This window comes from Mercurialis annua, linkage group LG5 (assembly GCF_937616625.2).
Source record: "Mercurialis annua linkage group LG5, ddMerAnnu1.2, whole genome shotgun sequence".
Taxonomy (NCBI): domain Eukaryota; kingdom Viridiplantae; phylum Streptophyta; class Magnoliopsida; order Malpighiales; family Euphorbiaceae; genus Mercurialis; species Mercurialis annua.
In genome coordinates, this window is record NC_065574.1 from 15,885,116 (window position 1) to 16,029,294 (window position 144,179).

General features: G+C 34.8%; 7 protein-coding genes, 2 long non-coding RNA genes, 1 other non-coding gene and 1 pseudogene across 13 annotated transcripts; 5 read left to right on the plus strand and 6 right to left on the minus strand.

The window, feature by feature from the left end:
- Nucleotides 1-2,240: 2,240 nt before the first annotated feature.
- Nucleotides 2,241-20,535, minus strand: LOC126682278 (protein CHROMATIN REMODELING 4). 3 transcript variants are annotated; one of them, XM_050377886.1, is made up of 11 exons: nt 20,275-20,535; nt 18,537-18,871; nt 17,496-17,597; nt 16,629-17,387; nt 14,625-14,732; nt 11,740-14,496; nt 7,933-8,090; nt 6,556-6,670; nt 5,778-5,854; nt 4,614-5,262; nt 2,241-4,468 (listed from the first exon to the last, which is right to left on the minus strand). In XM_050377886.1, the coding sequence occupies exons 2-11, from the start codon at nt 18,753-18,755 to the stop codon at nt 2,423-2,425; spliced, it is 6,990 nt and encodes a 2,329-aa protein (XP_050233843.1). In that variant the 5' UTR covers nt 18,756-18,871; nt 20,275-20,535; the 3' UTR covers nt 2,241-2,422. The 3 variants fall into 3 exon arrangements, with proteins under 3 accessions (XP_050233843.1, XP_050233844.1, XP_050233842.1); XM_050377887.1 differs by having other exon boundaries at nt 19,964-20,535; XM_050377885.1 differs by having other exon boundaries at nt 19,938-20,535.
- Nucleotides 20,536-32,926: 12,391 nt separating this feature from the next.
- Nucleotides 32,927-38,563, plus strand: LOC126683404 (uncharacterized). The gene is made up of 13 exons (XM_050379281.2): nt 32,927-33,280; nt 33,588-33,777; nt 33,880-33,952; nt 34,367-34,514; nt 34,604-34,713; nt 34,960-35,100; nt 35,188-35,329; nt 35,409-35,549; nt 36,119-36,279; nt 36,396-36,470; nt 36,669-36,807; nt 37,286-37,555; nt 38,230-38,563. The coding sequence occupies exons 1-13, from the start codon at nt 33,089-33,091 to the stop codon at nt 38,380-38,382; spliced, it is 1,935 nt and encodes a 644-aa protein (XP_050235238.1). The 5' UTR covers nt 32,927-33,088; the 3' UTR covers nt 38,383-38,563.
- Nucleotides 38,564-38,975: 412 nt separating this feature from the next.
- On the plus strand, nt 38,976-41,478 carry LOC126681585 (probable pectate lyase 4; annotated as a pseudogene).
- Nucleotides 41,479-42,799: 1,321 nt separating this feature from the next.
- LOC126680122 (uncharacterized) lies at nt 42,800-45,787 on the minus strand. The gene is made up of 3 exons (XR_007641056.2): nt 45,631-45,787; nt 44,973-45,045; nt 42,800-44,854 (listed from the first exon to the last, which is right to left on the minus strand). It is a non-coding gene; the product is annotated as an uncharacterized LOC126680122 (long non-coding RNA).
- A 7,054-nt stretch (nt 45,788-52,841) lies between these two features.
- LOC126682905 (potassium transporter 10-like) lies at nt 52,842-57,703 on the minus strand. Of its 2 annotated transcripts, none has more exons than XM_050378673.2 (9): nt 57,387-57,703; nt 56,985-57,148; nt 56,264-56,486; nt 55,931-56,176; nt 55,751-55,801; nt 55,405-55,665; nt 54,756-54,923; nt 54,382-54,636; nt 52,842-53,903 (listed from the first exon to the last, which is right to left on the minus strand). In XM_050378673.2, the coding sequence occupies exons 2-9, from the start codon at nt 57,105-57,107 to the stop codon at nt 52,906-52,908; spliced, it is 2,325 nt and encodes a 774-aa protein (XP_050234630.1). In that variant the 5' UTR covers nt 57,108-57,148; nt 57,387-57,703; the 3' UTR covers nt 52,842-52,905. The 2 variants fall into 2 exon arrangements, with proteins under 2 accessions (XP_050234630.1, XP_050234629.1); XM_050378672.2 differs by having other exon boundaries at nt 56,985-57,203.
- Nucleotides 57,704-58,679: 976 nt separating this feature from the next.
- LOC126682225 (potassium transporter 11-like) lies at nt 58,680-65,176 on the minus strand. The gene is made up of 8 exons (XM_050377827.2): nt 64,426-65,176; nt 63,792-64,017; nt 63,300-63,545; nt 62,358-62,408; nt 61,969-62,229; nt 61,659-61,826; nt 60,598-60,852; nt 58,680-59,775 (listed from the first exon to the last, which is right to left on the minus strand). Exons 1-8 carry the CDS (start codon nt 64,558-64,560, stop codon nt 58,727-58,729), a joined length of 2,391 nt encoding a protein of 796 aa, XP_050233784.1. The 5' UTR covers nt 64,561-65,176; the 3' UTR covers nt 58,680-58,726.
- Nucleotides 65,177-90,093: 24,917 nt separating this feature from the next.
- On the minus strand, nt 90,094-90,200 carry LOC126685217 (small nucleolar RNA R71). The gene has a single exon (XR_007643328.1). It is a non-coding gene; the product is annotated as a small nucleolar RNA R71 (small nucleolar RNA).
- Nucleotides 90,201-115,234: 25,034 nt separating this feature from the next.
- On the plus strand, nt 115,235-118,315 carry LOC126682227 (peroxisomal 2,4-dienoyl-CoA reductase [(3E)-enoyl-CoA-producing]-like). Its single transcript, XM_050377829.2, has 5 exons — nt 115,235-115,494; nt 116,396-116,555; nt 116,695-116,867; nt 116,948-117,170; nt 117,882-118,315. Exons 1-5 carry the CDS (start codon nt 115,306-115,308, stop codon nt 118,034-118,036), a joined length of 900 nt encoding a protein of 299 aa, XP_050233786.1. The 5' UTR covers nt 115,235-115,305; the 3' UTR covers nt 118,037-118,315.
- Nucleotides 118,316-122,980: 4,665 nt separating this feature from the next.
- On the minus strand, nt 122,981-124,440 carry LOC126682226 (uncharacterized). Its single transcript, XM_050377828.2, has one exon. The coding sequence runs from the start codon at nt 124,249-124,251 to the stop codon at nt 123,286-123,288; it is 966 nt and encodes a 321-aa protein (XP_050233785.1). The 5' UTR covers nt 124,252-124,440; the 3' UTR covers nt 122,981-123,285.
- A 2,579-nt stretch (nt 124,441-127,019) lies between these two features.
- LOC126681586 (uncharacterized) lies at nt 127,020-129,006 on the plus strand. Its single transcript, XM_050377132.2, has 3 exons — nt 127,020-128,118; nt 128,200-128,646; nt 128,723-129,006. Exons 1-3 carry the CDS (start codon nt 127,020-127,022, stop codon nt 129,004-129,006), a joined length of 1,830 nt encoding a protein of 609 aa, XP_050233089.2.
- Nucleotides 129,007-136,894: 7,888 nt separating this feature from the next.
- Nucleotides 136,895-137,809, plus strand: LOC126682228 (uncharacterized). Its single transcript, XR_007641419.2, has 2 exons — nt 136,895-137,387; nt 137,477-137,809. It is a non-coding gene; the product is annotated as an uncharacterized LOC126682228 (long non-coding RNA).
- The last annotated feature ends 6,370 nt before the right edge of the window (nt 137,810-144,179 follow it).

Consider the following 144,179-nt stretch of genomic DNA (forward strand, 5'->3'; position numbering starts at 1 on the left):
TAAAAACAAAGCCATACAAAAAAAATCGTTATTTAAATTGAAAAACAGAAGGTAATTGAGAAATGAACAGCACAAAGGCCAATGGCATTAATTATAATAAAAGAGAAAGATGAGGGTCATTAATTACAGAGATTTCATATTCAATTATGCCTCCTAATTAGTAGTTACACCTATTTCTCATTTTTGATGGATTTTCTCATCTTTTTTATGTCATCTCCATTAAATTACATAAGATTAGCAAATTTGTAGAACCTAAAAGCTCCATTTTTTCTTTCTCAATTATCATGAAGAGGAAGAAGAAAGGTGGGCCATCAAATTTGAATTTAGCATGGGAGCAACAATTGTCTCCAGCTGCGGGTTGATTTAGGAGAAAAAGGAAAAGAGAATAGGGATAGAGGAAGGTCAAAGGGAAGAGGTGAGGCACGTGGTAGATGACACTGGGTGAAAAGAATTGATAAGTTTTGGCATTGTGTGAAAAGAATTGATCAATTTTGGCACAGATGGAAACTTAACGCGAACAATGATAGTTGATGTAAAAAAGTAGAGTTTTGTGGTTTTCTTTGTTATTTTCTCTTTATTTTAGGTTGATTACAAGTTATAATAACTATATCTACTTTATTTTCTTTTTACTGTTCCGTAAATAATACCATTGCATGTCTAGTAAATTTAACATGTTTCAATCATAAACATAAAAAAAAAACTCAGATGAAGTGAAAAAAACATAAAATGTTTTAAATCAAGATTATTATAAATAAAAGGACTTTCACAAATCAGTCTTTTTATGAAATAAACAAATGAAAGCAACGCCAAATAAAACTAAAAGAAAAATCAAAAGAAAAGAAACTAAAACAGCAGAGCTGTTAACCAACATTAGATTGATTTAGGCCATCAATATCTTCTCTGGAATTAACTTTGTCCAACTTCCAGACTTCAAGCAAAACTTCATGCACCTCTTCTATTAAAACACGGGCATCAAAAGATGCTGCCAAACCTGCCATCCCATCTGCTAGTTTATTTGCTTCTCTTGAAGTTAAGTTCCATTGAAACTCTCGCACCAACAACTGCATCTCACATAAGATATCTCCCACTCCCTTGTGGACATTGCACTTATTAACCGGCGATTGTCACTTTCCAAAATTATTTTCGAGAAAGCACAATCCTTTGCCGTTTGGATAGCAAAAAGCACCGCTTCACTTTGTTCATCCGTGGCCACAAATACGAATCAGTCTTCGTAGTAACTTTCAAACGCAGCCATAATCACTTACTATGGGAAGCAGCCTAAAAGAAATTACAATTGCTAATGAACTTGGCATGACTTCCACATCCCTCATCCTAACCACAATCTTCAATTTCTCATGACCCATTCCAACATTTATAAAGTTTAAAATAAGAGTATTAAGAACAGAGAATTGAGATTCATATTTGCAGTGATTATTTCATTTCATCTCCACCAATGGTATACTCCAACCGCCCCCAATTCTTTGAATAATCCAAGAAACAAATTTTTGTGCGAGTACTTGGAGATTTTCAGCCACCAAGCGGTAACGACAAGGCAACAACTGTTGAACGACCGTCGTCTCCTTCCTCCAGCGGCGGCGCTCTGTAGCTCCTCTTTCAGTGTTGTTATCATCACAAAATGAATAATCTTTTAGATCTGGTTTGAAATTACCCAAACTCTCATTAAAATAGCGGTCATCGGAGCATAAACGGCGGTCATTGAAGCATAAACTATGGATGGAGATCGTCGTCTCCTTCCTCCGGTGGCGGCAACCTCAGTGGTATGGTTGGTGGTCGTCAATTATCCGGTCATTATGTTGGATTGTAAGGTCTGAGTAAAGTTAATGGGTAATGTGAATAAGTAATGAAGGGTAAAAAGGGGACATAATTATAATGAGGTATAAATGAAAAGTATTTAAAATAAATGAGAGAATTCTGCACTTTTTAATATGTTGAGTCACTAATGTATACATTTAGGAAAATTGATGTATAGAGTGTAATTTCCTCTTTTTCTAACCATGGATTACAAAGTCTTGCAAGAATAAAATATTTCATACTATAAAAAAATAAAGTAAATAATCCACACATATTTGAGAAAATCAAAATAATCAGCAGAAACAATAACTTTTACATATCCTTTATGACCAAATTTATCATTACAATACTTAAAATACAGAAAAATAATACTATGCATTTCCACACCGGATCATTTAGAAAGCCTGATAACATAGTGGAAGAAGACGAGCAAAAAACAACACTATGCATTTCATTTCATTTCCTCTTACAATAATTTTACAGAGAGACACCCTACATCATCTTATATACGATAATTATCACTCATTACATCATGCCTACAAAAATTTGAGCACATTACTGAAAAGCCTGGAATCCCAGTAGCTGAAAGAATATTACTAACTTTTTATACCTATTGTTCATGCTCAATTACAGGAGGATCTGAAATAGTTCCCTTGGAAGATATCTCCTCCACATCTGGCTGTTCAGTTGGAGGAGGATCCGATGGAGTCTTACTGGAATCGCCAGAGTTAGGTTTGCCTAGTTTCTCTTCTGGACAAATACCTTGAGCATCAAGATGCAAAACATGTGGGTCCTGGATTGTCGGTTCAGGTTGTTGGACTAGTGTATCTGATAATCCAGCTTGGTCACCAGATCTCGGCGAAGGTGGTTTGCTCTCAAGGAAGCTAGAGCCAGTCATGCCTGAACTTGACAACAAGTGCGGACCTGGAGCAACACATGATGCCACCAATTGAAGCACTTCAGGAGAAGGGGACAATCCCATGGTTGTTTTCTTTGGCAAGTTTAAATAAGATGAAGTCAATGAGTTTATCATGTTCAAGTTTGAAAATTTTCCATTTCGGTCGGAATCTTTCCGCATCAAGCCTGATGTTCCAGGAATTAAAGAGGCAGGCGGTTGAAATGTTGAGGATGAAGCAAATTTGCTGCCGTGGATGCGCCTTGTAAAATTCTGCATGTTTCCTGCAATGTCTAGTGGAAACTGCCTGAACAATTGTGATCGCCGCTTCTTTTTTTTCTTTTTGAGTATCCGTCTTGGATCCTTTGGCTGAGGAGGAGGAGGACCCGGTATGACAAAAGGAGGAATTGTAGACTTGTCTTCTCCATATAATACACGTAGAGACCGAGCAATTGCTAATACAGTGGGTGGCAGGTTGGGCTCTGGTGGTTTAGTAGGAGCACTTACAGCTTCCCTAAGCCAATGTGGGAGATTATCCTTTGAAGAACTGCTTCCAACGACCTCTTTCCCTTTTGAATGGGAAACGTCTAGCCCTTTATTTGGGTCTGCAAACAAAGCAGATCCGCTGGATTCACCATTTTCAACATTATTCTGAGAATTATAGAAAATATTTAACGACCTATCCAGAAGACTGGGCAACCTCCCATACTTCATCTTGTTATGTTCTTCTCTGCGGTGAAAATCAAAGCTGCTAGAGCTATTCAAACCCGAAGATCCCAAGTTACTTGATCCCAAGTTGCTTGATCCCAAGGAATTCAGTAGGAATGGCATTTCAGCAGAGGCATTTGAACTAGAGGGTCCAGCAGAAGAATCCCCAGCATGTAATTTTTCAGGATTCCAAGTCGGAATGGGCCCAAATTGCTCGTGCTGCAAACCGGTATGATCTGGTGGCTCAAAATGTTGCAAGCTTGGAGGTAGATCACTAAAGCCCAGTTTCATGTCTGTTAGATGGGACTGAAACTTTGGCGCTAAGCCAAGCCTACTGCCGTGCAAGGCCCTTGCCATCATTCCTTCAGGAATACTCGGGAACAAGGGTGACTTGGAAGACTTTGATGACTTAGTTGCCTTTGAACCTAGGAAGGGAGGTGCATCCAAGATCTTCATTTGTTCCTCCTCCCATCTAGCTGCCAAATCATCTGAACTTCTGTATTTGGAGAATTTTAACCTGGGGTCTCTAAGCATGGCATCCCAATTGCCCCTTCCGTGTCTACGTACACCAATCCAGAGAAAATCAAGTTCATCTTCTGACCAGCCATCTATTTTCGATTTCTTTCTATACAAGTTATTTGATCCAGAACCAGTCCTTAGCATTATGTTTGCGAGCACCTTCCTGTGGTTTTCAGGAAAAGATGTAAAGTTAGATGGCATCTGACCAAAACCCGGTATGGGGGGCACCTCCGTGTCTATCTGATTATATCTTGGTGCATCTTGAGAGGGAAATTTCAAATTGGGTAACAACGGCATTGCTGGAAGGTCCCGCATAGAGTTGTTTACAGTGTCAACTCTTCCTCCAAGTGACAAACTAGGTAATAGATCAGGATGCGGAATTGGCATACTCTTAGAAGGAACTGAGAATCTGGGGAACAATTTTTCATCAAAAGGTAAATTTGGTAATGACATTTTCTCCTGAAAATCAGCAAAACTAGAACTGGAACTCTCAAAACATTCAGAACTTTTCCCTCGCGGAAGAGGGGGAGGACACTGCAGAGAGAAAAAAAGTCAAAATGAGGTCATAATCCCATGCATTCATTAGTGAGAGCCAGGGAAATAAACGTTCAAAAACTTTATGACTCCTGAGTGGATCCATGTATCTGTGTGTCAGAAAGAAAGGGAGAGAGAAGAGCACCTGACTATATGGGAGCCAACCATCTGATATACCACTTCTCATGTGCTGTTGTAAAAGTTCTGCTGATGCTTCTTGAAATCTCAGTTTGCCAAGCATAGTCTCTGGATATTTCACATCTGCCTCAACAGAGGAAGGAGGTAGAGTAAATGGAAATTCTGGTCCAAACACTGGCTTGCTTTGTCTATTAGCAAATCGTGAAGAGTTTCTGTGCGATGAGTCTAAGTGATTAGCATTGGGCGCACAAAGTCCCAGAACTGGTAACAAATTATAATCAATATTGTTTGCGCCCTGATTTTGTTGACTTGGACCAAAGTCGGGAGAAGGGTGACCAGGAGAATTAATAGCAGAAAGATCCAGATAATGGGTGGCTTTAAGCTTTGAAACCCTACCCAGCCTCAAAGTTGAGTCAGCTTTGCTCTTCTGTGTACCCAATGGCTGGGGTAACTTGATATCTTCCAAGTCCATATCTGGAGACTTCTCTTTAACTTGTTGAGCAAATTCCGTTACTTGATTCTCGTCCTTTACCTTACTGGGAGGACAATGAGACCGTAGTGGTGACTCAGGAATAGGAAGTCCTTCATCCGGAAGGGATTCTTCAATTGCATTCCTCTGAGCAAGGCGCCATTTTTGTCTTGCACGAAGCTTAGCACTGTTTAAAAAAGATGGTAAATTAAACAAGCTAAATCTCACAAATCATTACATTCCTGTTCATGATTCCCTTCTGGTTCAATATGCATAAGATTATTTTTTTGTATTAACCCTGAATAAAGGCAAGCAGTCCTTTTTTTAGTTTTTTGTAAGAATGCATACATTTAGTTAAATCCTCTATAAGGATTATAGTAAGTTTGGTTCAATACCACTTCAAAGACACCTCTCAGATCAATACACATTTCCTCTTGTTGGAATGAATAAATCATCAAACTAGAAAGGCCTACTTTTAAAATTAAGCCCTTAGCATGTTCAAGATCAAAATGCATAATTCACAATCAAAATCATTTATGTTTTGTTATTTAATACTGCGCATTACTATTATAAGCCATTAATATTCTTATCTAAAATAACTGCTAGTGGTGAATTTTGCATATATTTCAAGAAATTGTATCTATTTGGAGCTTGCCTATAAATGACCACTGTACAATAATGGCAAATGATTTTTTTACTTACTACTTTGCTTTCAGCGCCCTTCCAGCTGGTGTATATTCCCGCTCTGGCTCTGGCTCCTTTTCCTCTTCACCGGCACTCTGTTTAGCACATTAACAATTAAAACTTCCATTAGTGAGAAAAAGAAAAATTACATATATATATTGCATGGTCATCATGACAATCTTGAAGGTAAGACTGGAGTATATAGATTCCAAAGTTATCTTGACACTTTCAATGTAAGATTGAAGGTTTATGAGGTGTTGTGGGGCATCATGTTTGTTGGAGGGGACATGTAAATTAAATGGAAGACGTTTCGCATGCAACTCATTATGTGGAGAACAGAAAGAATACTCCACTCCTGGAAATAAACATGACAAAATCAGATGCCTTCTTTCACATGAATAACAATCCAGTCCAATATTCCAACCGTTGTAGTTTGAGATGCATTACTTTCCAGATATTATCTTCATACTCATTTTAGAGGAATGCGACAGAATCAACAGCATAAATTGTCATCAGCACAAGCTATTAAACAGTGCATATCTATGCATGTGAGAAAAGGAGAGCATGGATGTATGAACCCAAAATGTACTTGCAACTATTTTCATCTTCACAAATAATGTCAATTTGGCTAGTGCTTGAATACTAAGAATAAAAAAATATCACATATATGGCTTTGACATTGTAAGTGAAATATTTAAGAACCATAGTAGTCAAGTCTACATTACTTTCTCCATTACCCAGAAAGATTACTCATTCAACTTCACTAAAATAGCATTCATGTAAAGATATGGTGTACCTCGCTCAAAATTCCATTTGGATGTAGAGCATAAGCTTCTCGGTAAGAAACAGCCTTTCTCTGGCGCTTCCCTCGACCAAGAACTGCTTCTTCTTCACTTTGATATCTCTCCCATCTAAAGTACAGAACAAAACATATCAGAAGTGTTTTTATGTTGAAACTCTGTAATTCAAGTCTGATCTGAACAGACTGATCAAGTGATTGGAGCATGTTTAGCATTGACACAAGAATTTATATGTAATTATGTTTTTCTCCATCTTCAGTAAGTTAGTAACCTCAAGCCAAAGTGCAGCAAGCTTTCAGTTGTACCATGACTTACCATTGCATACATCCACTAAGTTTCCAATTCAACCAATCTGAGATAATATAACATGAAATTCCAATTTGAGAACAAATAAATCACATAAACACAGAAGTTACTGCATCAATTTCCTCATCCAAAAAGCTAAACTAGAGTTTTTAGGGGTACTGACTGTGTGACATGATCTATACAGCATTTCAAAGCTTAAAAGCATATAAATTTAAAGTGACATGCGCCTCTACAATACAAAAGAGGAGGTGATGAAAAGAGTACCGCCAGTAATAAAAAAATAACCGTATCAATGTCAAATAGGCATAGACATGAAAACATAGTCGAGAAGTTATAGTGAACTTGCAGTTTGATGACTATCTTTTGATTTGACAGTTTTAGTCAAATACTATTTTGCCCACCAGGTCAATATTTGATTGATAAAATTTGTTTCTGTTTTACTTCCTTTTAAATATCGTTTAATAGCAATATAAATGAACTTGAACAGAAGTTAGACATCATTGTTTGATGAACTGTAAAAAGCTACAGGCAGGCAGCGATTTTGCATATGCAAGCTGCCTTAGACTACTACATCCAATGCATTTGTTCTCACGTTTATGTTTATTTAATAAGGAGAATGTTGCATTCTATCCCCCACATTCACCAGATTTCCGCCCAATGAATCAATTTCGTCATTTTCTTGATTGTTTTAAGGATTTCTCATCGCCCTTATTCACTTGTACAACATTTAATTGCAAAATATAAATGAACTCCTTGCACAGACGTTAGACATCATTGTTTGAAAAACTGTTAAAAGCTACAAGCATGCAGCGATTTTGCATATGCAAGCTGCATTAGACTACTACAAATTTAACATTACGAATGATTCTTTGCGTTTAGGTTGTTTCCAATGAAGTATGATGATAGTATCCTCTCAAACATTTATAAACCAAGCTTCACCATAACAATTCTTCAAATAAGTGATAGAATAATTTTAAAAAAAAAAAAATATTTACGGAATATCACATAAGAAAATACACGTGCAAAACAAACTTCATATAAAAAATGTAACTAGAAGGGCCCCGCACCTTGAGCGCAGAAGCTTGTCCCATTCACTTTCTTCAGTGGCCATAGCCACGGTATTTTCTTTTCTCTCAGAATTTTGTCCACAAATTTCATCACCAGCAAGAGAAGGTGATTCAGCTCCCCCTTGCTCTTCAACTGGTTCATCATTCCATTCCACAGACTGATAAGAAAAAGTTACATTAGTTTTCTTCAACACCAACAGTCAACAGAATTTCATTGCTCAGTGATTTATTGACAGATGAATCACTAAAAGGCACAACATTCTTCTAGAAATAAAATAAAAATTAGCAAAGCAATTCACGGAAAAACAAAAAGTTAAATGCAAAATGAAAAGATGGACAATAACATCACTTCAGTAAATAGTGCTTTAAAGCTGAAGGAAGTTCTACATAAAGATGATATCTCTACTGGATATTTTCATGTAACAGACAACAAAACACTATCTTAAAAGAAGTTTCATGAAACTTTAACAAATGGTATAACTCGGTTTTATCAAAGAGATGGTAGGAGTAGAAAATGGAGAACATTGGAATAACATAGTGCTGATGAAATCAAGATATGGAAGGGAGAACTCGTGCATCTATAAGTTCCAGAATCAAATTAAATATTATTTTTGATAATCAAACTTATTGACAAAGTCAACTGACTAAAAAATGAGGAATTACTAAACGGAATTAAATGTCAGGGGGATTCAAGTTGACTTTTAAAAAATTAGGAGACAATTAGCATATTGGATGTTAAATTATAGGGTGATGGTAATTTTCCCAAATCTTAAATATCATCATGGACTAAAGTGCAATAAAATCAAATTTTAAGATCATAGAGCAGATTGTTGTGAAATAATTATCAATGAAGAGTCATTAGAAAATCTAAAGGTTTAAGAATGCGGACTCTAAAACAAAACGCAGACAGTGTTTTGTAACGCAAAACTCAAGGTTTTATTATCTTTTAACTTTTAATCAGCAATAAATCTTCCTTGCTTTAAATGAAAGTTCTATAAGATCATAAATTGACTCATTAAAACGTATGACATATTAGATGTTGTATGTGTGCGCAGCGCATATTACACTGGGTCAATGTGCATGTAATTACACTTGATTCCACTAAGTCCTAGTTTTAAAATTTCTATATTTGCCTCATCATCTTCCACCGGCAAATATTCACATAAAATTAAGTTTCACCTAGTACTCTTTCTTTAGTAAGCTCAAGCCAGACAAACACTTAAAATGCTTTTGTTGTTGAAAGATAACTTGAGATAAAGTAATTATTGTTCAAGAGATATAATGCAAAAATTCAGGGAGCAGTTTCCTACTGTTGTGCTACTTTTGGACTGTCTGGTGCAGTTACACATAAGTGTAATATCTGCTTGAAGTGATATCCAGGGAATTCTAGATGTCAAGTAGTAATAATCTTGTGATGTTCTAGAACTTAACAAGTAGATATTGTCAAATTTCAGGCTTAGAAGCCTCTTTTACCTCCCCTAAATCCTCAAGAAATTCTATAGTCCCTCACAAAAATACAGTTCACAGGCCAAATCTACATTACAAATAGTCGAAATGCTGCTAAAGACATGCCCGACTCTCTAGGCACACTACCCAAAGCATGCCTCCAGAGCCTTCACCTTAGATGTGATATCTAGGGAATTCTAAATGCCAAGTTATAATCTTGTTATTGTTTCACAAGTACATATTGTTAAAATTAAGGTTAAGTAGCACAGAAACCTGGAGGAAGATGCATATTTCTGTTTTCGAAAAGGTTTCGGTATCCAAAACTCGTAGGAGACTTTTTGGACTCGTTTCGATATATAATAAAGATTAGACATCATTTACCTTATGTGAAAGCTGTATCCTATGAAAATGTCTAAGAAGTTACTCACAAACAAACAATAAAACCTAATCAGTCTTGTTTACTTTATTTGTGCGGAATTATATTATATTTTTCTTATAATTCTGAAACTTTAACATATTAATTTCAATTATAATTATAGAATTCTAGATAAGTTATTATTTGTTATAAACTTAAATTTGAGTATATTCAAATGATTTGTTTTATTAATTTTAAAAAATGTACAGCAATTCATTTGCATAAAAATAAACATTTTATAAGTACAAGTTGAAATTAATAAAATAGTATTATTTTTTATATTATAAAGGCTTATCCCCTTAAAAACCCTCACCTTTTACCCCCAATTCGTTTGTACCCTCACGTTGCAAAACCACCAAATATACCCAAATTACGACCTTTCACTTTCAATTGCACCCTCAAGAATTAAACTGATCTCTTTTCACTTGAAAAAATAGGTTTAATTTTGTTTTAAATAAAATATTAAATCCTATTTTAAAATATATGCTAAAATTTAAAGTATTGATTTGAACATTTTTCAAGTGAAAAGAAGTTAATTTAATGCTTGAGGGTACAATTGAAAGTGAAAGGTCGTAATTTGGATATATTTGGTGGTTTTACAAGGGTGCAAACGAAATAGGGGTAAAAGGTGGGGGGATTTTAAGGGGATAAGCCTATTATAAATATATGACTATATTTTTATTATTTACACATTTCTCCCATGTTTCGTGTAACTTGTTTTTGAAAATGTCATTGTTTCCGATTTTTGTTTCCTTACTACTTAGATTAAGGTTTAAAAATTCTAAATTACCTCCCCAGTAAATATCCTCAGGGAATAAAGTCCCCCACACAAAATAAAGTCCCCCACACCAAGTTACATTACAGACAGCCTAGATTTTGCTAAAGTCGTGCCAGACTCCCAAGGCAAACTACCCAAAGTTGGCCCCCTGAGGGGCAGAAGCAACAGCACAGAGGCACAAACTTATTGCATAGCCAGCACTGGTTGCATGGCACAAGATCCAAGATAGGCATGCCTCCAATTCATCCAACTCGCCAGAGGCCACAACCGCCAAACTCCTGACTTCTTGACATTCCAAAATTCAGAGTCGATGTGTCCAGAGTCCTATTACACCTCTGTCATCTCAAATATCTCTCTACCTTCTAAGTGTGACTCTTAGAAGTTCTCTTTAATTTTCATCTATTTCTTACTATTCTAGAACTAATTTTCAGATCTAATTTAATGATAATCTCATCTAAAATTCAGTATTTAACCTAAAATTATTCAAACATTAACCCTACTTCAGCCTTGCCAAATTTGTCCCACATCATGGAATAAATGCAAGCTTATGAATTGATATTATTTGGAAAATTTTCTAGTTAAAGTACTAATTATAAAAGCAATTTCTTTTTTAATCTTACTATATTTGAATTTTGATGGCACAGCAGATGTCAATATTAGTTAATATAAAAGTTCTTATTTACGTATTATTAATATTAATGAACATTAAACATTTTTCTTATCTGTAATTTTTTCCGTCAAAGTTATTTATTATTTGCTCTCTTAGTCTTAAGCACATGACTGCCCATGAAACCTTAAGCTTAAGATTTAGAACCTTTTGTTCCATGCAGTATTTAGCTTTAGCAAGAACGCCCTAATGCCACTTTTCTAAAAGGTAATATCCAAAAGATAAACCTCTTATAAGATTTGACTGTTCACATAACTTTCCTAAATTTTTCTAACTTTCATACAGACAAAAATGAAGCCTTAACTCTAATTTGCACGTTGTCTTACATGTCTAGCTCTAGCACGTTAATTTTGTTTTATGTGTAACATTAACATAAAACAGCAAATAGACTTCTCTCTTTTGCAAAATCAACACAGCAACAACAAAAAATAACAGCATATATACTAGTTTTTTTTTTTGCATATAAATATGCACCATAGCAACTAGAGAAAAATTCATTACCTTTACAGAGCCAAGCATGTCATTCTCAAAATCCAATTCAGCAATATCAGCAGTCCCAGACTGAAGGATTGAACGGTCAAGCAATTTTGCAATTGCATTTTCATCCCAGACAATTTTGTTGCCGCCATCTGTACACTTATCCTGGTACACATCCCCCAGGCCACCACCCCTTTTCCTCTGTTTTTGCTCTGTATCTGCTACTGCCTCATCTTTACTGCTATTACTTTCACCAGCATCTTTCCCAGCCATGCTACAAGAATCAGTAAAAAGTTCCTCTGTTCCCCATCGCAGAATATCCTCTACTTCCTTTTGAGAGCCAGACTTATTCACAAAAAGCTGGTCAAGCATTAATTTCTTTTTAGCAAGCTGCAAGATACGCTCTTCAACACTTGCACGAACAACAAGCCTGTACACCAAAAGTCTTTTGGACTGTCCAATTCGATGAGCTCGGTTCATTGCTTGAATATCAGCATGTGGGTTGAAATCAGAGTCATAAATAACAACAGTGTCAGCAGTTGCCAAATTGATTCCAAGACCACAAGAGCGCGTTGATAACAAAAACACAAATCTGCTTTTGTCCTGGTTGAAACGGGCAATTGCTGTTTGGCGGTCAGAGACGCATACAGATCCATCCACCCTCTCATAAGTTTTAGGCCCAAACTCTATAGTCAAATAATCCTCAAGAATATCCAAAAGCTTGGTCATCTGAGAGAAAATAAGAACTCTATGCCCTTCCTTATATAAAGCCTTTAACATAGAGTGCAGCACAGTGAGCTTTGCAGATGCTTTTATTCGCATGTCATGAAGGAATTCTAATGATCCAGAATCAGGCTCAGTTCCTGGTATGAGATAGGGGTGATTGCAAATCTTTCTCAGTTGCATTACAATGTTCAGCATGGATTGCTGTGCAACCCCTTTTCCAATATTCCGCAATATCTGGTAGTTTTTTGTTAGCATTGCACGATAGTATTCAGCCTGTATAGAAGTCAACTCAACAGGGACCATTCTTTCTGTCTTGGGAGGGATATTTTGCATGGCATCTTTTTTAAGCCGTCGAAGCATATGAGGAGCAACAAGTTTTTTCAATTCATCCACTTTTTCCGCAGTTGTAAGGTCATTAAACTTCTCCTCAAATGAAGACAGAGAAGGGAATGAAGCTGGCTGCAAGAAGTTAAGCAAATTATACATCTCACCAATATTATTTTGAAGAGGGGTGCCAGTTAGGAGAACTCGGTGTTGGAAAGAGAATGTATTGAGCAAGCTGAATAGCTTACTTCCGGAATTCTTTAGACGATGGCCCTCATCAACCACAAGAACTTCCCACGGAACTCCACGCAAATGGGAGGAGTCAGCGAGAACCATTTCATATGTAGTTAAAAGAACATTAAATTTATGTGAAGAAGTTTTCTTATTCATATCATTAGGATCACTAGCATGCCACTCATATTGGCGAATAATTGCCCTTGCTTTTGCACACCCATGATATTCCACAACATTTACGTTAGGGGCCCATAATGCAAATTCAGCATGCCAGTTAGGCATTGTGGACAGTGGAACTAAGACCAAGCAAGGCAAAGATGCTTTGAACTCAAAGTATAATGATGACATAAAAGCACAAGCAGACACTGTTTTTCCCAGCCCCATTTCATCAGCAAGGATCACATTTTTCGATTTGTACCAGCATCTGCGTAACCAATTTAATGCTTCAAGCTGATGAGGAAATAAGCTACCTCCTTTCAATTCCTCGGGTTGCTCTGTGAGAGTAACAATCTCATTCCTCTGACCATCACCCCTCCCCTTTATTATTGGAGTTCCCCTCATACAATTTCTTTCCACTGTTTTCTGTTCTAACTGATCAAACAAATCAACCAGATGTGAAGACTTCAATAAAACAGGTTCATCCAGTTTTTCCCAAGTGCATTCATCATATGGAAGACCAGTCCATCTAACAAAAGCTTCCTGCGTACCATCTCTAGAAGCACGAAGAGCAATAACACGTTGTGGCTGCTTCCACTTCTCCTCACATATATTTATCAAAGCTGTTCCATACTTAGCCTTATAATTTTCTAGTTTTCTTTTTGCAAGGACTTTCAGCTGAGATTCCAAAATCCAACTATTGTGTACATGAGACTTCCCTACCCACTTAACTAAAAATTCAAATATAGGCTCACGATTAGCATGTGCAGAATCGATTGCAATGGGTTGCTGAACTTTATTTTGAGCACCACTGCTCATTTTCATTTCCATATCTGCCTCTTTGCTGACTCTGGTTTCAGGCGATAAATTGAGCTCAGTGATATCCCGACTTTTCAGACGATCGCCAATATTCTCCTTTATTGCAACATTTTCAGCTTGTTTTACAGAATCTTCTGCAGTTACTTGAGACTCATCTCCATCTTTATCATTTACACCTCTAGAACCAGAACCCGTGTTATCTTTCCCCAATAAATCCTTGGGTCTTTCTCCTTTACAATCTTTACTTGCAGATCTCTTATATACATGTATTTTATCCACCACAGTTTCATCCTTCATGCTTTTTCCCTCATCAAAAATTTGGTTGATTCCAGGACAACCCTCTGCAATATTTTCAGCAACTGCTACATTGGAATCAACATCACAACCAGAATTTTCCTCTCTCATATGGATTTCAGGAATGAGTAATTGATCTGAAGGTAGGTCATCTGTCACAAATGAAGATAAATTACATGAAGAGCTTGCATTATCACCTTGAATCCGGCATCCTAAAACACGATCAACCTGATATATGAAGACAAATGGAAGGATAAAAGTTGTCAAAATCTATGCAAATCCTAAGATGAAATGCTTTCTAAGAATGATAGACAAATAGTTGAAATCCTATAAGTTTCCTCGATCAGTTGATTCACCTGTTGAAGTTCATGGATAGCAAGATCTTCACCTAATTGTGTTTCATCCGCATAACCCCCAGCCTTATTAGTCTCATTTGATGGGTGAACAAGTTCTTCGAGAAGCTTCTGATGAAAAAAAAAAGGGGGGTTCATCAATTTATAATCATAATAAAAGCAAAGACTTCCAATACCAACGAAACCCACTTATTTGACAATAAATCAATAATATGACAGTGAGGACTGCAATTGCACAAAGAAAATAATATTAATCATGAAGTCTCCGTGCAAAAATAGTCTGTCTTAAGTGAAAATGCCAAAAGGAATACTGTCAGCAACCATCTGTAGTACCAACTTATAGATCATTTATATCAAGCTTGTAAAAAAAACTAAACATGGTTGTCAAATTGTGATTCAAAACAAGGATCAAAACCCGCATTTGTGAATTGTGAAATAAACTGTCGTACCAACTTATTGATCATTTACATCCAGCTTGTAAAAGAAACTAAACATAGTTGCCAAATTGAGATTCGGAACAAGGATCAAAACCCGCATTTGTGAAGTGTGAAACAAATAGAAATACAACATATACCTTATAATATAATAGAAATTCGCAAATACTTATATGAAAGTACTCACATTTCAAGCAACAAAATGTCAGTCCAATGATATAATAAAAGTTGTATTCAAGGTCACAACAGAAGGTAAGCGCAAAGACAGTTAATAACAAATAAGAAGAGACACACACACAGAGAGAGAGAAAGAGAGGCAAAATGGCTGAAAGTAATAACTAATTAGCCATAAGACGGAAAAAAAACAAAGGAATGAGAGTCAGCAAACCCACCATTTGCTCAAGGATTAAGTGGAATAGCAAAACTTGGCGTGGCAAAAGGAGAATAAGATGCATATATAAATCTATAGAAATAAATAAATAATGGTTCTATTTTTATTTTTCATTCAGTTCAATTTACTTGGAGAATGTTGTGGAGGTTTCTTGTCACAGTATAACTGGAAAAAAATGATCTACATTCAGTTTCCAATCCATTAAATTTGACAAGACACGGGTTCACCAAATAAGGAAAGAAAAGTTGATATTGATTTATTCAGGCACAATTTGTGCAAAGTTGTTATTCAAAATATAGATTTACACAGCCGGAGGTGGGACATCAATATAATAGAATTGAGAAGCATAGCCCACTGAAACTAGATAGAAAACAACTCCAACAAAAGCAGACAAACATTGAACCAAGATGGCTAAAATGAAACTGTAACACATAACACTTGAAACTCAGGTACTCAATCATTCTATCAAGTAATCACTCAAAAATACCCAACATTTTCGACTTTTTTCATTTCAGGCTCAACCTTAATAAGATTTGGTCATAAATGAAAAAATTGAAAAGGTTTGGCATTCTTTTGATAAATATGCCTTTTAAATCAAGTTGTTGGCTACAATTGATATGTATTTACCGAAATTGGGCTACAACTGGCAAAAAAAAGGTTGGACCATAAATGAAAAAGTCGAAAAGGTTGGTATATTTTAGTGATTAAACCTATTATCAATTACCAACTTGTATATTTATCATTGACAAGGTGTGGCTCGCGAATTTCCAACAGTCCACATGAAAGAAGAACAATTTACAGAAACCATCAGAAATTGAAAATAATTGAAGAAATTACTAGCTTAATTTTAATTCAGGCGCAATTTGTGCATATTTGTGATTCAAAATATAAGATTCACACAGCCTAAGGTGGAATATTAATATAATAGAATTGAGAAGCATAGAACACTGAAACTAGAATGAAAAAATTTCCAACTAAAGTTAACAAAAAGTGAACTAAGAACACCACAACTGAACTGCCACACATGACCCTTGAAACTCAGGTACTAAATCATATTATCAATTACCAGCCCTTATAGCTATCATTAACGAGGTGCGCCACACAAATTTGCAAGAGTCCACATGAAAGAAGAACAATGTATAGAAACTAACAGAAATTGTAAATAATTGAAGCAGATAATACCTCATTCTTCCCTTGCACCTCTACATTCTTGACTTCAACATCATTCTTTAAACTTAATGTGGAAACCCCATGATCAACAGTTCTCTCTTTTTGTAACAGTTGAGTACTCCCAGTAAATAAACAATTGGATTTCGATTGACGTTTCTTAGAAGTGCGTTTTCCTTTGTCAGCCCTATGCTTCTTTACTTCACCATTTTCACCATTGCTTTCTAGTTTTCTTTTTCTGTCTTTCTCGATGGTGGCACCAATTGCAAGAACAATATTTTTTCTTGGAAACCCATTATAACAAGACAAGTCATGCTTTCGATCAGTTATTTCATCAGTAGGCTCTAATTTTGTGAGTTCAGAATTTGTCAAAGTTTCCTTGCCTGTTGGTGAGACAGGTGGTGATGCATCAGGTATATTTAAATCATTATCATGCACACATGATGAGGTACCCTCTAAAGAGACGTCAATGTAAGGATCACCCGGCTTGATGCTACTGGATACATCCAAAGAAGCTGGTTCCTTTTCACCAGATAAAACTTCTAAAGAAAACGCAGATTTTCCTTTGCTGGAGGACCTTCGCTTGGAGAGAACGGAACTTCCAAAAAGATGAGATACTTGGTCAGCACTAGAAGACCTAATTCCGCTTTTTGGATTTGATGAAATAATCTTTGTTCTTGCCCGCTTTGAAATGGAGTCCAGCTGAGTAATGGATTTGAGAGGATCACTTTTTTGACAGCACTTTGGGCATTGCCACTTTCCCATTGGAATGCGCTTCAATATATGAATAATAACAAAATTAAGATTAAAAAAATACATGAATTGCCTGTCAATAATCTTACAAATGCCGGCTTACAAGCTGCAATAAGTTACAAAAGATACCTTAAGTGGTGGATCGAGGCACTGAAGATGGTATACTCGAGGACAGCTATCACAGCACAACAAGTTTCCACCAATGTCACAGATCATGCATTCATAGTAATACTGGAAAAGGGTAGATTGCAAGTCAACATAATTGAGGAAAGAGAAAAAAAATGGAACACTGTGTTTAACAAGGAAAAATTCCTAATCTCTAATTCTCGACTGTCAATAAAGAGTCATAACAATAATGACCTTTCACTTGTTAAACAGATGAAGATTATTCACTTTAGTCAGGTACAAAAATATGTGAGAACAAAGGGAGGAAAGGAAAAAACGACTAGAAAGAAGCACAGGAAACAGTGTGGTCAAAGAAAAATGCATATCCTCATTTTCAGTACATTGAACATATACCACATGGGAGATATGCAGTCGGTGCTACGGCCTTAATAACTTCACCACAGAAACAAATCAAACAACTCACTTGTCGGTCATATTGACCTTATTTAAGAGTGCTACCAGAAAACTGATCATAAGGAGAAGCTGCTTGATTATAACTAGGACATGAATACCCAAATACGTCAGTAATAGATTTGACTTGGAATACATTCTGCAGACAACTGAAAAGAGAGCTCTTTGGTATTTAAGCTATAAATAATATATTATCCAAACCAATACATAATCAAGTAAAGGATACTGGTCTTATTTATTGGAAATTTTCTTAAATGATTTTTTAGAGAATACAATGGCATCAACAGGTTCTTTTGCAGCTTAACTCAAATTTGATAAAATTTCTATTCACATCGCATGTGGAATTTTTTTTTCCATTTCCCTTAATAGAGAGATCATCTTAACATAATCTAATAAAAATATCTTAAGCAATTTCCCACTTTAAATGGTACAAACTTTTAGTAATCAACCACCAGGGCTTTCTCTGAATAATTTCACAGTTTAAGCAACATGCATTTATGGAGCATAAATACCGAAAATAACACATTAAAGGACAAATTTGTAATTGCCAAGGAATGTGGCTACTTGTAATTAACAAAATAGATCATAACTCACCCCATCGTTCCCCTTCTTCTTGGATGAAGATAAATCAGAGTCTACTTCACTTTTTAGCTTGCGTTTAGCAGCAGAAGTATTTCTAGGAGACTCCAAGGCTGCTACTTTCTCTTCTTTACCATTGGCAACAACTCGTCCATACAAGATTTTTTTTCGTTTGCGCTTCAAGACCCAGTTCCTATTTATCATTTTACTAGCCGTCAAACCCTTATCCTTCATTCCTTAATCCCCTGTGTCATATTTGCAGCTAAAGCAGACACAAGCGTGCTATGCATTAACGGAAAAATATCAAATAAGATGTGGAGGAAATCTGAGCAAACGCAAACCTCAAATTCCTGTTCAACATATAAAAGGAATTGTAATAAGCACAGGTATGACAAGTGACAGCAAAATGAACCATAACAGTGATTGCCTTTGATATGACCTACAAGCAACAGCAACATCGGTAGAGGAAATGACTCATAAACACCAATTTTCAAAATGAACAATATCATGAAAGACTTTGTGTGCCAGGTACACAGATGCAAGACTTCAAAAAGGAAACAGCCGACACCCGTCACAGAAAAGAATTATGCTTGCAAAATTAAATCGACAAGAAGGTTAACTATCAATAAAGAGGAATAAGCAACAAGCACGGAAGCAAAATTAATCACATTACAAAATAAGGTCATATTCATAAAAAAAAAAAAAAAAAAATTGTCTAAAGCCTTCCAGAGCTAATGTTATTATTCTCTCTCCAGTAAAAAATGACATTCTAGTATTCTACTACGAATATAACAATACTAGAAATAGAAAATCAAAGCAGAAGTTCACTAAAATGTCAAGGACACAATGTAGCTAAAGGAAAATAAGGCCACAAAGCTGAAGTGCGTCTCAAAATAAAGCTCTGGGCCGTACTTGACCGGCCAAAGGCAGGAAGCAGAACAACTTTGCGGCAAGTAAAGAAGTTCATCGGTATGACAACAGGAACACCTCAATTTGACAAAATATAAGCAACCAACCAAGTCTACTAACTTCAAAATGCTGAAAATTTCCGAAACTACTCAAGATCAAGGATGACATGGTACATTTCCGAAACCCGACTTCAATCAGCTCAATAAACAGAAAACAAAACAGCCGCTATAAAATCATGCAACAAGAATTTCCATATTGTAACCATCTTAAGCAAAACAACAATCACTATCAAATGCTAGGCAGTTATTAAAATCCACAAATTAAAGAGATGAAGTCAAATAAGAAATAAGCAAACACATTATCAAAATACTCCAATCAATCAAAGAAGTTACATGCAACATCTCCCACAACAAGCAGCAAACATCCAAAACCAGCAGAAATCAGCTCAAACTTGACAAAAATGAAAACCCCATAAAAATGAATCAATTAGAGAAAAACAAGCAGTACCCAGATAAGAAAAGCAGCTCAGGAACCCAATTCCGGGCAGAATCAGAATCAAAACCGCAGTAACAATCTGAAACGCGACGAGATTAAGAGTGGGAGGAGGGTTTGGAAAGGCGGAGAAATTAGGGCACGGAAGCGATACGAGAAAAGAGGAGGAGAGAGGGATAAAAATAAAAAAGGGAGACAGACACGACGCACACGCCACCAAATGTAAAATAAAGCGAAAAAATTAAATATGGACAGCGACTTATTACTTATAAATACACACACACAACACACAATTAAGTCTTGTTTTAGAGAGAGAAACCGAATGGGTCTAGAGAGAGAAAGTAAAGCATACGATACGGAGAGAAGGACGATGGGGTCTGACATGGCAGGCAGCAGCAGCAGCCATCATCACACAGAACAACCATCTGACCTCTTATACCTCGCCACGTGGCTTCACCCCATGCTTTTCTTTTTCTTTCTTCTCCTCATTGTGCTCTCTTCTTCTTCAACAACTTTTGGGAAATGGAATTGAAGATTTCATTCAGTGTTTGTTTATTTTGGTAATGACGGTTTTTATAGTTAGCGTTGCCATTTTTTATTAAGGTTTCTCCTTTTGGATATGGTTAGTCACAAATTTCATTAATTATAACTTTTTATGTTTTTTCTTCAAAGTAGGAGGTAAGTCGGCCGGCAATCTAAATATATTTTTGTAAATCTAATTAACTACTTCATGCCTTATCCAAATGTAGATTCACTTAAAAAAATTAAAAACAATGATAAAAAAAATTGATAACAACATAGATGGAATAACCTCAAAAAGGAACCTAATTGAGAGCAGGTTTTTGAGTCAAAACAGGTTTAATTGCTTGCCGGGTTTTCACGTGAACTCGCAAGAAATGAGTTTATTGTGTTATTTACCGCTTTATTAAATAATTTATGTAATTAACTACTTCTGCCAGGAATCTAAATATATTTTTTTGACAGAATTGGAATTTATATCAATATGGAGAAAAAAAAGTAGTATACAATAATTCTGTAAATCTAATTAACTACTTCATGCCTTATCCAAATGTACATTCACTTGAAAAAATTAAAGACAAAAATAAAAAAAAATGATAAACAAATGGCTGATAACTGATAACCATGGATTTAAATCGCGGTAACGACCGCGGCCGTATATAACGGTAGCGGACCAGTAACGGCTATAACATCGCGTAACGGTCTGCTGAAGCGCAATTTTTTTTTATTTTTTCGTAAAGTGCGTGAAATTAACACAATTTGAAAGAACTAAAATGAAATATAATTATACAAATGTCTAATAAAAAGAAGGCCTAATGTCTTAAAAATCCCCGACCTTTTAGCCCCTTTTCAATCATACCTGACGTTGAAAATTTGTCAATTTTACCCTATTTTGCATTTTTGTGTTTCAATTGTACCCTGAAAAATTAAATTAACGTCTTTTGCGTTTGGAAATTTGTTTAGAACATTCTCCATGTCTCGCATATATTAATTGTATATTTTTAAAATTTATTTAAATTTAGTTAAATTAATTAAGAATTTAAATTAGTGTTAATTTGATTATGGTTTTTAGTTAGTTTTTAAAAATAAAGGACTTATTTGTACTTTTTTGAATAAAAAGAATTTAATTTCATGTTTAGACTTAATTAATTGAATGATTTCATCATGTAAGTAAAACAATTAACAAAAATTAAAATATTGGGGAAAACGGAAAATTCAAAAGTGGGTAAAATTGACAAATTTTCAACGTCGGGGTGGAATTGAAAAAAAAGTTTAAAGGTGAGGGGTTTTTGAGTGATTAGGCCTAAAAAGAACTGTAAAAAAAGGCATTTTTTAAAATTTTTTTATCATAGTTGAAAATGTTTTAAATTTATTTATCATAATAAAATTTATTCATAATAAAAGATACAAGACAAGAAAATATAAATACAATTTGACATGTTTTTAACAAAAAATATTACAAATAAAATCGAGTGTCGTGGAGGATCTTGTAGCGGCTCTTCTTCTTCCCTCTGATAACTGAACAAAGAATCGGCAAAATTTGACATATCTACATGATTTCTAAATGACTCGAATACAGGTTGGGTAGTTGATGATTGTGGATCATGTTGGGTTGATTCAGTATTGATAACACCGCTATATCCATAGTTGGTATCGTTGTATCCAGAGTTGGTATCGCCGCCATATCCATAGTTTGTATTTGATCCTGAACTATCTCTTTCATAGTTGACTGCATTATAACTACCATACCCATATAAGTTATAGTTGTCTTGTCCACCTGAAAGGGGTTGATAATATGTTGGAGAATGATAAGGAGGAAGCTCATTTGAAGGAAAAGAAGATGAGCGCACATCATGAATTGAGGAACCTACATCAACATTTGGGACTTGTGTAAAATCATGAGGATATGTTGATGGAACACATGTTTCTCCTCCTCCAGCGGGTGGTGCACTATCATCATCGTCGTCATCATTACCACTGTCATCATCATCACTATCACCACCACCACTAGTACTATGTCCAGCCGGATTACTCTGTTGAGCAAAAGGTTGAGTTGTGGATTAATCATCGTCTGATAGCCAATTCATGTTTTCTCCATCCAGTAAAGGTCTTTCTCTTCTTCAAGCCATTCAGATAAAGGATCATCTTCCTCAAAAATGTAATTCAAATTAATTGGATTATAACTTTGATTCAAATCTATCTGACTCTTTCTAGTCGCATTTCGAATTTTGAACTTCATATTGTAATAGACAAAAACAAGTGAATGCAACTTTTGATATCGTAGTCTATTCCTTGTCTTTGTGTGTATCAGTGAGAAAGTGCTCCAATTTCTTTCACAGTTTGAAGAAGATGTTGTCTGACTCAACACTTTTACAGCGATGGTTTGAAGTTCTGGAGCACTTTCACCATATTGAATCCACCACTCAGCTATAATGAAAAAAAACTAACTAACAATTAAAATAAAATTTAAATAATTAAATAAAAAAAATACATGCACTAGTAAAATTAACGGCTCTTTGTGCCAATATAGAACCAAAACTTTTCATTTTATCACGAAAAATTAGTACCTACAAATTAATTTATTATTTCTAAATGATCTTTGAAGTAAATAAATAATTTAAAAAATTTAATTGCTTACTTGATTTAGTGCTTTGGCTTGGTTATCTAAACTTGGCTCTAATCTTTGAATCACATTTTTCATTCCAGCAAATACCTCTATATCATTTGCAATGTTATGCTTGTCATATTGAAATTGTGGATTGAAAAAATAACATGCAAATAGATCATATTAGTCTAAATTAATAATTATATTTAAGTATATAAATTTATATGCGAATAATAAATTTTACCTGCTGCATGCAAATCTTGATGTAATTGGAAATTCCACCTATAATCAATTATTTTCCAATAATTAGCATGACTCTTATAATTTTCTTTTATTGCTAATTTCGCTCTCTCATCGCTTCATATATAAATCTTATTGTAGGTTTATCATCACCATCGACCAATCGTAGGACTTTTAACAAAGGTTCTTGAACTTTCAAAATTTCCTTTGTCTTTTTTCCAAAAATTTCTACCTTCGCTCGACAAGTTAAGAATTATTTTCTTAACTTCAAAAGCAAGACCGGTGATAGCTCTACCATACTTAGAAGCTAACCATCCCTCTGATTCAAATATATTTCTCAATCCCATTTTATGTCTCATAATACTTTCCAAGGCAATAAAATTAATAGCAAACCTTATAATTCCAGGTCGAAGAAGATCTCTGCCATAAGTGTACTTCATGTAATTGCACACCCAATTGTGATTGAAAATGAATTGGGTTATTTGTTTTGCTATTTCCATATCATCTTTGATAGTTTTCTTTTCCCGAAATCTTCAAGGATCAAATTAATGCAGTGTGCAGCACACGCAGTCCAATAAATATAAGGAAAGGCCTCCATCAATTTTTTTTCCACCGGCTTTCATTGCTGCTTCATTATCTGTGACAATTTAAACGACTTTTTCTGGTCCAATTTCTTCAACCAAACTTTTCGTTAGTCCAAAATAATATTCAGCGTCATTAGAAGTAACAAGTGAAGCATTAACTGACTTATAAAAAACAGTGTCACGGCTAGATAAAATTAATTATGGACATTCTAGTTGTACCTGCCCATCCGTCGCACATAATTATGACACCGCGTTCCTTCCATGTTGGTTCAAAAGAAGAAATATATTGTTTCATCAATTTATATTCATTTGGAAGAAATACCTCTGCATACCTCTGAAATATCTGGACCAACCTCATGAGCTGCTCTTAGTAGTGGCCGTGTCTAGGGTGAATTTGCAACTGCAAAAGGCAATCTATTATGAACCACAAAATTTCCAAATGCTTTCATTACTTTTTCTTTTTGACTTTTGAACCATTTGGTTTTAATTTTTGGTTGTTTTGCTGGAGCTCTTTTCTTTTCTAATTCAACTTCTCTAGCTACTAATCTAATACTCGGTGTTGATGCAGGTGCAAACCTGCGCTTCCTCCACTCCTTACACGAACAGTAAATGAACGGCCAAAAGCATGTTTTTTTGTTGACCACTACCACTACCACCACCAACATCATATTGATCTCCCCTGCTTCTTCTATATTCATCTTCATGATACTGCTATACTTTATTGTCTCGCTTGTTGAAAAGTTTCATCTTCCTCCTCATCCTCCTCTACATCCGGTTCGTTCATTCGAGCACATTCATCTTCCACCTCTTTCGATCTTTTTGCTTTATCTTTTTTTGCCAAACTAAACTCCTTCATAAGTTTATACATATCTTTTCTTATATTATCAGAAATTTTTGGACAGCTACTTACTTGACCATATAAATGAGCCAGATGTTGTTTTAAACGAGTAATGCCACTAGTAATTTGTTTACCACAAAACGAACAAATCACTTCGCCTTTATTTTCGGTTGTAGTAGCAAAATTCCATCCAGCATCGTCACTGGGTTTTGATCCAGATTTTGCACGTGCTCTAGGCATTTTTATTTTAATATGCCAATAGAATAATACTATCAAAGAGAGTATTTCGAAACTTATTTTTAATGTGCCAATAGAATAACACTATCAAATAGAAGAGTAGTATTTCGCAATTTATTTTTCATGTGAATAAAAAAATGGAGATGATGTGTATTTATAATGCATTGGCAACTATGTATACCCACGGACTCAATTCATTTTTATATCAATTATTTGCCTTTATTGTCTTATATGCCAATAATTTATATATGGTCAAACCTCCATGATTGTAAAAATAAATTATATCATCAACATGTGTATAATTTTAACTTTTACATCTTTTTTTTTACAAAATAATGCACACCCATTAAGGTACTGCCTATCCCACTCTATTTTTTTTCCTTACAAAGTATACCCACTTCAATTGCATCACGTGTAGCATGTCAGTGTTGTTCATCTTTATCAAAAAGCACATCACCTTTCTGTCAAAAATCACATCATCTTCATCCTTTCTTTTCTTCAGTTCTTCTGCTTCACACTGTTACCTTTAGGTAACGGTTCAGTAACGCCGTTAACCTGTTACATAACGGGAATAATGGCTGTTATTTAACAAAATATGAAACGGTGTTGCGTCACGGTGTAAACGGTCACGGCAGGTGAAAAAAATAATGTGACGGACGTTATTTAAATCCATGTTGATAACGTAGTGATAACGTCTTTTATGGGCGAAGCAATCTTACTAAAATCGAATATTATTAAGTCAAGTGAATAACCGACCCATCATCGAAATATCATGCACAACCTAGCATCTCGGTTAGAGGATGATTTGATTTTAACTTAAGTTGTGTTTCTAGACTCGTCGATTTTCGTGCTTCGGAGTCAAAGCAGGTTCTGTTGATGGCCGAGTTTTCACGTGGATTCGCACGCAGTGAGTTTGTTGTGTTATTTACCGCTTTATTAAGTAACTTATGTATTTTAATATATAAATATTTTCGAACTGCTTTGTATGATTATGGAACTAGATTGGAACGAGCTACTCGATAGGCATTATCGAGACTGTGTGCACCGGTAAGTACATTGGGTTCGGCTTACAAGATGTCCGGTTTACTTTGGGATAAATGAGGATTTGTTCCCGTTTACTTTGGGTTATACTTTGGGTTTCATTTCAATACTGTTTCCATAATGCGATTAGTATAAAATGATTTATGTTTTTAATGATTTTAACTCAATAAATATAAATAATATTATGAACTCATCTCAATATACAGGACCCCGTTATTATACTTTGGGTTTCATTTCAATATTTGTTCCATAATGCGATAAATATTAGTATAAAAGGATCTATGGTTTTAAAGATTTGAACTTAATAAATGTAAATAGTATTATGAACTCATCTCAGTATATCTGACCTCGCTGTTTTCTCCATTTCCAGGATTTCATTTTGAGCGTGTCGGTGACCTCCATCTTTGTTGATTTCCTCGGAGGTTTATTTTTGGTTTAAAATAAAGATGTCAAATTTATTTAAAACTCTTAGACCGCAATAGTGATAATTATGTTTTTATTATTTTAAACTATTGTTATCAGATCGGTCTGACTGTTGTTTATGCATATGTTGGCATGTATTAATTTGGATTCAGATCATTTATATTATTGGCATGTTGTTGGAGTCTCGGGTTTATGCCTAGCATTTTGGTTATATAAATTGTTTATATAAACTGTTAGACTTAGGTTGGAGTCGCCATTGCCCCGATTATGGGTTTTGTGAAGCTTTATTTGTATTGTGTGGTTATCTTCTAGGCTACCTACGGGTTTTGGAGCTACCACTCTCATACCCTAGCCGCCGGTCACGGTCTCTGATTTTGGGTCGTGACATATGCAAAGAAAGATGGATTTCCTGACAAGAATGAAATTCGCTATAAAACAGGATTAGTAGTTAAAGGCTATGCTCAAACGGAGGGAATTGGTTATAATGAGGTTTTTTCTCCAGTTGTTAAATATTCCTCCATTAGAATCTTGTTGGCCTTAGTAGAGCAACTGGATATGGAACTAGTTCAAATGGATGTAAAATCGACGTGTTTACATGAAGACTTGGATAAGGAAATCTACATGACTCAGCCAAAGGGATTCAAGGTTGCTAGTAAAGAGAAATTAGTGTGCAAACTTATAAAATCATTGACGGATTGTAGCAATCGCCAAGGCAGTCGTACAAGCGATTTCATAAGTTTATGTTGGTGCAGGAGTACACAAGAAGCAAATATGATCATTGCGTGTATTTGCGCAAGCTAAAAGATGGATCTTTAATATATCTTCTCCTTTTATGTCAATGATATGTTGATAGCTTCGAGGAATAAAGGAGAAATTGAGAAACTGAAGGCTCAACTCAGTTAAGAGTTTGAGATGAAGGATCTAGGTGAAGCCAAGAAGATTCTCGATATGGAGATAAATAGAGATAGAAGTTTGGGAAAACTTTGTTTATTTCAAAAGGAATATTTCAAAAAGTTACTAAAGGGTTTTGGTATGAATGAACAATCAAAACCTGTTAGTACTCCACTCGCTCCTCACATGAAGCTGAGTGAATCTCTATCTCCAAAGAATAATGCGGAACGAGATTATATGTCAAAAGTTTCGTATGAGTGTTGTTGGCAGTTTGATGTATGTTATGGTGTGTACAAGGCCTGACATTTTGCACGCAATTGGGGTGGTAACAGATACATGCATGCACTTGGAAAGAAGCATTGGCAAGTTGTAAAATGGATTCTACGGTATATTCTGAACATCGTAGATGTTGGTCTAATATTTAAGCGGGACAAGAAAGATGGTCAAAGTGTTGTTGGGTATTATGATTCAGATTATGTGGGTGACTTAGATAAGCGGCAATCGACTACATGTTATGTGTTTACATTAGCAAAGGCACTGATTAGTTGAAAGTCTACTTATAGTCAACAATTGCTTTGTCTGCCATAGAGGCAGAGTACATGGCAATTACACAGGTCGTTAAAGAAGCAATTTAGCTTCAAGGGTTGCTTGGTGAATTGGGAATTGGACATAAGCATGTATACATTATGATAGTTAGAGTGATATTCACTTAGCAAAGAACCAAGTTTACCATGCCAGTACGAAGCTCATCGATGTTCGGTATCATTTTATCCAAGAGGTTATCAAAGAAGGTGGAATCCTACTTCAGAAGATTTTGACCTCGAAAAATCTTGTAGATATGATGACAAAAGTGGTGACAGTAGTAAAGTTCAAACACTATTTGGATTTGATTACTGTTCTTGGAATTTGAGAGCTGGTGTTTTAAAGCGCGTGGAAGGCACTACTGAAGATATCTAAGTCTGTAGAGAGAGAAAATTTACCTATGTGGAGATTTGTTGAAATAGGTTAATTTTCTTGCAGTGGGGTTTTGTCCCACACTGCTAATCCGGTGTAAAGGTAGGGTCTTTCTTCACCTATATAAAAGAAAGCCCACTTTCCACTTCATAAGCATTTCATCTCATTCTTTCTAAAGCAAACTAGCTTGCTACTTCGAATGTTTTGATTTGCTCTCTCTCTCTCTCGTTTGTATTTTGTAACAAACAAATAATGGAGTATTTTGGGCAGTACCCGAGGATGTAAGCCGATTATTTTGGCTGGACCTCGTTAAATTTTTGGTGTTTTTTATGGTTTATTTATTAGCTAACGCTCAGGCTAATTGAAGTTATCTATTGTGGAGTTGGTTTTATCGTGTTAAATTCTGTCTCGGAGGTTGGTACTTAACTGGTCCGTTTTTTACTCTCCAATCTATCCTGGGAATTTTTTCGGTATAATTATTTAGCACAATACATGATTCGCTAGCATAATCGACTGAGCTTCCGCAACAATTGGTATCATAGCTAAGGTTCTAAGGGTTTATTCTTGACGTACTAGTTAGCTATTGAATAAAGTTGGAGCAGAAATGTCGGGGAACAAAATTATGTCCTCATTGATAGCTTCTTTTTTAGGAAGAATGGCAACGTCAAATGTAATGCGGTGGAGACTTTTGATGTTACGAAACATTTCGGCATGTGGCAAAGTGAACTTCTAAACGCTTTATATCAGCAAGGTCTAGATTGAAAAAGAGGAGCTAGAAGATGTGGATAAGAGAGAATGTAGTAGCATCAATCGTTTAGCTTGTGGTACTATTTGGTCTTGTCTTTCCAAAGAGCAGAAGTATCCCTTCTAAAAGGAAACATTTGAGTGTAGATTGTGGAACGCATTGGAGGAGAATTTTTTGAAAAATAACAGTTAGAATAAGCTTCACATGAAGAAAAGGCTAATTTGATTCACGTATCTCCTGGGTACCACTATGAATGAGCACATCACAATTTTCAATCAGTTAGTAGCTGATTTGTTGAATTTTGGATGTCATGTTTAATGATGAAGATTTGGCTTTAATGTTGTTGGGATCACTTCCTGAAGATTTTGAGTTTCTTGAGACTACTCTTCTTCACGGGAAGGTTGGTGTGTCTCTTAATGAAGTTTGCGCTACATTATACGGTCACGACTAGAGGAAAAATGTTAAGAAAAAAAAACACTAGTGGTACAGTAGAAGCTTTGGTGGTTAGAGGCTGTCCAGAAAGCCGAATGAAAGGAAAGAAAGGGAGATCGAAATCCCTTCTAAAGAAAGACGAATGTGCCTTTTTCCGAGAGAAAGGGCACTGGAAAACGGGTTGTCCTAAACGGAAGAACAAAAGCAAGACTGATAATGAAAAAGTTGTCTTTACTTCAACTGTAATTGAGTGTGACAATGAAGATTCAGATCTTTCATTAGTTGTTATGTCATCGACAAATACTCCTATTGCATGGCTTCTAGATTCCGGTTGCAATCATCATTTGTGTCCCAATCAAAAATTATTTGTTGACTTCAAAGAGATATAAGGTGGAGTTGTTTACACGACAAGTGACATCTCGTTAAAATAATTTGAAAATTTAGTGGTTTTACTACTTTATAAATTATGAATTTTTAGTTTTTAAGAATTATTTATATTTTTAATTAAATCACAATTTAAATTATATATAAATTTGACTCTGTGTAAATTTGCGGACTTACAACTAGTTTTAGATTAAGATTACATCTTAATCTGTTAATCTGATGTTGCCTTGGTAGTCAAAGGTGTAAAATACTTAATTATATTATTTTAGTTCAAATACACAAATTTAATCTTTGGAATGTCGAAAAAACTTTTATTGTTTAAAAAAAATATAAGAAAAATTCCTCATAGTTTCTATAAAAGTATACATAAGCTCTTAAATTAATTTTGAGCATAATTAAACTTTCTTGTTTCAAAATAGAATAATTGAACCCTCTAAATTTTGAAGTATATAAATAAATCCTTTAAATACTGGATATTAACTCGCTCATGTGGCAGTTAGTGCAATCACATTTATTAGAAAAAAGGTTCATAAATGTTTTTAAGATCTACAATATCTCCAAAATTAATCATTTATTGATCTTTTATTGATGAATAAATTAAATTAATGATCTAATTGGTATTTTGTCAAATAAAATAATATATAAAAAGAACAAAAACAACCTCCTGCGAACTGACAAAAAGCGCTGGGTCTCTGGCGGCCGGCTGCGAATATGGGCGGGGACGACTGAAGGTCGAGGTGGTGGTTACGAAGGTGAGTAGAAGGAGGAGAGAAGCGGAGAAAACGAACAAAATTCTGCTTGCAAGAAGTTGTTTTTAAAAAAATATATATTTTAATTATAAATATTATTTGATTATTTATGTTTAATAAAAGAAGTAGGTGGAAAAGCGTTAGATTTTTTTATAAATATATAATCTTCAAAAAGATTATTTTATAACTTTTTTTCCATACGGTTATGAGAGACACGTCACCATAACAATTCTTTAAAAGGCAATAGGCTCAAAAACTACCCACCTATCAACTTTTTTTGATGGCCTACTTACTAAAAAAACCACCCACCTTAAATATTTTTTTGCATTTATACTGTGATCTAGAAAAAAGTTCATTTGCACACCATTTTGGGTTTTTAAGTTTCATCTCTACTCCAAATTTAAAAAATTTGACAACTTAATTAATTCAAAGATGAAAACACTAAAAATAATTAAATAGAAAGGTTATATTATACTTTTTTCTATTCGAAAAATACAAATAAATCCTTCACCCTTAAAAATGTGAAAATAAATCCTAAGAATTAATTGTTTTTAAAATTTTATTAAAAATTAAATAAACTAAATAAAAATTCCGATCCACCACAATACTCCTCTAATTTACGAACCCGCGACTGCTACTCCTCTTCTCAGGCGTGGAGGAGGATTTCCTCCTCCACGCCTGAAAATCAGAAAAAAAAAAACAAAAAAAAATTAGAAAAACATAAATCGACTTTGTTTTATATAAAGTGTATTTGTTTTATGTTTTTTAATTTTAAAAAGTTTTTGGTAATTAATAAAAATTAATAAAAAAATTTATTATTTGTTAAATTTTTGAATTTTTTTTTTGAAGAAGGTGCTTTTGGACAATTAATAATATTGACGTTTAATTAAAATATATGCTAAATTAAAAGATTAGTTTAATTTTTTTTTTCAAATGAAAAAAGTTACAAGAAGGGTAATGTTTAAGTAATTAGGTCTTTTTTCAATAGAACCATCACTTTATAACACGATCAATTTTTTTCTTTAAATTTAGTTGTTTTGCATATTTTATCATTATAATAATAAAATTGTCTAATTTTTTCAATTTAGGGTGCTATTGAAATGTAAAAATACAAAATAAGGTACAATTGTCTGTTTTACAAGTTGATGGTGCTATTAAAAAAAAGTTAAAGGGTGGGTAGTTTTTGAGCCTATTAACTCTCTTTAAAACATTAATGGAAGGAGGATTTAATTATTATTTTTAAAATATTAAGGATCTAATTGTGTCCAAAATTAATTTAAGAGATTATGCGTATTTTTAAGGATTATTTTTAAAATACTTCATTTTAAAATTTATTTTCAATAAATTTGTCAATCTTTTCATAATTTTCCACTCTACTAATAATCAACATATTTATATAAATACCGACTATATATAGAAGTTTTATCTCATTTTAGGTTCAAATTTTACATAACCACTCTCTTTTTCCTCTCTTCTCTCTCAAAATTCTCTCTTCTTTTCTTCTTCTTTTTCGTTTGATTTTCCGTTTGTCTCTTCCGGTTGCTTTTCTATTCGTCTTTTCCGTTCGCGCTTCCGTTCGTCTACTTCTGATGGATTTCTCGTCGTTTCCGGTCGTTTTTCTGTTCATCTCTTCCGTTCGCGCTAGTACAATCGTCTCTTTCATTCACGCTATGAATTTCTCGACATCGTTTTTAAATTGTGTAATTTTTTATGATAATTTAAACATTTTGTAAATGATTATTGTAGATATATGATTTTTTTATTTATAAAATTGTTCTATTATTCATATAATTATTTTGTCTTTTTCTTATTCATAATTTTTTTTATTTATGTTATTGATTTTGTAAAGAACGAATTTGGTGCATTTGCAGTGATTGTATATTATATTTATGTTATAGTGTATTTGTAGTGTATTTATGGTATATTTCGGTATATCTATGTTTTTTGGTGTAATTGTGCCGTTTTTTAAATATATCCATGGTGCATTTGCAGTGTTTATAATGTATTTGCAGTGTTTATGGTTTACACCATAAAAAACACTGCAAAAATGACATAAATACACTATATGTAAACTACCATTACACTATAAAAATACCATAATTACACTAAAAAAACACAATAAATATATTATAATATACTATAATCACACTAAAAAACATGATAAAAAATAAAAGAAATTACAAGAAAAATCTATATAAAAAGAAAATATTTAGTAAAAAATGATAAAAAGAATTTGTGAAATTTAAAAAAAAGAAGATATTTTTCGTAAAAAAAATCAAAAAAATAATGTAAAATTAAATAAAATAAAAAATAGTATAGTATAGGAAATTAACACTATTTTTTAGTGGATTAGGAGATTTTCTTGTTTTTGGAAAATGAAAATAGAAAAGATTTTGCCATTCAAAGGAATCGGCGGCAAAAACAAAACAAAAAGACTGTAGAATTAATTCATTTCCCTCCATTGAAGAGCCTATCTAGAACTTGAGTTAGAGCGAGAGAGAGTTAGGGTTGGAGCATTGCAGCCATGAAAATAGAGGAATCAGAAGATCCATTTCTTTCATTCGTCGATTACGCTACCTCCGTGTTATCTCCCACTCAACAAGATGAAGGAGACAGCGGCCCCGGGTGGAGCTGGATAGCGTCTCGACTACTCAAAACTTGCACCTCATATTCGAGCGGAGTCACCCCTGCTATTCTCCTCTCCGATCTTTTTCAGGCAATTTATTTTATATATTTACGTTTTTTGTTTAAATTCACTTATTTAACCTAATTCATTTATCATAACATATTCAGAAATGTTCAAAAACCAATCCCGATGACCAGAAAACTGACATCATTTTGCACTAAAGCATGCACAATCCGATTCGCGATCGCCTTACGAACACAAGAAAAATTAATTAACTGCTTTGACAATGCTAAACAGTCTTTGAACAACACATCGGATTTATCTTAATGAAGATTTGATTTGATTTTCGAAAAAATAAAACCTAGTTGATTGATTTGTTTTTGATGATGTGCTGCAGGCGTGGAATGAACAATGCAGAACGGGATCCTCATCTAAGAGAAGGCCGGATATTGTAAATCAAATGAAGAAGAATCACAAGAGGACTAAATTGCCTAATACCGTCACAATTGATTCTATTTACGAAAAGAATTTCCTTTCGTTAAATAGTGTTTTGGAAGCTGTTGTCGTTGATGCTTTTGTTCTTCCTGGTAGTTACTTAAAACCTATTTAAATTTAGTTTCAAACTTTTTTTTACTGTTTCTCACTGTTATGATTGTGTATGTGTTTTTATATTTGCCCCTTTTCTTTAGGTACCAATATTTATATGCTTTCTTTGGGTGATTTTTGGAGCTCCAATACCATTGAACTTTATCTTCACCGACGGTAAATATATCTCATTACTGTCTCCATAGCTATAAGTTCATTAGCTCATTCTAGATCTGCAATTTTATGTTATGTATTTGAATTAGTCATTATTAGTGCTATTTGGTTTTGATGTCAATTCATTACTGTCTCCATAGTTATCAGTTCATTAGCTCATTCTAGATCTGCAATATTATGATATGTATTTGAATTAGTCATTATTAGTGCTATTTGGTTTTGATGTCAATTAACTAAGTGAATTGGATTTGGACAAACATTCCCCTTTTGGTGGGCCAAAAGCTCACAAGTAAGACATGACGTGTTCCTATGTTCTCAAGCTTGCTAATGAAAACTGCAATTTATGTATTGCTGTTTCATCTATGAGGCTATGGTTTTGTGATGCAAGCTTAGTTTGTACCGGTTCTTTTGTGGTAGATACTATGACTTGATGGATCCTCGTAGTGGAATCTTGAAGAAGGGGAGGGAAGTTTTGCTTACAGGATGCTATCTGCGGACTGCCAGAGAAGGATCTGGGTGCACCCGACTTCTGCCTACAGAATATCTTGTGCTATTGTTAGATGATGTAATTATTCTAGACAGGAGCTAAACTTTTTGCATTTGTTTATTATGCTATAGACAGAGAAAAAACTATGTTCTTTTTCTCTGTTGCAGGACCAGGATGATGATGCCATGCTGATAGCAGCTCAATTTTGTTCAGATACCTTCTCTTCCATTTCTCTTAATGGGCCGAGTAATGGAGAGTCTTATTCATTACATGCAAGGTAAATTATTTGTCTTTCCCTGTAACATTAAACCTTTTGCCCAGCTGCTGTGAAATAGATTTTAGTTTTGTTGGTCTCACATTATAGCGTCTTGTAATTTGTGAGTATCTTTGTTTAGATGACAGTCAAATGTATTTCCAGATGGCAAATTTCTGGTTCTTTGCAAAGTGGAAAACTTTAACTAAATGCCGTGAAAATATATCAAAGTACTGTTAAAAATATTAATTTATTTCATTCTATTTGTAGGATTGAATCTATTGAGTCAATGGAAGTCAAAGGAGTATTTGATAATGTGCAGAGAAAAGAAATCACTCTTGTTGACAATGATGAAGTCCGCCTGAAATTTCTCTTATGGGGTGAGCAGGCTGTCCTAGCTAATCTTTTCAGGTAAACTTATGTCTATATTGTATATGTTTCCGGTGCTATCTTTCTTCTATACTGACAGTTATGAGCTATGCCGCTATTTTCATGCAGTATTGGAAGTATGCTTGCACTTGATAGACCATATATTGCCAGTTCCAAAGAGAGTGGTGTTGAAACAACAAGTGAAATTTGTCTTGAATATGGTAGTGCAACACAACTATTTTTGGTGCCTTTCACTCAACATGAAGAGCAAGTAAGTGGTTGATGGTAAATTAGTCAACTTCTGGACATTTACAATGTGGATTTCACATCTAATTTACATTGTTTATCAGGTGCAAGTGGCCTTGACACAAAATCGATATCAAGGATCAAAACTGATGAGTTCGGATCCTAGTCAAGGGCCTAAAGTTTCACAAGTGTCATTACCCTGCAATTCTCAGGGATCCGTTGACTTCACCAATTATCCTTTTCGAGTGAGTCTCTTCAACATTCTCCATGAATCAGTTTCCATTGAAATATGCCCCCTTTCCCCAATATCTCTCAAGAGTTGATGTCATGCTCATTGAACAAAGTTGCAAATCTACTAGCTTCAGAAAATAATTCTTAAACTTTGAGTATGGCAGCAAAGTAGTGGGAAAATCCATGGAAATTTGCAAACTCCAACTTTACTCATCTGACAACTATATGAGATACTTGTGCGAACGCCTAAGTAACTTTATAGATGCGTCTTCAAAACATTGTTATTGTGATTACTTTGTGAATTTGTTAGTGACGGTACTCTACGACTAAATTTAGACATTTTTATAATTTAAATTGGTGCTTTCCATGCAAACAAAGGTGTAGAAATTGGGCCTCGGGTCATGGCATTTTCATTTGCTCTTATATTCTAACTAGTCTAAATTTCAACTTTGTAATTGGAATGTCCTTAAACATATATTTCAATGAAAATATGCATAGCTTTCAGTATAAACTTGCTAGCTCTGGCTAATCTTAGATTTGATTGATTACTGATAATGTCTCTCACTTGTTTGAAGTTTTGCAGTCATTTGTTATTGATCTTCATGATAAGATGTCTAGCATCAGCCTCTACGGTGTTGTGACAGACATTTTCTGTGAAAGAAAAACCAAAGAAGCTATTTTCTTTTTAATGATTGAGGATTCAACAGGAAAAATTCGGGTAAAGCTGCACTTCTCTAAATCTTGGTATGAACTATGATAATTTCTTTTAACTGTCTAATTTGTTCCCTCCACAAATTATTGTCTCATATATGTACATATGTTCTCGCACGTATATTTAATCTTTCTTTTCCTTTTCTCAGGTCTCTGGGGAGATTGGGCCTTGGTCACACTATCTATGTATCTGGTTTATCATGCTACAAAACAAAACAAAAAATGTAAGCATATCTAACAGTTCAGTTGTTCATCTTCTTCCCAGTATATTGCATGGTTGGTCAGTCGGAAATAATACTTTAACAATTTTTGCATTTCCATTAATACTGAGCCTGGATCACTATGGTTTCAGCCTTTGTTTTGCTGTCAGGTTCATTGCCTTTTTAGATATATCTGCTCATGCTTGTTTATTTGCTTGGCAGTCTTGAGGTTTCATGGGTTGAAAATGAAGTTGGAGCTTTGTTTGTGAACCTTAGTTGCCTGCCAGCTTTGCTAAATTCACCTTGTCTTCAACAATTATCTTGCCTTTCGGATCTATCCTGTGATGCTAGTTGTACATATGTATGTTTCTTCCTAATTTTGGCATTAATTTTCTTGGTTTATTTTACTCTGTTAATGACATTACTATATGCTTTTGATGAATAGTTTTTTTTCCCGATATATGATGAAATTTTGCTAACTTAGAACATTGGGGTTACAAAAGGCATAATATCAGGTGCATGGACCAGCTCAACCATTGCATCTATGCCTGGTTGGTGACCAATTGCTTGTCTGCTAATAGGAAAACCTCCCACTCTTACCTAATAGAAGCCTGAAACAGCTAGCGTTTCTACTCTAGTATTTATGTCATAGAATCGTATGAGCTATGAACAAATTAATGCTGTCATTGTGGCAGTTATGTCAACTTTCCAAATCCATTTTACCTTTACTTTACTTAGTTTTAGAAATCTTCATCTTTAAGTGTTGCTGACACTTATCCTTGTTTTCATATTCTGATGTCTACTGCTATTTTTCTTGTCTTCAATGAGTAACCTTGCAGATTTGTCGTGTTCGGCTTGATCAAGTTGATCAGTGCCATGTCAGTACAAGATATGCACATTCTGTTTGTGGGCGTGCTGCAATCCAGAAACCTGATGGGTTTACGGAGTGCAGTTTCTGTAAAAGCAATTGTAATGATGAAGTTGTACGTACTTTCCACTTGAAAATCACTCTCGCAGATAAGAGTGCAAAGATGTTTGCATGGTGCACAGGCCAAACTGCATCAGAGTTGCTGCAAATATCGGCGGATGACTTCTACGAGCTTCATGAGGTAATCATTGAGCTTCATGACATCATATTTAACCAAAAGAAGTTTGATAAATTTGTGAAATGCTAAATGCAATACTATCTCCAAATCAAAATCCATAAGAAGCTAATTTTTACATTTTCTGTTTGTCCTAAATTGTTTAGACATTTGCCCCATTTGCTTCTGGGTGGCTTAGTCGAGCTGGGTTGCATGTCAAACCTAGCTTATCTGAACATTTTAAAGTCCACTATAACTTGTATTACTTTACTGCCATGCTGAGGTATGCCATTGTAAGAACAGCATGGCTTTTATCACTAGTTTTCCATATTCTGAAATCGAGTAGCAATCAAGTGCTCTTTTCTTCCAGAGACCTTACAAATATTTCCAACTATCAATTTTAAACAACAAGAAATCTCTTGTAGGCTGATATTCGTAGGGGGTGTGCAAAAACCTGAGCAAAATGGAATAGCCGAACTAAATTGACAAATTTCAGCTCACTTTTGGTGCAAACTTAACCAAACTGAAAATTAAACCCTAGTTCTGTTTAAATTTTTTAAATCCTTATAAAATTGGTTAGATTTAGTTTTAAAATATTAAAATTTTAGTTCGGCTTGGTTTGGACCAAATGCACACCCCTTTTCCGGGTAGGAAAGGTTAGTTTCCACATATAACTTTCTATGTTGTTTACTGACTGGCAGGACGAACAGTTTATGTATCCTTCTTCACTGGAGAATGAGAGCTTCATTGTTGCATTAGTAAATAGCAAGAGAGAAGGTTATGGTCTCCACGGTCTAACCCTGGAGACCGATACCGTTTCCTGGGAAATAACTCGTGCGCTAAGGAATGACTAATAAGCATTTCTGAGAATTAGCAAGCAAAACTTTTTTAACACTGAAAGGGCGAGATGATGTTTGGGGCTGCAAAATTCTTTTTGTTCGTGAAATTAAAATGTGAAAGTAAATAGATTGTGTTTACTTTGGGTAGTGATAGAATGATACGTTTGTGTATAACATGATTTATACAGGGCATTAAACTTCTATGCTACGTGCAAGGTATAAGAATCATTTCTTTTATCTCATATATATAACATGATTTATACAGGGCATTAAACTTCCATGATACGTGCAAGGTATAAGAATCATTTTTTCTATCTCATATACTATGACTTTTTTGCTCATTATATGTCACAAACTTCTATGATACGTTTGTGTATCTTTTTGGTAACATGATTATTTGTACTGCAACAACCAATACACGTGTCAATTTTAGCTAGTAAAATCAGTTATAACAGATTAAAATCTTATTGCTTATAAGAAGCAGGAATTGTATGGAAAACGGATGATTTTGATGATATGAAAATTCTTTATCTCTATCTTACTTTCTCTCTCTAAATCTTATCCTCTATAATTCTTCTTCTTCTTCCTTATTCTACTCTAATTCTCTAATGGCTAAGGGTTCACTAAACCCAACCCTTAACATTATAGTAAAGTATTTTTTTGTAAAACACAATGATTGGGAACCTGATTACTGCTGACTATGCTAAATACTAAGAATAAAGTGTAACTGATGGGCTAGAAGGAACAATACATGACCATGTCCCTAGATTTTTAAAAAAGAGACGATGAAAAAAGTACCTAAAATTTTAAAAATATTTACAACAGTATTTGTAAACCTTTTTTATTTACAAAAATACGACTGATTTAAAATTAATTACAAAAGTACCAAAAAATGAAAATTAATTACAAAAGTACGATTTGTATAATGTCGGTATAATTATGATATAATTTTGGAATACTAAAACTATAAATCAGATAATATAAAAATAATATTTGGTTTATTATTGGTATAATTTCAGTATATTTTCGGTATATAGATTATAATTTTTTATATATATTTTCTAGTTGATAACATGTATATTTTTTTTATATGTACTTTTCACTATAGTTGGTAATGAACCAGAGAATTTGTATATTGTTGGTATAATTTTAGTATATTGTTAGGTTAATATTTAGTATGCGATGTTGATGTAATAATAAAATTTTAGTATATTTAGATGTGTACACTTTTGGTATACTGTTGGTATAATTTTGGTATATTATTAATTTAATTTTTAGTATACGATTTGATGTAATTTTGGTAAATTTTCATTTAGTATTAATAAAATCTCAGTATGTATAATGTCGGTATAATTTTGATATAATATTGATATAATGTTGATATAATGTTAGTTTATTAGTATACTGACATTATACCCACAGTATACACCGTATATTTGATATTTTTTTTATTTTTTTGTACTTTTATAAATATTATTAATATTTTTATAAATGAAAAAAGTCAACATATAGTTTTGTAATTATTTTCATTTTTTTTGGTAAATGGTGTAATTTCCTCTTAAAAAAATGGAACAACAATTCCAGAGTTGTATTTCTATTGTGTTCCTCAATGATAAAAAGTGAATTTGAAATACAATTATACTCCTATATATGAAAATCATGCTTAAACAAACTAGGTGATTGAGAAGTGGCTCAAATTAACTAATCTTTTATGTGTAAAATAAAATCGAACCAAATTAATAAATATAATTTTTTATATAATCAAATTGAACTGAGTTAAACCGATTTTTGTTTAAAACAATTCCAAACACATTCATTTTTTCAAAACTGGATTGGACTATTTTTTTTTCCAAAAAAAAAAACAGTTAAACCAAATGGAACAGTCAGATTTGGTCAATTAGCATTGACTTGATATTTTTTTTTCAAAATCAAACTGAACCAAAATTTTATTTGTCTAAAACTAATTTAAACTGAAATTTTGAAAAATTATTTTTTTCCAAACCAAATTAAACCGCCAAATCAAGCCGATCGATTTAGTCAATTTTTGACTTGGTTATTTTAGTTTGGTTTATATTAGAGCATAATTAAACAGTTTATATCTAAAATTGAATCAAACCGAAAAATTGGGTTTTTCTTATGAACTACAAAAAGCAATTGAAGGTATAATAAGAAACAATGCTTTTTTGTCGGAGTTGCCACCATCTATCAACAACATACAACCGTACTTTGATTATATCACTCATGATTATGAGCTTCTATTTATTATCAAAATTATACCTCTACCATTTAAAATTGCTAAAATTCATCTGTGTTAGCCATAATTAGGGGCGTGAAAATTAAACTGAATCAAATTAACCAAACTTTACAAATTTTATAACCATATTGAAACCAAATTAACCAAACTTTTCAAATTTATAACTCATTTCAACATTTTTAATTTCAATATTTCTCTTTCGGTGCTACATAGTTCCGCATAAGGGTTGTTATCTTGTTTTTTTTTATTCTCATGTCGATTTTAAGTGCTCATGTTTCGATAGCTTAGATGATGGTCTCGGATCACTTTGTGAGGGTTGCAGGAGAAAAGAATCACAATGGACTGTTTTCGAACATTAATCTTAGTTCATACTTGAGTGTATCACCTTATAGGACAATAGATGGTAGAGGGCAAAGGATAAAGTTTAGAGGAAAGGGCTTAAGACTTAAAGAATGTGAGCATATAACTATATGCAATCTCGAGTTCAAAAGGCGGTAGAGGGCATGATGTTGATGGTATTCAAATAAAGCCGAACTCGGAACACATTTGGATAGGTAGATGCAGCCTTCGCAAGGACTTGATATCACTAGACAAAGCATGGATATCACCATTCCTGTAAATGTTGGATTATAATTATCACTTTTTTGCATCAGATGTTACTTTGCGGAGCATGACAGGACTATGCTTATTGGAGCAGACCCCTCTCATATTGGCGATAGATGCATCCGGGTGTCAGTTCGCCAATGTTTCTTTTACGGAACAAGGCAAACGCAACCTCGCCTTAGATTTGACAAAGTTCATCTATAGACTAAATAAACTCGGAATTGGGAATTTATGCCATTTATGCAAGCATAGAATCCCAGGTAAAACATCTGCACCGTATATAGTTATTATAATGTGTTCATAATCTCAAACTGTTAGTGTTTCGACTTTTTTCATTTTAGTTATTATATTTCATCACATATTTTCTCAATGCAATATATATGAAGCAGAACCTGTGAATATTACACAGAAAAGGTAAACTTTTTCCGCTGTAATTACTTCAGAGCTCTATTTTGAAACTTTGACTGCAATGTGATTATTAGTAATTATAGGTTTAAATGGAGAATGATGCAGAACTTGAGCCAAAAATAGTGACCATGTCACAGTAGTACATATGATAACTTTAGGCTGCAATATGATAATTGCAGGCTCAGGTCTTGAATGAGTTGGTTATTTTAAGCTGTTAATATGATCATTTCAGACTGCAGTATGATGAATCTAAGCAGTGGCGGATCTAAGATTTTTTCTCAGTCCGGGCTTGACTTCTAATTCGTCGGTTGTCCGGATTTAACCTCTGACCTGAATTCACCACAAACCTATCTTTTGCATTTTCAACTAATGCTGCATCTGCAGTTCTTAATAGCTTATATCAGCAGTCCTGTAATCTTATTTTTTATCGTCTTACTTTCATCGATTTCAATACTGTAAGGCGTAGTGTAACCTTGTACAATACGCCTTATCTCTAATTCATGGTATGCAAAAATCTAACCAAACAAAATTATTGAACCGAACAACACCGACAAATTCAGTTATGCTCGATTTGAAATAGTAAAAAAAATCGACTTCTCTGTTCATTTTGATTTTTGGAGTAAAACATTTCAATGGTTTGCAGGCAGCAGTCAAGGAAGAAGCTCAGCCTAGCTTAGTAAGATATGAAGGAGATGCATTTCTGAGGGAGCTCAACCATGCTTATTAACCGGAGTCGGGGAAGAATGTGTATTCCACCCAAGCGAGTATTATCCGACATGGACAGTAGAACCACCATCAGAGTCATTGAAAGCTCTCATCCACATTTATGCAGGTTGGCAAGCTATTCCTGCGCCAGCGGATGATATAACGGATAAATTTCTCGATCTTGGAAACGACAATTAAACCCTTTCTGATCAAGAAGATACAATACGAGCGCATGACTGTTGCAATTATTTTTTAGAATCGCTTATTTTGATTTACAAAATTAAACAGAGTAAGAATCGAAAAGCTACTCCATGGCTAATCTCCCCTATCTTATTCGTTGTCGTTTTTTCGCTCAATTTGTACTAAATTTTACAATGTAAAAATTCATAACACTATATTGTAAATAACTGTTTTAAAAGCTAATAAAGTACAAGTATTGCAAAATAAATCACCATTTAAAGATTGTTCAAGATTATGTAAACTGCATATTCAAAACATAAACAAGATTGAAAAGACAAAACCATGACTTGAAAACAAATAGCATAAATAGATCAAGTTAGAGAATCTAAATCAAGAACCTGATAACAAAAAGTACATCAACAAAACCTAGAACTTGACTCAAATGATCTTGTGAAAATTAAGTTTAACATGGGAAATATGAAAAATATTGTTCCAATCTTTTCCTATATCTTTCTGATACCTCTGTTCAAGCAGAGGGCACAGGAAGATCGACAACGAAAAAAGAGTTGAAGGCAGCCCATGTTCCGACAAGAACACGAGCTGATTGCAAATTTCCAGTCCTCTAAGAGATGTTAGGTGCTGAAGCCCAAGTAGTCCAAATTTGTCAACTATGAGACTGTAGACCTAAAGGCAACTTCTTGAACAGAATATCGCGAAAGTCGTCTTGCAACTTCATTATAACGATGGCTGGAGCTCTCGGAAGTGAAGCTACCAGCTGCAGGCATACATAAACTTCAAGTGTTGCTAATGGAGGAAGGTGGCGGAGCAGTGCTGAAGTCAGATTGGGAAATTCCCTGATGTAAAGTTCCTAGAGAAGGGGGAAAGCTCGATTTTCATCATCACTTTCAAAAGAAACCCATTCATGCAATTGTGGCATCTTTTCAAACTCCAAGATTTTGAGGGATCGAAATGGGTTGGTTTGGGACACAGAACCTCCATAGAATTCAGGACCAACAACCATGATTCCACCAAACTCTGTAATTGCGAGATCCTCTAGAGATGCTAACCGCCCAAGCGGTGGCAAATTTAAACAGTTTTTGCATCCACTGAGCTTTAACGACACTACGTTTGAGAATGAATCAGCTCCTACCCAACACGAATGCTTTGCCTCTATAACCAACAATAGATAGACATTCAATATTTTGATAAGGCTGTAATATCTCAATGACATCTCTGTCATTTGGTTAATCATCAGAATTATTCGGACCATTGTTCCATTTCAGCTCCAACTCCTTAAGATGCTTCACCCTTTAGATCGTCGTCTGAAGAATCCTCAACATCGATAATATTTTCAAGATTCGGAATTCACAGTTTATCTTGCAGATGCTGAAGTTCTCCCAACTTCTTGATGTTAGATGTAGTTCCAATTGTATTAGGCAATACAACAAAGTGTGTGCACTCATGTAAGATTAGTGTTTGCAAATTATACAAAATGGTCACAACTTCAGGCAACTTTTTAATTGATGCTGTAGAGAGATCCAGATATCGTAAATGCTTGAGGTATTCGATCGACTGGGCAGCTCGGATACACTCTGATATTGGGACAGAGAATCTCTGTTTTAGTAACCTTGCTTGAATCATTACCATCCAGGCTACAACAAAATTTCACGGAAATATATATATTAGATCATGCATAGTGAAGCTCGAACGACAAACCTCGATCGTTGAAAAAGTAACCTCGATACAAGATCACGAAAGTACTCTTCACCTAGCTCTTCAATTTCCTTATCAACACTCGAATCAACCGAGAAACCCTCAGCCATCCACAAAAGAATCAACTCCTCCTTTTCATTCATAATCTTTCTAGAAGGCAGCTCATGTTGAAGCAAGGATACGAGCTGGGGAACAATTGCAATTTTCCACTTCTCTAAGAGATGTTAAGTGCTGAAGCCGAGTGTAGTCCAAATTTTTCAGATTTTGAAAATCCCAAATCTTAAGTGATGTGAGAGTGGAAGGCAGAAGTTCCATTCCGGGGAAGGATCGACATTTGAGCACCCCAAACTGCAAAATCTCCCAGTCCGTATAATTCTCACTCCAAACATGATCCAAAACAATAAAAAATATTTTTCCGACACCACCCATTCCAAGACCAACAACATCTTAGCATATGCTTCTGGTTAGCAGAAACAGATAAGCATATGCACACACTTTCACATGTAAATACATGTAACTTACACTAGATTTATCCAAGTCCGGAGTAGATTCACAAATATATGCAACGCACTTGTGTAAACCTGTGATGTTTCGATCATGAGATTCGTCCACCACCTTGGTTCCCTGCATAATGTAAACTAGTTTAGACATCTTACATATGCAACGCTGAACACCATAGTAATGTACTAGTATAATAGAAAAAAGATTGCATGTATTCAGAATCGGAAGTCTAATAGCTTACCAGACGGGTGTAGAAGTCTAGCACTTGTCTACGAAATGAATCCATGCCTCCCTTGATCACATCTGGCTTGTTCCTATTATAAACACAATGTTAAGTACTACAATGATCTGATGGTTCCTAGCTGTTATGACACTGAGATTCTTATCTTTGCAGATTAAAATTCAAAGCGTAAGTAATTAACACAGCTTAAGTAAATTTAAGATTTTTATCTTTGATTTTCTTATTAACTTTTCATGGATATATCATGTATCATCTACACTTTGATAATCTCTGTACTTGTCATTTATAAACCATAAATTCCTTTTCAACTAAGTTTCACAACAACTTATTAGTATATTACAGTACTAATTAAGCTTCAACTTAAGAGAATCTTGACAATTAATACATATATCAAGAAAGACAAAGAGAATTTCAGTTCAACGTATATGCATCATGAATGCCATCATGTGCACTGCCCATACACAAAAGTTAGAATTCGTATTCACTGTTGAACCTTTGTTTTCCTACAAGGCAACAATCATTTTTATTATCTTTGTCCTTAACACACTCATCAACCGTTGGAATCTTCACTTATAATTTCTCTTCTACCAACACCATCTTTTTGATCAACTAATTTCTCCTTCTTTCAAAAATTCACATCAGTAAAAAAGTTGTTTACCTGATCGAATCGCCTGGCGGATCTATTTGAAGAATTGTATATTGAAGGAGGTGTGGTGGAGCAGCAGCAGATTTGTATTTCTGAAGGGACTAAGAAGGCTCTTAAGTTTGTGTTTGTTTTTAGGGTTTGGTTTGTTGGGATGTTGGAGATCTAGGCTTTGGATGTTACCTTTATAAATTAGAAAAGTTGTTTGTTTTTGGCAAAACCCATGCGAAGGCCCCTGTACTTTACCTGTTTTGTTCGAGAGGTCCCTATTCTAAAGTTTGTCACGTCTGGATCCTTCTACTTGTCAAAATCTTAATTTTCACACCCTTACATGGATGGAACTTGGCAAGTGAGACTCACTCTCCGTTAGTTAACAGAAATATATGATGTGGCATTCCACTAATATGTTGAGGTCTACGTGGCATTACAATTTTATAGAGTATTTTATACAAAATCATAATTAATAAACAATTAGTAAAACAAAAAAATATTGATGATGAAATGATAATTTTACCATCATCTTCTTCTCCATCTCTGTGTTCCTTCCAACACCATTTTTTTTGCCAAAACTTAAATAAAGACGTCTACTGCTTTAATTTATTCAACTTGCACTGATAATGTAAAACAAACAATAATTTCTTCAATTGTATTTAGTTGATCATGCTCAATAATTCAACAAACTATTGCAATTTTTATAGTTAATGGAATGACAACTGCAATAAAACCCAGAACACAAATAGTTACAAAAAATCAAAGAAAATCAGCAATCGGAAACCAACAATCGGATGAATCGAGAAGAAATTAACTATACTAATTTCATATCATCCAAAACTAAATATTGTTAATTGATAATTCAGAAAGAGATGGGAAGGAAATAAGCTCAGAAAGCTGCTGCCATGCCCGTAGTTTGATAACAAACCCTAACTTTTCAGATTAAAAATTAAACATTCCAGCCACATACTCTCCACAACTCAATCTCTACTCGACAAGGGCGCCAATCGCGCCGATTCATCACTCTCTATAGCCAAACAATTCGACGTGGTCTTCTCCATAGTTGGGGCAGCAGTGGCGGTGGTTTCTTCCTCAAACTGAGGTAAGATGGGAGTAAAGGCTTGTTTTCCATCTAAGTATTCAAAAAAACAATCTGGTACTAAAACATCTAAAAATGAATGATCTTTAACAGTTTTTAGATGAATTTGGATGAAATTTGAGAATTGAAAACTCTGAAGATTTAATAGGGAATTAGGTTTAAAGGAGGAGGAGTTTGATCCAGTCAATATGGGTATTAGGAAATCATAAAAAAAGCATAATTGAGTTGTGAGATTTGAAGAAAATGATGTAATTTTTTATGGTAATTTGGTGAAGAAGATGAAGTGAAATAAAAGAAAAAAATACACTTAGGGTCCTTAAATTTTATAAATATTCATTTATGGGATTAAAAGTAAAAATATCAAGGTATTTTTCTTTTCACACTCTCACTAACGGAGAGTGAGTTTCACTTGTTAACTTCTGTCCATGTAAGGGTGTGAAAATTAAGATTTTGACAAGTACAAGGATCCGGACGTGACAAACTTTGGAATAGGGACCTCTGGAACAAAACGGTTAAAATACAGGGGCCTCCGTATAAATTTTGCCTTTGTTTTTTTTAGCCATGCATTACATGTTGCTGTCAGATGAGATGCTCCCAAACAACATTTTGGTTAGCTCAAGGAATAAGAAGAGGAAACTATAGATAGGCTAGGGCGCCTTGTATTACATAATTCAAAAAGCAACCCTCGTTGGTGGTCAATCACGAGAATAGAGGAAAAAAGCATACCTTAAAAGAAACAAGAGTTATGAGTGTACATGATCGAGCTCTTTCCCTTAGACTTGTGACGAGAAGAATGTTCAAAGCACTAAAAGGATATTAAACTCTCTGGGTCACTCAAGTCTCAGGAAATATCAAAAAGGTCACTAAAGTCAATTTTCTTACAAAATGGTCACTGAAATATACCTTTTATTACAAAAGGATTCACCCATATAAAACGACGTAAAAACATAACATTTTTGCTTATGTGGCAAGCCAAAATTACAAAAAGGAACATAGTTCATTGACTTTTTTTTCAAAAAAGGTATAATTCAATGACTTTTTTGTAATTCACGAAAATTTTAGTGTTCTTTTCGTAACAATAAAATATTTTTATAACAAAAGGTATAGTTCAGTGACTAGTTTGTAAAAAAATTGATTTTAGTGACCTTTTTAAAATTTCATGAGACTTGAGTGACTCAGGAAATTTAATATCCCCATTTTTAACTACCACTTCAAAAAATGGACCATGCCACAGAGGAAGAGGAAGAAGAAGAAGAAAAAGAAAAAGAAGAGGAAATTGACAGAGAATCACATGCTGCTCTGAGATGTGATTATATATATTCAACAAAAAAAGGTTTGAATCGCCTGCCTCATGAATGCTTATTTTTTGCTATTTGGTGCATGGTGCACATCACAATTATGGCTGCATGTCACTCAATTAAGGCCTAATTACTTAAAAAACCTCCACTTTATAATATTTTTTCGTTTATACTATGACCTAGAAAAAGTTCATTTGTACCCTTTTTTGATTTTTCATTTTCAACTCTACCCTAAAGCACTAAATTAAACTTTTTTATAGGCCTAATTACTTAAAAAAACCCCACCTTATAACATTTTTTCGTTTATACCCTCACGTAGGAAAAAGTTCATTTGTTCCCTTTTTTTTATTTTTCGTTTTCATCTCTACTCTAAAATTTAATTTTTTTGATAATTAAATTAATTAAAGGATGAAAACATTATAAATGATTAATAATATTAATGTTTAATTAGAATATAAGCTAAATATAAAGGATAATTTTAAATATTTTCCAAATGAAAAAAGGTCAAATTAGCTCTTTAGGGTAGAGATGAAAATGAAAAATAAAAAAAAGGGTACAAATGAATTTTTTTCTAGGTCAGGGTATAAACGAAAAAATTTTACAAAATGGGGGTTTTTTTTTAAGTAATTAGGCCTTTTTTATATAGAAAAAATTTAAAATAATCCTTCATTTTTTAACTTATTTGTATTTTTTCAAATAGAAAAAAGATGATGTAACCTTTCTATTTAATTATTTTTAATGTTTTCATCCTTTAATTAATTAAATTTTAGGGTACAATTGAAAATAAAAAATCAAAAAAAGGGTACAAATAAACTTTTTCCTAGGTCAGGGCATAAACGAAAAATTGTTTCAAGATTGAATTTTTTTAAGTAATTATGCCCTAAATTAATCATGTATTCTACTATTTTCTATCTTTCATTTTTTTCACTAAAAAATATTCATTCACTCCCTACACATTAACAAGCATAAGATCAAAAAAAATATATTCAGATTTTATGATTTTAAATAACAAATTATACTTTAACAATTCTGTTCTTCTATTTGACAATCAAATAAATAATTTTTTATTTTTAATATTTGTTTATATTTTAATCTTTTGAAAAACAATTGCAGTTTTCAAATCCCTTTTGAAAAATATACTTTACCCGGTGAATAATATACCACTGCTAATTTTATCGGATGTCCCCGAAGGGATAATACACTACTACTAGAATACAGTGATTTAGCGACGAACATTTGTGACGGACTTGGTATCCGTCGCTAATATCGCTATTTTGCGAACGAAGTTGGTGACAGATTCCAATCTGTCGCAATGTAGTTTTAGCGACGGATAGACCGTCGCCAAATCCGCCGCAACACAGTTTTAGCGACAGGTAGATCGCCGTGAATCTGTCGCTAAGTTGACGGGAGCTTGGAGGGAAAGTTTGGCGCCGAGTTTTTAACCAAATTTAGCTGGCCGGGATTGAAATGCAACGTTTCACTTTCAGGTTCCAGATATGTTTGTCGCTAAATATTAGCAACGGAATGTGATATCTTGTTGTTAATACGCATGGGACCTTAAATGTTGCGTTTCATATAGGTTTAATTTTAACGACGGAATTCGATATTTGTCGCTAGATTTAAACCTAAAAGAAAAGCGCAGTTTCTCTTCTTCCTCATTCTGTCAGTTTACAAATTTTTTTGACCGACGATTGTTCTGGCGTCCCCCTTTTGTTGACCAGCGATCCCCCCTTCCCCTTCCCCTTTTTTCGACGGGTGATTCCCCCTTTTTCTCTATTTTCTCTTATTCCGGCTGCCACCACCTCCATACGTAGCCGCCTCTCGCTGCCGTCAGTTAAGTAATTTTTTTAATTGTTTTGTTAACTTATTTATTAGATTAAATATTAATTAGCTTAATTAGGTAAATTTTTTAATTAATTTGTTAATTTTATATTTAGATTAATTTATGTTAAATTGTTAGTATATTAGATTGAGTGATTAATTAGGTTTAATTTTTATTAATTGTTTAATCAGGTTAAATAGATTGTTTAATTAGGTTAAGTTAATTAGGTTAATTAATTGTTTAAATAGGTGATTTTGTTATTTTAGGTTAATTTGTTAAGTTAATTAATTTATTAATTTATAATGATATGGGTTTATTAATTAATCAGGATAATTATAGTTGTTTAATTAAATTTTTAAATTATTATTAGGTTAACTATTAGTTAAATAATTAATTAGGTCAATTAGGTTAAATTGTTAAGTTTGTTATGCACAGCTCCCTGAGGAGAGATTGTGGAATCTGATGCCCTCTCAGTTGTCCATCGTCTCCAACAGCCGGACTCAGCAATTGACAATGTTCAACTTATCATGGACGATTGCATGAAAATTGCTAGAGATAGGGCTCTAGTGTTTCAGCATATTCGTAGAAATGGCAATGTTGTCCATGCCCTTGCAAAATGGGGTATTTTCTATGGTAGATCTCGTAATTTTGACGGTGAAATTCCTTTCCCGGTCAATGAGCTTGTAACTATTATTCCCTACTTAATAAAGCTCTCTTTTTCTCTCAAAAATAATAAAATAGAATGTGAAATTCATAGATTGTAAGAATCATATCAAATCCAACAAATTCTACGATCAATTTGGCTCCAATCCAAATCCACCTAAACTCATTCTTGAACAATTCTAGAAATGCATACCGTGAAAAGAAATAAAGTATAAAGGGCATATGGTTTTGGAAGATCATTTGGCGACCTAAAAAAGCCATCACCTCATTGCATGATTAAGGTTGTGGATCGATGATTTTGCCTGAAACTTACCAAAATCTATCAAATGAAAATATGTGAAATATCCAAAATAAAACCAAAATGAAGTATGGTTAAAACCAAAACCAAAACCAAACCAAACTATTTCATGGTTTGTAACCGAACTGAACCGTATCCACTGAACCAAGCATCTAACTTAGGTTTAATTTGGTTCAGTTAAACGGCTTGTTTCGGTTTTTGTACAACACTAAGCATAAGACCTTGCAGGGCAGCTCCAGCTACAATGCTCATAAGAAAATTGAGGACAATACTTGCTACTGCCATCAAAACACTTTCAACCAAAATCATACAAGCATAAAGTAAGGACACACACACAGCATAGAAAACATTGAAGTCGTTTTTGACGTCCCGTAAGGTAGTAATGCTATAGCTCCAGGGATAACTGAAATCATTCGTTAAAATGCCAATCACAAAATTAGAAAGAACTACCAATTCATATCGCCATGATTTTATAAATCTATGCTAAACGTCCAAGATTCTGATACACCACACTCTTTCATCACCCAAATGGAACATTTTACGCGATTAATAGAAGAATTACTATGAACAAATTTAATTTCATCACAGTATATTCAAAGGACTAATGCATCAGAAACCATTATTTCTATGAATTACTCATTTTGTTCTATAAACAATCCAATGGACAACACAGTCGAGCACGAATGAGAACCAAAGACACAATCCTAATCATTTTGCAGTCATTTCACACACATCCTCTGGAATAAATAGACGACCCCAATTTTCATCAAGACACACAAATCAAATCAAACCATAACATGAACGAACAATATCAGATTTAAAAGCTAAAAGTTCACCAGGTTGCCACAATCTAAAGGACTCATAATAACTAAAAGTTCACCAGGTTGCCACACCTTCAAAGAAAGCACTACTAGTTCTTTTATGCACCAAAGCAGATTCTCCCTAAATTTATTCTCCACGAACCAGTCATGAGTAGTAATTACAATGCTCCAAGATTGTTCTCCACCATACTTTTCACTAAAATAAAAAAATTCACCCTATAACCATGATAGGACTGCTTATCATGCTTCCATAATATATGTAACAAGTGATCGGCCACACAATTAATGAATGAAGAATTTTTCAGAGAGGACTAATGCATCAGAAACCGTTAATTCCTTAAATTGCTCATTGTGTTCTACATAAAAGCCATGAACAACAATTTTTTTAATTTTAAAACCAATGGTCCTATATGAACATGATCTAAAACAATCAACTTGGAGAAAAGAGTCGTATCATTTTTTAAATCATTATAGAAACTAACCGCTTTGCAGTCATTTCACACATCCCCTCGAATAAATAGACAGGCCGTAATTTTCATCAAGACACGCAGATTAAGTCATAACACGAACCAACAATACCAAATTTTTAGATACATAGGTATCATAAAATTCATCAAAAAGACAGTTAATTTAGCTGTTTATAGTGTCATGATCAGTAAAAACAAAAAGACATAAATATATAAAGTTAAACCAACTTGAGCAAAGCATGTTTCGAGTAGGTAGTTTGGGTCCAGTCTTACTCTTCTATGCTTGCTTGAACCTTCTAATCGGTTCTCTTCCCGAGTAAAATAAGGCTCTCCATGTAAGAATACATTTCAAAGATGTATCCATGAAAGCAAAGAGGGGTGACCCTTTGTGTCTCGGGGTCATAAGAAGCTATATCACCATCAAAGTCCTCAAAAAGAAGTCCACCATCAATGTCCTCAAAAAGAAGTATAATTTAATTTTATGGATCAATTTGATTCTAAAATTTGTATCTTCATTTTTAATTTTATCAGTCAATTAAGTCCCAAACTCTTTTAATTTAAACAAGGAACTCCAAAATTGTACCTCAAACATGAACTTATTTTGATCCGACATACAAATTTGGAGACCTAGTTGACTAAAGTGATCTATTTGATTCCGAAAATACAAATTTGGAATCTGATTGACCCAAAAAAGTTAAAATGTACTTATTCGATGCTGCGACACAAGTTTGAAGGTTGGGTGGACCTTTGTTCAAATTAGAATTGAATTGGTAGTAAAAATGATTTTTAACTTGTATTTATTTATCACTATAAGAGCTCCCCAAGTATTAATTATACATAAATAATTTGTCCAACATTGAGAAGACTTTCATGGGGAACATTTAAAATCATGCTATTTCCCCTACAGAACTTCCTCAAGATTGAATATCCATAATTAATTGCTATTTTCTTATAGAATCTTGAATCTTTCCTTGCTATAACTACTGCATTTCCTAGTATATGCACTACTCCAGCATTTCTACACTTTTTTAGAAATGCCAACTCATCATCTTCATCATCCATTTGGTTCCTACCTTCATTCTCCATTGTGCTAGATCCCATGGTCCACTCCACACCAGAAGAAACTGCATCACTACTACCATCATCTTTTGACTGATCAATATGCATCTCTTCACCATCTGAACTATATTGATCTGAATCCGAACAATGATCCATCATTGAATCGAGTCTAACCAATAAGAAAAGTTTCTCGAATAGCTTGTTTTCGAACTCGTCGTCTTTTTTGTGAAGGTCTTTATAACCATATCTAGCAATACAACGAAACATATGGTAATTCTTTGGTCCGATTCGCTTCACAAGAAACCTTTCTTCTTCTGGAACTGTATAGACAGGAAGATGCTTAACGCAAACGAAAACGAGAACTGAATGTATTGCAGGCAGGTTGGTGATGAAATGACAAAAGATGTGGGGTACCCCATGTGCTAACTCAGTATAGACAAGTCCGACGCCAGGTACCCTTACGAGCCCTAAACTAGGGCCGAGTCCGAGAATCCAAGCCATTGAAACCTTACTATGCATCTCGAACTCAAATCGTTTTGAAGTACCGTAATGCCAAAAGTACATGATTATAAAGAAAGCTGCAGCAATGACGAGAGGAACCCAACCTCCTTGATTAATCTTGAAGAGCACAGCAATAAAATAAGTGCCCTCGACGAGAATAGACAAGGTGGTGAAAATTAGCACAAAAAACCAATGCCATCTCCATACCAATAGCATGATTAGAATCATAAGGAATGTTGTTACCAACATGACGATAACAACTGCAGCACCTGTGATTTGACACGAATAAGTTCGTTAGTTATTCTAATTGTAAGTACTTGAATTAAAGAAATTTAAATGCTAAAACTTTTCATGCAGCTCAGTGGGCACTAGAGTTAACATCGTAAACTCTCGAGTAAGGGCGCGCATTTGGTTTAAACTGAACCTAACCGAATTGAGCTAAACTTTTAATTTTTCTAAGCCAAACTGAAACTAAAATTATAAGGATTTAAAATTGTTCAAATTTTTTTTAAATAAACTAGTTAGTTCGGTTGATTTTTTTAATTTGGTTTTAACCAATAATGAAGTGAAGCTTTTTTTATTCCTCAAAACAAACCAACCCGAAAACTGAATTTTTTTATAATATCAAACCGGAATTTATCAATTCGGTTCGTTTGGCACACCCCTACTCTCAAGCTCACAAGCAATACATATATAAAGAGAGAGAGAGTTAGAAAATCTAATAAACTTAGTAGTGATTAAGCTTACCCGAAGCATTTCCTATTTGGATTTGATTTTTGAATGCAACTGTGACAGCAATGCAGAGAATCATAAGAACCCAATTGATGTCCGGGATATAGATTTGGCCTTGTAATTTCTTTGATGTATGAACAACTTTAACTCTTGGAAAGCAATCAACAGCAAGAGCTTGCTTGATCAATGAAAAGGTTGCAGATATAGTGGCCTGGCTAGCAACAACAGCAGCAAAGGTTGCAACTATAAGTACTGGCCAATACATGCTTTCTGCAAAATTACCATTTGTAAGACATGAATTTGCATTGTGGAAATTTCGCTAAATACGCATAAATTACACCATCTTTCTATCTTTTCATATAAATTGAAGGCCAGGAGTGAGAATAAACCTGGAATAGACAGATAAAATGCATCATTTACATTATCTTTATTTTTCATGAGGTAGGCAGCTTGTCCAGTATAAGCTAAAAGAAGGCTTGGAAATACTATGACTGTAAAAGCGATCTGTATGGCTGCGACTGAAAAATGAGACAAGTCTGCGAAAAGTGCTTCTGTTCCTGTAATTAATAAACCATAAATCTACTTCAGAATCAATAGACAACAACTGCAAAATTAAAGTTTTTACCACTTTTAGTCTCCAAAGTCCAACCTTTGCTAAATATATCAATGCTATTGGAAATATTTAATTTGTGTCCTCTTACTTAACAAACTTTCATTTTTCAATTTAGCTGACATTATTGTTTAGATTTCAAATCAAGTTCTGCCGATGTGGCAATCAAATGCTACATTTTCCATAAATTCATGTTCGACTGTGATTCCACTTGCCACATCAGCAAAATTTGTTGGCAGCTGACAAGGCATGTCCAGCTACCACCCCGGCAAATTAGGTCTATTTTTTGAAGTTATCATAATCTAATGTACGTAAGAGTTGATAACTATAAGTACACAAATTCAAGTTATAAAAGTGAAGTTTGGAGACAAGAAGACTAAGAAGTCACAAAATTATTACACTAATTAACACATTAAATAGAAGATTACCTGTTATACTAAGTATAATACCTCCAAGGGAAGTCCAGCCACCTCTCCTCCCTTTTCTCAAATACCAATAGGTATACACTGGTGAAAATGCTTTAAGAGCATTCCTATCATATTTGCAAATATTGAATATGCCAATACTTCCAATTAGAGCAAACCAGAGGAGCACAATTGGGGCAAAGAGCCAGCTGAATTTGTCTATACCGTGGTGTTGCACACTGAACAAAATTACTAATATTGCAACTGCAATAGTGACAATTACATCTGCACAATACAAACCAAATGTACTTAGAAGAAAACAACAAATTAATCTTGAAGCAGTCAACAAACATAATTTACCGGCTTTTACCGTCACTAATCTTAGGATGCTCCAACTTGATTCCTTTAACAGCAGATAAAACTGTAAAGAGAAGTACTAGTCAGCATATTCTTTTATTTCTTTGCTTGATCATTATACTAAAGATGATACCTCTTACATGAGTTGCTAATTAGAGAAGCTTAAAGTATTGCCAAGAGTAGTAATGATGACCTGAAATTGCCGGAGTGAGAATCCCGTCTCCGATAACCATACAAGAGCCAACAAGAACAAGAACAAGAAGGGCATTCTTCCTAAGTGCATTTTTCTCTAGCCAGTTCTTTGTCTTTGCAGCAAATGATTTTTCACGGAAGGTGGAATGATAATAAGTTGTTAGCTTTTCATCGCTTCTATCTTGGTTGGGAATAGTCTTTATATTTGCATGCCGGCATAGTAAAGAATACAATGCAAACGTTCCTCCTGCCCCAGAAGAATGATGACGAGTTTAGAGAAGCTTGCCGGTCAAAACAACAACATCAAGAAACAGAGTTCATAAGATCATTTTACCTTGACCATTATCATTGGCTCTACACACAATAAAGACATACTTCAAGAGTGGTATAAGAGTGAGAGAATATATAATCAGTGATAGAGCTCCAACGACTTCCTCCGGATCCTCAATTCCATCAGGAAATGTATTATAGAAAACATACAAGGGAGAAGTCCCTAAATCTCCATAGACCACTCCCAGGCTTTGGAAAGCAAGCTGCAGAAGAACTAAAGTCGAAATCTGTGACAGTAAAAATAAACCAACAATCAAAACGATCTCTTAGAGCATTGATTAAGGTACACACTATCAATCAATGAGATTCAACTCATTGGTACAAGTCTAGGTTGTAAGGAAATGAGAACAATTAAATGTATCATAGTGAAAATGGTTACAACGAAATTGAAATTTAGAATGGAAATTAAGTTTCTGAAGTGAGGTTCATGAAAGTTTCTGCATTGAAAAATGCAAAAAGTCAGATCAAATGAAATTTCCCATGCTACTAAAGTATTGGTAGAATCATCATTCATCTAAAGGCTATAATGTCTCAAATTCTAACTCTAGTTGGGCTATCCAATTTAAACAACAAAAAACTCATATTCTCACAAACTATCAACACAAATCTTTGTAGTCTAAAGAACAGCTTCTATACTAATTAAATGACAGCGAATTCGGGGTGATTGACACAAATGTTAGCATTCCATTAACCACCACAACAAGTGATTGGAACATAAGCATTACCTTGTTGTCATACCTATTCTTAAGCTTGCCAGCCTCTTCATCCATAGGTTGATCAAGCTCCTGTTGCAAAGCCCACATATTCCCTTTATTATTGCTTGGCTCTTCATCGTTCGGCGAAGCCATTTCCGTCTCATCAATTTGTTTTTTCCCCTTGTTATCTCATGCTAAATCAAAATTCCAAACCTTAGAAAATCATCCAAGAAATTTCTAAAAGAACACCTGATAAAACAACAAAATCTTGATGATCACAATTTGCAAATAATTTTGGAGGAAAGATGTCTGGTGAGCAATGTAAACAAACAGATATACCAACAAAATGAAACCCTAATTAAAGAAATAACAGATAAAATGCTAAAAATGGATGAATGCCTTTAATTAGCAAAATCAAAAAAATTTCTTTACCATTATAATTACAATCTCTATCCTTCCCAAATCAAATTACCAATCAATGGCCACCGGCCACCGCCCACAAGCGGGTTTGGAACCAAAACTCCCGTAAAATATTTTTTTACCGGTTAGATTCGATTTCAAACTATGTCTACATATATATTTGGGATAATTGCAAAACAATCTATCAACTATAGACCAATCTGTATTGTCATCCCCAAACTTTAAATTTTAACAATATCATCCACCTATTTACACTTTTTTTTACAATTCAATACACCAATAAGAGAAATTACTTATTTTGCTAAATTTTACGATAAACGACGAAACTGCCCTAATAATTCTTGATGTAGAGTCATTTATTACATGAACACTTAAATTTAAAAAAATTTACATTTGTATTCTTCCGATAAGACAGCGACATGCCAGTGTGCGTCGGTCTTGTGCTAGCTCTACGTCAACCTTGTGCCACCGCGTGTTAGTCTTATATCGCTGCGTATGTCATTATTGGCGCGTCAAAGATATTTTAAATAAAAAATAAATGTATTAGTTATAAATATTTTATGTATTTGAAAAATATTTTTAAAAATTTGAATATCATTTTCATATACATCTATCTAAAATCATATCTGAAAATAGTTCAAGACATCTAAAAGACATGATACACATCATTTATATGTATCTGAAAGGTATCTCTACTCTATTTCAAGTTGAAATTATGTTTCATATACTTAGAAAACATATAAATTGTATCTCAAAAGATGTATCTAATATGTATCATAATTTCACACTTATTTTTTAAAATATAACATTTACTACTTGATTATTTTTATATAAAAAATCAGATTTCATAAACATTTCAAATACATTTATAAACAATGTATTTGTGAGGTATCCGAGATGTATCACCAATGAATTAGATACATATCTGAGATGTATCTACAATATATTGAAGTATTACCGTTGATGCTATGACGTGATAGATGCTGAAGAAGCTGGGACTGACACTTTGACGCACGAGACACATATCATTTTTTATTGGAAGAGTACAAAATATATAAAGAGAAAAAAATGATGAGTTAAACTTAGCATTTTTAAAAAAGATAGTGCTTGTTTTGCATTTTCTTATTATTTTCTCTAAATTTTAACAATGTCATCCATATATTTACACTTGCAACAATTATTTGATAAATTTATATGATCAAATTTTTACAATTAAAATATACATATCAAAATCATTAAACGAAATTGCAGGCTTGTATGGTTTTAAAGACTTAATTATTATTATTTTTGGAAAAATTGGTAAAATATTGAGAAATTACTCACTTGGATTAAGCATAATACCCAAAAAGAATTTATACATAGAAAATCTGGCCAACATTCAAGAGAGACTCATGGGGAACATTAAAAATGACACTGTTTTCCCTACATATCTTCCTAAGAAATGCATAAATATAATCAACCGCTATCTTCTTGTAGAACCTTGACTCCCTTCTTGCTCTCACCACTGTATTCCCTAGTATATGCACCACCCCTGCATCCCTACACCTATTTAAGAATTCTAACTCATCCACCTCCATCTGGCTGCTGCTCGTCTGCCCTGATGAACCCGTTGTCTGATTTCCATGCACCGGTGACTTAACTGGCACGATTGAGTCCACCGATGAAAACACGGAATCCACTGCAGAACATGCTGTATTTTCATTATCATAAGTCAGTAAAGCGTCTCTTGATCGGGCAGTTTGCTGACCGTATAGACTATACTCGTCGGAGTCCGAACACCCTTCCATCATTGACTCGAGTCGGACAAACAAGAAGAGATTATCAAAGAGCTTTTTCTCAAAATCCTCATCCTTCTTGTGTAGGTCTTTATAGCCATACCTTGCCACACAGCGAAACATGTGGAAATTCTTCGGTCCGATTCGCTTGACCAGGAATCTCTCTTCTTCAGGTACTGTATACACGGGAAGATACTTCACACAGACGAAAACGACAACCGAATGAATAGCCGGTAGATTCGTGATGAAATGAGAGAAGATGTGGGGAACCCCGCTCGCCAACTCGGTATACACAAGTCCGATTCCAGGAACTCTTACCAATCCTAAGCTGGGTCCAAGACCAACAATCCACGCCATAGAAACCTTACTATGCATCTCAAACTCGTATCGTTTCACTGTACCGTAATGCCAAACATACATGATAATAAGAAAGGCAGCCGCAATTACAAGAGGAACCCACCCACCTTGATCAATCTTGAAGAGTACAGCAGAAAAGTAAGTGCATTCCACGACAAGGGATAAGCCTGTGAAAAGCAGGACAATGATCCAATGGCACCGCCACACCAGTATCATGATTAGAGACATAAGCAATGTAGTTACAAGCATGACGATCACAACAGCCGTCCCTGTTAATGCACAAAATTTTGTTTAATTTAATGCACTTGTGTAAGTAAATAATTAGTCAAATAAACTGAGGAATGAAATGAAACTAGAAGTAAACAAATTGTAGCGAGAGTAGTCAAAGATAACTTTACTCTCCATCCGTAACTGGACCGTGAAGAAATAGGAGGAAACAAATGAGAAATAGAAGCTGTAATACAAGCTATGAAAAAAATGTAATTCAATGTGATAAATAACAGCAAGTATTCGCAGTTTGATGAAGCAAGAAACAATTTTTTATTAAATAATCGAGGTAATATCACTCCGTTGACAGATTTAAGTTTAACTATAAAACACAGATCACCACTCTGTTCCCCAACTCCCATATTATAGTTGGTGACCAGTAGACTTTTCATAGTTTACTGTTCAGAGTCTTCAGACACAATAATTAAAAATAATACGGGTGGCCTTATTTTCAAAGCAATAATAACTAATTATCAAAAAAACAACAATAACTAGGGATCCAGTAAAATATTTTATTTTGACAAAATCACCCCTCGTTTTGGAAAAAAAAAATAGACACAAATTGATTTTGTCAAATGTAAAATCTTAGTCTGTCTCCAATAATGTTTGATCTAGGAATAGCATCATTTAATGAAAAAGAAAAGAATCTACTAATATAAAGTCTCTATGTCAAAATGCACAAAGATGAATCCTTCAAATTCTAATATTACGCCACGGTTATTGATGCCCTTGGTTTTTTGTGACCTTTGTGCACTTAGATACAAAGCAAACACAACAAAGGATAGATTAAAATTATCGATAGTTGGTAGAAAGGGTAAACATACCGTAAGCATTTCCGATTTGGCTTTGGTTCTTAAATCCAGCAGTCACACAAATGCAAAGAATCATAAGGATCCAATTTATATCAGGAACGTATATCTGACCGAGAAACTTCTTTGACGTATGTACAACTTTCACTCTAGGGAAACAGCCATGTGCAAGAGCCTGCTTTATTATTGAAAAAGTTGCAGAGATTGTAGCCTGACTTGCTACTATAGCAGCAGCAGTCGCAACAATAAACACCGGCCAATATACGGTCTCTGCATGAAGAGAGTAGAAAATATTATCAGCATATGTAAGAAGCTTAGAATAGAAAATAAGAGATAAAGAACCTGTACTCTCATTCAATCTCAAACAAATAAGTTGGGGGTATCTTAAACTGTAGCATAACAAAGAAAAATTACATTGCTAAAAAATATTCGAAAGCAGTTAGATGACCTGTCAGAGACTTCAACACCTGCCTGGTCTGTAAAATACGACAAGCAAGTGCAAGGTTTTCACTGAAGCTCTATTAACACTGACATCACTAATGATGGCGAAAACAGAGGCTGGACACGGGACTCAATTTTTTAAGAATATATCTCAGCCAATCGGAACAATACAAGAATTTCGTAATATACTATTTACAGCTGTAGCAAGTGATAGTTAAATAATGTTTCAAATGGCTTAAAGTCCCGATCTATCATGACTTGTTCCAAGAACCCTATGTACAATGCTTCAACTCAGTCGTCCCTAAATAGTTGAGATCAGTTATATGGCTTCTTCTCCATTTTGATATATAACAGCTGAGCCAGTGTAACAATGAATTATTTTTCCTTATTCAACCCAAGTCACTAGCCTCTCAGCTTACAGTAAATCTAAAAATATATACAATGAAGTGGAAGAATAGTACATTTCTTAGAGGGCAAGAGAAGAGAATAAAATGGTCACTGTGTTATAATTTGTTCTACTCTAATAGTAAAAAATTGGTGAGTTGAAGTACTTATGTTACAGGGATACTATTACTGGAACAACATTCAGCTTCTTTTACATAAAAATAAAATGCAAGGAATGTATCAAATCATACCTGGAATAGACCGATAAAATGCATCAACCACGTGATCTGTGTTCTGCGTAAGATAAGCGGCTTGTCCAGAATATGCCAAAAGAAGGCATGGAAATACAACTACTGTAAAAGCAATCTGCACAGCTGAAACAGGAAAATGGGCTAAATCGGCAAAAAGTGCCTCCGTACCTGCAATGATTGGTTAATATCATTTAGAACTATCATAAACATTGAAACAGTCTTAATGAATTTTAGATGGGATAAAACACAAGTGAAGTAAAGTAGTTGTGAGCCATGAATAATAAATTTGACACAACTAGACAATAATTACCTGTGATACTAAGCATAACACCTCCAAGAGAAGTCCAGGCGTCTTTACCGCCCCTTCTTAAATATCTATAGATATATACAGGCGAAAAAGCTTTCAGAACACTGCTATCATACTTCCATATGTTGAATATTCCAATACCTCCAATCAAGAGAAACCAAAGCAGCACAATGGGAGCAAAGAGCCAACCAACTTTATCTGTTCCATAGTGTTGCATGCTAAACAAGCCTACTAATATCACAACAGCGACAACTATCACAACATCTGCACCAAGAAAACAAAACAACTGTCAAGATTCAGGACGTAACTTGTAAGTCAGTGGAAACTCGAAGTCAAGGACAAAATAAATGGATGGCATAACAAATTATTTATTTTGAGAACTAGAAAAATACCATTGCTCATTCCGGGGTGGTCTACCTTGATTCCCCCAGCCGCTGAAAGAACTGCAAGAAATAGCACGATTAAACATGTTCAATGGAATCAGAAAAATATACATGTTTGTGTCTGCTCATGTATCAGCAATTTTAGAAGACATTCCTATTCATCAAAACATGCTATATGAAGGATGGAAAAAGTTTAATAAAGTAGAAGTCCAACTCTTATTGGTAATTCTATGAAGTAGGGATTCAAAATAAGAGATTAAATAATTCTGTTATCAGTGTGTGCGCCAAGGTTAAAAGAAAGCCATTCCAGTTATTCTTCACCGGTGCTTGTAAAAAATGTCAAAGAGATCAACCACTTCTCGAGTAGGTAGAAAGACCAGCATCATGAAGTAATTCTTCTTGCGTGATCATATATGCATGTGCTTATTTCTAGTGCATTCCCTATTTTAAAAGTTTCTTCCATTTACAAAATTTAGCACACCTTGAATGGGTCATTACAAAGATGGAAAGAAAAAAATGATAATTAAAAGGAACAAAATGAAAAAGATTACGAGCATGGTCCCCCACTACAGATATTTCAGCTAGATTACTCTGATAGCATGTAACATCCCGTATAAAATTTAGATTTCAATTACTAAACCAACTTGGGTTAAAATATTTTGGCTGAGTTGAACCATGATTGTGACATATTCTCTTACTGAAAGGCACTGAGGTGACAGTGACATATTAGTATGTAATGTACAATATCTGATAAGGAAGACCCTAACTTCTAATATAAATGTACAAAATAAATTAACAATTTTGACAGATGAAAAATTAAAACTGCATCCTATTATTTGCTTGAATGACTCTTTGTTGCAATTTCACTTCGTAGTTGGCTAAAATTACTCGTCTGCACATAATATCAGTATCAGAGTAAAAAATGGCTCAATGAGTAAAGCCTGATCATACCAGATATAGCTGGAGTGAGGATTCCATCCCCAATCACCATACAAGTTCCAACAAGGACAAGAATAAGAAGTGCATTCTTTCTGGAACGCTGTCTTTCCAACCATCGCTTGGTTTTAGCAGCAAATGAATGTTCATGGAAAGTAGAACGACTATATGTTGTCAGCTCCTCGTCTGTCTTATGTTGATTTGGAATAGTTTTTACTTTTGCATGCCTGCATAGCAATGAATAAAGAGCAAATGTACCGCCTGTTTACAATAGGGTTAAACTTGTTCAGGATCAAGGTGCATGGTTAATACAATGAAGAAAATACTAATCGGAACAACAATATGGTTGAATTCTTTAGGTAAGTATAAATAGTATCAAAAATTGCATATTAATTGTCCCATTATAAAAAGACAGTATAAGTAAGGTTTCTAACCCCTCAAGTAAGGTCCAAATTATCATTTTTCTTAAATCTAAAAATTCAGTGTAAGTATGGAGATTTTGTTTACCTTGACCATTGTCATTTGCTTTGCAAACGATGAAAACATACTTGAGGAGCGGAATTAAAGTAAGAGAGTAAATAATCAAAGAAAGAGCTCCAATCACATCCTCGGGATCTTTAATTCCATGAGGAAATGTATTATAGAAGACATACAATGGAGAAGTCCCCAAGTCTCCATAAACAACTCCAAGGCTCTGATACGCAAGCCGCAACAGCAAAAGCAGCGAGAATTTCTGCAGAATCAGAACAATATTAGCCAAGAAAGCAAAACCAGGCACACAACAAGCATAACTCCTTACCCTTAGGAACTCACTAACTCAATTAAACCATAATCAGCATAAGTGGACATTAGTAAGCTTATAAACTACCAAACAAATTCAATTGCTACTAAGATACAGATTCTATGTATTATCAAACATGGTCAACATTGATTTTTACATCAATGACCAATTCATGAGCAACTAGGTAGCACGGCCACTTTACTCGATCAACTTTGACGTTTCGGACACAAAACTTTAATTTTAACATACAACCTTAAAATAAGGTCATTTCACCGTGTCCAAATGTCCCGTTTTCCCGTGTGCGTGCTACCTAGATGAGCAACTTAGAGCTAAAATAAAAGAGATTTGTAGTAATTACACCTTTTCTCTGTACATATTCTTAAGCCTTCCAGCTTCCTCATCCATAGGCTGATCAAGTTTCTGATCCAAATCCCACATGCTACCTTTATTGGTCTCACTCTCATCATCAATCTCCACCCTTGAAGTCATCTCCATGCTTGATACCCTTTACCACTTACCAAATCCCAACAAATATGAACTGATCCAAACCCAACTCTAAAGTTCAACTCTTTACTTAAAATCCATTCAACAAATCCAACTAAAATAAACAATCAAATCAATATTTAATACTCTCTTATTTCAAAATTAATCTACAAACCAAAAACAACAATTTAAGAGCTACAAACCAAACAAAGAAGTGAAAAAGATTAAAAGAGAAGCTTCATCCATGTAAATAAAACAGTAAACCAGCTCAACAAAAACCATCAAAACTCTAATGATAAAAAAAGACAAAGATATTTACATAAATTAGCTCTGTCTCACCTAAAAATTCCACAGTGGGGTCAATTCAACCTCAGCCACAGGACCCAAAAACAAAAAACACCCCAAGATTATTTCTTTAACCCATTTCAAAACCAAAAAAAAAAAAAGAATCAAAATTTAAAAGAAGCAAAAACTGAAGTCAAATTGTGATGAATAGAGAGAAGTTTTGAATGTGTATTATGACTATTAATTAAGTAAGTTAATTATGATTTTGCAGAAAGAAACAGAGCTTTCAGTAAGAGAAGAGTTAGCTGACAAAATTTGTTTGCCAGTTTTGACAGAAAGACAGTTGAACTTGTTTGTCTCTTTTCTTTTTTTCTTTTTCTTTTTCTTATTTATGATGTCCTAAATCACTCAAAATTAACTTTATTACTCTACATATTATTTTCCTTTCTGTAAAATCTTTTTTTTTTATAAATTTATATTACTATATTAGACACTAAATAATTTTAATTCAAGTTAAAAAAGAAACATAAAAGATGATACAATTTTTTTTATTTTTTTTATATATATTTACAAATATAATTTTTATCGTTATGTATAATAATATTTAATACTACTCTGACGTTGGACATCACTTTTTATTATTTTACAATTTTACGCACCAGTCAATTTTTTTTATCAATAGACTGTTGATGTGGTTGCTGGAACAGTGTTTATTTCATTGTTCATATCATCAATTTTTTTGATGGATATTTGCTTGATATTTAAAAATATAAAATATTGATAGTTTATATATTAAATTATCAAGATTAAAAGTTTAAATTAAAATTATAAAATGTGTTAAAAGATTATAATTTTTAAAGCAATTAAACTTTTTTATATAGAAACAATAGGTTTAAATGTATCATGTTTATTTCGTTAAAATTATTTTATATATATTATTATTAATGAAATTAAGTATTATTTGCTAATTAGTGCATACAAATATTTTCTTTTTGATGAATTTTATAAAGTTTTCTTATAGTTTTTTTATAGGTCTAATTGTTCAATTAAATATTGAGATGAAAAAAATTGAAACCTCTATTTAGAAGATAACTGTTATTGTTACGCGCATAGTATTTCATTTTGTCGGCTTATTTACATTGTTTATTTCTCATTTTTTATACGTAATTGAAATGTCAAATATATAAATTATCAACAAATTATTAAGGTTTATGCCATGTGTTGTATGGTAAGATTATTCGGTTTTTCTATTGTATGAAAAGGAAAGGTTCAAATTTAAAATATGTAAATATTTATTAAACTAATCTTTTGAAAAAGAAAATGTAAATTTTAATTATATATTTCTAGCTATGGTATGAAATTAAATTATTCAATTTTCATGGTTAAGTTGTGGGCCAAATTTGCTTATTAGGTGGCTATTATGCTAAAAGCATCCTATCTAAACAACAATACGTACATTACTATATCAATGATTATTATTTTTTTGATTATTATATTATTGAGTATTATTAAAAAAATTATTTTTAAAATATCCTATTTTCAAATTTATTTATTTTCTTTTCATTCATCTTTTCACAATTTTCATCGATATCTTTTTTAAGAATATATTTTCAAAAACACACTACTATATAAAAGGCTTAAATTCATTTTAGATTATTTTATATACACAGCCGCACTCTCTCTTTTTTTTTTCTTCCTCTCAAAATTCTTTTTCTCTTTTTTTACCTTTTTTGTTTGTCTATTTCTCTCGAGTTTCTTTTATGTTTGTTTATTTCTGCCGCCTATCACTTTTTTGCATCTCGCTGTAATGCGTCTTTCGATGGATTTCTCGTCGCGGTTTTTCTGCTGTCGCGTTTTTTATGTGGATTTCTCATCGCCGTGATTTTTCTATTAATTTTCTCGTCGCAGCATTTCTTCCGATGGATTTCTCGATATTGTTTTTAGATTTTTTGTAATTTTTTATGTTTTTTTATGATAGTTTAGATTTTTTATAAATAAATTATTGTAGGTTTATTATTATTTTTTGTTTATAAATTTTTTCTATTGTTCATATAATTATCTTGTCTTTCTTTAGTTTATAGAATTATTCTTTTATTTTGATGCTACTTATTTTATAATTAAGGAATTGATTTATAGTGTATTTACAGTATTTTTATAGTGTATTTCTGTTATAATATATTTCTGGTGTATTTATAGTGTTTTTTTGGTATATCTATATTTTTTTGATGTATTTTTGATGTCTTAAGAGTATCTGTGGTATATTTACAGTGTTTATATTTGCAGTGTCTTTATGGCATACACTATAAAAAAAACCACAAAACACTATCAGTACACTACGTATACACCATAGATACACTATAAAAACACCACAGTTACACTAAAAAACACCATATATTCCCTATAAAAATACCATAGTTACACTAAAATACACCATATATCCATTATAAAAGGCATAAAAAAATTACCAAAAAAAATCTCCACCTTTTATCACCTTTTCAGTTTCACCTAGATATTACAATTTATCCAATTCACCCAAATTCGCACATTTGTTTTTGAATTTCACTCTAAAAGACTAAATTAACCCTTTTTCAATTGAAAAAATATCAAATTTGATCTTTTATTTTTAGTATAATTTTTTAAAAAACACTTAATGTCATAAAAAAAGCCTTTTTCCCATAAATTGAAAAATTAATAATAAAATTTTATTTCAATATTATAAATATAAAAAAAAAAAATTACCGCCACACTCCTTTGACCTCGTTGCCATTTTTCGACTCTGACATATACTTAAAATAATTAATATTTCCTAATTAATGAACTGATATACACAAAATTTTATTTAATTTTATTTAATTTAAATAATTTTTTTAAAAATTAAAATTATAAAAATACTTTTTAAAAAAACTGTTCGTGAAGACGACTGTTCGTCTTCAATGATGGAAAACGAATCAGATCTGGTTCGACTGAATCACAATTTTTGATGTTATAATATTAAAAACACTCCAAAATTATTTATTATAGAATTAATTGTAAATTAAATCACGAACTTTACCCTAATTTTTTTAGAAAGCTGTCATTCTAACTTCTTTGAATCTCATTGAAGATGAAGATTGAAAATATTAGACTTTAACGCATCGAGCGGATTTCCGGTCAAATCAAAAGGATAAATCGAAGTTTACGTTTCAACAGAACTTTGCTCTCAAATTCTCGTTCGGTCCTTTTATGTGGAATCGATGTCCGAATTTATTTTATGTCGATTTATTTTTTACCTTTAGCTTGGATTGTTTATTAATATTTTAGATCAAACATTGAAAGATCATATATTATTTTTATTATATAATTTTTCATTTTTTCCACCAATAAATTTTACCTATAAAAAAATTTAATTATATATTTCTCGCTATGGTGTGAAATTAAATTATTCAATATTCATGGTTAAGTTGTGGGCCAAATTTGCTAATTATGTGGCTATTATGCTAAAAGTATCCTGTCTGAACAACAATACGTACATTATTATAATATTGATTATATTATTTTAGGGTTACATTATTAAAATCCCAAAACTTAGTTCTTATTATTAGTTTTTTCTAATTTTGAAAAGTCAATTATATTTTTTTATGATTGATTAACTTTTAGACTGAATTTATTTTTTAAGTTTATAAAAACATATAAAATATCAAATTAAATGAAAAGTATATTATATTTGTTTATTAAATAAATTTATTTATAAATATTTATGTTTTATTTTAAATCAAATTTATTTTTCAAAAAAAAAGGTGCAAAAATAATCTTAATGGGATGTCATATGCCTTCCATGTAGTCGGGTTGTTCTTAAACTGTTTTCATATTGTTCGCAGAAAAACTTTCAAACTCAAATCTTTGAATTTGTAAAGGGAACTGTTTCGATTTGATGCTTTAATCGAAAAAAAAAAAATTAATCAGGTCTCACCAAAGAACAAAAGTAATCAGCTATAAGTATGCAGAATTGATTTCAAACTACTCCTAAGTTAAGTTTAATTCAGATATTAAGATAAAAAGCTAGAGCTTAAGTTGTGTTTTTTTTTTGACGAATTGTGTAAACTTTAATAATTAAAAAAATCATCTATTTATAGGAACAAATCCCCTAATAATAGAAAAAAAAGAAACTAACTAAAAATTAATGACTTAATTAAATTTTAACCTAATAAGACTAAAAGTTTTTAACTCAGCTAATAAGAAAGTAATAATAAAAAAAGGCTACTATGGGCCCAATCCCAATTCAGCCCGCTATACTTTACTCCAATCAACAATCCATCATCTTAAATTCTATTTTTGGGCCGATGTCAACAATGCCCCAACAAGCCTATTTTTTAAAATGTGGGCTTGTTCCCACTTAAAAGAGGTCCAACCTTATCCATTCCTTTCCTCTTATAATCCTCCGATATCATTGTTTGCTTACTATAAAAGGAAGTCTTCAGCAATTTGTCTCTAACTTAAAAAGGTACACGCCAATCTCTCCTACCATTACTACCGATCTAAACCACTTACCCTTTCGTTTTTTCAGATGGCTCGCGTCGATCCAGATATCATCAAGAAAGTCCAAGAGCATATCGTCCAACACCGTTCAGAAGCTACATCTGCGATCTCCGAGGTACTAATTCCTTCCGAAAATAGTCGATCATTTATTGGTCCTTTGCTTCGACAACTGTCTTCATTATGTGAAACCGCTTCTCCATTTCATGATTACCGCCCACCACGGTTCTCCATCAACCACCACGCCTTAACTTGGATACACAAATATTTTTGCAACTGGCCAAGCCCCACCTCAGACTTCAAGTTATGTGTTTTTAGAATGAAATCCTTTTTTGAATCATCATGGCGCGACGTTGGTATCGCCGATCTTATAACATAGTACAGATCGACATGCTGTGCCGTCGATATTATTTACTTGGTTCAGCTCTCTTTTGGTCAAGATCAATCAACGGCTTCGCTTTCAGATTTGGTCCAATGTCGATCACTTTATTAAACATAACCTGCATGCTTAATGTGCCGATCTCCGGACAAAGAATCACACCAGAACTCTCTCCCAATTCTTCCACACTTGAGACTGGTCCAAAGCGCTCATCTTTAAACTTTGACAAGTTTTTGAAGGATCACATGAAGGATACGGCCGAACCTGATCGCGGAGAGCATATTGCTTTTCTCACCTACTTTTTTTGTAAAGTCGTAATTTGTTCCACTTCCTACAAAGCAATTAAAGAAAATCAAAGAATAGCAGTTGCACTTGCCGATGGTAAACACCTCAATATTTGCGAGTATATGCTACCTCTGATATATCGCGGTATGCACGAGGTCATCCCTTGCCCCGACTCCAGTTCTCAAAAAGTTCTAATGTAATACCCCAAAATAATTAATTAGCTAATTGGACCACGTGTCCAGTTTTGAGTCGCAGAAGTGACGATATCGGAAAGTTTTCCGATAAATAAGTTTTAGCAGGTCGGTTTTAGAAAGGATTATTACGGAGAAAATTTATATTATGTTTCAATTATAAAGTTAGAATTGGAATTAAAAGGAAAAATGTTAAGAAAAGTCCAAAGTAGGGCACAGGGACCAAAGTGGTAATTTAGCCACTTTGTGTCGAAAATAGAAATATTGGAATTTGACGGAAAGTACTAATATCGAGCTTGGTATTATTTATCGGATATAAATAATACGTATAAGTCGTAATAAAAGAGTTTAACGATTTAGCTATGGACTAAATCGTAGGATTGAAAAGTTTGAAGGATAAATGATAAGAAACAAAAAGAACAAGGACTCAAATGAGCTTTTAGCCAAATCATATATAATTAAGGAAATATGAAATGAAGATCAGAGAAGGATCGAGAGAATTGTGAGGTTTTCGCCGCCGTTTCGCCGTTCGACGTCCGATTCAAGCGATTCAAGCGGCAATCTCTTCAGAATCTTGTCCTCTATCGATCCTAAGCTTCGTTTTAAGGTAAATATCTCGAAAATTGGTGCAAAAATCGAGTTTAGTTGGCTGTTTTGATGAGATTATGGTTTAAGCATGAATTTGACGTTTTTGAGATTATTTTGGCGTTTGTGAAGAAACCGAGATATGGGTATTGAGCGTGGGTATGTTTAGCACGTCGGGATTGTGGCGAAACCCCGGAAAATTTGATTTCCGGGGCTGTGCACGTGGTGCACGACCGTGTACCACGGGTGCACGAACGTGTACTGATGTACACGAACGTGCACCTAGCAAGGTACACGATCGTGTACTGAAGTACACGAACGTGTACTTCTCATGGTACACGAACGTGTACAATAAGTACACGAACGTGTACCCCTGAGGTGCACGAACGTGTACTTGGTTGCACGATCGTGCACCCGTCAAAACGCACAATGTGCACCCCAACTCGCCCCCACGCGTATACAAACTATAATTGACCTAAGTGTTTGACGTTTTGGGTAATTGGACGTGGAAAGACGGATTTCGGACTTGAGAATCATTAATCTCGAGATTAACTCGACGTTTTCGATAAATTATAATAATGGAAAACGTCAAGGACGTTAAGCGATTCCCAATTATGAGAAATAGTATTCACTAAGTCGTCTATACGACTAGAGATATCGAATACGTAAATAAGTGTAAAATGAAACTAAATCATAAAAACTTAAAAGTATTATACGTATGAGAATGCGAGAATCACGTCTAACTATTAACGATTTATCAGACGTGTCAGCAAGTAGTGGAGTCAGTAGAGGCAGACTAGCGAGAGCGTATTATCAGATCGATCATATCATTTCTTGGATTGCGGTCACTGTGAGTTGTACTTTTACTTTCATGTATTATATATATTAAAATTATTTTATGAAAATATATATATATATTGTTTTCACGCATCGCATTATATACAATTTATTGGATGTTATGTGTTTATTTAATTTCTATATGCGAGAACTAGTATGCGATCCGAAGAAACTAGCTACCTATTGGGTGTCAATAGGCTGTGTGATCACCAGTATCGAGTCAGTCTAGTATGTTTGCATTGAGAAATGACTTGACACAGCTGGGAGCTGTTGATGAAGATGGAATTTACGATTGGGTATATGATTTCGATACGAGAGTGAACTCGGCTACGGTGTAGCCTGGAAGTCCCCGTATCTAGTGGCTGGGCCACCAGCGAGTTGGACTCGCAATTGATATTTACGATTGGGTTAAATGATATATGATTATTCGAGAGATGTGTCGCATGCTAGGATATTAGTTTCGTACGGATCAAATACATGTTTATATATTTATATTAATATTTTCCTGAAATGCGATGCTATGTTTCTATATTAATACTGTTAGTAAATGTCAACTCACTCAGTATTTCCCCAAATACTGACCCCTCACCTTTGATGTCTTTCAGGTGCTTAGCTTGTGGACTTAGCTAGAAGCTAATTTTGGAGTGCAGAAGTCATCTGTATATGATAGTTTATGACTTCTGTGAATGCTGCAGTAGTGGTCCTGTGTCAATAGTATAGTAGCCTAGTCAGCAGTTCATTTTGATTGTATATATTAACTGCTGTTATTGTTTTATATGCATTTTGATAGGTTACGTGTTTAGTAGATGATCCACGGCCCCAGATGCCGGTGAGATGTTTGAAACACTAATTGATGTATATAATACCGCGAGGCTAGTTCGTACAGGGTACGGTAACTGGAGCCCGCGAGGTTTTGAAACAGTTAGTGCAAATGTATGATTATATGTTATATGTGTATATTTGATTCCGTTGTTTGTTATTGTTTGTTTACAGTATATTTGCGAAAAATTAATTGTGATTTTTGGCTTGCTACGGGTTCCGGAGCTACCACTCCCGTTCCCTAGCGCCGGTTGCGGCTCAATAGTTTTGGGTCGTGACATCTAAGTGGCCCGATGTGGGTAGTACAAATATGGCTAACCATATACTTCCCAGAGTTAATGCAGATTGTCGATCGAATTGAGGAATCCTGCCATGGATATATTTTGTTAAAATGTCGGTCGATCATGCCTACAATTGACCAAGTCATCACATTTTTCTACAAGACCGAAAGTCGATCCCTCGAGTTATTCTGCCCATTATTGACGCTACCTCCTTTGTGGCTTGGATACAGTTTCAAAACATATCGGCGCATAGTGAACCAAGAAAGAAAAAACTCCTGGTGGACCAACCGGCTGAGCTCCTTCCGAGCCAGAAATCTCTTTTTAGGACTCACTTACCTGACCAGCGGGTGTGAAGGGTATTTTGCCCATTTATTACGCTCGACAATTTGGTCGATCCCAAGGCTTACCATGCCCTCTTCAAATTTACTGGAATCTACAAGGCTCTTTTAGACCAAAACTAACTGCCATGATCGACATACAGGAGCTCTTTCTGCTAAACAAACAGTATCTCAACCAACATCGAGACTTCCCATATCCTGATAGTCACCCCTCAACCGATCTGTTATTCGACAGTTGGTGGAAAAACATTTTTAATAAGCATTTCACAAATACGGTCGAAGAAATATTGGATCGTCATGATTTTTATCTTCCTGTTATTAACCATAAATCTTCTCACGAAGATGTTTTTCTTTTGCAGGGGATTCGATCTAGAAAACCCAAAGGTAATGACGATCTAAACTCAGGTAATCGTTAATGGTTCAAATTGTTTACTTAGTCTTGATCTCTTATGAACTTTTGCAGCTACTGGCTCTGTCTCGGCCTAATCTTCTATAAAGATACCGATCTCTGAAGCAACTTCACTTTCCAAGAAGCGATCGGCAAGTACTGGGGGAAAGTCAAAAAAAGGCACCTGAGAAGCCGAAAGCACCAAAAACTGCGAAGAACACCACTCCTCATTTTATTGATGACGATGATGATCTGTTCGACTCTAGGTTACCAGCGGATCGACCCATAATACCAACACCCGACGTTCGTCTTTTGAACGAAGAACATCTTGAATCACCGACCGACAATTTGTCCCCTGGTCGATCTTATCATGAGCCTGAACACGATTGCCAGCCAGACTAGAACAAAGTGTTCTGCTCAGCAAGTTGAACCGATCATGAAGGAGGGTAGCCAAACTCCAGAATTCGAGATATTTCAAGATGTTCTCAAACACATGAAAAGGGAGCCGAAGAATGGCACTCTACAAGACCTTCTTGCCGAGGACCTATTCGACAGCATTATGCCTAGAGACCCGACCTTTGTAGAGGATACCTTAGCAAATCTAGAAGCTTTAATGCTTAGGAATATTTTTGATTTATTTTATAAAACTGATGTAACGTCAGCATCCATTAATGAGGATGACGATATTTTTGCCTCCAAAGTCGATGATATAACCAATAATTATGCAGATTTATGTGATGTCCTACTTGATGGACATGTTATTTTCAATGATCATCTCATACGCATATATGTCATTAGATCTATTAAAACTTATGCATTTAATATTGGTACAAAATAAAATCCTAGAGAAATTTCTCTTTTCAGTATTTCACCCTAGAGGCGAGAAAGAGTGTCGAACAAGTGATCTTGAAAAGGAAGTCAGTATTTGCATGGTCTTACAATGACATGACTCGTATTGAACAAGAGATAACAGAACGTTATCTGCCAATAAAGCCAGATGCAAAACTGATAAAGTAGAAACTCTAGAGACTTAGGCATGAATAGGTATCACTGGTAAAAGACGAGGTAAAAAAAACAACTCGAGGCGAAGTTTCTAGAAGTGGTCCACTATTCGGGAAGGATAGAAAACATAGTGCTGCTACCGAAAAAGGATGTCCGTATCAAGGTCTGTGTTAATTATAGAGATTTGAATAAGGCAACTCATAAGGATCACTTATCTTTGCCACGCTACATATTGATTGACAACACAATTGCTAGCGCAATGTTCTCATTTATGGATGGATTCTCAGGATATAACCAGATCATGATAGCCTTGATAGATAAGATCAAGGCAGCCTTCATCACTGAATGTGGCACTCACTATTATCGGGTGATGCCATTTGGGTTAAAGAATGCAGGTGCTACGTACCAAAGAATGACCACGATCATTTTTCATGACATGATCCATAAGGAAGTCGAAGTCTATGTTGATGATACGATGGTGAAATCAGACATAGAAGACGGTCACTGGTTAAAACTGGTTAAAGCACCCTAAGACATGTTTTTAGGTTGATTTTATGGCAACCATGGCAAAACAATAGTTATTGCAATTATGGCAATTTATGGCTAAACATGTGATTCTAATGGCACAATTTAAAATAAACATACATAATTGGAAATAAATGCATAGAAAAGTGATAAAAGATGAAATTGGGTCCTCAGAAGTACTGTTTGAGTTCTTGGCTCGTTTTCTGGCGATCTGAATTAAGAATCTAGTTTATGGTAGATAAGCAGCAGTGCTCTTGAGTAAATCGAAGCGTATAAGCTTGTATTTTTAATGGTGTGTGTGTATGTGTGTGCACTATATGGTTTGGCTATTCTAATGCAAATTAGGATTCTTTATTTAATATGGGTATGATTATGTGCCACCCTCAGTCAGTTGATTAAGATGAGTTTAAATAGTGATCGGGTTAGGGTTAGGGTTTATGAATTTATGTTGTATGAAGAGTGTGAGAGTGAGTGAAGAGATGGGTTTAGGATTTTTAAGTGATATAAATACAATATTAAATTCGAATTAATTAAATAATAAAGGGATAAAGGTGGTTAAAAGCTTATTTGGTGTCTGGATGTATCAAAAAGGGCTTCCAGGGCCACAAGGGTTTTGGTATGGTCAATTTAGTCCGTCAAACTTACAAATTGACCCATAAAATTCTAAGGCATTCCAATTAGTCCAATTTCTCAGATTTTTATTACGCTCCAATCCGAATAATTACGCTCCAATCCCTCAAGTTTGTCACTGTGCACTGATCTAGCCCGCTTGAATTCAAACATGCGGATTGTTAGCTCGTCACCCTGACAATTTTTTCTAGAATCATCATTGGATGTTTCAAAGTCCCTTATCACTTTTTACCTGTTTGAAAAATAGGTGTTTATAATTTGTTCCCTCTTTATCCAGAATAGAATGAAACTCACTATTCGACAAATAACAAGGATATTGCCTACCCCGCTGGAGGTACTTTCTCGCTGGTTGTTCGGTAATCCCTAGCCTAAGCATTACCGATTGTGGTGCGTGGTTCTGATTCCATGCCCCTTTGTTCTTGTTAATTATGCACTTGTCCAAGAGTAATACTTCTCAACTGTCCTGAAGGTCATTCGTTGGGTTCAGACTGCCCATTGTGCCCTCAATGGATTAGAACAAACATCATCCCTAGCGGATTAGAACAAGCTACTATACCCAATAAGTCAGAGTAGACTTTGATTTATAGGACATACAATTATTCCCTGAAAATGGAATTAATTTCGAACATCCAATGGTAGAAAACACTAAGATGTCCAGAACCTCCAAACAACATAACAACGATTTAACCCTACATGCGAGACTCCAGACAGAAGAGTATTTTATAGTCAAAAAGACATCACATATTTTTTCTGCAACAATTCAAATTAATTTTAGACATTTCTGTAAATTATGGAATAATTACAGAATCCAGGCATCCATGCAATAGGATAGCCCTTGAAGCAGTCAAGGGGGTGTTATCCCTTCTGCAAACCTAAGAAGTATCAGACACGATAATCACCAGGCATCCATGTAATAAAATGGCCCTTGAGCCGGCCAAGTGGTTGTTGTCCCTTCTCCAAACCTAAGAAGCACCAGACAGGATAATTAACCGGGGTCCAAGTCATTGAACCATCCTCAGGATGACTGAGGGTTTACACCTCCATTTCACAGGGAAAGTTACGGGCAATTCGGATCTAGCGAACGACCTTCAAGCCAGCTAAAAAGTATTACTCTCGTCGGATGTAAAGTAAACCAGAACTGGGGGCATGGGATTAGAGCCACGCACCTCAATAGGTAATGCTCAAACTAGGGCATCATCAAACCATCAGCGAGCGAGTACCTCTAGTGGTGGACAATATTCTTGTCGCTTGTTGAACCACGAGTCCTGTTCTTTGACAAGAATTTACTTAATTTGTCAATTCCTGTAAAAAAAAGGGGAAAACTGTAGACACCTATTCCGGATCATATATTTCAATTCAAAATCAAAATTCTAATAATCCGGATCTTAAAGTTGATCATATCAACAATAAATGGATCGTCGTATCATTTAGTAATTAAAGCACGCATCTAGGAATCGTAAGAAGAATACCTATGTCGATTCTCCAATGATTCTTGTAGTCCCGAAAGTACGGCGACCTCAAGCTCGTCCACACGAATATGCGTCCGATCGAATCCTCGCCTTAAAGTAATCCTGCAAGAATTCCTCTTGCCGAGCAGCCCTAAGCTCAAACTCTTGCCGCGATCACTACCTTGCTCAGATGTATGAAAAATGTCGCCAAGTTTTTCCCGTGATTGATGACTACTTGAACTCCTTCAAGTGCTTTCTCTCTCTACAACTTTGTAGTGAGATGTGTGTTGTGTGGTATTTTGAAATGAGCAAGGACATGCTCTATTTATAGGCTAGAGCATGTCTTAAGAATGCAACACCTTTACAGGTAAAAGTGCTAACGGATTAAAGCGTCCGATGATGATTTCTAGAGACACCTGTTTGGGTGACGAGCTAGCAATACGCATGTTTGAATTCAAGCGGGCTAGATCAGTACATAGCGGCGAACTTGAAGGATTGAATCGTAATTAGTCACAATAACCCATTAAAATCCAAAGGGATTTTAATAAAAGTCCAAAAAATTAGACTAATTGAAATGCTTTAGTTTTTTATGGTCAAATTTGTAGATTTGGTGGATGAAATTGACCATATCCAAACTCTTATGGCCCTGAAAGCCCTTTTTGATACTTTCAAGCACCAAAATGACTTTTTAGACACCTTTTTCAAGGGATTTTTTTTAATTAATATGATTTTGACTTGGATATTATTCTGAAAAGCTAATTGATATTGATTTAAACTAATTTAGATACTTACCTCACACTCCTAGCCTAATTTGCACTCTATAACTATAAAAACACATTTATCTTTAATTAAGGGGGGGGGGAGGGGGTTATACAACACATAATAAAATAAAATACAAACCCTGATTTACCTAAGGTGGCCAAACCATATCACCCTCCACATACACACCACAGTCAATTTTATATAATAAATCAAGCTATTACGCATCAATCACTCAAGAAGGAACGAGTACACTTTGATCCAGAGCTGAATCATACATTCGGATTGTCAGAAAACAAGTTAAGGCTCTAAATGGTACTTCTGAGGACCCAATATCATCCCTTTCATCATTTTTATTGTCATATTTGAAGTCCGCATTCAATTTCGATATGTAGGCTACACATTTAGTGGGTTCCTTTGATTTTTCCATGATTCATTTATTCGCTATATTGCCATGGTTTCCGCCTTTGAAATAATTAATACCACTAAAATAATCATAACCTATATAAGAAAGTAAAAAATCATTGAAGGAAGAGGAATTAACTTGTGCATCAAGTGCGGGCGAAATAGGACAAGCCGAATATTTTATTATTAAACTTGTTAGGAGTATTGTTTACACCGGTTCAAATACTAATAAATAAGGCCATTGATCGGAATGGCAGACATGGGTTTGGGCCAAATAGCCAAATTAGATTAGAATTTAGAGTTAATTAGAGAAAACACAGGCTTAGTCCAAAATAATTAGATAATTACGGCACTAACTTTGTAAATTGATATTTATCATTCTATCTCATATTCTTTGATTTTTAATCTTTCTAATTTCAATTTTTTACACTTTCAAAATGAGAAAAATACGATCCTAATCGCTGAGTCTTTCTTTTCCAACTTCGATCGTCTGCTTCCGCCGGGTCGTTTTTCTCCGCCGCGAGTCATCTTCATATTTTTCTAGCCGCCGCTTGTCAAAACAATATGCGACTCGTCAAAACCATCTATCACCATCCATTGGGTAAATCGGTTTCTTGTTAGGGCTTTGGTTGGAATCTTAAGGATTGAAACTGAAAGGGGTTCGAATGAGAGAATTAGAGCAATGGATGGGATTGGATTTGAACTGACAAACGACACCAATTAAAGTTTGCTCAAGGTGGAATTGGCTTCCTCTACTTTCTTCTTTCTCAAATAAATTTACTAAACCCATTTCACATTTGAATTTTATTTTCTGGTATGTTATATTTGATGTTTTTTTGAGTTCAAGTATAGTTAATCGTGAATTTTGCTTCTAAATCAGTTTGTTTAAAATTGTTAAAGCTTTAATTTTGGATAGATGGATGTTGGTAGAGTTTTAATTTTGGATATATGATGTGCCGTTATACATTGCTCACAGCAAAAATCATCGTAAGCTAGCCTCCGACGCAAGCCTTCCGCCATCATTAAAGCAGTCAAGCAGCAACCACTGAAGCATCCACCTTGAATGTAGATAATTATTTTTTGGGTAGGTGCTTTGTGTATTACCAGTAAAGTCATTACTGAAGCAAGATGAAGAAATGCTTATGAGAATAGAACGTTAATGTGTGTAATATTTTAGGTGTTGGTTAACCAGTGGTTAACATTGGGTAAACTATTGGTTAACTTGTAATAAAAATTTTTGGTGTTGCAGTCATTTTTTTTTTGTGAACGACGGTGGTGATGTGGTGGTGGTTCGATTTTTTGGTGTTGCACAGCCTGTATTTTTGGTGTTTGAAGACATGCTTATGAGAATATCTATTGATGTCTGTAATATATTGGATATTGGTTAACCATTGGTTAATATTAGGTAAACTGTTGGTTAACTTGTAATAAATTTTATTTTGTATATATCATTAATAAAATTGTTAGTAAACTGTTGCTGAATTTTTTTTGTTGCTAGTTAACCATTATACCATAAATTGCAATATATTGTGTGACTTCAGATTGCAACATATTTTGATTTTGTTAGCTATATGTCTTTAGCATAGAATGAGAACTTCAATTAGTTAAATTGTGTTAATTAATTCACAATATTTTTAGCACATAATTGGTTATTGTTTAGTATAATAAAGTGGTGATGAATTTTATTGGTCAGCTTTTGGTTAACTTTTAAAACCAAATGAACTGGTCTAATTCAGTATATAGTTGGTCATCGTTTGGTTGACCATTGAATAACTAATTAATAGACTATAAATTTATCAGTGTTTTACTCACAATTCACTAATAGAATACTAAAAGTAAAATTGAAAAATTCTTTTTACACAATTATAGTTTACCAACAACTTATTTACAATTTATCAACGATATATTTAAAATAAAATTTATTACAAGTTAACCAACTGTTTACCAGAGATTAACCATTAGTTAACCAACACCCGAAACAATACATCTTTCATGAGCATTTATTCAAACACTTAAGAGTGCGACATCAAAATCAGACAACCCCTGTCACGGCCCAAAGTCATGAGTCGCAACCGGCGCTAGGGAATGGGAGTGGTAGCTCCAAAACCCGTAGCAAGCCTAAAACTACTATAAATTTTTCGCAAATTAAATCATATTTTATATATCACAATAATATCAAAATACGCACGACCCCTGTTTGAAATATACATCAGAGTTAAAGCGTTTTACAAAATAGAGTCTGTCTACTCTAAACTACTGCGGACTTGCTAGAATGAGAACCTGGTCTCATGACTCGTACTACTTCCGAGAATTAAAACTTCGGAAGCTTCATTCTCCAAATCGTATCTAACTAAACCTGTAAAAATTGGAGTAACAACGGGGTCAGTATAAAACTGAGTGAATACACATAATTACAAGTAATATTACATAAAGGGTGAAAACGTTTGAAAACTTCTTTATGTAGAAAATATTCTTTTTGGATCATACTTCATATGATATTACTTCCAAACATACTTCGTATGTTCATTCATATTTCCATGATCACGTACGTGTCATAAACTAAACGTTTATGTTATAGACGTACCTGATACCTTTGCTTCATTCCTATATCTCATGTACGTTTATACTACGTACATACTTGTCATATTTTGTTTATTGTTATGATTTTCGATTATCTTTGTTCTTCTCATTAAGTTTTTCTGACTTTATCTTTCTGACATCGATAGCAAAGCCAACCGATGTGTTTCATCTATCTGACATCGATAGCAAAGCCAACCGATGTGTTTCATCTATCTGACATCGATAGCGAAGCCAACCGATGTGTTTTACATACCTGACATCGATAGCAAAGCCAACCGATGTATTCCTGATCACCTGACATCGATAGCCACGCCAACCGATGTGTCTTATATCATATCTTAATTATTGCTCTTATCTCAAATTGATTCTCGATATATTATGATTAATTTTATCTTCATATGAGTCTCAAGGACTATTATCGAGAATGGGTGAGATACAGGTCTCGGGATAATTCATTCAAGTTCAACCTTGCATCTCAGTTCTTATATTTGGCTGTACCATAGTACAATTCTCGTTCTGTTATATTGATCCTTTATGGACCATGACACACACATTACAATCTACAAACATACATCTATAACACACGCACATATGGGTGTTCATTATATTTAAAAGTACGTATGTGAACGTACTATGTTTCTTTATAAATATATGAATAATAGTACATATAGGAATGTACTATACTTTTCTCGTGCATATTTGGTTCGATACTCGTATATTATTCGATATTTGTGTATATAGTACATATAGGGATGTACTATATGCTCTTATACGTATCTTATTTGATACATGTATATTACCAAACCTTTGAGTTCATAACACATTGCTTTTACCCTTTCCCAGTTCTTTAAGCATTCGTATTCATTTCATATAATTATGTTATTTTAATACAAATATTTCAAACATACATACATATACTTTTTCAAACATACTTTTAAACATATAAGTATTCATATAGTCGTTCGTATATGAAAATACGCGACTTTATGAATATTAGCGAGTAATTAAAGTGTACTCACAGAACACGCTTATCCAAAAACACTTTGGGGCTTAGACACGTCAAGCTTCCCGAGCTCTTTGTCCCGCTGCCTCTTGCCTCGCCGGATCTAAAACAATTTCAAGTCATAACTCATATCAGAATCCTATTCGAGGATTGATTCTAGACTCGAGACACGACACGCCACACTCTTTAACCGTCGTGCTTCAAACATAATCTTTTCCGATAAACGAATCATACTTCTTTCGTTTCTTAATACTTCTTGGTTCAATCCTCAATAGAGAATATAGGTTTTCTTAATAAAACCAATTGATATCCATAAACTATCTCATTCCAAACAACTAGTCATATTTTTCTCGTTTAACGTCCGAATCTTGCATTTTCGGAGTCCGGGAGTCGATATCGGGTTAGGGGATCGTAAAATTAGGTTTTTGGAGTCATTCCCCTTCAAAAGAAGGGTGGTGCACGTCGTGCACCCCCCTAGTGCACGTCGTGCACCATCAAATTTGGGAGGTGCACGTCGTGCACCTCCTTAGGGCACGTCGTGCCCCTGCACGACGTGCTCTAACCTTGAGCACGTCGTGCACCCTCGTGGGCACGACCCCGGCCGCTGAAAACGACCATTCCGACGTGCTAAATCAATCCCGAACTCATCCAACATCCATATAGCATCCTAATCTATCCAAAAACATAATAAAAACGTATAAAACAAATTAAATACGTAATCGCGATACGGTTTCGCCGTGACCTAATTTTCAATTCAAAAACCCATCCAATAAACTCAATAAACGGAAAAACGACGTGCTTACCGTGATTACCCGTTGAAATACGATCGTTTCGAGCTATAGAACGTCGAAAACGGACGAGAAACGGAGATCGTACGATGAAAACGGTGAGAACGGCGATGAAACGAAAGAAATGAAAATGATGGTCTGATCGCTTCTGGATCATTCATTTCCTTATACATATGATTGGCAAATATACCACTTTGATCCTTCATTTCTTTAACTTAAACCATTTCTCTTTTAAACTTTCTATTTTAACCAAATGGTTAATTATTCACTTCAACTCAATTACTTACGTATTATTTATATCCAATAAATAATACTAACCCAATTATTATTATTTTCCGAAAATAATCTTTTAATTACTATTCTCGAAGCTTAATTGGATAATTGACATTTTGGTCCTTGAACTTTTTCCAAAAGTTACAATTTAGCCCAAAACCTATCCGCGTCCAAATTTTAAAAGGTCTCCGATTGACTCGAGACTTTTACCATAGATACTATAAATCATTTCACGGACTTTGGCGAAATAAATTCCATTACAGGATTTATAATTTATTTTATATTAATTTCCGAAGTTATTTCCTTTAATCCCGCTAATTAGCTTAATAAAATTATTCCAATTTTCCGATATAATTAAATTAAATTCTTCTTAACTTAATTTATCGGGATTCCTGACACGTGGCACGACCTAATTATTTGGGGTATTACAACCCCGACAACCATTATCGTCCACAATCAGCAAATTAGACAAATTCTTCAAATTACAAAGAAATTAAATAAGAAAACAAGAGGAACACTAAAACAGAACAACCGCCGCCTCCACTGATGGTGCCATTGCTAATGGTGGGAAGAACGACGACGTTTTCACTTCCGAGGAGCGACAGCGAGCTGATAAATTGACGTCGCTGCTGGCGTTGATGATACAAAGACAAGATGGAGAAGAGGACATTGTTGAAAAGAAGGACGACCTTCATCACGGAACTCAAACTCACCACCGCGGCCTCCACCATCGTGACCTCCACGTCCGCGCTGAATCTTCTGATCAATTCGATTTTTTCTTTGTTGTCTGATACAATTCCATTTATTATTCTGATTTTGATTTTGAATTTTAAAAATTGAGATCAATTTTAGGAATGTGTGGATCATGAGCTGATTCTTTTCCTTATTTTTATGATTAACATATTCTTACAATTTAGAAAGTATATTTTTGCAATAAATAAAAAGAGAATCGTAATTATCAATTTAGAAAATTAGCCTCGTATCTTTGGGATTATTTATGCTAATAGTGGGTAGTCAATTTTTCTCTAGAATTTATCTAATTATTATTTAAGTAGGAGATTAAATCTCATTAGAATATATTTTTTTGAGTTTGACTTGGATTAGAATAGATTTTTTTATTATGAGAATTTTGTTCTTATAAATAGCGGAATTTTTATTAAAGAAGGTTAATACGTTTTTATCAACAAAAGGTAAAATTCAGACTTTTCTATCTTAATTTTCGATTTAAAAATTAAGTTAGAAATAGTTGGACATTAATCCTGTTTGAACTCTTTAGTCCTTGGATTGATACATTTAATTTGACATTGATCACGCTTGGACTTCTTAGTCTCAGAATTATACGACACTTTTCATATTTATGATAAGTCCCTTTAATTGTATTTTATAAAGCATCATATCTGAATAGAGTCCAATATAAATTCAAAGATTCGAACAACTGTATTCCCCACAGATATAAATATTTTTAATTCTTTTTGTATAAAAATATAATATTTGTATTTTTTAAATAAATGTATAAACTTCACTAAAAGAGGTTTAATCACCAAAAAAATTCCCACCTTTTAACCCCTTTTCAGTTGCACCGTGACGTTGCAATTTTATCAGCTGCACCCTAATTCACACTTTTGGTTTTCAATTCCACCCTCAAAATCAAATTGGACTTTTTTTCACTCGAAAAAAATTCATAAAAACCTTATAAAGTACTCGTTTGAACTCTTTTTCACATAAAAAAATTAAAAATGGATGACTTATTTTAACTTTTTTTAGATGAAGAAGAGATCAATTTAGTATTTGAGGGTGAAATTGAAAATTAAAGATGTGAATTAGGATGCAGCTGACAAAATTGCAACGTCATGGTGCATTTGAAAAGAAGATAAAAAGTGGAGAATCTTTTGGTAACTAAACCGCTAAAAAAATAAAAGTGCACTTAGGATGGATTATGCCATTTTAAAATTGGAAGTCACTTTTCCCATTATATACAACAAGATCATGATGATATGTTGTTCTCTTTGTTATACTTGTAGGCCACTAAAGCTTTATGTGTCCTCTTTTATTGCTGCGCAGACCATTTTGATCTACACGATGGCAATTCATTGAATTATTTTGTCAGATTTTTTAATATTATCTTCAATTTCTCTCTACTGGATTATCATCTAATTCTGTCAAACATATTTTAGAGAAATTTTCAAAATTTCATCACATTATTTTACCTAAAATTTTAGATGAATGATACAAGAACATTTACACTTAATCATTAAGACAATAACAAAATAATCAATATTTCATTGATTATGTACAGTAATACTAAACAATGTAATAAAAATTAAAAATTTCATCAACTAATTTATTGGGTTTCATCTAATTTGACCATTCAATTAGCCAAAGATATATTGAAATTTGTATTTCACGAACCAACAAAGAGAATGGAATATATGTGCAAAAGTCATAAAAAAAAAATTATTGATTAAAAAAATGAACATAAACAGAAGCTTACCTCAAGTGAATGGATTGGAAGAGTATTGCTGAAAAAATGTTGATAAATTATTATTTACTAATAATTTATGAGAAATATTAAAGTTACATTTGTATTTTTTGGATTATTTGTGGTGTTTTTAACGTCAACTTTCTACTATTTATAGACTTAAATATTCGCATTTCTGTTAAGTAAGTATATTAATAAGAAAATAAATTTCTTCTAAAATATTTTTATATATAAATTCTCCTAAAATATATAAACATTCCTATATAAAATATTTATCATATATACAAATGTTCCTAAATAAAATATTTGCCATATGTATTTTATATTACTAATTATTAAAAAATATATGAATATATATTATATAAACCGGTTAACTACGGTTTTTAAAAATTCAAAACCTAAACCATTAACCATAAAAATTAAAATTTAAAACCTAAACCTAAACCGTTGGACCGATTAACCACATTTTTTGATTTGGTTTTTCAGTTGCGGTTTGATTAATCGGTTTGGCCGGTTTTTTTGCCCACTTCTACAATCAATATTATATGCTAAAATAAAATAAATTTGTAATTAATAGCTTCAAATGGAAAGTAGGAAAAACTTCTGGAGTTTAATATAAGAGCAAATTACTATGACACCCCTCACATTTGGCATAATTCACAGTTTAGTCCCTCTTGTTTGAAAAATTAACTATATAACTCCTCACTTTTGTTTTTGTCAACGATTTAGTCCTTCCGTCCATTTTGGATGTTAGTTAACGAAGTCAACGAAACTATATGGTCCCGACTTTTGTTTTTTTTCAACGATTTCACCCCTCACTTTTATTTTTGTCAACGATTTCGTCCCTCAGTTTTGATAATTAATTTACCCATAAGTCATTTAATTTCGTTGACTAACACTAAAAATGGATGGAGGGACTAAAATGTTGACAGAAGCAAAAGTGAAGGGCCATAAAGTTTAGTTTTTAAATAAGAAGGACTAAAGTATTAATTATGTCAAATGTGAAGGTATTCATAGTAATTTGCTTTTAATATAATAATCAGCGCACAATCACCTAAAAAGTTTTTTTTTTTGTCAAAGGCTAAACTTCATTAATTGAAAAAATGATATATACAAATAGAAAATGACTGCTCATCACCAATGAGTAAGTTATTCCAAAAATAAATGATGAGAACTGCGAAGCAGTCATCCACAAGGGCTTTTTTAGCCACCGAATGGGCCATCCAAATAAAATCTAATTTCTAAAAATTTGAAATTAAATCAAGAATACCAACTAAGACTACTCTAGCAACTTTGTCATCAGACGACGATGATCTGAAATCAATAACTCATCCATTGCTGTTCATAATTCTAGTGCCTCCAATCACCTAATAAAGTTGATTTAGTCATTCTTGGCCCACAAATTAAAAGTAGATATGATAAATTATAATCTAAATTTTGTTATTATTTTATAATGGCTTCATTAAAATAATTTGACAGAAAAGAATACATATTTTAGAATTGAATTATAAATTAAACTATGATTACGACTCAAAATCTAAAACAGAATCATGTCCCTAATCTCAGATCTAATTATTTACTTATATTAATTACGTACATTAGCACTTGTTTATTTAATGAACAGTTGTTTATTATTTTAAGCCTGCAGATTGGATCCAAACTTATATGCCTTTTAGTTGGTAGATATTCCACGTGTAATGTCATAAATCTAATCAATTTTCTCATCATTCTATTCAACAGTTTATATCAGCATTTAAAAGAAAGAATATTTTATATTTTTATCAATCGGTGTATATTAAAAAAAATAGTTTGACTTTAATTGAGTTCAAAATAAGAGGCAAATTCATGGAATTTGAATTTCGATAAATATTAAAATGTTTATTTGGATTGGTGCTATGATTCAGTTTTAAAAGTGTACTATCTATATAACTGGATTGCTAAACACCGCCCCTTTTTACTTAGCACCGCACAGACACATTACATATTTGCCCTTTTCACTTTTTGAATAGAAAACCAATTCATAAAAAAAAACCTAAATCCTCTCAACTCATTCAACTTTTCACAAATTCATATTTTACGAAAATGTCGGATTCCGAACGAGATGGAAGTCGACAACCTCCGGTAAGTTTTTTTTTTTTAATTTCGATCTTTTTTTTCTTAAAAACAATTAAAAAAAGAGACGTCGGGATTTCACGTCCCCTCCGGAGGAGGGGACGCCGGAAACCGGCGTCCCCTCTTCCGGAGGGGACGTGAAATCCCACGTTCCCTCCGGAAGAGGGAACGTGGATTGCTCACGTTCCCTCTTCCGGAGGGAACGTGCGGCGTCCGAAAACGGCGTCCCCTTTTCCGGAGGGGACAGCGGACGACCCACGTCCCCTCCGGAAAACGGCGTCCCCCCTTCCGGAGGGGACGTGGGCGTCCGGCGTCTGATAGGAGTGGAATACTCCTATCGGTTCGAGTCTTTCTAGCATCGCTTCGAACGTTTTATATGCGTTTTTAAAGCAATTGTATACCTTATTACGTGTATGTGCAATTTCAGGTAATCGGAGCGATTATGAAGGTTTTTGATCAATAAAGGGCGAAGTATCAAAGAAATCTAGAAGACGGAAGCTAGGACGCAAGATGGAAAGAGACCCAAGGTTTACCAAGGTCTCTATCGAGACAAAGGTTTTCAAATCGAGAAGCCACCTTTTTGGGCAGGTCTCGATCGAGAAGGCTCCTGTTCTAAGCTTCTCGATCGAGACCAAGGTCTCCAAGAGAAGCCGAGAGCTACCTAAAAATAGGGTCTCGATCGAGAAGCATCCTTATAAAGGCTTCTCGATCGAGACATGAAGGAGACCTGGAGTAAAATCTTTTTGGGTCAGTGTGCTAGTGGGCCCATTTTCTCCTTTTGGCCAAACCTTTGTACTAGTGGATTTGTCATTTAGCCTCTTTTGGCTTGGCTATATAAGGCCTTTTATGTTTTTAGGGTAAAACATACTACACTTTTAGCCTCAATCCTAATATAGTACTTTTTATTTCCTTTTGTAGAGATCTACAATTGTTCTTATTGTTCTTGAGAAGTAATTTCCAGATTTTAGTTTTCTTTATGATTTTTCTTCTACTACAAGTCTTATTATTATTTCAAGCTTCATTATCTAGTGAATACTCTTATTTACACACAAGCTCTACTTAAGGTAATTGTCTTTTACTCATTATGAATAGCAATAGATGTTTAATGTTTGTTGATAAATTAGTAATTCTTGTTATCTTCACCATGGTTGGCTAAACCCCATGTTTGGGGGTTAATTTGAATCTTAGTTGTGTATGATTGGGTTAGGGTTTTGGGGTTGTGTTGATTGTTCTAATTAAGGAGCCTAAAGCTTGCTTAGATTAGCTACCTAAGTATTGTTCTTAAATTAATTCTCACCTTGAGAGAGGGTTTATTAGTTGGATTTGATTAATTAGAGACTTAATTAGTAACACCATGAGAGTGGGTTAGTAATTAGGTGGCCTATGAGTTGTGATTTATTTGTTAATTGCCTCTATTTGCGTTTAGTGTTACGAGAGTAGGTTAAGCTCGATTAGTCGCGGTTTTGTAGCTCCTCGAGGCTCGAGAGAGCGGGAGTTGCAGTCTAGAACACTCGGTCCTCGTTTAGAACCCTAAACCCGATACCCTTGATTGCATGACCTAGGAGGATTATTAGCTCCCAAACCTCTTTATCACTTGAATTTCGTTTTTTATTATAGCATTTACTCGGTCCTTTAAATTAGTAATTTGTTAATTCCTAGACTAGCGTAAGTTGTTAGTAGTTGGTGATTGGTTAATTAAAGAAAAACACTTATTCTCTTGCTGAACGAATTGAATCGCAACTAAGTTCATTCTCATCGATAATCACTCTTGAATTCACTCCTTGTGGGATCGATAACTCGGACTTAGGTCCACTTTATTACAAGTTGGGGTTTTTCTCAACAAGTTTTTGGCGCCGTTGCCGGGGAGTGACGAGTGTTTATTGATTGATTGAAATTAGTTATTGTTCGGTCGAGTTAGCTTTATTTTCTGTTTTTTTTATCACTTTTGTTGTTTTTGCTTCTTTCCGGATTTACGCGTGGTTTGCTTGTTGTTGTTTGTGTAGGGGATCAACTATAGTGTATGCACAATACACGAAGGGTCAATCTTCCGCTAGAACCGTTTCAAGACAACCTCGGGAGATTTGAAAGAAGTGTGAGAAGGGAGAATCGTAGACCCGTTATCATGGAACATGGGGATGATAACTATGAGGAGGAGCATTATAACCCTCAAAACGATGAAGTGAGGCAACATCCGCCTCCCCCACTCGTTGAGAGGAATCGGCAAGAGCAACAAGGGGACAATCACCCTCAAGTTCAAGGCCATCAAGCACAAAGACAAACCTTGGGGGATTTCTTCCTCCCGGATGTGGATAATGCTACCTATGGGTGTTTTGCAAGACCGGTCACCGCGGCTACTTTTGAGATCAAGCCTAGCACGATTCAACTCCTAGAGAATCGGTGCCAATTCTTTGGGTTACCAAGTGAGGATCCGAATGAACACATAGCCAAGTTCTTGGGAGTGTTGGACACATTCAAGCTCCATAATGTCACCTCCGATCAAATCAAGCTTCGAATGTTTCCGTTCTCACTAAGAGACAAGGCTAGCTTGTGGCTTCGATCACTTCCTAATGCATCTATCCACAATTGGCGGGATCTTGCTCAAGCTTTCCTTCACAAGTACTTTCCGATGGGGAGAACCGCGAAGTTGACAAAGGACATCATTGATTATTACCAATATGAGGGGGAATCTCTCTATGAAACTTGGGAGAGGTTCAAGGATCTCCAAAGGCACGTACCTCATCATCGGCTTGTAAGGGAACATGTGCTTCAAATATTCTATAATGGTTTGGGTGAGATCACAAGATCTACTATTGATTCGGCCGCGGGAGGATCTTTGATGCAAAAGACGCTTGATGAGGCTAATGAGTTGATTGAAAAATTAGCTATGGTGAGTAGCACTTGGTCCTCGGAAAGGAGAAGACCACCGGCTCAAAAGGCATTAATGACACTTGACCAATCCAAGGAGTTTGAAGCAATGAAAGCCATGAATGCCTCTTTACAAAGTCAAGTTGATGCCTTGAAGAAACAAGTGGGTCCACGGAATGCTCCGGTTGCATATGTTCAAGTAGGTTGTGAGCATTGTGGAGATTTCAATCATGGAAGTAATGAGTGCTATGCCACGGGTCAAACTTGGAGCGAACAAGTGAATTATGTGGGAGGTCAACGCCAAGGGAATGATCCTTACTCGAACACCTATAATCCGGGGTGGAGAAACCATCCTAACTTCGGATGGAGGAATCAAGAGGGCCAAGGCAATGTGCAAGCAAATCAACAAGCGGGTCCTAGTTTCCAAGGAGGAAATAGGCCCCAACAACAAGGTCCTTATCAAGGCCCTTATCCTAACCATCAAGGGCAAGGAAACAACTATGGTGGTAGACCTCAACACCCTCCGGGATTCCAACCACAAAAGAATACGGATGAGGGAAATGTGCTTTCCAAGGTGCTAGAGAAGCTAGAGAAAATGGAGCAAAGGGAGAAGAATCAAGCTTCTACTATTCATCATTTGGAAACTCAAATTTCTCAAATGGCGATTTCGCTTCAAGGTAGACAACAAGGAGGATTGCCGTCTACTACGGAGAACAACCCTAGAGAGCATGTTAAGGCGGTAGAGCTCCGAAGCGGGAGAAACCTTGAGAAAGCCAATGGAAAGAGACAAGTTGTTGAGGAGGATGAGCCTCAAGTTGTGATTGACATAGCAAGTTCAAGTCAAGAGTTGCCAAAGGAATGTGAGGAGGTGGTTATCGAGTTGGAAGAGCCTTATGTGAGGCCACCGCCGCCGCCACCGTTTGTACCACCGGTTCCGTTTCCAAGCCGGTTAAGGAAAGCTCAAGGGAACGAAAAGTTTCATAAGTTCCTTGAGATTTTCAAGAAGTTGCAAATTAATTTAAGCTTGGCGGACGCACTAAGGGAGATGCCCCAATATGCAAAATTCTTGAAAGACATAATTATGAACAAGCGTAGTTGGGAGCAAGGTGGGACAATACCGCTCACGGAAAATTGTAGTTCTATAATCCAAAGCAACCTACCAACAAAGCTTAAGGATCCAGGGAGTTTTTCTATACCTTGTACCATAGGAAATATGAATGCTATAAATTGTTTGTGTGATCTTGGGGCAAGTATTAATTTGATGCCATTGTTTCTTTTTAGGTCCTTGTTTGGTGATCAACCGGTGAAACACACCTCGATGGTATTGCAACTTGCCGATCACTCTCTTAAGAAGCCGTATGGGATAGTGGAAGATGTACTCGTCAAAGTGGACAAATTCATCTTTCCGGTGGATTTTGTGATCCTAGACTATGCGGTAGATAAAGAGTGCCCTATGATCCTTGGTCGCCCTTTCATGAACACCGGGCGTGCTCTCATCGATGTTCATGCCGGCAAGCTCACCTTAAGAATTGATGAGGAAAGTGTGGAGTTTGATATGAAGAGAGTGATGCGGAATGCCATCGAGGAGGAAGATTGCATGAGGATTGATTTGGTCGATGAAATTGTGAAGGATCAGTTGAAGGAAAATATGGATTCATTAAACCGGGGAGTTACAAGGAAATTCGATGATTTTGGGTATTCAGAGGCAGGTCTCGATCGAGAAGCCCCACCATCTATGCTTCTCGATCAAGACCCAAAAAAGAGCTGCTCTCAGTATCTCAGAGGACCACTGGTCTCGATCGAGACTGAGGCTTCTCTATCGAGACAAGGCAAAATTATGCCTGGTCTCGATAGAGACTCCTGTGTCTCGATCAAGACCTCCTCTGAGATTATGAAAGCAGAACTTCCAAGTGTTGCTAGTGTCACGTTTCATTCCGGGGTTGTGGATGATGAATACACCGAGGAAGAGGAACCTAAGCCGGAAAATTTGAACAAAAAGAATGGTGTGACTCCACCATCCTCGGAGTTGCCCCCGAAAGTTGAAATGAAGCCGCTACCGCCGCACCTCCGGTATACTTTTATTGGGGAGAACGAGACCTTGCCGATAATCATCTCGAACAAGCTCTCTAAGGATCAAGAAAGGAAGGTTGTGCAAGTGGTGAAAGAGCACATGTTAGCAATGGGTTGGCAAATCTCCGACATTCGAGGAATAAGTCCTCAAATTGTGATGCATAAGATTAATCTCGAAGACGAGTCAAAGAAGTCGGCTCAAAGGAAACGAAGATTGAATCCGAATATGAAGGAGGTAGTGCACAAAGAGATCGTCAAGCTCCTCGACGCCGGAATAATCTACCCAATTTCGGATAGTGAGTGGGTTAGTCCCATTCAATGTGTTCCTAAAAAGGGCGGTATGACGATGGTGGAAAGTGAAAAAGGAGAGCAAATCTCCACAAGGACGGTAACCGGTTGGCGTGTATGCATCGATTATCGGAAGCTCAATGAGGTAACCCGAAAAGATCATTTTCCGCTACCATTTATCGATCAAATGTTGGAAAGGGTAGCGGGACACAAGTTTTATTGTTTCCTTGATGGGTACTCCGGTTACAATCAAATATTAATCCTCCCGGAAGATCAAGAGAAGACGACCTTCACATGCCCCTACGGTACTTTTGCATACCGGCGGATGCCCTTCGGACTATGCAACGCACCCGCCACATTTCAAAGATGTATGACCTCAATCTTCAACGATATGATTGAAGATATTATGGAGGTGTTCATGGATGACTTCTCCGTGTTTGGCGATTCGTTCGATGGTTGTTTAGCGAATCTAAGGCGGGTTTTAGCATGATGTGTGGAGACAAATTTAGTGCTAAATTGGGAAAAGTGCCATTTCATGGTGGATGAAGGCATTGTACTCGGGCATAGGATATCGGAGGCGGGAATTGAAGTGGATAGGGCAAATACAGCGGTTATTGAAAAATTAGTCGCTCCGACTACGGTCAAAGGAGTTCGGGCATTTTTGGGCCACGCGGGTTTTTACCGGCGCTTCATTAAAGATTTTTCGTCGATTGCTCGACCTTTGACAAGTTTGCTAGTAAAAGATGCGTCGTTTGACTTCACAAGGGATTGTCAAGATGCTTTTGAGAAGCTAAAGTCGGCACTTGTGACCGCCCCCATTATTTCATCTCCGGATTGGAGTTTGCCTTTTGAGCTAATGTGTGATGCTAGTGACCAAGCATTGGGTTGTGTGTTGGGGCAAAGAAAGGACAAGCGGGTGCATGTGATTTACTACGCTAGCCGGACGATGGCGGGGGCACAACTCAACTACACTACTACCGAAAAAGAGATGTTAGCGGTAGTGTTTGCCTTGGATAAATTTCGGCAATACTTGCTCGGATCAAAGTCCATCATTTACACCGACCATGCCGCTTTGAGATATCTTTTTACTAAGCAAGACGCCAAGCCAAGACTTATTCGCTGGATACTTTTGATGCAAGAGTTTGACATAGAAATCCGGGATAAAAAGGGCACGGAGAATGTGGTAGCGGACCACTTATCAAGATTTGAAAACCCGGAGCCGATTCCTATCGGTATGGAGATTAATGAGCGGTTTCCGGATGAAACACTTATGATGATTCGGGAAGTAGAAACGCCGTGGTATGCCGATTTCGCCAATTATCTCTCATCGGAAGTCATGCCTCCGGACTTGACATCGCATCAACGGAAGAAGTTTTTATCCGATGTTAAGAGGTATTTATGGAATGAACCCTACTTGTTTAAAATTTGTGGGGACGGGATGTTGAGACGATGTGTGGCTTTGGGAGAAATGATGCCCATTTTGAGTTCATGTCATGAGACCGGACATTATGGTTCGGCAAGAACCGCCGCTAGAGTGCTTGAGAGCGGGTTCTTTTGGCCAACTTTGTTTCGTGATGCCAAGGAGTTTGTTGACCATTGTGATCGGTGCCAACGTGTAGGCAACATCTCAAAGAGAGATGAGATGCCTTTGACTTCGGTTCAAGAAGTGGAAATATTTGATGTATGGGGTATAGATTTCATGGGGCCTTTTCCGGTTTCATTCAAAAACCAATACATTTTGGTATGTGTGGATTATGTTTCGAAATGGGTAGAAGCGGAGGCCTTGCCCACAAATGATGCTAAAGTGGTGTTGAGTTTTCTTAAGCGGCTAGTGAATCGGTTTGGGACTCCTAGAGTGGTTATTAGTGACGGTGGTTCGCATTTTTGCAATCGGCAATTTCAAGCTCTTATGAGGAAGTATAATGTGCATCACCGGGTCGCCACACCTTATCACCCCCAAACGAGTGGCCAAGTTGAGGTTTCGAACCGTGAGTTGAAAAGAATTCTCGAGAAGACGGTGAATGGTTCCCGGAAAGATTGGTCCTTGAAGTTGGATGACGCATTGTGGGCATATCGGACGGCCTACAAGACTCCACTCGGTATGTCACCATTCCGTATTGTTTATGGGAAGGCGTGTCATCTTCCTCTAGAGCTTGAGCATAGAGCGTATTGGGCTATTAAGAAGTTAAACTTTGACTTCAAGAAGGCGGGGGAAAAGAGATTGCTTCAATTGAATGAATTGGATGAATTCCGATTCATGGCATATGAAAATGCCAAGCTTTACAAAGAAAAAACGAAGCAATGGCATGACGCCCATATTGCCCCCAAGGTGCTCGAGGTTGGTTCATTTGTCCTTCTCTATAACTCTCGTTTGCGGTTGTTTCCGGGAAAGCTCAAATCCCGATGGAGTGGTCCATTCAAAATCAAGCATGTGGCGAGTCATGGAGCGGTCGAATTGGAGAACTCTAAAGGCGAGACCTTCAAAGTTAACGGGAACCGGTGTAAGCCGTATCTCGGGCCCTTAACGAACCGAGTGGAAGATGAGATATCTTTCACTACTCCTACTTGAGTTCATTGTTTGACGGTCAAGCTTTCGACCTTAAAAAGCGCACTCGGGAGGCATTCCCGAGAGGTTAGTTTTATTTGTGTTTATTCATTTCCCTTGTTTAAATTAAATTTAGTTTTGTTTTGTTAGTTTTTTTTCGTCTGTTATCGTTTTGTATTCGAGATAATGCCGGGGTATTTGTTTTTCGTTGTGGTGTGTAGGATTGAATTGAGAAACCATGGCCCAGATTTTGCCCTGGTCTCGATCGAGAAGCTCATGGGATTAGGCTTCTCGATCGAGACCTTACTTCCCTTGAGAAGCCGAGAGCATGCCAAAAATAGGGTCTCGATCGAGACTCCTTTCCCAGGTAGGTCTCGATCGAGAAGCCCTCTGACTTCAGTCAAAGTATGCAATTTCCAAGAGACACAAAAGAGAAGCACATGGATTGCTGAGGTGGCATGATCTCGACCATTCACAAGAAGCACAAAGCACATGGATTGCTGAGTTGTCAAAATCCCACACATCCATTTCAAACAAATGACTTTGCCATAAATACACACCCACCTCTCCATCTTCTTTAAAAAGCCTTCCTCTTTTAGCAAAAACCATATCCACCATTCTTCCTCTCTTGAGAAATTCGGCCACCACAAGAACACCTATCAAACCACCACCAAAAATCAAAGTAAAAACATATTCAAACACCCTTTGTGCAACAAATCAACATGGGAAAATCCGGAACGTCGAAAAAGAGCTCCGCTAAACTCCCCACCAAGGAACTTGAACCACCACCACCACCACGCCATCAACCAATCCGTTCAAGGAAGAAGACAACCGCCTCCGGGTCAAGAGTTGTTGGTACTACCACTCCGGCGGCCCTCACAAGACAATATGATACTCCATTCCAAATCCATTCGGTGGAGGAAGGAGAGCGATTCAAGAAAATCAAGGAGCGGGTCTTTGCCATTCCGTTCATCCTTGATTGGCATTCCATGCTCGTGCTAGGGGTACGCACTCGGGTTAAACAATATTTTGAAATTCTTGGATTGTATAAATTGTCGGAATGCACAACCACCGGATACGAAGAGTTAACATGGGAATTCTTCACCACGCTTCGAGCTCAAGGTGAAGACAATTTGACACTCCATTTTCGGCTCCTAGGTGTGGAGTATGTGTTGACAATGGAAATGCTACAAGCGGAGTTTGCGTTACCAACTACGGGACTCAAAGACAATCCAAAGGAATTTAGCTATGAAGACGTTTGGTTGGAAGCGTCGGGAATGGAGGGCTACAAGGCCAAAACGGCCAAAATGGTTGATGTGAAGGATTCCATCCTTGTGATTATTTTGAAATGGGTGGGGCACACTTTTGGCGGAAGGCATGAGTACAACAAGATCGGAGAAACCGAAGTTCTTATGATGAATTCGATTATGCATCCGGAAGTGGAGGCCTACAAGTTGAATATGGCGTGTCGGTTGATCATGAATTTGAGGGATGTGCCGAATGATGATACCAAACTTGGTTTTGGATGGTTGGTAACTCGGATTGCTTTAATGTTGGGTGTTTCCGATGAAGCCTTTGCGAACTTCACTCCGATTCCGGCTAGGAAGCTCGACTCCGATCACATGGAGAAAGCCGGTTATGCAAAGGAAGATAACATGTTGCCTTACTATCAAAGAAAGAAATGGATAAAGGAGCATGGAGTTGTGGCGGCTTACAAAGCGGAATTTGGGGAAGATGCGGAATATCCGGGAGAGGCACCACCGGAGCCACCACAACCACCTCCGAGATCGAGAAGAGCGGGGAAAGAACCGGTCGAATCAAGCAACCAAGGCGAAGGGGTTCCGGCGGACGCACAAATGGGTCACGGTCCACCAATGGGGTTCTATGAAGAACAACGCCAATTCATGGCGACGCAAACTCAATTTATGGAGGATCAAAGGAAAATGTGGCGCAAGATGGAGTATTATCAAGAGCGTTTGAAGGCGAAAGTGAACCGCCATGGGCGCGATTTCCGTGACTATGTGAACGGCACGGGCGACATTTGGATTGATACTCCTTCTCCTTCTCCCGAGCCTCCGGAATTCGACTAAATCGAGATTTGCATCCTTCTAACTCAACTCATACAATTTTGCTTGTTTTTGTTTTATTTCTTGCTTAGGGGCTAAGCTTGAAATAGTGTGAGGAGGGTTGGCAAAGATTGCATCTCGTTTTAGTGTGTTTTATTTTATTGCTTTTATCGCTTTATGTCGAGTCTTGTGAGTCTAGTTTGTTTTAGTTTGTGATAGTTGTTTTAGTTTGTGAGTCACCTTCGTGATCTCTTGTTTGAAATCTCGATTATGGAATGAGAATCCGTGCAAATTTAGAAAATTCGTCAAAGCAAGTATTATCTCCCGGTTTATGAATGTTTAAATGTTTTTATCTAATTAAACAATTTACGGTTCATGCTTGCTTAATGAAATGCAATGGAATTAGACATGTTGAGTTGGCATTAGGGCAAGTTTTACAATTGTATGATCTTTAGGCATGACCGAGATACTTGATGCGGATTCATGATGTGTGACCTTGATTGGAACATTGTTGTGTCGCTTTGAATATGAACATACATTGGCATGAATTCATTTGATTTAAGCATTTGAGCACAACACCACTTTGTATGTGAGCACTTTTGAGCCTAATAGATTATTGTGAGTGTCTTTTTTTTTTTGCCGAGAATTCCTAGAATTTGCTCGGTGTCCATTCAAAATTGCAATGTTGAGTAATTGATGATTAGATGAATATGGCATTAGGAGTAACCATTGTTTTAGAGCCCACTTTAAAAGCCTACCATTGTACCTCTAGAAACACAAGCTTGAGCCTAAAACTTTGTTTTTGTTGATATCACCATTGTCACCTAAGCAATCCTATTCTCCATTTCCGCTTGAAAACACCCAAAACTTGACTTGGAAAACTAGTGTGAGGAGGTTAATATAGAAGCTTGACGAAACAAGATAGATTGAACTCGAGTTTAAAAGCCGAAAGTCTATGCCTAAGAAGAAAAGAGAAAACAAAACAAAGAAAGAATAAATAAAGTTTATGAAAAAAAAAAGAAAAAAAGAAAAAAAAAAGATAGAAAAGCAAGAAGAGAAAAGAAATAAGGGCATTAGAGGACAATAAGAGTTCAAATGTGCCAAAATTCCAAGCTAACCTAAGGCCGATGATAGAGTATCACCTAGTTTCAAGTCAAGTTTTTAGCCTACATATCAACTTAAACCGTCCCCGAACCTTGGCCACGTTACAACCCTTACAAGTCCATATGATAATTATCAATTACCGAGCTAGTAGTGGAGTCTAGGACTATGAGCAAACCTATGGGAATTCCGTGATTGTGTGTTGCATTTCCTTACCTTAAACACTTGTGCGAAAGAGAGAAATCATGTGAGAAATAATTGTGCTCGTGTTTAATGCTCTTGGGTGATTGACATGGTGCTCATGTTCTTAGTTGACCAAAATATCACATGTCCCTTAAATGATAGTGCTCTCGTAAGTGCCAATTTAAAGATTTATTAAACTTTTTGAATTGTTCAAAGTGCCATATTCCTCATGTCTTGGCTATTGCATTCCTCATTTGTTTGCATGATTCATGAGTTGTTGACACTAGATGTTGCATTTGCGTGTTCATAAATGGGGAGTATAGTTGTTGCTAAGATTGTGTTCCGTAGTTGTTAAGTGAGAAATTCTTCTTACTTGAGGACAAGCAAGAGCTTAGTGTGAGGAGGTTTGATAGGAGTGGAATACTCCTATCGGTTCGAGTCTTTCTAGCATCGCTTCGAACGTTTTATATGCGTTTTTAAAGCAATTGTATGCCTTATTACGTGTATGTGCAATTTCAGGTAATCGGAGCGATTATGAAGGTTTTTGATCAATAAAGGGCGAAGTATCAAAGAAATCTAGAAGACGGAAGCTAGGACGCAAGATGGAAAGAGACCCAAGGTTTACCAAGGTCTCTATCGAGACAAAGGTTTTCAAATCGAGAAGCCACCTTTTTGGGCAGGTCTCGATCGAGAAGGCTCCTGTTCTAAGCTTCTCGATCGAGACCAAGGTCTCCAAGAGAAGCCGAGAGCTACCTAAAAATAGGGTCTCGATCGAGAAGGCTCCTGTTCTAAGCTTCTCGATCGAGACCAAGGTCTCCAAGAGAAGCCGAGAGCTACCTAAAAATAGGGTCTCGATCGAGAAGCATCCTTATAAAGGCTTCTCGATCGAGACATGAAGGAGACCTGGAGTAAAATCTTTTTGGGTCAGTGTGCTAGTGGGCCCATTTTCCCCTTTTGGCCAAACCTTTGTACTAGTGGATTTGTCATTTAGCCTCTTTTGGCTTGGCTATATAAGGCCTTTTATGTTTTTAGGGTAAAACATACTACACTTTTAGCCTCAATCCTAATATAGTACTTTTTATTTCCTTTTGTAGAGATCTACAATTGTTCTTATTGTTCTTGAGAAGTAATTTCCAGATTTTAGTTTTCTTTATGATTTTTCTTCTACTACAAGTCTTATTATTATTTCAAGCTTCATTATCTAGTGAATACTCTTATTTACACACAAGCTCTACTTAAGGTAATTGTCTTTTACTCATTATGAATAGCAATAGATGTTTAATGTTTGTTGATAAATTAGTAATTCTTGTTATCTTCACCATGGTTGGCTAAACCCCATGTTTGGGGGTTAATTTGAATCTTAGTTGTGTATGATTGGGTTAGGGTTTTGGGGTTGTGTTGATTGTTCTAATTAAGGAGCCTAAAGCTTGCTTAGATTAGCTACCTAAGTATTGTTCTTAAATTAATTCTCACCTTGAGAGAGGGTTTATTAGTTGGATTTGATTAATTAGAGACTTAATTAGTAACACCATGAGAGTGGGTTAGTAATTAGGTGGCCTATGATTTATTTGTTAATTGCCTCTATTTGCGTTTAGTGCTACGAGAGTAGGTTAAGCTCGATTAGTCGCGGTTTTGTAGCTCCTCGAGGCTCGAGAGAGCGGGAGTTGCGGTCTAGAACACTCGGTCCTCGTTTAGAACCCTAAACCCGATACCCTTGATTGCATGACCTAGGAGGATTATTAGCTCCCAAACCTCTTTATCACTTGAATTTCGTTTTTTATTATAGCATTTACTCGGTCCTTTAAATTAGTAATTTGTTAATTCCTAGACTAGCGTAAGTTGTTAGTAGTTGGTGATTGGTTAATTAAAGAAAAACACTTATTCTCTTGCTGAACGAATTGAATCGCAACTAAGTTCATTCTCATCGATAATCACTCTTGAATTCACTCCTTGTGGGATCGATAACTCGGACTTAGGTCCACTTTATTACAAGTTGGGGTTTTTCTCAACAGCGTCCCCTCTTCCGGAGGGGACGCCGGACTCCCGTTCCGGGATTTAAAAAAAATTGGAAATTTGTTTTTAAAAAAAATTAAAAATTTAAATATAATTATTGTTTTTTATTTTAAAAAAACAATAAAATAAATAATTATTTGAAATAAATTAAATAATTTTAGAAATTTATTTAATTTAATATACATTATTTTTATAATTTAAATTATTATAATTGCAGGGCGGAAAGCGTAGGGGGAAGACGTTTTTGGCCCCAGAATTAGGGGGATCAGGAGCCCGTCACGTTACGACGCGTAAAGTTTCTGCCTCAGCTCGACGGAAGAAACAAGCGCATACTTCTCCCGATGACGTCCGCATTTCTGTTGAGGATCTTAGAGAGTCTGATGATTTTGAGAGCTCAGAGGACGAGCCAAGTGAAAAAATTTACATTTCTAAACGGAAAAAGGGTGCAGGTGGTCGGTTCGTTGGCGACTCGTCATCAGGTAAATATAATTAAATGATTATAATTAATTTAATAATGTTGTTAAAAAAATTAAATGTAATTTAATTATGTTTAATGTTACTTTCAGGGTCGAACAGACGACCTGAAGAGGTTGACGTGTGGACCGTGACTGGTCCAGTACCTGGTGGACCCGAGGATGACACTGTTATTCCTAGTTTTCTCGGGCATGTCGCTTCTCGGCTATGGGATGGGGCGGACAGAGGCGTGCTGAAGTGTCAGACTAGACATGGAGCTCTGAAGAAGCTGAGACAGTGGTATGAGACGGCCTCTGAGGAGGTTAAGGTGCTGATAGACGGGACTGAGATATCACATCTCCCGTTTATCATGTTTGATCATCTGGATATCCCGCTCCTTTCTGCATTTGTGGAGCGATGGCAGCCAGATACAAACTCTTTTCACATGCCATTCGGGGAGATGACCATCACATTACATGACGTGTGGCATATTCTTCGGATTCCAGTTGCTGGGGCTATGGTTTCAGGTGCGATATTCTGTTATATTTAACATTTAAATTTTGCGTTAAAATTAAAATTTATTATTAAAATATTTAATTTGAGATTTTGTAATTTATTAGGTTTAATAATTCTTTAATTACGTCTCATTATTATGTTAGGTAAATTTAATGTTATTTAGGATAAGTTAATTGTTTTAGGTTATTTAATAAAATATTTAGACAAATTAGTTGTTTAATGTGGATTGTGTTTTGGTTTGCCAATTGTAATTTCTTTGCAGGACTTCCCTGAAAAATGGGTGATGCTCATTTTTAGGGGAAGTGCTGCCCAATTTTTTCTAGAAATTTACTGTACCTATTGCGTGATATTAATTTAAATTGCGAAATTATGTTTTCAGGTCAGCCGAATAAGGCTCAGCTGATGGCTTACTGCGTACAGATTTTAGGTATTTCACTAGAGGATCTGGTGAGTAAGACGAGCAAGCATTTTGCCCAGGGAGGTGTGCTGATTGAGTCGATCATCAGCTTATGTAGGCATGGCCGTACTGCAGAGGTGGAGGCGATAGCCTGGATCTGGTTGACGTTAGGTTGCACTCTATTCACTGACAAGAGTGGCCATCGGATTAGACCTGCAACCATATGGGAGGTGCGGGACGGAGTCACAGATACGAGTACAGTTTCCTGGGGCTCAGCTACACTAGCTTATCTCTATCGGCAGCTTGGAATCTCATCGAGAGGAGACTGCTCGGGTTTGACTGCGTGTCTGACACTGCTGCAGACATGGATTTATGAGTACTTTCCATGCTTCCGGCCCCAGCGAGAGCGGCTGTTGATCGAGTCTCATCTTCCTCGAGCTTCTAGCTGGAGTGCTACTGCGTCAGATTGTTCAGCCACCCGACTTCGGTCCTTGCGAGCTCGTTTGGACACGCTAGCTGCTGAGGAGGTATGTAAATTTGTAATGTTCATTCTAGTCATTCCCCACATCTCCTCGTCACCATATATGTGGTCTGCCACCACGCGAAATCCACAGTTGCCGTCTCCACTCTAGAAGAGGGGACGCCCAAAATTGGCGTCCCCTCCAGAGGAGAGGACGTTGCATTTCACGTCCTCTCCTCTGGAGAGGACGGCAAACTCCGGCGTCCCCTCCTCTGGAGAGGACGTGAAATGCAATCGTCCCCCTTCAAAAATTTTAAATAAAAATTTAAAAAAACTATTTTTTACCTCGGAAAAGCCGGAAAATCTTGTTTCCGACTGTCGGTACTCGTTTCCCGACGAATTATACTCGTTATCCGTCATTTTACTCGACTTTTTACGTAGTTGTTCGAGTGTGTTCGAATGAGTTGAGAGAACATTTTTTTTTGAAATTTTGCTAGAGGGGTAGAAATGTCTTTCGCCTGTGCGGTGCTAAGTAAAAAGGGGCGGCGAATAGCAAAACCCTCTATATAAACAAAAAAAAATCACCAATATGTTATGTACAATGAGATGGTATAGAATTGTTCAGTTAACTAGAGTTCGAAAAATTTGAGATTCGGGGTAATTTAAAAGGTTAGTATCATATATTCTGTGTCTCATTCTAATGAAAAAAATTATGATTGCATATTGTTAATTTCTTTAGTAATTTTACTTTTCAATAAAGGATCATTTTATCCATTAATTTGCGTTATAATATTAAAAAAATAAAATAGCTAACATGAATCATTTTTTACTTGAACTTGAAAGACACTTTTCCCCACTCTCAACCCAAAGAGTGAGACACGCTTTCCGATTTTTTATAATTTTTTTTGTTGAAGTGATTTTTTATTGTAAAAAGTTTAAAATGGTCCTTAATATTTTTTAATTTTAAAAATTAGCACATAATAATAAAAAAACAATTTAATCCTTTTAACTTTAAAACATTATATATCAATTATTATTTATTAAAAATATAGAGAAATGTTTTATATTTTTTATTTAAAAATCATTTTTTAAAATTTATTTTGTCTCGGGCGAGGAGGATCTCCTGAGAATGAAAAAATACTTAAAATTTATTTTTAAAAAAGTTCAAAAGAGTTCCTTGTTTAACTATGATAAAATAATATTTAATTATGATAGATTATAGTAAATTTTAATTTTTATAAAACTCACTCTCTAATTCAGGTGACATGTCAGCAAAAAGGAGTTTTTGATCCGGTTTACACAAGTTCAGGGTATAAATGTTATGAATTTACTACTTTTGACTTTTTTGAAATTTTGACGCAAGCTGATGGGATAAAATGATCCTCTGTTCCTTTACTTTGTATCTTCATAATAAACTATATTTAATGCATTATAACTTTTTAAAAATATGCTTTCTAGATGCATTAATTGAAAAAAAATTGTGAAAAGTATTTTATAAATAAAAATTGTCAAATAAATAGAACACCCGAAATAAAAAATTGTTTAAATTAATAAAATGAAACGGAAAAAATAACCACTAAATTGTATTTTTATTGGTGGAGCCAAAAAGTTTAATTAGGGTGGGCAAATTGTTTTAAACTGAGCAATATCATCGTTAGGCTACTATGTTAATTATTTTAGACCAAAATAATTAAAAAATGAATATCCTATCATTTAAAATAATATTTATACCATTTAAATTGATTTATATTGTTCTGCTATTTTTTAAAAAATTTAGACCAAATGATTTTTAAAATAGTTAGAAAATAACTACCCAACCATTTAAAATAAATTTGTTTTATCATTTACATTGATTTATTTATAAAATTCACCAAGTTTAAATTTTTTGAATAGCAATAATTAATTAACTTGGATAAAATATTAAAATTAATTAATCTATTTTTGAAACTATTTAATAATAACTATATAGTTTAAATAATATAGATATAAAAAGATAGGAGAAATAGTGTAATTTGATTTAAATTTATGGGATTATATAGGTTATTTTTGTTGATGGACTTAAATGGAGTATTTAAAACAAAATGAGTTGTTATATTAAAAGAAGAACTAGTGAGTGGCCTCCTTCTCAAGTAACAAAACTCTTCAACTTCTGATCAATTTGTAAAAATAAACAAAGAAAGACACTGATAGCTCTGTAAAAAAAGTTGTATTCTACAATAAATTGATGGAATTCGGAAAATATTTAACTTCCAACTCGATGCCGACATAATTACGAACAAGAGCATCTCGATCTCGTTTCTCTCTCAAGAAATTTTCGACCGGCGACAGGGTAGACGCCTGCCTCCGTCTTGATGTAGCTCCGCCTTTCCGTAGCTTTGCCACTGGTATTGCATGATTTATCTTACGCTTATTATATTTTCTGATTTCTAAATTTGTATCTATTTACTTATTTAATCCATCATCTTTCAGTTTAATTTACTTGACATCTCAACTTGTAGATTTTGATTGTTTAACTTTTGAAAAAGAAAATGAGACACAAAAATACATTGATATGAATTGAGCTACCACCTAACTAGACACATAATCAAATTCAATAAAGAAGGGATCAATAAATTGAAAAATTTAGAGATCAAACAGATAAAAAAATATAAAAAAAATTATAAAAAAAACAATTTCAAATTTTTAACAAAGAAACTCATAATTATAAAAAAATTAATATCAACCACAAATTTTTTATAAAAATATTGACAATGTGTTTTTATTTATAGTTTAAGAATCATATATTGAGTGTTTTTATCCTATAGTTGATATTATTTCTAAATTTAATTTAATTTTTTCATATATAAAAATTAAAATGAAATACAAATTTATATGCTTTTTAATTTTTTAATACATACTTTATATTTTGTTATTCTTTTTCGTTTTTGAATTGGTAAAAAAGGTTATTTTAAAAATTAAAATTTCACTAATTATGTAAAGTAGAGAGTTAATTATTTTTTAATTTTTATAAAAAACTATTTTATATAAAAAATTAAAGTTGGAATGTCAAAGAAGTTAAAGCAGAAATTGAAGGGACATATGAGTAAAAGGATATAAGTTCAAGAGTTAAAAATTATCTTAATTATTTGACACATCAGTTTAAGTTCATTAATTATGTAAATATAGAGAATTAATTTTTAAAAAAATTATTAGAAAAAATTATAATTATTGGAATCTCAAAGAGGTCTCACGCGCTAATTTTTAGTTTGTAACCGAACGCTTGTCCCAAGTGGATAAGAAGAAATTAAACAAGGAAAAATTAGAAAAATATGTAAATAAAAAAAAATTGCAAAAATTAACTCCAAAACCAAAATTTGAAAGTCATACTCTAACGTGTCAAGACTTTATATTTTTACTCTGTGCTTTGCATTATTACTTCAAAGGGTTTCAAATAGTTGCAAACGGTTTCTAATACATATTTTGACAACTGTTTTTCAATGACAATTTGTATAAAGGTTTCAAATAGTTTCAAAAAAATATATAAAACACAATTTTTATAACCATTTTTTTAAATTTATATAATGGTTTCAAACATTTTACCAAATATTCAAACTGTTTATAAATAATTCACACAGTTTTGTTTATAAAAAGTTTTTAATAATTTGAAGAAATAGTTTTAAACAGTTTGCAAATGTTTCGACATTTTACAGAGATTTCCAAAAAAAAAAATTAAGAAACAGTTTTAACGGTTTCAAACAGGCAATTTTAAACAGTATTTTAAAAACAGTTTACAAAGGATTTAAACAATTTCAAAAATAGTTTCAAACATATTTTAAAAATACAGTTTGCAACATTTATTTAAAAACAGTTTCAAACATTTTAAAAAACAGTTTACAATGATTTCAAACACATGAACAAAATCATCAATAAAATTGACAATTAATAGATAAAAATTAGAAGATCCAGAATAAAAGGATAAGGTGGTGGCAATGGCAGAAAATTCCATTGCTTCAAATTATTTTAGACATACGATTGACTTTTTATCGGTAATTTCTTATTTGTTTCAGATATTTGATTGTTTTGTGTTGTAGATCGAAAATATTAAATAAATTATAGAAAATTTAGATAGAATTTGCTAACAAATTCAATTGAAATGAAAGAAATGTAACAAAAAATTTCAGAGAAAGGAGAAGAGAAAGAAAAAAAAGAAATAGAAGAAAGAGGAAAAATGAAAAAGAAAAGAGAAAAATAAGAATGTACATGAGAAAAGTAAAAATACAAATAAGTTAAACTTAGTTAGGAGCACAAATAAAAACAATAGAGAAATGAGGCAAGTAAATAAATTTTTTAAAAGTGAGGTATTGAATACAAATAAATTTAAAAAATGAGTTTTTTTTTATGTAAATTCCTCGTTAAACAATTATAAAAAAGTCTATTTTTTAAACTAAATTTTTGTATTTTTTTATTAATTATGATCGAACCTTTTAATTTTTATAATTATGTCCAATTTAAAAGCTCGTTTTGCAATTATGATCAAATTTTTTGATTTTATTTTTTTAATCCATATCTTTCAATGTTTTATGAATTGCGATCAAACATTTATATTAACTCTTTCTAAAAGCTAGATAATCTTTTAAAATTCGGTCATAATTGAAAAACATGCAAAACTCTGAATTTAAAAAATGAAACTCAAAATTTTGGCTATAATTGTAAACAAAAGTTTCAAATTAAACATAATTGTAAAAAATAAAAGATTCGGTCGTAATTGATAAAAGATGTAAATATTACAGTTTAAAAATGATTAGACGTTATAAAAATAGCAATTTCGGAGATTAAACTATTGGTTAAATTGAAAGATAAAAAGTCATGTGAAATAGATGAGGATAAGTTTAGAGGTCAAAAATGTATTAAATTATTTATCTTATTTGATATGACATTGCTATATTAGTATTATTTTTTACAAATATAAAAAAAATTATTTATACAAAAATCAAATTTTAAACACTAATCTGCAAATTTTATAATTCTAAGTCATTTGTGTGTTGTAAAAAATAAATTAAAGTAGATAATGAATTAAGAAGAATGATATGCATATTCCATAACAAATGGGAAACACGAAAGGCTGTATGATTTGCTGGTTTTAAATCGGTAGCTCAAATAGTATAAGCGCTTAGTAGGAAACTGTTAAGATCGTAGGTTCAATTCCTTCCACAAACGCTCCCCCTCTTTATATAAAAAAAATCATTCTTCAATTTAAAATTACATAAGTGTACAAATAAATTAAACGTGCCAAAAAGAGGGACAAGTCTTATTCTAAAAAGAGGACCACTCACTGAAATAGAAAAAGAAACAAAAAGAAGGACAATGGTCCAACGGTAGCTGCATTTGGAAGATCCCTACCATCATTATGGCTCGTACCACATATTGCTTTGACAAAAAAAAAAATGTACTCACCACCAGGTTTGGTTTCAAACCATAACTAAACCGACGTCTAATGATCTATAATTTAGAATTGAAAATGTAGTTTTGATTACGAGCATGAACTGATGGATCCTTCGATGGATGTTGGAAGTCTGATGCGGGTTGATATTCGTTGGCCGTTATTCAGGAATATATATGCGGATTAGCGTAAACAAAAGGAAGATATAATTCAGTTTTTAGATCCAGAATACACTCTGATTCTTAAGTTATTAAAGGTTAAAAAGATAATTATATGCGTGGAAGTAGGGATAATAACACAACCTCTAAGAAGTGACAGCATTACTCTTTAATAGACAGTTTAGTGGGACTTTTGCTTTTTTGGTGATGTGGGTCTTAGAAGATGTTCCACCATTAATCACCCTCGGAGGTCCGATTACTTAGATATTTATATATAATTAGTTGTGTGATGCGGTTTTTGTTCTCAATTGTGTCCAGCTGTTGTCGAAGATCAAACGCTAATTTTTCTTCCTCTTTTCTTGTGCCCTTTCATTCTGACAGCTTGCCGCCTCCCGTTAATTACTCTTAGCATTCTTTTGGTAATTGATCTCACTTCATTTTCTTTATTTTTTTGAATTTTTACCATATTTTTCTTTTTCTTTTTCCATCATTGCTCTTTAGGGACTAATTATTTATATAAAGGATTATTTTTGTCGCAATTACTCTCTTTCTTCTTTACTTTTTTTTTCTATTTTTTCTCTGGTTGTTCAACTATTTCTCTTTGTTATCTTTGAAGCAGTGATTATGTGTGAGGGTTGGAAAAAGGCCGTTGGAGAACTTAAGAACTACCCTAGTTCTTTTCAGTAAACGAATCTAGTGTAGCTCCAGGAAGCCTATGGTTTCTCTAACGACTTTTCGCTTAATTTACCTCCCGGTGGGTTTTTTTTGCTAACTTTTCTTCTCCGGTCAACAATTCGTTTATGTTTGAGGAGCATCTGTTAGGGGGTCTTTGTTATTCTTTTAACCCTCTAATCTTGGCGTTTTGTGTTTTTTGGGGTGTCGTTGTTTCCCAATTGCATCCTAATAAATCACAGAATGATCAAGAGGGTTATCTGAATTATCCAAGACCCGAGAATAAAGAAAACAGAGGTCACAAACGCTGATGGGATTCACCGCATGTTCGCTCCGACGCTCAAGTCAATTTTGTGGAAAAAGATAAGAGAAGAGAAAGTAAGAAATGGCAAATCGAAGAAGTACCTTTAGGGTTACACATAAGGTGGTTTATATAGACCCACCCGTGTAACCTTTGAAATTTTATTTCCTTGGTCCTCAGTTTTTGTTAGCTAAGCTAGCACATTCTGAAGTGCCTCGTGCTGTGTGTCAGGTACGTGGAACGCGGGGGATATTCTTGTGTGTCGGAGATTCTTGTGTGGTCCCAAAAGTTGTTAGGCACACATGTTATCTATGATACGGTGGTTTGGTTATCTCGTGGTAGAAAAGTCTGAGTTACGTCTTAGGTGTCTTGGATAAGCTGACATATGCATACCAAGATACTAGCTATATGATTTATCTCGGTAAAACTGCTTAGAGTATTCAGGTTATCATCTAACTTAGTGACATTACGTGTCGATGAGGTTACTTCGCCCCCATATTATATTATCACTAGTCCCCCCCGCCCTCAGTATGTCGAATATTCATGTCCGAGTTGTCTATTATAGATAAGCTTTAATTAGGTTAAAATTTGTAATATCACGTGATTCTGGTGTCAGTTGTTTCGTTCCTCGGGTACGGTGTGTGACACTGACTAGTCATCTAACATGGATGTGTCTTTGACAGCTATACCCGAGTCCTTATGGCGTTGCGTCTCTTTTGGTTTTTTAGCGGTTGTTTTTCCACTAACTCCCCATAATTACTTTTACCACGTGTCAATTTGTTTCCTTTTAATGGTTTAATCAATGCAACGTTTAGGTAACCGAGAGAGAGAAAATTAAATTTGTGACTTTTCCATTTTCCCTCTCTTTTTAATTGTATATTTTCTCTTCTTCTTCATTCATAATTCATAAGTCCTTCGAAGCTAACAAATCTTTTATTCTCTCTGTATTTCTCTGCTTTTACAAAATTGTATATTCTCCTTTTTTCGTGGATTTGCTACTTTTTGTTAAGGCTCTCTAATCCTTCTAGGTATTTTGGAACTCTTTGATCAAAGCTTGAATCTCTAGTAAATTTAAATTGAATCGCTACCGTTCCGAGTCCTAAGCTCATTTTCTGGAGATCCGAATGTGGAATCCAACTTAGGATCAATGTGCAGTAGTGCGTTCTTGACTAACTGAAGCGTCTCTTGCTTGTTTGATCGATTGGTGTGTGTGTGTGCGTGATGGAGGGGTTCGCTATGGTAGGTATTTTTAGGGGTTGGTATTTTTTTTCTTGTGATTAATTTTGTCGACCTTTAACTAGGCTGATTAAGGGTCCTATTTATAAGGTTTCGAGTTGACCTAGGGTTTACTATATGTTCCTATCGTATTAGCAGTGTGAGAGTGTGTGGAGTGATTAGTTTAGAAGTCTAATTAGGATTAGGATTAAATTTGACATCTATCTTTAATATGTTTCTAATTAAAAATTGTATTAAATCGTGCATGCTAAGCAAAAGGGATCTAAAAGTTCATTTTGGTGTCTGGAAGTGTTAAAAATGTCTTATGGGATCCTATGGGTTTGGGTATGGTCAATTTAGTTTGTCAAACTTGCAAATTGGTCCATAAATTTCTAAGATATTGCAATTAGTCCAATTTCTTAGACTTTGATTACAATCTCTTTAGATTTTTATAGGCTACTTATGGCTAATTAAATTTCAATCCTTTAAGTTTGCAACTGCGCACTGATCTAACCAGTTTGAAACCAAGCAAACGAACAACAAGCTCGTCACCCGGACAAATTTCTCTATAAATCATCATTGGACGCATCAGTCCCTTGTCATTTTTCACTTGTCTGGAAACTAGGTGTATACATCGGGTAATTGATTCTAGGAGTTATTGTACTTTCCATAAGTCACAAAATGGTAACTTGACTATTAAACGCTACAAAATGGCACTCAACTTATGAAAACCTTGCATCGGGAGGTTTCCTGTGAAATCCAACATGCTTTTGCTTAGCTCAACACTGAATTCCCCTAACCCTCCCTCTCTCCTCCGCCTTGTCACCAATCATAAGGCCATGTCATCATTATAACTTGAAACGGTGCATTTCTCATTTGAAACAAAACCACGTCGTTCTCACAAATCATTCTCAAAGAAACCCTTTCTCACAAATGAATCGTCTTTCATTTTTCCCCTTTCTTTTTCCCATATGAACCCTAAATTATCATTCATTGAGATGTTGTCTGGTGATTGTTATTTGTGTGTAACCATAGGTACTGTTATGCTTTTTATAACTGTTTGATGATTATTATGTTGTGTAAGCAGAGATCAACAAGGCCACCAGCAAGGGCACCTACGGCACCACCAAAGGCACGTAAGGTACCAACAAGTGCACCACCAAGGGCACATAAGGAACCACCAGAGGTATTTAAGGCACCATCACCATCTCAGCCACCAACAAAGAAGACAAAGCTTTGGATACCAATACCAGCAGCTCAAATACCAACACCAACAACACCAACACAAATAGATATTGATTTCATGGAAGCCTTGAGGGCTCCTACTTATGAGATTAGGAGGAAGAAGATATGTGTACCAACTGAAAATTTTGAATTCTTAAATTTATAACATTTACTGATACACTTATCTATATAGTATATGACTGTTTTGGGACCATTTTGACCGTCTTTACAGCAGTGTTGCCTCTTATGGTTTTTTGGTTGTGTATGAGTAAATGTCTTTTGACGGTGGCATGGGACAATTTTGGCTCCACCATTTTATCTATTACATATGGAGAGATTCTATAATACTAATCTATGTATGAATATTTAATATTTTGACTCCGCCAGTTGATGATATGATATTACTTTTAGATTTTGTTAATACATTAATTTAGATTTTTATTACTTTAATGCATGTAGCTTATGCTTATACATTATTACTTGTGCTAATATTCATGAATAAATGAATTAACAAATATATGACACAATTCAATTTCTTACACAATTCAAGAAGCATAACAAATGAACTTACAAATGAACATTTGTTATAGTGCATAACATCATTATAATTGATTACAATAAGCTTAACAAGAAGCACAATAGAATTTATAAGAACAAATGTATCTATCAATGACAAAACCAATCAAAATATAAATGAAACACTTCATCCTTTTTCCAAACCACTTGTTCTAGTTCTTGTTCTTCTGGTCATTTTGCTCGTTATTGGCCCTCTTTTAAAGGAGCCCCGCAATAACTGATCTAATTTTATTTGGCATAGGAGGATCAAACCGCTTAAAGAAATTACAACCTCCTCTAATTTACCATTAAGTGAATAAGAGAACTACAACACTAATTTACAACAACTAAAGTATTAACAGCAGAAGTACGATACTAATGTACATCAACTAAAGTATTAACAAACTCACAATCACAATTAATTATCTCATATTTGTTGCACCCAAAAAAACGCCTTCCTAGATTCGCTTCAGTCCATAAAGTGCGCAACATAGCTACATCGCAACATCGACAATTTGATTGAAAAAAATGGTCCTCCGTCAACAGCTACAAAGTTACTTTGCTAATTTATTGATTCATCACTACAACATACTATAGAGGTAACGAGTACTTACGAATTTAAGGATTTGGGAAAGTTAGGGATTTGGAGAATTTATGGATTTAGGAATTTAGAATTTAGGGATTTAGGGATTTTTAAGAAGTTAAAGTACGATCCCAAGAATGCAAGAAGACGAGTTTCATGAATTTCAAGAGTAACAGAAGTTAAAGTATGATTTTTCAGAATTTGAAGTTGGATTTTTCAATTAGGGTTCATTTGAGAAAGGGGATGATTTGTAGGGTCAGGGAGAATTGAAGATCGATTTTGCAACTATTTGTTTTAGATTGATTTGTGAGAAATGACGTGGTTTTTATTCAAATGAGAAACGCGCCGTTTAAAGTCATAATGATGGCATGGCAGGCATCAAGAAATGGCCCTATGATTGGCGACAAAGTGGAGGAGAGAGGGAAGTTAGGGGAGTTAGATGTCCAACTAAGCAAAAACACGCCGGATTTCATTAAAAGACCGCCCAGTGCAAGGTTTTTATAAATTGGGTGACCATTTTGTAGCGTTTTAAAGTACAATGACCATTTTGTATCTTATAGAAAGTACAATGACTCGGATATTCAATTTAATCAAGAATTTTTTAACCCACATAGCATGAAGTTTTTAATCAAGAAAAAAAGGCAGAGATGCTCTTAATGTATATAGAGGAAATAGATTGGCTCTTAATGTTTGAAAATGTAAAACAAATAAAATTAATGAAATTAAAATTGTCTTTTTAAACCCTTTAACACAAAGGGTTTGTTCATGTTCGTTGTAAAATGTTGTGACTAACCGAAATTCTATGTGAAAATAAAAAAAATTATGCTATCTAAACCCCCTTTCACTTATCTCAGCTCCTCTACTCCACCACTTTCGCCACCCACTTGCGTCCTCAATTTAGCTTCGCCGCCGCCCACTCATGCTTTCCACAAATCGCATTTTCCATTTGTTTAATCAACCCGAAATCGGATAAATTTTCATATTTTATCTTAAAATGATTCCTTTAAGATTGGACCGAGAGCAGAAGCTAGAGATATTATTCACTGTGACGGCTATGCTCATGTCATTGTAAAGTTAAGAAATACTTCCACATCTTTGTAGCTGCCAATAAGTCATAGCAGAAGTATATGAATTAATTGAACCAAATTATAGTATGTTGGACTGTCATTTTAGACCTTTTTAATTCTAACGTGCATATTTTGTAGTTTGCTAGTTAACGACAAGTTTTTTCATTAACAGCAAGTGGGATACACTTTCTTCATTTCGTCTCACTAAAAGCATTAAAATTAAAAAATTTACAAGCATAGGGACTGGAAAGATAAATTTTCATAATAGAAACTTTTTGAATAGAAGTGTTAAAATATAGAGGCTTTGGAATGGACTCTACAAAAAAAAATCTTCTTTATTCAATAACACAAATCATTAATATAATTTCTAAAAGGCATAAGGTATAAAAATATCCTCGGAATTTTCTCAAAAGTACAATTTAACCCTTTTTAATTTTTTGGGTACAATTCGACCCTCCAATTTTTTTGAGTAAAAACATCATTCCATCCATAATCACCGTTAAATGGTGACGTGGTACATAAATAATTATTTTTCTTCAAAAACATCCTTAATGTTTAAAGTGTTTACAGATTTTATATTTATAAATTTTTTTAACATTTTTCAGCCTCTTTTTCGTTTAAATACATTTAATATTGAAATATTTAAAAATTGACTTTCGGCAAGATTGAATTTATTTTGTGCCACTTCACCTAATTATTGGTGTTTGTTCATAATTAAACTAATTTATTTATTTATTAAAATCAATCAAAATTCAATTAAACAAATAAAAATTGAATTAAACAAATCAAGATCCAATTAAAACCTAATTAAATTAATTAAAATCAATTTTAAATTGAAATTTATTCTGAAAACTGCCAGCCTTTTTTCCGGAAACTACCATCGACCCTCGGCCGAAACCCAACACCGGCCAGAAAACAGAAACGGCGGGTCTGCTCTTGTGAAGAGCAGACGGTGAAGGGTCTGATCTTGTGAAGAGCAGACCGCCGGAGGGTCTGTTCTTGTGAAGAGCAGACCGCCGGAGGGTCTGTTCTTGTGAAGAGCAGACCGCCGGAGGGTCTGTTCTTGTGAAAAACAGACCATTGGAGGGTCTGTGGGGTCTGTTCTTGAAGATCAGACCGGCGAGGTCTGTTATTCAAGAACAGACCACCGGAGTGTATGTTTTGACAGACCATCGATGGTATGCTTTTGAACAGATTTGGTAGAGCTGTTCTACCGATCTGCTCTTTGACTGGAATCCAGTCTGTCCGACCATCGTTTCGGAATGGGTTCAGGGAAAAAAGTCGGCATTTTTCGGAATAGATTTAGTTAGGTTTTAATTGAATTTCAATTAGTTTTAATAAATGTTTTAATTTTAAATATTATTTAATTATTGATATTTAAATGAAAAAGAGGATGAAATATGCTAAAAATTTATAAATATAAAATCTGTAAATAGTTTAAACATTAAGGATGTTTTTAAAATTTTTCTCTATGTGCCACGTCACCAGTTAACGGTGATTACGGACGGAAGGGCGTTTTTGTCCAATAAAAAAATAGAGGGTCGAATTGTTCCCAAAAATAAAAAAGGGTTAAATTGTAGTTTTGAGAAAACCCCGAGGTTTTTTTTTTATATACCTTATGCCTTTGTAAAAACAAGAAGTTCAAGAACACTAACAAACAAATAACAGCTTCTCCAATTTTGAAAGAAAGTTTGAGGTATCAATGGCGGAATCACCTTTCAAAGAAGATATTCTAAAAGGAAAAGTGGCGCTGATAACAGGAGGCGGTTCAGGAATTGGGTATGAAATATGTGCTCAATTGGGTAGACACGGAGCTTCAATTGTTATCATGGGTAGACGCAAACCCGTTCTTCAATCTGCTGTTGCTGCCCTTCATTCTCTTGGAATCCCTGTAATTTTCTCTTTCAATCTCTTATTTCATTCAGTTACTTAAATCGAATGCATAATTCATCTTCATAACTCATTGCATCTGTATTCAATATTTGTTAATCCTTTGATTGTTTATGTAACTCGAATATTATGTGTTTATGGTGATCTGCATATTTTGAAAGCTTCATTCATCATAGGTGTTTGACACTCTCAAGAAATAATCGTTAGCACGAAAAGCGGAACATTGAAACCTTACATATCGAAATGGAAAATGGTGAAAGAATATATTTTTCTATAATAGATTATAACTTTCGGCAACGGGAATGAAATAAGACGGGAAAGTTTCCGTGCAAACTAGTCCTTGGTTTTGTCTTCAATTCTCTATTGAATTGTCAAGATTGTCGTTCTTGTTTGTATTAATTTGTCACATTCCCAACAATGTAAACATTGTTTATATCACTTTGACATAGTCAAGAAATCATCCATTCAGTAGTAACTGAAGCTGGAATAAAATAATGGAGGCAAAATAGCAACTGAAGCAGATAACTCGTTAACATAATTTGAAGTACCTGTTATGTTATGTTTCGCCGATCATTCAACTTAATTCTATAAGATCTTTACTTTACACCACATGGCATTGCCATATGATTCCTTTATCTGCATTTTGTCTTATTTTGACCAGTTGGCATATAGAACGTAGATCTTTAAATAATCAACGGAGGAGGAGGAGAGTAGCTCTATGTTGTACTAGCAACAAGCTCTGTTCTGTCAGCAACATGAATCTGATTATATTGTTATCGCTACTGCTGCAATTATTCTCCTTGCTGTATCTAAGTTATTTTTAAAAACGGTTCTTATGATGTTGGTGAATTGAATTAGTATCTCAATTAATGACTGGAATGCTATCCTATGTCACGTTGCAGGCTATAGGACTTGAAGGAGATGTTCGCAAGAGGGATGATGCCGTTAAAATTCTGGAATCTACAATTAGTCATTTTGGCAGGCTCGACATTCTTGTGAATGCCGCAGCAGGCAATTTTCTTGTGGCAGCCGAGGAATTATCCCCAAAGGGCTTTCAAACAGGTAGTTTCTTCGCAAACATTAATCTGGTATAATCATTTTAAAGGTAGGAAAAGTATTACTTGCACATTTTTGAATTATTTTCGGTTCTTTGTTACAGTCGATATGATTAGGTAACATGAAGTGTGACTATTTACTGCAGTGATAGACATAGACTCTGTTGGCACTTTTACTATGTGTCATGAGGCACTTAAGTATCTTAAGAAAGGAGGACAAGGAAAGGATCAATTGAGTGGTGGTGGAACAATAATCAATATAAGCGCAACTTTGCATTATACAGCTACTTGGTATCAAATCCATGTATCTGCTGCAAAGGTTTGTGAGCAAAGTCAACAAGTTGAATTTTTTTTTTTTCTAACCGTATTCAATTTCTTCAAAATACTGCTTTTGTGCAGGCAGCAGTGGATAGCATTACAAGAACCTTGGCATTAGAGTGGGGAACAGATTATGATATTAGAGTAAATGGGATTGCACCGGGACCAATTGGAGATACTGCCGGTTTCAGTAAGCTTGCGCCTGAAGAGATATTGAGAGAGGCTACAGAGAAGATGCCTCTATATAAACTCGGGGAAAAATGGGATATAGCTATGGCTGCTCTGTATCTTGTGTCTAATGCAGGTTATAATCCATCCCTTTACTTTTTCTTTTTATGCCTGCATTGTCTTCGCATAGTTCTCTAAATGCATCCAAAATTCCAAATGTTTTTGTTATTCTTCGAATAATCGTCCACATACTGATCCGGGAAAAGGGTTGTGATCCCTGCAAACCAAACCGAAAAACTATAAAAACAAATTGATTTGATTTTGAAAGAAAAAATTTCAGTTCACTTTTGGTACACACCAAACCAGAAAAAATAAACCAAAGCTGAAAAAAAACCGAACTGAGTAATTCAGTTGGACTTGAAAAATAAAATACTTCAGTGCGATCTTCAAAAAGAATCAAAATTTTGGTTTAGTACGTTCGGGCTGAAGGTCCCCTAGCTATGGGACAGTTCAAGCCATGGGTTTAAATAAAGGACCTTATTTAAAGAATTTTAAACTTGCCGTACCCATTTTTAACTGTTATAAATAATGAATTAGGCATTATATATATTTTTCTATATTTATTTTTATTCGATATTTGTATATTAAAATTTCATATATTTGCTTAAAAAATAATGTTAATTCCTCATACTTTACAAGAAAAATTGCGCCTCTCTTAACTGTTTATACGTTACCACGATAAAAATCATGGGCTTCAAGCATTATTTGTTCAATATTTTATGCAGCATACATATGCTAAGTTTCTTGGTTGTAATGTATTTTGTTTTTGAACTCCCATTGTGCATAGGAAAATATGTGAACGGAACAACATTGGTGGTTGATGGAGGAGAATGGCTGAGCAAACCTCGGCATCTGCCAAAAGATGCAGTGAAGCAACTGTCACGTGTCGTAGAGAAAAGGACGAAAGACGCATTAGTTGGGGTTCCTAAAAGCAAGCTGTGATGGATTAGCCATCGATATACGTACAAAAACTATAAGCATACTTCCAGGTAAAATACAACACTATAGGAAATTTATGAAGCTTAATGAACTTCTTAAGCAAAGCATTTCTTATTAAGAGCATGAAAGTTTGGTCTCCATCATTAGCGGATGATGCCCGATTTCGGCCCCCAAATTTGAAAATTTGAAGAATTAGGTATCGAATTATAATAATTATAGCTTCAAACTAGTATTGGTGTAACATTTTCATGCAGGATTTAGGAAATGGACCCGATTCTATCAGGTGCTAGTTTGCTGGAAAAAATGCGAGCTTAATAGAATTTATAAAGCTTATATTAAGAACATAAGCCGTATTAATATTAAAACTCCAAGGCCTGATGAATTATGGCTGCAAAAAAAGAGGAAAACAAAAGAAATTTTGAATGCTTCTTGCAGATTTTTTTTTTAACTATAAATTCACTAGGTCGACACCCGCGCGTTGCGAGTGTGCGATTGAATAGTTTAATAATTTTTGAATTTTTTAATATAAATTTCTCCAAATTTTAATTTATATTAAGATAAATAATTTGACATTTCATATCAATTAAATTCTTATAATTTTACTTTAGTGACTAACCATTAAAAAATTGTATTTAATAAATTATAAATATTACTTATAATATAATTTTTCAAATTTTTAGCCATAGAGTGTTTAAAATTATATTAATTAAATTTTAATTGGTTTAAATTAAATATAAAGAATACATTTTGTTTTGTAACATATAACTATCAATTATATATCAAAACTCTTTAAATTTTATAATTTATAAGTTTAAATAAAACTTTTCAACTTCATAATATAAATTAATAATTAATTAATTTTTCATATTTTTAACATATAATAATGTAAAATTATTTTATATCTCATAATTAAATTTTTAATCTCTATAGTGTATTAGAAATTGGACTATCTCATAATTAATTTTTTAATCTCTATAGTGTATTAAAAAATTTTGTAAATTTTTAATCTCTATATTTACAAAAATTCTTCATATAAAATAACCTATAATTATTGTTATTACATTAAAACTATTAATTTTTCCTTAATTTTTTTAAATTTTATTAATTAATTTTTTAAAAGCTCTTTATAAATTTAAAATGCTAAATTTATAACATGTTATAATTTTATATTTAATTTTTATATCTAATCTTTAATATTTAAAAAAAATATTTTGATAAAATCAAATGTCCAGACTTTCTCTCTTTAGATTGTATTTGTATTTTCTTATAATATCGATTGATTTTGACATTTTAACTACTACATTGAACACTTCTAATAATCTGTACTATTTTAAAGATAAATGGTAGCGTATTGATTTTCTATTTATAAAGGCATCAAAAACTACATTCAAATTAAATTTAATTATTCTTATACCTTTTATAGTTTATGATGAACACATATATGATTTAATCATGCTTAATAAAAAAAATTAAAGATCAATTTATATTCATATATTTATAAATGGACATACTTTTATCATTTTTTTTCAAAGATCTAATACACAAATATTGGCCTCAAATCACATGAATCCTCAATACATTGAATTTCAATAAAAATGACAAATACATAAAATTAAAATAAGAAAAGGTATTAAAAATATAAAAATTAATGACATAACTTTTTACCACTATAATATATCAAATTTTATAAAAAAAACATTTGTATCCATTTTGTATAGATATTTACGGCATCTTAATATAATAAAAAAACTTTTGATAAGTTTAAACAATAAAGGATTATCGTAAACACATACCATGATAGTAGCCAACAAATCGCATCTTTCCGAAAGAAAAATTCATCTATGGCGTGGTCCCTCACGTGAGCAAAGGGTAAGAAACACACATATACATAATAGTTACCTGTCATCTATTTAATGTGAAAAACTCTTTAGATTTTATAATTTATATATATAAATAAAAACTCTTTAAATTTTATAATCATTAAATTTTAATTAATTAAATTAAATTTTAAAAACTTTTTCGTATTCTTAACATATAATAACATATTAACAAAATAAATTTCAAAATTTAAGTTTTATTTTAAATAAAATTATATTAGATAAATGTATTGTTCAATAAAATGCATTCTAAAATTATTTATTAATTTAATATAATTATTAAATAAAATTAGTTGATTGGTTTAAAAGAAACTATTTCTATAATTTGCAATAAATTAAATTATTAAACTTTTTAATATTATTTAAATACACAGTTTTAATTTTTATATTCCATAATATATAATATTAATATTTTATGGTTTAGAATTTACAAAAAAAAACATCTAAACAATATAAATATGTTAAAAAAATTAAAAAAATTAAATTATAAATGTTTAAATATTGTTGGTTAAATATTTTACAAAATTCTTTATATAATATTAATTATAAAAATTAATTATACATTTAAACTTTTCAATTCATAACTATTCGACTTTTAGAATTCTATAAGTTTTAACTTTTAATATTTTATAACTTCTAATTAAGGAAATAATAAATAAACTTTAAATGAAAAATTGTCACTTGACAATTTGTACTCAATCCATTTTTTAAAATATGCTTAATTTTTAATTTGAAGTTTAAGATTATAGTTTTTTATGATTAAATTTTACAAAATTTTTTATATTATAATAATATTAAAAATTAATAATATATTAAAAAAATTCAATTCATAGCCATTAGACTTTTAAAATTCTATAAGTTTTAACTTTTCATATTTTATAACTTCTATATATTAATAAAACTTTTCAATTCATAATCATTAGACTTTTTAAATTCAATAAGTTTTAACTTTTCATATTTTATAACTTCTATATATTAATAGTAATTAATAAAATAATCAAAACATTTAAATTAAAAAATTGCCACTTGGCAAATTTTAGTTAATCCACTTTTCAAAATATGCTTAATGCTAATTTGGAGTTCAAGATTATATTATAGTATAGATATAGATATAGATTAGCTAATATGCGAGAATCTTATCTGGTGGTGTGACTAGGGGTGTAAACAAGTGGTCCACACTCACGAGTTACTCGAGATCAGTTCAAGAAAACTCAAAATCGACTCCAACTTGAGTTTAATCTCAAGTTGAGCTCAAATATTAATTAAAAATACGTAGGAGAAGCACGAGTCTAAATAAATACAAATTATAAATCTATTTTCTTATTATTTTATTTTATTTTCTCTCTCAATTTTTTTAGATAAATGGTGATTTTTTCTCTCTCAATTGAAGTGTATATCAATACTTTTAAACCGGAATGGAAATCGGATCTTCTCAAAGGGTTAATGGCTTGACCGGTTCACTCGGGTTAGCTCGGATTTTAATAATTAAAATATATGATAAAAATATTTGTATAAAATTAATTTTTTAAATTTTATTGTGTAAAATATAACTATTAATAATCAATAATAATTACTTTATATGAGAGAAGAAAAAAAAAGATGATTTTTAACTTTAATTAATGATAATTATTAAGGTAAAAAATATACAATTTAATTTTATAAATAAAAAATATGATGGCATATGTAAATAAAATTAATAACTAAAGTTTTTTGTATAAAATATAATAATTATTGATCAATCTTTCGGTGTATATAAAATAATTACTTTGTATTAGAAAATATTTTATAATTTTTATAAAATAATAATTGTTAAATTATAAATAATAATCAAATTTAATAAACAATAATTAAGATAATAACTTAAATAAACAATATTTATTACATTTTTTTAAGTAAATTATAATTATAATAATAACTATTTAAGGATATGTAAAATAATTAATTGTACTAGAGAGAAAGAGAGTAACATTACAGCATCTCTATTGCATGTTCTATTTTTTATGCTACATTTAGTACAAAAAAAAGATATAATGCTAAATATCACATATTATTTAATTTCACTGTATTGCAAATTGCTAAATAAAATGCTAAATTTGTAATTTTATAACCATTTATCATTGTTGATGGCTAACTTGTAAATAGTTTAGATTTATTATAATTTAGTATATGCTAAACTTTTTAACAATTTTGGTATTAAATTTAGCATAAAGGTAATACCTTTCTACCTACAACAATACCACACGTTGTAGAAGGTTATAGAATCAAGCCATGATACAGAAGAGCTGCAGAAAATCTTGTTGGTAGCATTTTGAATCACACCAAAGTAATATAATGTTTAAGGGAATAATAGGTGGTGACCGGAGAAGGTGGGAAATGCTACTGCAAGGAGTAAGGGAACAACTTGAGGCTACTGGACATTTTCCCATGAAAACTAGTGATATTTGGTCAACTTCCTTCAAGGCTAAACAAGCAGCTCCAATGAATCAGATGCACCATTTCTCACAAGCCTAAAAACCTCACCAACCACACAACTCTATCTATTTCAGAGATTTCAGTCAATAGATTAAAAAAGGGAATGATGAAACCTAAAACATATCACAAGGCAGCCAACACAAGCTATAAGAGTGATCAACTTTTCCAAACTCTTGCATCAAACAACATAGAGTTTTAATAAATAATTTAACACGGTAAAGGAAAGGAACAAGCTACACAACAGATTGGTTGCATATACTTCAACACTAATTCTAGTACTGTACTCGATTTGCATTTCTGTGTTTGCAGTCCATGCTGTTTGGTCTCAGTTTTGCTAAACCAGAATGAGAATTTCTGGAGCATGCATCTTACTTTAAAGACACCCGATAACAACAAATACAACATAGCCATGGAAATTTCAATATCACACTAGACGACAACACCTATGTAGCACATGCGGATACAGAGAATGCCGGAATGAATCATTTCACAGCAATAGGTTATAAAGATAGAATTTCAGAAGTTTTTCTAGAAACAAAAGCAAAACGCCCAAGTGCTGGACTCGAGAAATTTCTGTGCAATATGTCATTCCCAGAGCTAACTACAACCAACATATCATTCTCATATCATATAAAGATACAAGGAAATAGTATCCAAGTTGAACAAATAATTTGATATACAATTTCACCATCAAAAAAGAAGCTTCCAGTCATATCTAATACTCAGCAACATACATTATACAACTTCTACAGACAATAACACCTCAAAATCTTATTAAAATTGCTAAATTTAAGAAGTAGCCAACGTGAAAAAGATTCTACATACTTGCATCAAGGATTACAAATGCAGAAACTTACAAATGACACCAATTCTTTATCCATTATGCACATGTTCCCGTCCTGATCACATATCCAAGCTATCCATCTGAATGTTGCTTTTCAAAGGCACATATTCTCCGAGGTAGCCACCAAGATGTTCGTGTAACGCAATCTTATCGATCCCCTGGTGATGATAACTCTTGCAAACATAGTAAAACACACTCTGCACCAACAACCCTACAAGATTCACAATCACCAAAACTCCAACCAAAAATCCTCCAACGACAATTCTTGCAAAAACACCATAGTTATCTCCACCATGAACAACAACACCCCCAAAAGTCCCTCCAATAACACCACAAATTGCCAAATACCCGAAAACAAGAATAACGGCCATACGAATCCTCCCCTTCAAGAGCTCATAGCTCTTCTTCATAGCAGCAAAGCCATAAATAGGTTCAAGAACAGAAACCACACTAGCCAAGTGCCATAAAGCAGTAATAAAGACATGAACAACCAAGAAAAGCAAGAAAATAACAACCAAAGAGAACATAACTAAAAGGGCATTCTGGGTATCAATAGCAATAACTAAAATAATCAAGAAAACAAGAAACACAGAGTTATAAACAACCATCAACAGAGAAACCCACAAAAAAGTAATGAACAAGCGCTTAAAAACCCTAGGAATAGCACTAATAGTGGAGGAAAATGACACGGGCTTAGAGGTATATAAAGAAGCAACCGTGAAAACCACCGCAGCGGTGGAAAGAAGAGAGAAAGCAAAGAGAAAAATCAAGTAAAAGAACTGAATGATAAGGAGCAGAGTCCATTGGTGACGGGTTTGAGATGGGTCTAACGAAGGGTGGTCTTCAAGATTGGATAAAAGGGGATGAGTGAAGAGAGAATGGGCTAAAATTGCAAAAGAAAGTGGGAAAATTAGGGTTAGGGTTATGAGGTAAAATGTAGTTGGGGAACGTTTTGGGATGGAGATTGATTCTCTGAAAATGTCGGGTATTGTCAAGAATTGAAGCTCTTCCGGTGCTAGATCCATGTGGGTAGTGTTTAAGCACTGATCTGAAAATCAAAGAACCGACTGATCTGAAAATTAAAGCACCGATCTAATGGCGGAATTTGAGAAAAAAGGGCGTGGGGAGAAGAGATGGGAGTTGTTAATGAAGATTCTTGAAACCCAAAGAAAGGGACAAGATTAATGAGGTTGTTAATTTAGATGGGAAGCCACTTTCTTTAGCTTTTTTAACTAGTTTAGGATTTTATCACATCTTTTTTTGGATAAATTTATTTATTGAACAAATGATCATTTCACCCCTAAACATGGTGCGAAGTACCAAATAAGCCTAAATTTATGAAATCGAATCAATTAAACCCACAATTTGACAAAACCGGATCGGTTTCATCCTTCTGACAAAAAAAGAGAATTGAGATAACCAATTTTAAAAAATTAATTCTAATTAACATTAACTAATCCTAACTAATTAAAATTCTTGATAGATGTGGGGAGGTCAGACAATGCTGAGTGAGTTCGTATTTACTAATGGCATTATAAAACATAAATCGCATATATTTAAAACATATATTAAAATACACCAAATATTAGATTCGACCGAAACCCTAAACCTCAAGCTCATATCATTTCCTATTCGTATCATGATCGTATCATATCACATCGATTCGATTTATATGGTACGGTCCCGAAATAGTTCAAACGAATTAACCGCTACCATCGCTTAATCACAAGGTGGGGGGTTTCGAGATAGTTCAACCGAGTTAATTTACTAGATACGAGTCCCAAGATAGTTCTACCGAGTTAACCTCGTATTTACCATACACAATTCTACTTTCCATTTCACGATATAATCAATGAGCTCGTATCAAACATTATCCAACATAAACATCTAGACTCATATCTACATCGGCGATCACACAGTCCTACTAGTAGCTCGTTTCCTCAAATCATTATACTGGATTTCGAAATAAAAGGCCAAACATCATATAACAAGTATCATAATAAAATCATAACATATGAGATGTTTTTACTTTAACCATAATAAAACAACTTTTAAATAAGTAATACGCAAAAGTAAATCGCAAACTCACACTGACTGCTAAATAATCTAAAATAATAACAATTCGTCAATCCCCGTCAGACTCCTTGACTCGCCAAACTCGTATCTCGGTAATCCATTGTATCAAACGTAGAATTTATTGTTACAATTTAACAATAAAATCTTATTCTAGAGATAACTCTAATATAAAATGTGAAGCTGATGTAAATCTGTAACTAATGGATGCAGATTGCAGCTGCTGCAGTTGCTTGACCGCTGCTTTTGCGGCGGCTGCCCCCACACTTCCGTATGGCGCTCCGCACCGATCACAAAAACTAACCCATGCCGAGATTTTGTTAGTCCGTAATTTACTCTCAAAGTTGGCTCCTAACCCCGTTTTAACTTTTTAATCAAAACAGTTTTGATTAACTTACCTTCTTTAGCATTTAAAACAAACCATCAAAATCAGTCCAAATAAATATTAAACACTTATTACCATTAAAATATTCCGTTTTAATCTCAGACTGAAAATAATACACGTTGGGATCAAAAAGTAGCCCAAAAACAGCTCCTCCAGACTGGTTGAGGACTGCACAAGCAGTCCCCTAAGGACTACCCTTATCGTTGCTTCAGCGAGCAAGTTTCTGCTCGTCGGGCAGAACCGAGCTAGTCGGGACTCATTCCGACATGCTCCTGCCACATGCAACAAGAATCCCGGCCAAAACCGCAAGAAAAACCATCCAAAAACTACCTCTAAATCCACAACCTCAACCACTTAATACCAAACCAGAAAATCAGATTTCAAACTCAGCAAAACGGGTTTTTGATATTTGGGTGCCTCAAAGGCACCCAAAAATCCAGATCAGTGCCTCTTTCGGATTTAATTCCGAAAGAGTGCCTGGTCCCACGTGGTCCGCATTCTAGGAATGCGGACCACGAGGTGTTCCGCATTCCTAGAATGCGGAACACGCTAATCAGATTTAATAATCTGATTAGCAGTGTTCCGCATTCTAGGAATGCGGAACACTGCCAACATTACCGTTGGGAGCTGGTCTCCCAACGGTAAATTAAATGCGTTCCGCATTCATGGAATGCGGAACGCATTTAAAACCGTTGGGAGACCAGCTCCCAACGGTTGGCTATAAAAGGGATGGGGGAGGGTTGGGTTTGTAAGAAAAAAAATTACTAAATCAAAGAAAAAAAAATAAGAGTATAGGGGAGAAAAAAAATTAGTTTCGAGGTTATATTTTGAAAAATATTTCGGGAAAAAGTTGGAAGAAGTTATATTTCGGAGCTAAACGGATCTCTTCGTGAAGTGTTATATTTTTTATTCGATACTTATTTATTTAAAGGACTACAAGAGGTTAGTACGTGTAATTTTTTTAATTATTGTATTAAATAATTTTAGTGTTTATAAATGTTAGAAATTTAATAATATGTAAAATTGTTATAAAATTAATTTTAATATAGCAAAATATTAGACTTTAATTGTAACTTAGAAATACATGTATAATATAAAAAAATTAGGATATGTTTAATATAATTATATTAGAATATAATTAAAAATTTCATGTAATAAGGAAGTGTATAATTAGAAATTTCATACAATTATATTAGGATATGTTTAATTTATTTTTATTTGAAAAAAATATTAGAAATAAAGTAATAGTAATTACGATTGATATGTTAACGCTATAAATTTAAGATTAGCATTTTAAATATAACGGTGTTAAAATTTGCTGTTTATTAATTAGAAATGACGAGTCCAAATATATCTTTGTTGATATGGTGTGATGGCCGTATTGTGAGTTCTCCGTGTGGAATAGAATACCACGGGGGTCGTCCGGTTAATATAGCGCTTAGCGAGAGAATGAGTTTCGAGGAATTACAAAATATTTGTAGAAGAGCAGTTTCTACCGACGGGGAAGTAGAAATTTCAAAAATCTACTTCCGGCTTCCAAGAATAGTTGAGGGTGCGATACGGTCGTACTCGTTGTTTTCTGTGGAGAATAACGAGCATGTGTTTGGAATTCTGAACGAGGTCGTGCGGTATCCGCAACTCGAGATTTTGGAATTGTACGTGGAATACGAGGCCGTGGTTCGCAACAAGACTTTACTAGATCAGTTGGTCTTAGGTGATTCAAGCGGGTCTGAGAGGGGTAGTGGTGAAGAGGAAGAAGAGGAAGAAGAGGATTTCTACGACAGCAACGAAGAGGATGTCGAGGAAGACTTAGGAGCAGATTCACAATATGAGTCGCAACTTCCTGAGCATGTAAGAACGGCGGATCTTTGCGACTTTGACGTCGCCCCGGAGGATGATGAAAAGATTATGTGGGATCCTGGGATGGAATTCCGAGTAGGGATGGTATTCCCAAATCGCGATGCCGTCCGAGCTTGTGCGACTACTTATTCGGTCGGGGTGGGAAGAGAGTTCAAGGGTCGCCGGACTACCAACTCGACAATAGTGTTGGCTTGCAGGCAGAACCCTGTATGTAAATGGTGGCTGCGCGCTACACTTCTGCAAGCAACTCAGACGTGGACGTTGACAAAATATATTGGCCCGCACACGTGCAATCAGCTGTTACCTGATCCAAACCATCGGAATTTTGGGTCTGTTGCAATCGCAGACTATATCAAGGGTCAAGTAAAGCTGCAACGTGATATACGGATCGATACCCTCAGAGCTGGAATTTGGCAACAAGTTGGAGTTAGGCCTCCGTATAAACGAACCTGGAATGCAAAGGAAAAGGCAATAGCTGATGTTTACGGTGGCTGGTATGAATCATTTGGTATGGTTCACAAGTTCATGAACGAGATGATGCATGTCAACCCTGGATCTTTCTGGGATGCAGAAGGTATACGTAATAACTCTAATTTGTTATATAACGAGTTGCTTCAAGTAATAATTCTAATTTTGTTGAACTTGTGATTTGTAGGCACTGAGGTGTACACCGACGGGATCCTTCAGCCGAAAGTCGTAACGTTCATCCGAATGTTCTGGACTTTCAAACCGACAATTGAAGGGTTTCGTTTTTGCAAGCCAGTTTTGTTCGTCGACGGTACTCATTTGTATGGCAAATACAAAATGACCTTGTTGATCGCGTCGGCAATCGATGGGAACAGTCACATCATGCCACTGGCATTTGCACTTGTTGAATCTGAAAGTACTGCCAGTTATGAGTACTTTTTTGAACATTTGCGTGAGCACGTGATTTGCGAAAGGAAGGTGGCCATTATATCTGATCGGCACGCTGGAATATTGTCGGTTCTGAAGCGTCCTGAATGGGCCGGTGTCGCCCACAAGTTTTGCATCAGACATTTCTGTAGTAATTTTCAGACCAAGTTTAGGAACAAGGTTTTGAAGAAGCTGGCGGATAAAGCAGGTAATGATTTTTTACGAGTCATTATAAACGCTACATAGGTTATTATTATGCGCTAATATTATGGTTTGCCACATAGGCCGAGCATATCAGAAGCACAAGTATAAACGCTACATGGCAGCGATCGAGATTAGAAGCCCAGAAGCGTATGCATGGCTGACTAAGCAAGAAAAGCGGCCTAAAGAAATGTGGACAAGGGTGTATGACAAAAAAGGGCAACGGCACAATGTGATGACAACTAACTATGCCGAGTCTGTCAACGCGACACTGAAGAATATAAGGGGGCTTCCGATCACATCAATGCTTGAGGCAATTTTTGCTAGAATGCGGACCACGTGGGACCAGGCACTCTTTCGGAATTAAATCCGAAAGAGGCACTGATCTGGATTTTTGGGTGCCTTTGAGGCACCCAAATATCAAAACTCCCAGCAAAACCCATCAAAAACTCAACCAAATCAAAAACCAGAAGTTATACCTTGACTATATATGAGTTAACTTTCCAGCCGAGTTTGAATTTTTAAAATCGGTTGGCGGAAATCCAAGATACGCCCTATGCACGTGGTTGGTGTCGAAGGAAACAACATAAATGGTAATGGTGGTGAAGGTGGTGGCGGTGATGGTGAAGAGTAGAAATAAGGTTTTTGGTTTTGCATCAAATAGAGAGGGTGATGTTTAGTGGGGGTGAGTGGAGCTATTTATATTAGGGAGATAGTGCAATACCCCGTTTTTTTATAAGTTACGTGTAAAGCTTTTATTAGTCAGGAATACGTAAATTAAATTTAAACGTAAATTTAATTTATGAGTATCCCTAAAAATATGTTGTAATAATAGAAGTTTACAATTTAAATCGGAGATTTAAATTTTAATAAAGGGATATGAACGGAATTAATAGAACAGAAAATACGACTGGAGTCGTAAGATAAAAATATATTGATAATTAATATATTAATATACCACTTTTATCGGAGAGTTTAATATTTCGGATAAAATCCCGAAATTTAAAATGTCGAAACTTGAAAATCTCGATGAGTTATTAACGAATATAAGTTAATATATATATAAAAATATACATATATAAAAATTAAAAGAAAAAAAAAGAAATGCTGATAAGAAGAAGTAGAGAGGCGGTGGAGTGAAGTGAGGGAAAAGAAATGAAAAATGTTTGTTTTAATCCCTAAATTTTTACTTTAATTAGTTTTCGATTATTAACTAATTAAATATTATTCGTTAGTTCAAATTAAAATAAAAAGATTTATAAGTCCCGAGCGAATAATTTTGGTGTCATTATTCGCGGAATAATTTGACGAAACTACCGTCAATGTTTCATGAAATTTGGACGTCGTAATTTTAATCAAGCGGGACTAATTTGGACCTAATAAATTTTCCGAGATTTATTGAAAATAAAATATAAGTCGGATGAGAATAAAAATTATATTTTTATTCTTATTATATTTTATTAGATATTTGGGTAAAGTTTCACGAAATTCAGAAGTCGTTTCCATTTAAATTATGGACGACTATTTAAGAATTTAAGTTAAAGTGATAAATTAGTCAAAGCTTATATATATAACATTTCATTAAAATGTTAAGGCCATCTGAGCCATTTCTTTCGAATGAAAGAAATGGATGAGCTGCTTAGCTCTCTGAAGGAGATGGCGAGTTAGGGTTTCGATCCGATTCGTCCGTTTCTCGATTCTAACTCCGTTTCTTCGACGATTACTCAAGTAATTGAGGTATTAACCCTGTATTAAACGTTTATTTCAATATATTTCGATATATTTTGAATATATATTCGTTTATAAACGGTTACCGTATCGAATCGAACGTATACGTATTATTTTTACGTTCTGAATGTGAATATGGATAGATTGGATTGTGTATATGTGTTAGGAGTGGAAAAACGGGGTTGAAATACGTCGAAACGCCCCGGGAATCGAATTTCCCCGGGGCTGTGCACGTTGGTGCACGGACGTGCACATATGGTGCACGAACGTGCACCAATCTGGAGGTGCACGAACGTGCACCATCCAGGGTGCACGACCGTGCACAATGGTGCACGATCGTGCACTAGCCAGGAGTGCACGAACGTGCACCCAAGATGCACAAACGTGCACCAGGCCGATACCTAAGGAGGGGGATTCTTTTGAGACTTTTTGCCCTATCCGTTTGACGTAATTTCGTCGAACTAAAACGTTTTAAAATGATAACTTCTTTTGAAAAAAAGTGAAACGAGTCTTTAAACCTAAACCTATATACTTTTAAAATGATATTTTAAAAGTAAAGTTAAACATTTAAAAAGGACTTTAAAAGAGTTAAAGTCGATGTTTAACCGGTTTAAAAGAGTTAGCAAACGATGTTGCTAAATAATTAGTATATTACGACTGTTAATTGTTTTGACAATCAAGTCTATACTATTAAATGATTTTAATTAGGTATTGTTATACCTAAAAGGACTTCTAGAGTGAAGTCTAAACGTTTTCTCGAGGTGAAACCGGTTTAAATGGTTTTTAAAGAGAAAGAGACCATACGTGCTATGTGTTATGTGAATTAAATGATTTGATTAAACCTAGGTTTCAGGACCTAGATATTTATACCAGAAATGGGTATTGATATGCTGTCTTGTGTGTTTTGTATGTTTGATCCGACTAGCTGTTCAGCAGTCAGACCAGGACTCAGGGGAGTCTGTCACACCTACGACGGTGCTAAGTAGTAACTTAGCAGTACTGTGAGTTTACATGTTTACTTTTGAATATCAGTATTTAATTATTTTAAATCCATAAATCGCAGTAGTATAAACTAGCCAAGAGAGGTCCATTGGAACAAGCTACCTATTGGGCGGCAATAGGGTTGCGTGATCACCAACACCGATTTTTAGATGTACTTCTGTCGAGGTATAGAGGTATGTCTATCGTGTAAGTCAGTGGGAAAGTAGATGCCCTGACCTCACGGGTAAACCCTGAGACGACAATAATACAGTTACGGTCGCGGGTAAAACCGCGATGGCAGTTTCATGATTACGGTCCAGGTACCAGAGATACAGAATTGGACGGTATTGGTAATATTTTATACATTTAACTGTTTTATATATATTATGCGATTTTGGTATTTATCTGTAAACTGTCTACTCACTCAGAAATATTTATAATTCTGACCCCGTTGTTGTTTTCCATTTTTCAGGAAACGAGCTTTGTGGTCAGTCGAGCTTCCACATCACTTCTTCAGGAAAGCTCTTCTTTGATAATGTACATAGGATTTTGTACTCTTAGTAAGCTGCAATAGTATAAGTGTAATGTGCCAACAGCCGTGCCACAAGTCCTTTGTTTAGATACTCTGATAGGATCTAGTGCACGTGCGTATACGTTCTGGGTGGCTGCTTAGTGGCATATTGTATCTAGTTACCGAGTCGGCTTCGTGTGTTTTTGTGAGGGACAAAAACAGTATGTTTTATATACGCTGGCTATGTGTAACCGGCCCGCTGTGTATTTTAATGTGTTGAATACCACAGTTGCAAGACGCAAAGGTGTCCGCATTATTTTATTAAACATATTAACGGTGGCGTGTGGATTGGAACAGGGCTGCCTATGTGTTGAGGTAGGCGAGACTTAAGTCCCTGATTTCCATTGCTACCACGCCAGGTTTTCAGAAGGAAGCGAGGATTGAGATAACGAGGTTATCCAACAAGTACTTCTGAAAACCGGATTTCGCTTATATGTATAATTTCAGAAATGTGTTTGCAATAAACGGAAAAAGTTTTAACGGCGTTTTCTGAAAACGGATCGCACGCGAGGTGCGATCTCTTAATATTATTTGCGAAAAATTTCCAGAGGTTCTAGGCTTGCTACGGGTTTCGGAACAACCATTCCCATTCCCTAGCGCCGGTCGTGACTTGGATTAGGGTGGAATTCGGGTTGTGACAAAGGTGATATCAGAGCAACGTTTTAAGTACTCAACCATCCGAAGTATTGTTGCTGATACTGTTAAGTAAGTTGTGTTAGGATTTGTAGGGATTTCTAGTAGGCTATTGCAGCAACATAGGATTCGAGTCATGTCTTGATCAGTTTTCAGTTGTTGAAAACATTCAGCTATAAGTAGCAACTAGTACACCTGTGTAGTCTGTATATGTGATGTTTGATCAGGAACATATGAAATGTTCTTGTGTTTAAAATGCGACGCTAACGAGGGGACATGTGAGATGTTCCTGTGTTCGAGACGCATTATTAGAGTAGTACGCAATGGTCAGACCAATTGACCAATATTCAAAGAAGTTGATTATGTACGGATACAGAACAAAGTGAAGATTTTAGAAGAAATGTTTGTTCGAGAAAATAGGTAGATTTTCTCTGAACTATATGTGTGATTGCTTTGTTCTTTGTTCTATGTGTTCGTGTTGTGTTACTTGTTATATGAAAAATGTGTTTTTGTGAGAGATTTGTGAGAGGCTTGGGTCGAAAGTTCGAGTAACTGTTGGCAGAGCAATCTGACTCAGCGATGTATTTGGCTGGACGTGCTAGACAGATTGAGCAGCGATTGAGCTAGTCGCCTAGGAGCTGCTGCCAAATGGAATAGTCCTTTCTCTGTACAACGAGGAAGGAAAGGAAAAAGGGATAATTAAACCCCGATGCGGACGAGGAGAATGTCTGATGATTTGAGAGGCAATACCGCCTCGACAATCATCCTCAGGTAACATTTAGATATGTGTCTTATGATTAAGTTAAATATGTTTATGTGTTTTAGTATGAGATACTAAAACTAGAAAACATAAAGTACAGATAGAGAATATCCTTAAACAAGAACACACATAACTAATGAATAATAACATAAAATGTTGAATAAAGAATGATAAATCCTAATATGAGGATTAGGAAACCTTGAAATGACACAGAGAAGTAGTTTGAAAAGAAACTTGTTAAAGTTTTGTTTCAGAGTTGAACGTATAATTGTGCTCAGATGCATTAAAGGTGCATGTTGCGAAAATCACTATAGAAGAAGCATACCTGAATTTTATATATATGATATATATTACATAAAATGACTTTGATTAGGCCATGCATCATATATCTTGATATATCAAAGGAAAATGAATTGAGATAGCAACTCTTTGGGGATGAGAGATGTCATCACCCTGAAGCACAATTGTTTGAAAAAAGTTCTGAACCGTGAATTTGAGAATTTACAATTTGTTGAAAAGTGAGATTTAAAAAGGCCTGCCGGCAGGGGCAAATCATAATTGTCTCAGAAGGGACAACTTGATTTGTTTAACAAATTGATTTGAAATTGTTGAGCGTTAGTGTACGTGAGACAAAACAGTATTTGTTCAAACGAAAACTCTGTGATAGTGACAAGGTAGATGGGAAAAAGGGGTTAAAGAATAACGGTTTTTATTATAGGAATAAATAATAAAAACCTAAATTCTAATGTTTCATACTGAGACATTAGAGATTAATGAAAGTATGGGAAGAGTAGAGAAAGTGAGAATCTATATTCTTACTCACAAATTGACTGTTAGAAGTCTAGTAGTGAACTTTTAAGGTAAATAAAAGTTCGAGAATAGACAATAGCGAATTGTCACGATTAAGATAAGATAGTAGGATCTAATTGAACACGACTCGGTTTGTTTGACTTTAAGTAGCTATATGTGAACGAAGTCATACGTACGTGTTTAATTAAACGGATTGGAGATTAGTCTTACAGACAGAGCAGATGTCAGTAATGGACATATCTCTCGAATCCATACGAGTGGTTAGATAAACCATAATTCATAAGTCTGAGAGGAGTAAACCTCAGCACTTAAATGATAAATAACAATGAAATGTCTAAGAGAAAGATTATGAAAAGAAGTATGAGTATTCTCAGAACCAAGTAGATACACTACTAGTTCTGATATAAGCAAAGAGGATTAATGAATATGTTAACGACTGACGGAGTTGGTTAAGTCGTGTTAACAGATATTCATTAAGAAAATGATTAACAAATCATAAAACGAATAAATAATATACTTAAAAAGTATATCAAACCTTGAACCAACATTAGATGAAAATGTTATCAAGGTGTAACGAAGATGGAGATAGTAAATTGGACAAGTGAGTTTCAGAAGTTATCCGAAAACTAGCAGGGTATAGTAAAACCCTAATAACTCATGATCGAACCGTTAGATCGGTCTGATATTGGGATATGATGGTCCCAGGATGGTTATTTAAGTTTTAACCGTTGCGATCGTCCAATGGAGAGGCAGACGATGTTCGATGAGGGAGATATGTTTGTGGAACTTGCATGAATTTTGGCAGGTAAGCCAAAAGTGCAAGTGACAACGATAAGAAGTATAAACTTTAATTAACTTGGAATTATCAACATAAGCTCCACATATGTATATAAATGAATTTAAAAACTGTAATGAGACAGTACTTTCAAAGTATGAAAATTCCGAGAACCGGGCCTTGTGACCGTGAGGTCTAGGCTGGCTTGTAATGGATTTTACATGTAGTGTACACGTATTTTGAATGTCGAGCCAGAAATGTGTAAAGTATGGCCGACCAAAAGTGGAAAATGTTTGATAAACATTTTGTTTTCAAAGTGAAATATTTTGAAAACGGAGCTAGAATTGATAGTCAGTTAATTAAATTCGATAGTAACAACTATAGTACAGTTATGATAACTGTTAGCTGTGAACAAGAAAGCTAGATGTATGTGGAAAAGAGGTTAAGAAGTCTAATTAACCTTGGAAATACCGAAAACTAGTGGCGGAAGTAACGTTTTGCGGTGACTATGAACGAGTTGGGAACGTGTTTCACGGTGAAATAATTAGGTCATAACCCACACCTACACCTATGTAACCACACCATTAGTGTGAGAGGAGATAAGTATTCAATCTGTAACAGGAAGCTACTATAGATTGATAAGGAGTAACAGATATTCTATACAAGATATAGAATCATAAGAGAGTGTAAAGGATGTTAAGGATGAGTAGTCTGTTTATGGAACAGGAGTTCCAACAGATGAAGAGGGTAGGTTAGAGTTTGAAAATACTTAACCAGCATTACCCTAAAACGAGTAAAAGATATGAAAAAAATTTATAATAAGATTAAAAATCTTAATGATAAAAGTACAATAAAATGTACGACCAATAATAAACAGTGAACTAGAAAGTTCAAGAAGTAAAAGGAAAGTGAATTCAAAGGTGATATCATAAGACTTAATAATAAGTGGATATCCCATAAGTGAATTCAAAATTTGTACTGTCTGTAAAGAAGTACAACGAATAGGAAAGGTAATAGGATGTATTAAGAATACAAGTTTGGCTAGTAGTCAACTTTAAGGACGATTTCGGAAACCGAAAGGAGGTCGGATTGAGTTCGACTCTTCACAAAAGTTGTAGATTGGATGTCAAAATATAGGAATGTGAAACAATATTTGGAAAAAGATTGATTTAAATGCTTGGTTCATTGGCTTCGACAATAGCCATGACGGTAGTTTAGCAGTCTTTCAAAATTAGATCGAAGAGGAAACTTTGAGGTCGATTTCCGAGACATTCGACAAAGAATCTCAACTCGAAGTCTAAACAGAAGTTGTAGAACGCATTGCCAACTATAAGAATACCAAATTTATTTGGTAAACGGACGCTTCGAGATAAGCGATCCGGGTAACCGAAGTAGGCCCGAAGAGAGAAAACATAAGGGAATAACACGAGGTGATAGAATACCAAGATTTCTGATAACAGAAGTCAAGGTTATAAGTTGAGAACCTATAAGTTAAAGTGCAGTGAGATGAGATGTAAAGCGATTGAGAGAAATGAGCTGCAGTTAGAGAAGAACTGCAAGGTATAGATAACCAATGTTCGTATACTAGTATAGAAAAGTATGTGGTCTATAAGGACAAGTTAAGTAGAGATGGAAAATTTGATAGACAAAAGGTAGTTAGTGAGTTGTGCGCAACTGTGCCATAGTCGACAGCAGTTATGCCACAGACGACGGCATTAATGTTTATGCTATGAAAAGCATAGAACAAGGAATATAAAAAGTATTGTTGGCTATATAAGTAAAAGAAAAAAATATATGTAAAATCGAGGACGAATTTATATAAAGGGGAGAGAATGTAATACCCCGTATTTTTATAAGCTACGTGTAAAGCTTTTATTAGTCAGGAATACGTAAATTAAATTTAAACGTAAATTTAATTTATGAGTATCCCTAAAAGTATGTCGTAATAATAGAAGTTTAAAATTTAAATAAGAGATTTAAATTTTAGGCTAATAATCATGGACGGTCCTCGACCTTTGCACCAAGCTTCCCTAAACCCCCTCACCTTTCAAAAGCTTCACTAAACCCCCTGACCTTTATGGCGGCGCCATTCACGGCCCTTCTGAAGAAAAAAAACACAGAATCGCGGCGCCGCCAACGATTTAATCGTTTGCATGCGTTTTCCTCGCCACCTGTCGACCCACGTGACCTGTCCTCTGTCAGTGGCAACAGTTCCTCCCTCTGACATGCCGGTTGACTTTTCAAATTTTAAAATCAAAAAAAAAAAAATTAACCGCTCGGTAACTTTTATCTCTCTTTCATCTTCTTTCTGACATACTCTTTCATCCTTCTCTTCCCTTTTTTCTTCTGAAACTCCTTCTCTTCCCTTTTTTCTTCTGAAACTCTCATTTTCACACCGCCATTGTTTTTTCGATTGCCTGTTCATCTTCCGTGTGTGTTTTTGCATTGTGAAGAAGAAAAAATAACGAAGGAACAAAACATAAATTTAGAGTGAGAAAGATTGATTTTTACTCTTGTTATCTGGTTCATGTGGTTTAAGGTTTGATTAACGTGGTGTATTTACGCTCTCTGTGTCACAGGTTTTTATAGTGAAAGAATTACAAAAATGAGAAAGAAAGGAAAAGGAAAATCAAAGGAAAGAGAACGAACGGGACCACCTGGAACTGCTGGATGGGGTTTAATGGATGAGAGCGATAGTGACGAAGTGGTGGAAGGTATGTAGGACCACATAGTACTTTGGTTTCTGTAAATGTTTGTTATTCTATGCTTTGATTTATTAGCCGCTTTTGGACATAGGACTACAAGTTGCTTTATGTTTGTTTACTGCTGTAGGACCACTAGTTGGTTTGATTTGTTTAATCTTTGTACGAGTTGTTTATTGTTTTCACGTTTCTGTTGGTTGGCATTTACTATTCTTTTTGTGTTGCTTGATGGTTGTTGGTGTGTTTAAATATTTGTCTGTTTGCAGTGTCACCAGGTTTTGAATTTTTTCAAATCAACCTTCACATTAATGGGGCATTGGGGGAATGGGGTTACCATGATGGGGAAGTGTTCACCGGCATTTATTCTGTGTCTGGTATGACTATGAAGAAATTAGATAGATGTGTGAAAAGAGAAAAAGTTGAGGGCTTAGTTGATTATTATTGGAAAGAAAAAGACAAGGAATTTCATGATTGGATTAGACTGATAAATCACGAAGATGATGTTATGGAAATGGCAAGTGCTGGGAAGAGGGATGGAGAAGTGGATGTCTATGTTAGGAAACTGACCGTTAAAGACATTGAGTCTTTAGTCCCTCCGCCCCCCTCGCCCCCACATGTTGTAATTGAGGAGATACCAAACCCCAAAGATTTAGCTTATGTGTATCCCACTCCCGTGAAAAAAGTAAGGGGTAAACCATTGGCTACCAAGGCTGGTGGGAGTAAACCACTGGGTACCAAGGCTGTGGGTGAAGGTCCTTCAGAAAGTGGGGGGTCATGGATGAGTCCATATGTAAGTGAATATGTAAGTGAAGGGGCTTCTATGGTCCAGGGAGATACGCAGGCTCAGGGGAATGAAGGGGCAGATTTTTTGGGACAAACTGACACTGGGAATGATGAGGTTGCTGGTGAGCGGGCAAATGAAGAGGCAAGCGTTCAGATGGCTGATGAAGATTGCCATGATAAGGGGGATGGGGCTGCTGAAGATTGCCAACTTAATGGGGCTGAGGCTGGGGCTATGGATGGGGCTGAGGCTGAGGCTGAGGCTGGGGCTATGGATGGGGCTGAGGCTATGGATGGGGCTGAGGCTGAGGCTATGGATGTGGCTATGGATTTGGCTGAGGCTGAGGCTGGGGCTGCTGAAGATTGGCAAGTGAATGGGGTTGAGGCTGGGGCTGGTGAACAGCATGGGCCACAAGAGGAAGAAGTTCCAATTCAGGGGCCACATGAGGAAGCTCAGGATTTGGGGGCTGACGATGAGCCGCACATGGATGAGGGAGAGGGGCTGCATGATAAGGGTCCTACTCAACAAACTCAAGATGTGGACTTCGACAATTTCTTCCAGACCCAACATCAGCCCCCTTTTGAGGGTTTATTTGAGGACCAGAATAGGGAACTACCGCAAAGGCAAAGTGAAGACCAGCCACCGATGCCCACTGAAGAAGAGCTTCATCATTCACATGAATGGGTTGAGGTTGAAGATTGGGATGATGATCTAGATGAGTACATTGTGGATCTTGATTATGACATCTTGGATGGTGATGAAGATTTGACTACCGAGTTGAGGTCAAATGGTCAGTTGCCTGAAGAGAATGAACAGAATGAAGAGAACGAAGAGAATATTGGTGCTTCGCAGAACAGGGCTGGTGGGAGACCCAAAGGTAAAGCCCAATTTGAGTCTGGTGGTGTTGACAGAACAATTCACCAGGACACTGTGGGTGGTGATTCAGAGTACGTAGAGTCTGATGGTAATAGATCTATTTCAGATTCAGAAGAAGAGGGGGGGGGGGAGGATTTTAATGTGTTTGATGAAGACCACGACCATGAGGGTCCAACTTTCTCTATTGAGATGTTGTTCACTGACAGGGAGCAGTTTAAGAAGGCCTGCCGTGAGTGGGGGATACACCACAGGTAGCAACTGCACTTCCCTGTAAATGAGATAACAAGGGTGAGGGAAAAGTGCTACTCAAAGAGCAAATGTAAGTTCTACGTGTTTGCCTCAAAGCTGCACCTCAAAGATCCCAATGACAACACATTCCGAGTGAAGACCCTTGATCTGCGCCATACATGTCCTAAAGTGAGCAAAAACTTCCACCTGACTAGTGCAGTCCTCGCCGACAAGTACTTAGAAGAATTTAGAAACGATCCTGAATATAAGTCTGAAGTGTTTGTGAAGAAGATTCAGACGGACCTAAAACAATCAATAAGCATTCAGCAGGCTAGAAGAGCAAGAAGGGCAGCATTGGACAAATTGGAGGGTGATGAAGACCGGCAATATGAGAAGCTGTATGATTATAAGAGGGAGGTTTTGAGAACCAACCCAGGCAGCACGGTGGAGTTTAAAGAAGCAAGGGGGAAGTTCCAGGGAATGTATGTATGTTTTGATGGGTTGAAGCAGGCCTTCGTGAATGGGATGAGACAAATTGTCTGTCTGGATGGGTGCTGGTTGAAGGGTAAATACGGGGGTCAACTTCTTTCTGCAACAGGGATTGATCCAAACGACTGTATGTACCCCTTAGCATATGCCTGGGTTAAAACGGAGAACACGGACACCTGGATGTGGTTTATTGGGCTACTATCAGCTGATCTGCACCTTACGAATGCCGCTGTTTTCATCTCCGATAAACAAAAGGTACAATCCATGGTTGAACAATCTTAGTTGATTGTAGTTATCTTGATTAATGTGCTGTATTAGATTTTTTACATTAAGATCAGGGTCCTTTGGTGAATAATGTACAAACTATAGGGTGTGTTATTGATTGCATGGGTGATTATATTTCGTGCGCTTGTGCAGGGTTTGTTGAATGCTGCGAAGGAGTTGTTCCCATATTCAGAGCATCGATTTTGCTGGAGGCATTTGTGGGCCAATTTCAGGAGCACATTTCACACGCAACACATGAAGCCCTTCATCTGGAACATTGGAACAGCAACATACAAAGCAGCCATGGATAGAGCAATGAAAGCTCTGGAAGACAAACATGACGCTGGCTACCAATGGATCAAAGAGAGGGACAGGAAACACTGGTGTAGAGCGCTGTTCAAAGAGGAAGTCAAATGTGATATCCTCCTAAACAACCTGGCTGAAGCATTCAACAAGTACATACTTGCTGCAAGAGAGAAGCCAGTGTTGACAATGTTCGAAATCATAAGGACGCAGCTTATGAAGAGGATTAATGACAAGCAGAAGTTTGGGGGAAACATGGAGGGTGAGCTGTGCCCAAAGATCAGAAAGAAGCTGGCTAAAATCATTGATTATGGTTGGAAGTTCACCGCAGATCCTGGTGGTAGCCCTCAGTGGCAGGTAGAGGGCCCAGGGGGCCAGTTCGTGGTTGATTTGGCTAACAGAACATGCACATGTCGAAGGTGGCAGCTTAGTGGAATCCCATGTTCGCACGCTACACCATGCATATATGGAAATAATCAACGGCCAGTTCGTGGTTGATTTGGCTAACAGAACATGCACATGTCGAAGGTGGCAGCTTAGTGGAATCCCATGTTCGCACGCTACACCATGCATATATGGAAATAATCAACGGCCTGAAGAGTTTGTGGATGATTGCTACAGTGTAGCTACGTATCAGAGGGTATACAGCTATGTAATCAACCCTATGAATGGGCCAGACATGTGGGAAACAGACCCTGAGCCATTCAATATCATACTCCCACCATCCCCAGTACATAAGAAGAAGAGGGGCAGAATACCAACGGCCAGGAAAAAAGAGGTGGAGGAACTAGAGAAACAAAGGGTTGAAAAAGCCAAGGAAGCCGCTGCAGGTAGGGAAAAGTTGCCAAGGAAAGGAAATATGAGAATGATGTGCAGTTTATGTGGTCAATTTGGACACAATAAGAGGGGTTGCCTAAAGAGGAGTGGGGGTCAGTCAACTCATGAGGTTGGTGGTCCGTCAGCTGAAAGAGTGCCTGGTGGTCAGTCTGCTGAAAGAGAGCCTGGTGGTCAGTCTGCTGAACGAGAACCTGTGCTTCATGACTCTCCAGTCACCCTCCGATGGATGATGGATGTAAGTGAATGTGTGGTTTTATTGTTTTTAGTTTTTTGGTTTATTATTCCATTAATTTTTTTTTTTCGGTCTGTGTCTTTCCATGGCAGGGTACAAGTCAAGTCGTTCATAGGTCACCGAGTAGACGTGACACCTTTCCATGATTATTAGCCTAAATTTTAGTAAAAGGATATGAACGGAATTAATAGAACAAAAAATACGATTGGAGTCGTAAGATAAAAATATATTGATAATTAATATATCAATACCACTCTTATCGGAGAGTTTAATATTTCAGATAAAACCCCGAAATTTAAAATGTCGAAACTCGAAAGTCTATATATATATATATATATATATTAAAAGAAAAAAAAGAAATGATGATAAGAAGAAGTAGAGAGGCGGTGGAGTGAAGCGAGGGAAAAGAAATGAAAATGTCTGTTTTAATCTCTAAACTTTTACTTCAATTAGTTTTCGATTATTAACTAATTAAATATTATTCGTTAGTACAAATTAAAATAAAAAGATTTATAAGTCCCGAACGAATAATTTTGGTGTCATTATTCGCGAAATAATTTGACGAAACTACCGTCAAAGTTTCATGAAATTTGGACGTCGTAATTCTTATCAAGCGGGACTGATTTGCACCTAATAAATCTTCCGAGATTTATTGAAAATAAAATATAAGTCGGATGAAAATTATATTTTTATTCTTATTATATTTTATTAGATTTTCGGGTAAAGTTTCACGAAATTCGAAAGTCGTTTCAATTTGTGTTACGGATGACTATTTAAGAATTTGAGTTAAAGTGATAAATTAGTCAAACCTTATATATATAACATTTCATTGAAATGTTAAGGCCATCTGAGCCATTTCTTTCAAATGAAAGAAATGGATGAGCTGCTTAGTTTCGACCCAATTCGTCCGTTTTTCGATTCTAACTCCGTTTCTTCGACGATTACTCAAGTAATTGAGGTATTAACCCTGTATTAAACGTTTATTTCAATATATTTCGATATATTTCGAATATATATTCGTTTATAAACGGTTACCGTATCGAATCAAACGTATACGTATTATTTTTACGTTCCGAATGTGAATATGGATAGATTGGATTGTGTATGTGTTAGGAGTGGAAAAACGGGGTTGAAATACGTCGAAACGCCCCAGGAATCGAATTTCCCCGGGGCTGTGCACGTTGGTGCACGGACGTGCACATATGGTGCACGAACGTGCACCAATCTGGAGGTGCACGAACGTGCACCATCCCGGATGCACGACCGTGCACAATGGTGCACGATCGTGCACTAGCCAGGAGTGCACGAACGTGCACCAGGCCGATACATAAGGAGGGGGATTCTTTTGAGACTTTTTGCCCTATCCGTTTGACGTAGTTTCCTCGAACTAAAACATTTTAAAATGATAACTTTTTTCGAAAGAAAGTGAAACGAGTCTTTAAACCTAACCTATATACTTTTAAAATGAGATTTTAAAAGTAAAGTTAAACATTTAAAAAGGACTTTAAAAGAGTTAAAGTCGATGTTTAACCGGTTTAAAAGAATTAGCAAACGATGTTGCTAAATAATTAGTATATTACGACTGTGAATTGTTTTGACAATCAAGTCTATACTATTAAATGATTTTAATTAGGTATTATTATACCTAAAAGGACTTCTAGAGTGAAGTCTAAACATTTTCTCGAGGTGAAAACAGCTTAAATGGTTTTTAAAGAGAAAGAGACCATACGTGCTATGTGTTATGTGAATTAAATGATTTGATTAAACCTAGGTTTCAGGACCTATATATTTATACCAGAAATGGATATTGATGTGCTGTCTTATGTGATTTGTATGTTTGATCCGACTAGCTGTCCAGCAGTCAGACCAGGACTCAGGGGAGTCTGTCACACCTACGACGGTGCTAAGTAGTAACTTAGCAGTACTGTGAATTTACATGTTTACTTTTGAATATCAGTATTCAATTATTTTAAATCCATAAATCGCAGTAATATAAACTAGTCTAGAGAGGTCCATTGGAACAAGCTACCTATTGGGCGGCAATAGAATTGCGTGATCACCAACACCAATTTTTAGATGTACTTCTGTCGAGGTATAGAGGTATGTCTGTCGTGTAAGTCAGTGGGAAAGTAGATGCCCTGACCTCACGGGTAAACCCTGAGACGACAATAATACAGTTACGGTCGCGGGTAAAACCGCGATGGCAGTTTCATGATTACGGTCCAGGTACCAGAGATACAGAATTGGACGGTAGTGACTCGGGTCACGGTCTTTATTCTTTTGTCTATAAGCTCGTGATAAGAGTGTGTCTGTAAGGAAAATTGTGGACTAAGTTTTCATATGGATCGACGCATTGGTAATCTTTTATACATATAACTGTTTTATATATATTATGCGATTTTGGTATTTATCTGTAAACTGTCTACTCACTCAGAAATATTTATAATTCTGACCCCGTTGTTGTTTTCCATTTTTTAGGAAACGAGCTTTGTGGTCAGTCGAGCTTCCACATCCCTTCTTCAGGAAAGCTCTTCTTTGGTAATGTACATAGGATTTTGTACTCTTAGTAA

Bases quoted from the DNA above. Each gene is read 5' to 3' on its own strand.
- LOC126682278 (XM_050377886.1), bottom strand. From the start codon at position 18,755: ATGAAGGATAAGGGTTTGACGGCTAGTAAAATGATAAATAGGAACTGG. The intron at 14,733-16,628 runs GTATTATCTGCT...TTTTTTCATCAG, and splicing joins AGGTGCAAGGGAAGAATGAG to AAGCTTCTCGAAGAACTTGT. The intron at 4,469-4,613 runs GTGCTCTTCTCT...TTCTCTCTGCAG, and splicing joins GTTGGCTCCCATATAGTCAG to TGTCCTCCCCCTCTTCCGCG.
- LOC126683404 (XM_050379281.2), top strand. From the start codon at position 33,089: ATGAAAATAGAGGAATCAGAAGATCCATTTCTTTCATTCGTCGATTAC. The intron at 33,281-33,587 runs GCAATTTATTTT...GATGTGCTGCAG, and splicing joins TCCTCTCCGATCTTTTTCAG to GCGTGGAATGAACAATGCAG. The intron at 34,515-34,603 runs GTAATTATTCTA...TCTCTGTTGCAG, and splicing joins TTGTGCTATTGTTAGATGAT to GACCAGGATGATGATGCCAT.
- LOC126682905 (XM_050378673.2), bottom strand. From the start codon at position 57,107: ATGGCTTCGCCGAACGATGAAGAGCCAAGCAATAATAAAGGGAATATG. The intron at 55,666-55,750 runs GTAAAAGCCGGT...TGTATTGTGCAG, and splicing joins GCATCCTAAGATTAGTGACG to ATGTAATTGTCACTATTGCA. The intron at 53,904-54,381 runs GTAAGCTTAATC...GTCAAATCACAG, and splicing joins CCAAATAGGAAATGCTTCGG to GTGCTGCAGTTGTTATCGTC.
- LOC126682225 (XM_050377827.2), bottom strand. From the start codon at position 64,560: ATGGAGATGACTTCAAGGGTGGAGATTGATGATGAGAGTGAGACCAAT. The intron at 63,546-63,791 runs GTAAACAAAATC...TATTGTAAACAG, and splicing joins AGCAAATGACAATGGTCAAG to GCGGTACATTTGCTCTTTAT. The intron at 59,776-60,597 runs GTATGTTTACCC...GTGCATTAACAG, and splicing joins CCAAATCGGAAATGCTTACG to GGACGGCTGTTGTGATCGTC.
- LOC126682227 (XM_050377829.2), top strand. From the start codon at position 115,306: ATGGCGGAATCACCTTTCAAAGAAGATATTCTAAAAGGAAAAGTGGCG. The intron at 115,495-116,395 runs GTAATTTTCTCT...GTCACGTTGCAG, and splicing joins TTCATTCTCTTGGAATCCCT to GCTATAGGACTTGAAGGAGA. The intron at 117,171-117,881 runs GTTATAATCCAT...CATTGTGCATAG, and splicing joins GTATCTTGTGTCTAATGCAG to GAAAATATGTGAACGGAACA.
- LOC126682226 (XM_050377828.2), bottom strand. From the start codon at position 124,251: ATGGATCTAGCACCGGAAGAGCTTCAATTCTTGACAATACCCGACATT.
- LOC126681586 (XM_050377132.2), top strand. From the start codon at position 127,020: ATGACGAGTCCAAATATATCTTTGTTGATATGGTGTGATGGCCGTATT. The intron at 128,119-128,199 runs GTATACGTAATA...TGTGATTTGTAG, and splicing joins ATCTTTCTGGGATGCAGAAG to GCACTGAGGTGTACACCGAC. The intron at 128,647-128,722 runs GTAATGATTTTT...TTTGCCACATAG, and splicing joins GAAGCTGGCGGATAAAGCAG to GCCGAGCATATCAGAAGCAC.